Genomic DNA, 144,179 nt, shown 5'->3' with positions numbered 1-144,179 from the left:
TCAGTCTACTGGTGGTACTATCATGCCCATTGCCCAGTATGTCCTCCCAGCCTTTGTGGTATTATTATGCCCATTGCCCAGTATGTACTGCCAGCCTCTGTGGTACTATCATTCAAGCTCACATGGCATGTCCTGCCAGCCAGCCACTGGTGGTAGTAGTACTAGCATGATAGTACCACAAAGGGCCGGCTCCAGGTTTTTCTGGGCCCTGGGAGAAAGAGTCTCAGTGGGCCCCTTTAACACATACCATGATTCATGATGCACAGATACCGCAGAGAAATATAAGTATAGTACAATGCAAAGATTTCACTTCTTATATTACATGAGTGATATCTATTGTAAATTCTATAATAGCTCAGAAACCGGCGAATCGCTCCACACAGTATACTGGCCTCCAAAAAGTGCTCCATACAGAATACTGGTCCCCATATAACGCTCCATACAGAATACTGGTCCCCATATAACGCTCCATACAGGATATTGGTCCCCATATAATGCTCCATACAGAATACTGGCCCCCATAAAATGCTCCGTACAGAATACTGGCCCCCATATAACGCTCCATACAGGATACTGGTCCCCATATAATGCTCCACACAGTATACTGGCCCCCAAAAAATGCTCCATACAGAATACTGGTCCCCATATAATGCTCCTTACAGAATACTGACCCCATATAACGCTCCATACAGAATACTGGCCCCCATAAAATGCTCTGTACAGGATACTGGCCCCATATAAATCTCCATGCAGGCTGTTCCCCCCACATAATGCCCTATGCAGGCGGTTCCCCCCCTTATAATGCCCCATGCAGGATGTCACCCCCCTCCATATAATGCCCCATGCAGGATGTCACCTCCCCCATATAATGCCCCATGCAGGATGTCACCTCCCCCATATAATGCCCCATGCAGGATGTCACCCCCATATAATGCCCCATGCAGGATATCACCCCCCCTCTCTTTAAAATGCCCCATGCAGGATGTCACACCCCCCTTTTATAATGCCCAATGCAGGATGTCACCCTTCTCTTTAAAATGCCCCATGCAGGATGTCACCGCCCCCATATAATGCCCCATGCAGGATGTCACCCCCCCATATAATGCCCCATGCTGGATGTCACCCCCCATATAATGCCCCATGCAGGATGTCACTCCCCCATATAATGCCCCATGCAGGATATCACCACCCCACCCATATAATGCCCCATGCCTCCATACATTAAATAAATAATCGAATACTCACCTCACTCCTCACCTGTTGCCGCTGCTCAGGTCTGGACTCCAGCGCCGCAGGATGTCACCCCCCTCCATATAATGCCCCATGCAGGATGTCACCTCCCCAATATAATGCCCCATGCAGGATGTCACCCCCCATATAATGCCCCATGCAGGATGTCACCCCCCCTCTTTATAATGCCCCATGCAGGATATCACCCCCCTCTCTTTAAAATGCCCAATGCTGGATGTCACCCCCCTCTTTAAAATGCCCCATGCAGGATGTCACCCCCCATATAATGCCCCATGCAGGATGTCACCCCCCCATATAATGCCCCATGCTGGATGTCACCCCTCCCCCATATAATGACCCATGCAGGATGTCACTCCCCCATATAATGCCCCATGCAGGATATCACCCCCCCCATATAATGCCCCATGCCTCCATACATTAAAAAAAATAATAATCAAATACTCACCTCACTCCTCCTTACCTGCTGCCGCTGCTCAGGTCCGTACTCCAGCGTCGCCGGCGTCTTCCCGCTCTGCGCTGCCTGTGATGGCTCAGGGGAGGGCGCGGTGGAAAGACGTCACCGCACCCTCTGACCTGATATGTCACAGGGAGCGCAGAGCAGAAATACAGCGGATCTGCGGAGGCAGGAGGAGAGGTAAGTATCCGGCTGCTGGGCCCTGAGCAAGCGGGGGAGAAGAGCGGGCGCTGGCACCGCTCTCCTCCGCCCATAGCCCGATTCATGCTTAGTATGTCCTGCCAGCCTCCTTGGTACTTTCATGCCCACCCAGCATGTCCTGCCAGCCACTGGTGGTAGTACATGCTGCTAGGCATAGTAACAGTAACGAGAGGTTGGCAGCAGGACAGGCTGGGCAATGGGCATGATGATAATCATGCCCATTGCCCAGTAGCATTTACTGACAGCCTCGGCCAGGGGTCCTCTCAGTCACCCCTCCCCCCTATCCCTTCCTCCCCTCCCGGCCCCTGCTTTTCATACTCACGCATCGAGATGAGCTGCAGGCCTGCAGCCGCTGCCTAGGGCGACGGCGGATCCGTCCTCCACAGCGAGCACAGGAAGCAGTCCCAGGGCGATGATGTCATCGCCCTGAGACTGACCTCCTGCGCACGCGCCGGCAGAGGCGGCAGAGGGGCACTGCGGCAGCAGGCAGAGCAGGGAGACCGGTCTCCTTGCTGTGCTGCTGCAGAGGGCCCATCACTAATCATATCGGCAGTGCTGCCTATCTGATTAGCGAACCGGGGGGTCCTCTGTTCTCTGTACAGGGCCCAGTGGGTGTGGGGGCGGGGCTTAGGGGCATGGCCATCGGAACCCGGAGCCCACCGGGGGTTTTCCCGATCATACGGTGGGCCAGTACGCCCCTGCCCATAAGGGCACACACTGTGCAATTATCTGAGATTCTAGCGTGACCTCCGCAGGGAGGATGAGAGTGATACGTGGTGCAGAATACGTTGGTCTATAAGCAGGCATGCAATACATGGGGTGCAGAGAAAAAGGTTGCACTTGGGTCACGACCTGACTAAGGAGGCACGGTACCGTGTGAGGCTTATTCTCTTAGCTCCCCCGCCAACAATTTATATACAAATAAGATATTATACAGTGCTACATTATACAAGATATAAAAGGATGGTGCCCACATAAGAGTGCCATTCTTTAGCAACAAAATAACAGTGCCACTCAGAGCCAAAATAAATACGGCTATATAGTGTTCTCAAGATAGCACAATAGATTGCTCAAATAAATACTGTCATACAGTGCTCACATATTAACACTATGAAATGCCCAAATAAACACCACTTTACACTTCTCACATGTTATGACCATACAGTGCTCAAATAAATACTACAATACAGTGCTCACATATTAACACTATGAAATGCCCAAATAACTACCACTTTACAGTTCTCACATGTTATGACCATACAGTGCCCAAATAAATACTACAATACAGTGCTCACATATTATCAAAATACAAGGCACAAATAAATAGTACCGGACATTGTTCACATATTATCACTATACAGTTCCCAATACATAATCTAACAGTGCTATACAATGGCTAACTAAAAATACAATATTTAGACTGAGTCATGGTCATAACCTTGTCAATCATTCCTGGCATCAATATAGAAGCGGGAGTCTGATGGGACCCATGTGTAAATGCCCTGGGAAATGTCTGTGCTTCATATGAGGGCATCAGCACTATTATTTTGGGAGGCCTTGTTTCAGGGTTTAGATTGGGCCCAGTTACTTGCTGGCCACCTTCTTCGGAACGGCTCTCCATCACCCCTCACCACAATTCAGTAGACCCATACCAGCTATTACTGAAATTATTGATTGCCAAGTGTAACAGCGGAAAATAAATTATTGAAAATAAATAAATAAATAAGCGCGATGCTCCCCGATCCTCTGGGCGGCATGTAGACTTCTTTTTATAATTTTATAAACTTGTGACCGGAGGGACGAGCGCAAGAGAGCGCTGTGGCAGCGTGCAGTGCCGGCCAGCGGAGGGTGCCAGGTGGTGGTGACCAGGAGGTGATCAGGAGGACCGGTAAGAGGCGACCGGAGGGACAAGCGCGCTGTGATAGCGTGCAGCGTCCCTAGAGGAGGTGAGTGAGGGGCAGGAGGCCGCGATAAGCGGCCCTACTGAACCCAAGTGTGTACTGTACTGTATTGTATTTGTATCTGTATTGTAATTGTATTGTATTCCCTAGTCCATATTTAATTGATTACCCCCCGTCCATATTTAATTGATCACCCCCGTCCATATTTAAATTGATTCCCCTGAACACCCCCGTCCATATTTAACTGATCCCTCTGACCACATTAAATTGACCCCCGTCCTCATTTAATTGATCCCCGACCACCCCCCGTCCATATTAAAGTGATCCCCCTGACCACATTTAAATGATTGACCCCCCCAGCCCATAATTGATTGATCCCCCTTGTCCTATTTAATAGATTCCCCTTGTCCACTTTTACTCATCCCCAGTCCCTATCTATTTGCCTTATCCCCCACCATATTTAATTAACCCCTGTCCATAATTAATTGATTGATTCCCCAGACCACAATTAATTATTTCCCCAGTCCATATTTATTGATATTATTGATACTTATTGATCCCCAGTCCTTAGTTAATTGACCCACCGTCCATACCTATTTATTTGCTTTACCCCCCATCCTATTTAATTAAACCCCCTGTCCATAATTAATTGATTGATTCCCTAGTCCACAATTAATTATTTCCCCAGTCCATACTTATTGATCCCAGTCCATAGTTAATTGACACACCGTCCATACTTAATTAATCCACCTGACCCACTCAGCTGATCCCCCGTCCATACTTAATTGATACTTAATTGATCCCCCGTCCATACTTAACTGATCCCGCGCCGATATCTAATCGATACACTTGCACATCCCTAATTGATCCCCGTCCATACACCTATATATAAATAATTGTGTTTTGTACTTGTACATATATACTGACTGTATCCCCATATTTAGAATGACGTCCATGTTGGCCGGAGCCGTGCAGTGTACATCTTGCGCAATGTATGCATTCCCTGAGCTACCGCTCAGGGATCCATACTGCTGCGAGAGATGTGAGCATATCGTGCACTTGGAAGCCCAAATCCTGGATCTAAGTGCTCAGATAGCGGTACTGAGGAGCATCGACAACATGGAACGGAGTTTGCTGCTCACCGAGCAGACACTCAATGGGTCAACACTGGGGGTGGAGCTTAGTGGGGAAGCGCAGGCTGAACAGGCAGGGAGCTGGGTAACAGTTAGTAGGGATAGAGGGAAGAAGTATAGGAAGGCTGGTTCAGAACCGGCATTATTGGAGCACGACAGATCCTCTGACCGCCGGGGGAGTGTATGCTCCAGTAATGAGGGGGAGGGGGGAAGTGTAGGGCAGGCTAGACAGGTCCTGGTAGTGGGTGACTCTATTATTAGGGGGACAGACAGGGCAATCTGTCACAAAGACCGGGATCGCCGAACGGTGTGCTGCCTCCCTGGCGCTCGAGTCCGGCACATCGCGGATCGGGTTGACAGGTTACTGGGTGGGGCTGGCGAAGACCCAGCGGTCATGGTCCACATTGGCACCAATGACAAAGTGAGTGGTAGATGGAGGGTCCTTAAAAATGATTTCAGGGATCTAGGTAGGAAGCTTAGGGCAAGGACCTCCAAGGTAGTTTTCTCAGAAATACTACCAATCCCGCGAGCCACACAGGAGCGCCAACGGGAGGTTAGGGAGGTGAATAAGTGGCTAAAGAGTTGGTGCAAGGCAGAAGGGTTTGGGTTCATGGAGAACTGGGCCGACTTCGCTGTCGGCTACAGGCTCTACCGTAGGGACGGGCTGCACCTCAATGGGGAGGGTGCAGCGGTGCTGGGGAAGAAGATGGCTAATAGGTTGGAGGAGTTTTTAAACTAGAGACGGGGGGGGGAACCAAGGAAATAGGTGGGATGTGAGGCAAGCAAGGGGGAAGGGGAGAAGTGAATATAATGAGGGTGGAGAGGGGGGTGGGGATAGTACAGTTAGATCGTTAGAGAAGAATAGGATGCTAAATAACCCCAAAGTTTTATCTTGCGTGCTGACCAACGCAAGAAGCCTGACCAATAAGGCGGATGAGCTGCGGGCGCTTATATCGGAGGAGAGGTATGACATCGTAGGTATAACAGAGACTTGGCTAGACGATAGCTACGACTGGGCGGTAAATTTAACAGATTATAGTTTATTTAGAAGGGACCGGAAACAGGGGAAGGGCGGAGGAGTCTGCTTATATGTAAAGTCACGTCTAAAGCCCAGACTAAGGGAAGATATAGGAGAGGGAGAAGAGGGGGTCGAGTCCATGTGGGTAGAGATAGAGGGGGCAAAAAATAATAATAAAATATTACTGGGGGTCTGCTATAAGCCACCCAATATAACAGAGGAGAATGAGAAACTGCTATTAGGACAAATAGACAAAGTAGCAAAACATAATGAGGTGATTGTAATGGGGGACTTCAACTACCCGGATATTGACTGGGAAACAGAAACCTGTAGATTGCAGAAAGGAAAAAGGTTCTTGACAAATATCAAGGATAATTATCTCTCCCAACTAGTGCAGGAACCAACGAGAGGGAAGGCAGTGTTGGACTTAATATTGACTAATAGGCCTGATAGAATAACTGAGGTACAGATAGGGGGGCACCTAGGTAATAGCGATCATAATATTATCAATTTCAAAATGCCCTTCAGTAGGGTTATCAATAAGGGAACAACTAAAACATTAAACTTTAGGAGGGCGAAGTTTGATCAGCTGAAAGAAAACCTTCATCTTATAGACTGGGACAAAGTTCTTAATCAAGGAAATACGAATAGTAAATGGGAAACCTTCAAAAGAATTCTGAATACTCAGTGCGAGAGGTATATACCGTATGGGAATAAAAGGGCCAGAAATAAGAGGAAACCAATATGGTTGAATAAGAACGTAAAAGGGGCGTTAAATAGCAAAAAAGAGGCATTCAAGAGATTAAAACAGGAAAACAGCAAGGAGGCACTAATGTGTTACAAGGAAAAAACGAGAACCTGCAAAAAACAAATAAAAATAGCAAAGGAGGAAACAGAGAGACGTATTGCTAGGGAAAGTAGATCAAATCCCAAACTGTTCTTTACGTATATAAATAGTAAAAGGATTAAATCGAATAATATTGGACCGATAAAAAGTGATGAAGGCAAAATCATAGAGAAAGATGAGGATAAAGCTAATCTATTAAATAAATTTTTTTCGTCAACTTTCACAAAGGAAAAAGAACAGGCGAAATGAGAAGTGACAAGCTTAATCCTCCACTAAGTATGACAAATCTAACCCAAGCTGGGGTACAGAAACGACAAATCACCAGGACCTGATGGCATACACCCACGGGTACTAAGGGAACTAAGTAATGTGATAGACAGACCGTTATATCTTATATTTAAGGACTCTGTTGAGACTGGGTCTGTACCACTTGATTGGCGACAGGCGAATGTAGTGCCAATATTCAAAAAGGGAGCAAAAAGTAACACCGGAAACTATCGGCCGGTGAGTCTGACGTCCGTTGTGGGCAAAATTTTTGAAGGCTTTATTAATGAGGCAATCATGGAGCATCTTGACGCTAATAATCTATTAACCCCGAACCAACATGGATTCATGAGGAATCGCTCCTGCCAAACAAACCTGATTGACTTCTACGAGGAGGTTAGCTCTCGAGTAGATCAGGGGGAACCAGTGGATGTCGTGTATCTCGACTTCTCAAAAGCGTTCGATAGCGTGCCACATAATAGGTTGGTATACAAAATGAGAATGATGGGGCTGGGGGAAAATGTCTGCAAGTGGGTAGCTAACTGGCTAAAGGATAGAAGGCAGAGGGTGGTTATAAATGGAATATACTCAGATTGGGTAAGCGTCACTAGTGGGGTACCACAGGGGTCTGTACAAGGCCCAATGTTATTTAATATCTTTATTAACGACATAGTCAACGGGATAAATAGTAAAATATCAATATTTGCAGATGACATAAAGTTATGTAAAACAATTAATACAAAAGAGGACAGTGCAGACCTACAGAGGGATTTGGATAAGCTGGGTAGGTGGAGCATTAAATGGCAAATGAGGTTTAACGAGGAGAAATGTAAGGTCATACATATGGGAAGGAAAAATGGAAGTCACCAGTACTCACTGAATGGGAAATCATTGGGGAATTCAGAGATGGAGAAGGACTTGGGCATCTTGATTGATAGCAAACTAAATTGGAGTGCCCAAAGTCAGGCCGCTGCTGTAAGGGCAAACAGGGTAATGGGATGTATCAGAAGAGGTATAGCTGCAAAGGATGAGAACATTGTTCTTCCACTGTACAAAGCACTGGTCAGACCACAATTGGAATACTGTGCTCAGTTATGGGCCCCAATATATAGAAAGGATATAAATGAGCTTGAAAAGGTACAAAGGAGGGCAACAAAATTAATAAGGGGAATGGAGGGACTGCAATACCCAGAGAGGTTGGCAAAACTAGGACTATTCAGCCTGGAAAAGAGAAGGTTGAGGGGGGACATAATAAATGTGTACAAATATGTTAGGGGACAGTATAGAGACCTTGCCCGGGATTTGTTCAAAAGGAGGGATATTACGGTAACAAGAGGGCATTCACTAAGACTGGAAGAGAAAAGGTTTCAGCACCAGCATAGGAAGGGGTTCTTTACGGTAAGAGCAGTGAGAATATGGAATTCACTGAGTGAGGAGACAGTAATGTCGGATTCACTAAACCAGTTCAAGCGGGGACTGGATGCTTTTCTAGATACCAGACAGATTTCTGCATATACTTAAAAATAGAATAAAATAGTAGGTTGATACAGGGATTTATTCTGACTGCTGGTTTCAGAGTCGGGAGGGAATTTTTCCTCAGGTGAAGATTGGCTAAATCATTTGGGGTTTTTGCCCTCCTCTGGATCAACTTTAGCAATTACAGAACTAACAGGTCGAACTTAATGGACGCAAGTCTTTATTCGGCTTTACTAACTATGTGTATTTATAGATTTGATGTCATTAATCATTAATGGTCCACTACTTATTATTCCTCTATGTAGTCCTTTCTCCAGCTCCGGTGTTATATACTTATTTTATATAAAAAAAGTTCCAGTTATTAGCTAAGGCTGAAAATAAATAAAGTTTTAGAGTCAGTAAAATATAAAAGCGGTATTTTATATTGGGATTTCTTATAGCAAACTCATCTTCTGCTTGTGAGTGCACGTTGCTATATAAGGACGCAGCCACCCAACCAACCTGAACCAAAGACACCCCAGTGACAGCCACATAGTCACTATATAGCTCTCACTGGTGGTAAACTGACCGTTTTAGGCAGCGGATGCAACCAAAACTCACTCATGTACTTGAAATCCCACCTACCCAGTTTTTTCATTGACTAACGTGGGCTAGGTTTCAACCACATCAGAAAGACGGATTTTGGTAAGAACTTACCTGTAAAATCCTTTTCAGCGAAGGAAGGAAGGGAGACACAGATTCTCTACTTCGTGGGTAGGCGGAGCCCCATAGGATAGTCACCTCAGATTGGAAAATGACGACCGGCCCCTCCAGTATATAGGCTCCTCCTACTCCCATGTTCATCAGTCCGTACACAAGCTAAGGAAGAGCAGACCAACCAGTAGAACAACATATCCCCTTCTGAAATTTCAGAAATGAGAGAAAACAGGTTATGTAATAGAAACACACAGTCTTAGGCATACCCCATTGGACCTGACAACTGTGTAGAGCTGGCGAAACTGGAAGGAGAGCCGTAGAGCGCTAGACCCAGTCCAGAAGATCGACATCAGGAAGGAGACGCGCTGCATCTAGAAACACAACAACACACTTCTGCCCTGGGAGGGTGCTGTGTCTCCCTTCCTTCCTTCGCTGAAAAGGATTTTACAGGTAAGTTCTTACCAAAATCCGTCTTTCAGCAGCAGAAGGGAAGGAAGGGAGACACAGATTCTCTACTTCGTGGGACGTCCTAAAGCAGTACCTACTTAAGGGTGGGAAATAGAGGCAGAAGCTTCCATACCCCAAAACTTAGGCAAGAGCGCAAACCGCGCTAAATAATGGAAAACTAAATAAAGGGATAACTTAAATTACCGCCGCCTGCAGGACCCTGCGTCCCAGGGCCGCATCGGCTGAAGCACTTACGTCCACCTTATAAAACTTAGTAAAGGTGTGAACGGAGCGCCAGGTGGCCGCCCGGCAGAGCTGCGCTGCCGAGGCCCCCTGACGAAAAGCCCACGATGAGCCAATGGCTCTCGTGGAATGAGCTTTAACTTTAACCGGACAAGGCTCGCCCTTGAGCCGGTACGCTTCCAGGATAGCTGAACGGATCCACCGAGCTATCGTGTCTTTGGAAGCACGTTGACCACGCCGACGACCTGCCGGAATTACAAAAAGAGAGTCCGACCTCCGAAAACCTTGAGTGATCGTAAGATAGAACTTCAATGCCCGCACTAAGTCCAACGAGTGCAAGGCCCGCTCCCTTGGATTCTTAGGTCCTGGACAAAGCGAAGGCAACACAATGTCCTGATTAATGTGGAATTGTGACACTACCTTAGGCAAAAAATCTTCACGAGTACGAAGCACCACGCGATCCGGAAAAAATTCCAGAAAAGGAGGTAAGCAAGAAAGTGCTGCCAATTCCGATACCCTTCTCAAAGAGGTGACTGCCACAAAGAAGGCCACCTTTCAAGAAAGTAGTAAAAGTTTAGCAGAATCCATAGGCTCAAAAGGCCTATGCTGAAGGGCTTCCAGGACTAGATTAAGCCGCCATGGAGCCACAACTGCCCTCCGTGGTGGAAACTGACGTGCGACTCCGCGAAAAAAAGAACGAACATCCCTGCGAGAGGCAATAGCCTTCCTAAAAAGTGCGGAAAGAGCAGAAGCCTGTCCCCGCACCGTACTTACTGCCAAACCCCTGGCCAGACTAGATTGCAGAAAGGCCAAGAAGTTGGGGATGGAAAAAACCCTCAGGTTTCTTGAGGATCCAGAACACCATGAATAGAAAGACTCCCAAGTTCTGTGATAAATCCTGGACGTAGCTGGACTCCGGGCCGCCCGCAAGGTAGCAATGACCTCGGGCGAAAAACCGCGACGGGTCAAGATCTCGGTCTCAAGAGCCACGCCGTCAAACGAAGGGACCTCAGGTCCGGATGACGAATGGGCCCCTGAGTGAGCAAGTCCGGGCGAAGGGGCAGTGGAAACGGAGATGCCGCCTGAAGAGACACCAGCGTCGAATACCATGTCCTCCGCGGCCAGTCTGGTGCTATCAGAATTATTGATACCCTTTCGAGTTTGATCCGTCGGATCACCAGAGGCAGTAAGGATATCGGCGGAAACGCATAGATCAGCTTGAACTGACCCCACGGGGCCACTAAAGCATCCACCGCCACCGCCTCCGGGTCCCTGTACCTGGACATGAACGTCGGAACCCTGGCGTTCAGCCTGGATGCCATCAAGTCCACCTGAGGAGTCCCCCAACGGGAACACAGCAGAGAAAACACTTCTGGATGGAGACTCCATTCCCCAGGGTCCACTTGCTCGCGACTGAGGAAGTCCGCCGAGATATTCAACACCCCTGGAATGTGAATTGCAGAAATTGCTGGAACTTTGGACTCGGCCCAGACCAGGATCCGAGAGACCTCCGACATGAGACTGGAACTCCTCGTCCCGCCTTGGTGGTTGATGTACGCGACAGCCGTAGCGTTGTCCGACTGGATCCGGACCGGTAGACCGCTTAATAAGATCGTCCAATGTTGGAGGCAGAGAAATATTGCTCCCAACTCCAAAATGTTGATCGGGAGAGACGACTCCTTTGGCGACCAGACCCCCTGAATCCAGAGGTCGTTCCAAACTCCCCCCCAGCCTGTCCGGCTGGCATCGGTTGTCACCACCGACCATCTCGGGGGAAGGAAGGATTTCCCCACGGATAGAGACTCCGGACGTAACCACCATCCAAGAGACTCTCGCACCCTGCGGGAGATAATGACCGAGCGATCCAGAGAAGTTAGCGATCGATCCCAATGGGTCAGAATAAGGTTTTGGAGATCCCGGGAATGAAATTGTGCAAACGGTACTGCTTCCATAGTTGCCACCATTTGACCCAGCAGGCGCATGCATTCCCGAAGGGACATTGACAGCGCCGACCTCATAGCCTGGACCAGAAGACGAAGGTTCGTCTGTTTGACAGGAGGCAGGGACACAACTGCCCGAACTGTATCGAACTGCATCCCCAGGAAAAGAATGGACTGTGCTGGCTCCAATGACGATTTCTTCCAATTGATCAGCCACCCGAAGTCCATCAGGTACTGAAGGGAGAGATCGCGAGCCGTTATTGCCTCCTCTGCTGTGGGTGACACTATGAACAGGTCATCCAGGTAGGGGAGGATCGTAACCCCCTGTCTTCGAAGAAGCGCCATGAGAGGAGCCAGAATTTTTGTAAAAACCCTGGGAGCTGAGGCCAACCCGAAGGGTAGGGCCACAAACTGGTAATGGGCTTGACCTATAGCGAAACGCAAGAAACGCTGGTGAGCCCTGCCGATAGGGATATGCAAATAGGCGTCGCGGATGTCTATCGACACCAAGAAATCGTACTGCGACAGGGTCGCTATCACCGATCGGAGAGACTCCATGCGGAACTTCCGTGTCTGGACGTAAATATTCAAATCCCTGAGATCCAGCACCGGACGAAACTTGTCCTCCTTTTTGGGGACCACAAAAAGGTTGGAATAAAAACCCTTTCCCTGGTCTTCCGGAGGAACCTGAACCACCACACCCTGCTGTAGGAGAGAGTCGACCTCCTGAAACAGTGCGGCAGCCAGTCTTGGCACGGACGGAATGCCCGTCAGACGAAACCTGTCTGGAGGTAGAGAATGAAACTCTATGAAATAGCCTGCCGACATAACCCGTGTCACCCAGGCATCTGCTATGTGGGATGCCCAGATTGACCCGAATTGTAGCAGATGACCTCCCACCCGAGAGCCCTCGGGGGGATCCCTGGCGTCAGTCAGCCTTAGCGGACTTTTTATCAACCTCCCGTCTGTCCTGACGGGACCGTTGCTTCCAGGGAGTACGAGATTTCTGGGCGGATCTGCCGGAGGATGAGGGACGACCCAATCTCCAAGAAGGCTGACTGAATCATCCCCTGGCCCGAAAGGACCGAAGACCTCTGCCGGGCCCTGTCCTGCTGGCTGTGGATGCCACTGCCTTTTTCCCAGGCAGAGTAACATCCTTAGCTTTAGCTTTGACAATTAGTTCCGAAAGATCTGAACCAAAGAGCTGACCGCCCTTATATGCCAGACTAAGCAATCCCTGTTTAGATACCGCATCTCTGGTCCACTGTTTAAGCCACAGAGCTCTTCTAATCGTGACTGCCGAAGCCTGAGCCCTGGATAGAATTGAAGCAGTGTCCAGTACTGCATCTCTGCCATAACACATAGCTTCTTCCATTCGCTGAAAAAGCTTTTCCACTTCTGAACGCGAAGTCCCATCCTGCCACGCCGCACGCAGCTGATCCAACCACCGCAGAGAAGCCTCACCGGCCCACATGGCCCCCAAGGCCGCTTGGAAACCATGACCTGCGGCTTCATAGATGGATTTCGCCGCTGACTCCGATCTTCTGTCCAAAGGATCCTGAAGATTGGCTCTCCCTTTAACAGGAAGCAGGGAAGACTTGGTCAGCTGAGACAGAGATATATCCACCTCTGGAGAGGGAACCCAATTAATAACCATCTCCTTGGCACAGGGATATAGGGCATCAAAAAAAAAAAACGCGTTCCTCGGAAGCGTTTATCCGGACACTGACGCTCCTTCTCCACCGCTTCGTTAAGTTCCTCATGCGCAGGTAATGTAGAACGAACACGGCGCGTCTTCTGATACAGACGGGCCGACCTAGACGGTCTTGTCGGCTCTTCAGACAGCTCTAATACTTCCCGCATGTCCTTAATAAGCCCATCTACACGACCTGAAAGAGAAACAGAGCGATCCTGTTGATCCTCCTCTTCGGACTCAGAAATTTCATCAACCGAATCTGTTGGTGAATCCGAAGCCTCTGATGCGCTCTGCGAGGGAGACAACGCCACCATAGTCTTGTGGCGCTTTTTACCTCGTGGCATTGGGTGTGATCTAGCTGACACCCACTGTCCCAGGAGACTAGAGAGACTATCAATGGAGCGAGTGAGCGCCTCCACTTTAACATCACTGAGCGTTGAACTTGATGTAGTAGAAGGCCTGAGTGTATCAGAGGCGTGCGACTGAACCTGAAACGGATCAGGAGACCGATCCGCACTCCCAGGCCCCTGATCCAACATGCCACCCACACCAGATGCCAGGATGTACAACAAGGATGGCAAAAAAAGTTTAAAAGCTGCACAGCCTGTTTTCAAAACTCACTCTTTTTTTTTTTTTATATATGCGTCAGGCTCTGAGGGGTTAAAGCTCACCCTTAGAAAAGAGCTACCCCAGAAAGCCGAGCAAAAATCAATAGGGGGAAACTCCCTTAAACACCATGTGTTTCCCCTAAAGTTCCACTTTTTCAGAAGGGGTTAACATCACAGCAACTATAATACTACGCTGCCTAAAAGGTCAGTGAAGTAAATAGCTTTAGGAGAGAAAGCGGCAGTGCTCACGAGGACTCCTAATAGGTAGCCGAAGTGACAGCACTGACAAAGAACCCCTGCCAGAGGCAGAGGGGGTACTGCGGCGACCGCTCCTCCTGAGTGTGTTGCTTCACTTTTTTTTTTTTTTTTATATATATGCGTCAGGCTCTGAAGAGTTAAAGCTCACTTTTAGAAAAGAGCTACCCCAGAAATGCCAAGCAAAAAATCAAAGGGAGAAATTCCCTTAAACACCATGTGTTTCCCCTAAAGCTCCACTTGTTCAGAAGGGGTAAACATCACAGCAACTATAATACTACGCTGCCTAAAAAAGTCAGTGGAGTAAATAGCTTTAGGAGGGAAAGCGGCAGTGCTCACAAGGACTCCTAATTGGTAGCCGAAGTGACAGCACTGACAACGAATCTCTGCCAGAGGCAGAGGGGACTCACTGGTACTGCGGCGACCGCTCCTCCTGAGTGTGTGGACGGACGGACGGGGAGCAGAGAGCAGGAGATGCCGCTGGACGCCGGAGGGAGAAGCAGGGACTGCCAGCGCGTGCTCAACCAAGCACTTCCTGTCTAAGTAATGACGGCAGGAAGCCAGGAGACGCTAAGCCACGCCCCCACTAGGCCACACCCGCTAGGCCACGCTCCCCGCCAAAGCCCGCGCTTATTCAAAAAACGAGGGCAGAAAACTTCCTACCTCTATGAAGGCAGGAAGCAAGTCAATAAAAGCAAGGAAACGCGCGCAAATACAGGGAGCTTCCTGCCTCAATGAAGGCAGGAAGCAAAAACGAAAAAGCATGCGCAAATAAAAAATAAAAATTACTGGCCTCCGTCTCTGCTCCCCAGTCAAGGCAGCGTCTGAAATAGACAAGAAACACACAGGCAGTACACTTGCCGTAGCCGTCAAAGATACTCTTTAGACCAAAGAGCACTTACCCGGCTGAACGCCACAGGGATCCTCAGGGATGTGTGGCGCCATGGCCCTTGGCTCCCCCCTATGGCGGAGCACGCAGGGACCCTCTCAGATGTGTGGTGTGCGCCTTCGCCAGGGAGCGCCCTGTATCCCCCGGGGCCGGCAGGCATAAGTGGGAACCTCCTCAAGGGGTACACAGAGTTGCCAGGGGAGGGTCAGGGGTCTCAGCAGCGCCGAGACCCCCAGAGACCTCTAGACCACGGGGGGTCCAGGACTCGCTGGATATAAAATAACAAACTCTTCTGAGGAGCTGCCGAAGCAGCGACTATCCTCTGAGACCTCAGATAAAAAGACTGATGAACATGGGAGTAGGAGGTGCCTATATACTGGAGGGGCCGGTCGTCATTTTCCAATCTGAGGTGACTATCCTATGGGGCTCCGCCTACCCACGAAGTAGAGAATCTGTGTCTCCCTTCCTTCCCTTCTGCTGCTGAAAAAGGTGATGAGTGAGCACATATATAATAGGTATCCGTTTGATCCCATGATCTAATATTGGCGATGCCAGGGGTTCTAGGGGAAGGAGAGGCTGCTCACACTGCTGTCCACCCTGTCTATCTGATCTAATAATGAAGATACCAGGGGTGCAGCGGTAAGAAGAGGCTGCTCACACTGCTGTCCACACTGTCTGATATAATAATGAAGATACCAGGGGTGCAGCGGTAAGAAGAGGCTGCTCACACTGCTGTCCACCTGTCTAATTGATCTAATACTGGAGATACCAGAGATCCTGAGGTAAGAAGAGGCTGCTCACACTGCTGTCCACCATGTGTATTTGATCTAATACTAGAGATACTAGGGATGCTGAGGTAAGAAGAGGCTGCTCACACTGCTGTCCGCCATGTGTATCTGATCTAATACTGGAGATACTAGGATTGCTGAGGTAAGAAGAGACTGCTCACAGTGCTGTCTACTCTATCTATCTGATCTAATACTGGAGATACCAGGAGTGCTGAAGTAAGAAGAGGCTCTTCACACTGCTGTCCACCATGTCTATCTGATATTATGCTGGAGATACAAGCAGTGCTTAAATAAGAAGAGGCGGCTCACACTGATGTCTACCCTGTCTATATGATCTCATACTGGAGATACCAGGGCTATTAAGGTACGAAAAGTCTGCTCACACTGTTATAGGTTATCTCTAAGTCATATCAGGAATATTCCTATGGCACATGCTCACAAGTTTCTGTGCTAATATTCTAGGACAGGTTTATTTCTGTGTAACAAGACAGTGACCATATTAATTGTGTAGTGTTTACCTCCCTAAACAAAAAAGCTAAAATTGCTAATTAAAGGTATTTATAAATGTATTCATTAAGATTCCATTTAGTTATTTATTTTTTTCTATTCCCAGAGAGCCCCGTTAAGGAAAAATTGCAAAACAATGAGATACATTTCTCAGAGTCCTATTTTATATATCCATATACTGTATGTGATACTGAGTTTGTATGTTTTCCCCGTATTCTTGTGGGTTTCCGCTGGGTTCTCCGGTTTCTTCCTACACTCCAAAGACATACTGATAGGGAATTTAGATTGTGAGCCCCGATGGGGAAAGTGTCGATAATGTCTGCAAAGCGCTGCGGAATTAATGGTGCTATATAAGTGAATAAAATAAATCAAAATAAATACTAGAGTAAAATAGGAGAAGCCAAAGAAGGCGGAGATAATAAAAGTGATGGTGCACTTGTGTAGAGCTTGAGTAAAGTACCTATATGCAGGCCTGGCGTCAGAACCCAGCGCACCCGGGCAAGTGCTGGGGCCCTAAGGAGATGGATGGGCCCACTTACCGTCGGGCACCCCTGCGCGCTATGGGACCCGTGAGCGGTGCGGTGCCAGCGCCCGCCACCCACCCCCGCTTGTTCAGGGCCCCTCTCCCCGTGCCTCCGCACCATCTCTGGTCTCTTCCGCGGCTGCTGCACTGTGACGTCTCAGGCCAGAGGATGCTGTGATGTCTTTACACCATGCTCGCTCCAGATCCATCACAGCGCAGAGCGGGAAGACGCCGGCGACGCTGAAGAGTCTGGACCAATGGCAGCAAGTGAGGAGAGGTGAGTACTTGATTATTTTTTTTATATGTATGGAGTCATGGGGAATTATATGGGGGGGGGGGACAAGTGACATTCTGCATGGGGCATTATATGGGGGGAACAAGTGACATCCTGCATGGGGCATTATATGGGGGGGATAGGTGACCTCCTGCATAGGACATTATATGGGGGGACAGGTGACATCCTGCATGGGGCATTATATGGGGGGGAGGTGACCTCCTGCATAGGACATTATATGGGGGGGAGAGGTGACATCCTGCATGGGGCATTATATGGGGGGAGAGGTGACATCCTACATGTGGCATTATATGGGGGGAGAGGTGACATCTTGTATGGGGCATTATATGGGGGTGAGACGTTAAATCCTGCATGGGGCATTATATGGGGGGGAGAGGAAGAGATGGAGGAGAAAGAGCAAGTGAGAGAGAGGAGAGAGTGAGAGAGATGGAGGAAAGGGTAAGGGAGAGAGATGGATGAGAGAGAGAGATATGGAGGAGAGACAGATGGAGGAGACAGAGCAAAGGAGGAGAGAGAGAGAGGGAGGAGAGAGAGAGAGCGAGGAGAGAGAGAGAGGGAGGAGAGAGATAGAGGGAGGAGAGAGAAAGAGATGGAGGACAAAGAGCAAGGGAGAGAGAGATTGAGAAGAGAGAGGAGAGAGTGACAGAAATGGAGAAGAGTGCGAGGGAGAGAGATGGAGGAGAGAGAGAGATAGAGGAGAGAGAGATGGAGGAGAGAGAGATGAAGGAGAGAGAGATGGAGGAGAGAGAGATGGAGGAGAGAGAGATGAAGGAGAGAGAGATGAAGGAGAGAGAGAGGGAGGAGAGAGAGAGGGAGGAAAGAGAGAGAGGGAGGAGACAAGCGGGAGGAGAGAGATAGAGAAAAGAGAAGGAGGGAGGAGGGAGAGTGAGATTTTTCCATCTCAAAAGTTGGAGTTCACAATGATTTCAATGGGGTCCATGTACTGGATCAAGTTCGGGTACAGTTTTGGTACCCGAACCAAACTTTGGACTAAAGTTCAGTTGGGTACCAAAACCTGAACTTCCACGGGTCTGCTCATCCCTTGTCATGCTAGGTATGGGAAGAACCCAGCGTACGACAACGGGAAAAGGGGGAGTGGAGACCCCTAAGCATATCTAACAACACCATGACTCCCTTATCGTTCCTAAATAGGTTCCACACCTATCGCCAAGCAGGATACCTTAGCCCTGGCTGACCCTAGAGCTAGGCCCTAGGTAGGGAGGGGGAGGAGTTAGCGCTAGTCGGCCCCACTGCAACTAAAGACAAACAAGGGAAACAGACAAGGAGATACACTTAGCTTTGAGGAGACACCAGAGAGAACACAACTACAATCCATAAAGGAACTCCAAGAAGAATCTCGCTGACTGCTAGAACTCCAGACCTGAACAGAGGAATTTACTCTATCACCAGCAACTCTCTTGAGAAACTGAGTATATTTAAAGATCCAGAAAGGGTGTGTTAATTAGCAGGCGATCGTGGAGATCACCGCTGGGTGCTAGAGTGGGAGGGATGATGAAAGGATCAAGAAGGTGTCTGCAAAGCCAAGCGCAGCGACCTTCTACAGCCGGATCCAGAATGACTGTATGTCAAGCCTGACACACCCGTGACATCCCTAGTTCCTAATCCTTTAACTGGTTGGGATGCAATACTACATTTCACCTCTAGTAGCCACTAGTGAAAAATTTGATTACCTGTCACAATCACAATAATAGTCGATCATTAGTGATCCAGTTCTCAATCTACGTCCCATTGATTTACACAGTCTGTAAAATTGCCCTCCAGGAGGAGACTGGTATCTTTGTCCTGCCTACCACTGTTCTCCTACACATGTGCAGACTTCCATTTCTTAAGGGGACTTATTTTCAGTCAATGTCTATGGCACCTAGGTTTTGTAAATGCCTCCCCCACCCCCCATATCAATCTGTGGTTTTGCAACCACTGAGCTCCAATACTGTGCTATGGTCCACAGTTACAAATGTCTTTATAATAATTCCGATTGTTGGATGTCAGTTGATGTTGAACCCCACCGGTGAAGAGGTCAATATAGTAAACCTGGAAAACCCCTACAATGCATTAAGTTTATGGCTGCTAATTGTCATCATGTAGTTGATGGGGAAATATAACAGGTACAGTCTAGGGGTACGGGAGACATTTGAGCTGATAAAAGCTGAGTGTGCATGGTGATAGATAGCGCCTCTGTAAGACTAAACTTACCTTGTGGCCGGAGTCTGTAGAGCAGAGTTACTGTACATGTCCAGACTCTCTGACCAGGTCTATGCAAAAGTATGAAAAGTGATATAGCAATGTGAAATTCAGGCCAACACTCCCTTTTTCCATAAAAGTCAGCACTTTATTTAATCCATATAAACACAACCAAATTTAAGTGGCTTCTTACAAAAATAGCACATGAAAAATGTACAAATGCCATCAGCAAAACGTACTTCAACCAGACGGCAACGCGTTTCTGAGCTCTACGTTTCTTAGTTTGAGCCTGAAAAATTCCACAATACTTAACACAGGATATCTGAGTTCGCAGATTCGTAACACTCAGGTTAAAATGAGCATAGACAAAATATATAGATAAAACCTGTAAAAACCACAATGTGGATAATGCGGATAAACGAACCATACAATAAAGTAAAAACAGGAGACGAGGCTGTAAGTGCGGGGATTTCTGTGCTTGGGGATCATACTCGATACTGGATAAATTGAGATGTTTTGAAAATGTTGTATCCATTATTTTATCATTTGCAGATCACTAACACGTCTCTCCGACCTGTGATTTCCATAGTTCCACGACTTTTCCGTCTTATGCTCAGAGGTCTAGTATTAACCCCTTTACCCCCAGGGTGGTTTGCACGTTAATGACCAGGCCAATTTTTACAATTCTGACCACTGTCACTTTATGAGGCAATTACTCTGGAACGCTTCAAATGGATCCCGCTGATTCTGAGACTGTTTTTTCGTGACATATTGTACTTCATGATTGTGGTAAAATTTCTTTGACATCACTTGCGTTTATTTGTGAAAAAATCAGAAATTTGGTAAAAATGTAGAAAGTTTTGCAATTTTCAAAATTTTAAATTTTATGCCCTTAAATAGAGATATGTTACACTAAATAGTTAATAAATAACATTTCCCACATGTCTACTTTACATCAGCACAATTTTGGAACCACATTTTTTTTCTTTAGGGAGCTATAAGGGTTAAAAGTTGACCAGCGATTTCTCATTTTTACAACAAAATTTACAAAAACACTTTTTTAGAGACCCCATCACATCTGGCGTGACTTTGAGGGGCCTTTATGATAGAAAATACCCAAAAGTGACACCATTGTAAAAACTGCACCCCCCAAGGTGCTCAAAACCACATTCAAGAAGTTTATTAACCCTTCAGGTGCTTCACAGTAATTTTTGGAATGTGGAAGAAAAAAATGAACATTTAACTTTTTTCACAAAAATGTTACTTTAGACCGCAATTTTTTTTATTTTCGACTTTTTGAATGTAAAATTTGCTTGAAAAATTAGCGGACACCATGTTGCGTTTGGGGAGCCCCCGATGTGCCTAAACAGTGGAAACCCCCCACAAGTGACACCATTTTGGAAACTAGACCCCTCAGGGAACTTATCTAGGTGTGTGGTGAGCACCTTGAACCCCCAGGTGCTTCACAGAAGTTTATATCATGGAGCTGTAAAAATAACATTTTCACATTTTTCCAACAAAAATGTTTTGCAGACCCCAATTTTGCATTTTCATAAGGGTAACAGGAGAAATTTCACCACGCGATTTGTTGTGCAATTTTTCCTGAGTAAGCCGATACCCCATATGTGGGGAAAAAAACACTGTTTGGGCACACGGCAGGGTTCGGAAGAGAAGGAACGCCATTTGACTTTTTGAATGTAAAATTTGCTTGAATTAGTGGACGCCATGTTGCGTTTGGGGAGCCCCTGATGTGCCTAAATAGTGGAAACCCCCCCCCCAAGTGACTCCATTTTGGAAACTACACCCCTGAAGGATTTTATCAAGGGGTATAGTGAACATTTTGAACCCAGAGGTACGACACAGAATTTGATAACATTAGGTCATCATATTGAATAAGTTGTCATTAGTCTTGAGTGCAAGTGCTCGCTACTTGAGTTTGCATCGGGTACTCAGGTATGGACCATGTATGGCGGGTGCTCAAGTGACATGCTCGAGTCCCCGCCCGCATGTTTCATGGTTGTTAGTCACCCAAATAAAAACATGTGGGGATCGCTTGTGCATGACAGGCAGTCCCAGCAAGGTTTTTTTGGCTGTATAACAGCTGCAAAACATTTGAGGCAGAGACTTGAGCATGTCACTCGAGCACCCGCTATACTTGGTGCATACCCGAGCACCCGATGCAAACTCAAGTAGCGAGCTCTTGTGCTCAACATTAGTTGCCATATAGACGGTATTTTTTTCTTTACTTCTGAAAAAATCCCAACCCCAACCCTAATACAACCACAACCCTAGCCCAAACGCAACCTTAGCTCAACCCTAACCCTAGCCCAACCCTAACCCTAGCTCAACCCTAACGCAACCCTAAACCTTGCCCAACCCTAACCCAATCCTAGCCTAACCATAGCACAACCCTAACCCTAGCCCTAGTACAACCCTAACCCTAGCACAACCCTACCCATAGCTCAATGCTACCCCTAGCCCAACCCTAACCCTAGCTCCACCCTACCCCAACCCTACCCCTAGCCCCACCCTAGCTCAACCCTCACCCTAGGCCAACCCTAACCCTAGCCCAACCCAAACCCTAGCACAACCCTAACCCTAGCCCAACCCTAACCCTAGCACAACACTAACCCTAGCCCTAGCACAACCCTATCCCTAACCCTAAAGTTTATTTTTTACGCCATTCCTCGTGCGGTATAAGTGATTAGACAACTTTATTTTTCGGGTCGGTGCAATTACAGGGATACTAGATTCATATCAGGTTTTTATGATTGAGAGCTGTCACACACTAAAAAACCCTTTTTTTTGCAAAGACTAGTTTTTGCATCGCAATTTTTTGAGAGCTATAATTTTTCCATATTTCGGCCGACAGAGTCATGTGATTTTTTTTTTTTTTTTTTTTGTGGGACAAGTTGATGTTTTTATTGGTACCATTTTTGGGCACATTACATTTTTTGATTGCTTTCTATTCCGATTTTTGGAAGGCAGAATAAACAAAAACCAACAATTCACGAATTGTTTTTTGGTGTTTTTTTTATGCCGTTCTATGTGTCATCAAATTGATAAGGAAGCTTTATTCTTCGGGTCAGTACGTTTACAGCGGTACCACAGTTATATTTTTTTTCACGTTATGGCACTTTTACTCAATGAAAACTATTTTATAGAAAAAAGAATTGTTTATGCATCGCTAGAGAGCTATAAATGTTTTATTTTTCTGCCGTTGGAGCTGTATGGTGGCTTGTTTTTTGCGGGATAAGATGACGTTTTCAGCGGTAACATTTTTATTTACATTTGTCTTTTTGATCTCATTTTATTCCAATTTTTGTTTGGTGGTATGATGATAAAGCATCGTTTTATGTTTTGTTTTTTATTTTATTTTTTTACCCTGTTCACTAAAGGGGTTAACTTCATCACCATCCCTGTGCTATGCAGCCTGTCAGCGCTGCACAGGGAAAAGTTACTTTGGTCACGCGTGGCGCATGACCGAAGCAACTTCCTGCCTTCTGATGACCCGGATGTTGTCATGATGACATCGGGTCACCATGACAACATCTGGGACCGGACTCAGACGCTGCGGGATGCCGGCAGAGAAGGTAAGTATCGCGCTAACCTCCTCTTGCCACCAGAATGCTGCGATCGATTTCAATCACAGCATTTCGGGGGTTAATGTGCAGGGAGCGGTGCGGGACCGTTCCTTGCACATAGCACCGGGTGTCAGCTGTGACAATCAGGTGGATGACTTGATATCACGACCTCCCCAGGAAAAAGACAATAGGCTCTAGCTACAGAGACCTTCAAACTCTCTGTGTCACTCCCCCTACTGCACCCCTGGTGGAGCCCAAGTCTCCATCCCTGTTATTTCCCAGCTAAGAGCTCCCAAAACTAAAATGGGCCATATATTCTTACTGGACAGTCCTAGGGAGCCCGTTCTGGTGTCATTGGACCCAGCCAGGCCCCTGCTACGCATGGATGCTAAACATCAGAGTCCTAGGGGCCCCTGCAAGGCTGTGCTGGGTATCTCCTTTCCTTATGCTGGACTATGTTTAAAACTAGGGTTACAATCCGCATCCCCTCAGGTCTATTTTGTGTATCACTGAGATGAATCTTTTCCCCATAACTCGCTGTTGAATTATGTTTCTTGAATAGGCACATGGCGACAGGGGAATGGACATCCTGTGTAGCTTGAAGCTGCTGTGAGAATTCTCACTCTTCGCTTCTTCAGCTCCTTCCTTTGCAAGCTGCAGTGTCAAATTTTCATATGTAGAGCTTCGTAAAACCCGCCTGCCAGTGCACAGTGATCGACAGGGGATTACCTTGAATATCTTCACACAATTGTTCCCTGTAAAAAACAGAAAATAAATAAGCTAATTTATACTCACCTAACACCTAATCCCAGAAGCCACTGTCAACTGTAAAACAGCAAAAATAAAAAACAACCATATCCCTCAGCTATCCAAAGTGATGAAATAATCCATAGTGTCCTACGATGATCTAGATCAGAGGTCCCCAACCGCCGGTCCGCGGACCAGGACCGGGCCGTTGGGGTTTTTCAGCCGGTCCGCGGGGAGAGGGGGCCCCTCCAGCCTCCAGCAGGGCCGCCATCAGGGCATGACTGCCCTGACTCCAGTATGGGGCCCGGCCGGTAGGAGCCCCCTCGGAGCCCCCCTCTTGTGCGTCTCTCTCCTCATAGGGCCCCCGGCCGCATGCTAAGCGCCGGGTCCGGGACATCTTAGCGCTGCGCTGCTGCGGCAGCACCTTCATGATTCCCCTGACTTCCGGTCATGTGACGGCGCCGTCACATGGCCGGAAGTCAGGAGAACCTGGTGTCAGCGATTTGGACGAGCGCCAGGATTCTGCAGGGATCGCATGGGGGTAAGTATAACAAGTTTTATTTTTTTTTAAATACAATTAACTAGGAGTGGGGGGAATGGGAGATGCACATGGGGGGAGGGGAGAGATGAGCGATGCACATGGGGGAGGGGAGAGATGAGAGATCCACATGGGGGGGAGGGGAGAGATGGGAGATGCACATGGGGGAGGGGAGAGATGAGAGATCCACATGGGGGGGAGGGGAGAGATGAGAGATGCACATGGGGGAGGGGAGAGATGAGAGATCCACATGGGGGGAGGGGAGAGATGAGCGATGCACATGGGAGGGAGGGGAGAGATGAGAGATGCACATGGGGGGAGGGGAGAGATGAGAGATGCACATGGGAGGGAGGGGAGAGATGAGAGATGCACGGGGGGGTGAGAGATGCACGGGGGGGTGAGAGATACACGGGGGAGATGAGAGATGCACGGGGGGTGGATGAGAGATGCACGGGGGGGTGAGAGATGCACGGGGGGGATGAGAGATGCACGGGGGGTGGATGAGAGATGCACGGGGGGGTGAGAGATGCACGGGGGGGATGAGAGATGCACGGAGGGGATGAGAGATGCACGGGGGGTGGATGAGAGATGCACGGAGGGGGATGAGAGATGCACGGAGGGGGATGAGAGATGCACGGAGGGGGATGAGAGATGCACGGAGGGGGATGAGAGATGCACGGAGGGGGATGAGAGATGCACATGGGGGGGTGAGAGATGCACATGGGGGGGTTATGTTTACATAACTTTGTTGCCTTATGAAGGGCGGGGGGGGGCCCCCAAAAATTTCTTGCACAGGGGCCCACTACAGTCTGTGTCCGCCCCTGGGATGAAGTAAATGCAGCTGAACAGCAGCTGTCAGGACAGCTGCCCTGTCCTGCTGCAGGGCGTGATGGGGCCTCAGTGATGCGGCTCCTGGCACAGCACATTATGTGGGGCTCCTGGCATAGCTCCTGGCGGGGACCTGGTCTACACTATATGATAAGTATGCACTAAACTCCAAATCCCTCCATTACCCCGCCCACCCCACCCCCTCCTTGCTGGGCCATGGTAAAATGATCTTGCTTCAAGCCGGTCCCTGGTGCAAAAAAGGTTGGGGACCACTGATCTAGATGACTTATACTAGTATAATTTTCAAACGGTGCCACTCCATAATGTACACATACAACAATGTGAAGAGTGGCAACTATTGACCGTATAATGGCAAAATCGCAAGATAAACATAAACAACCAAAGCAACCACGAACAAAGGCCGATCTACATCATAAAAAATTGTTTTATTAAATATTCAATTTTGTTAAAAATTATCACATGCAGATAATTGGTGCAAAAAATGGTGCAAAACAACATACAGTGTGTAAAAAAATTCTACCGCTATATGGGACACGCAGGACCCAAATTGTACAGCCTAGTAGATATTAAGTGATCATCCAAGTAGCATAGTATTTATACACAGGCCAATGTGACCCGATTAGTAAAAAGGCTCAAATAGTCAAAGGTTGTTAGGCCAGAGAAACAGACAATGTTAATACATTCCTCAAAATAATATTACGGGTATAATGAGCCACCATATATATATTTACATGTGTATAACAACAGTATATATATGTGTCAACAGTATATAGACATACAATATATTGTACATGACAACAGGCTCACACTGACACAAGTAATGTGTAGCGATCAGCTGCCGTGAGAGAGTTCACAGGAGTTCATCAGCTGATGAAACCCGGTAACCTCACTTACGGCACCGCCGCTGCGTGAGAACTGTCTCACGCCGTAGCGGTGCCGTAAGTGAGATCACTGGAGCTCATCAGCTGATGAACTCCTGTGAACTCTTTCACGGCAGCTCAGCGCTATACACTGCGGGAGTGATTACACAGCGGCGTCTGCTCTGTAACAGCAGGCATAGGCTGATGGGAGTAGTACTCTCATCAGCTGATGCCTGTGACCCGTGTTAAGCTTTTTACGACTGGTCACAGTCACAGCTGCGGGCTGACACTGTCATCTGACAGAGTGAGCCCGTAGTTCTAACCGATCAGAGCCCCTTTTTCCCACGCTGTCATCTGCGTGGGAAACCATGGATGTTCGGGGGCCCCATTCATATGAATGGAGTCCGTGTTCCGGGTCAGGTACTGTTCTGGTAACCGAACCAAACTTTTAATAGATATTCGGATATCCACGGGTCCGCCCATCACTAGTAAATAATCCTACCAAGTTATGACCACATAATGCCACCACATAATGCTAAAATAATGCCACCATACTGATCATTACCATCATGACTGTACTAAGACCAATATTACAATCAATACCACAATATGAGACAATAATCAATAAATACAGCCAGATCATAACAACATATCACCAACATGTACTGTAGTGATAATATACCATACTGATTAATAACAATATAAACACTGATATTATCACTGTGCAGCAACCATGTAGTGGTATAATTGTAAATATCAATTCCAGTGCTCTGCATACTATATACAGTACAGACCAAAAGTTTGGACACACCTTCTCATTTAAAGATTTTTCTGTATTTTCATGACTATGAAAATTGTACATTCACACTGAAGGCATCAAAACTATGAATTAACACATGTGAAATTATATACTTAACAAAAAGGTGTGAAACAACTGAAAATATGTCTTATATTTTACGTTCTTCAAAGTAGCCACCTTTTGCTTTGATGACTGCTTTGCACACTTGTCATTCTCTTGATGAGCTTCAAGAGGTAGTCACCGGAAATGGTTTTCACTTCACAGGTGTGCCCTGTCAGGTTTAATAAGTGGGATTTCTTGCCTTATAAATGGGGTTGGGACTATCAGTTGTGTTGTGCAGAAGTCTGCTGGATACACAGATGATAGTCCTACTGAATAGACTGTTAGAATTTGTATTATGGCAAGAAAAAAGTAGCTAAGTAAAGAAAAACGAGTGGCCATCATTACTTTAAGAAATGAAGGTCTGTCAATCCGAAAAATTGGGCAAACTTTGAAAGTGTCCCCAAGTACAGTTGTAAAAACCATCAAGCGCTACAAAGTAACTGGCTCACCAAAAGTACCACCCCAGGAAAGGAAGACCAAGAGTCACCTCTGCTTCTGAGGATAAGTTTATCCGAGTCACCAGCCTCAGAAATCGCAGGTTAACAGCAGCTCAGATTAGAGACCAGGTCAATGCCACACAGAGTTCTAGAAGCAAACACATCTCTACAACAACTGTGTTAATTCATAGCTTTGATGTCTTCAGTGTGAATGCACAATTTTCAAAGTCATGAAAATACAGAAAAATCTTTAAATGAGAAGGTGTGTCCAAACTTTTGGTCTGTACTGTATGTGCATAGTGTGCTGGTAATTGTACAAATATATGTATATTAAGTCATCTACCATCTCTCTGATCATAGTTGTTCACTTTCCCTTTTCTTTTTCATTCAGCCCACACCACCATAACCACTTCTTCCATCCATGACTTGTCTCTGCAAAATGTAATTCACGTCACCTCATCGCTCATCGCGTCTGCTGTATGGAGAGTCAGGGTGTTGGAGACCGGAGCAGCACACCCGGGGAACAGGAGCGAGATGAGTATGTTTTTTCTGCATGTATATATGAGTCTATGTGGGGGCTCACACTGTATATACAAAGGCTACGTGGTGGCTCAAACTGTATTTAGGAGGCTATGTGGAGCTCACACTGTATACAGGAGGCTATGTGCGGCCTCATACTGTATATAGGAGGCTATGAGGGTGCTCACAGTATATATAGGAGGCTATGATGGGGCTCACAATGTATATAGGAGACTATGTGGGGGGCTTATGCTGTATATGGGAAAATATGTGGGGGCTTATACTGCATATAGGAGGCTATATGGGGGCTTATACTGTATTTAGGAGGCTATGTGGGGGCTCATACTGTATAAAGGGACTATGTGGGGCTCATACTGTTTATATAGGGCTGCGTGGGGGTTCATACTGTATATAGGTTACCTAGGGCTCATACTGTATATAGGGAGGCTATGTGTGGGCACATACTGTATACAGTATATGGGGTTATGTGGGGTTCATACTGTATATAGAGTGGCTAAGTGAGGGCTCATACTGTTATAGGAGGATATGTGAGGCTCAACCTCTATATAGAGAGGCTATGTGGGGGCTCACACTGTTTATAGGGGGCCATATGGGGGCTCATACTGGATATAGGAAGCTATGTGAGGGTCATACTGTTTATAGGGTCCATGTGGGGGCTCATACTGTTTATAGGAGGAATTGTTCAGGCTCATACTGTTTATAGGAGGATATGTGAGAGTTCACACTCTATATAGAGAGGCTACATGGGGGCTCATACTGTTTATAGGGGGCTATGTGGGGGCTCATCATGTAAATAGGAGGCTATATGAGGGCTCATATTGTATGTAGAAAGTCTATGTGGAGGCTCATACTGTATATAGGGGACTATATGGGGACTCACACTGTATATAGAGGGGCTATGTTGGTCTTATATGATATGTAGGGGGCTGTGTGGGGCTCATACTGTATATAGGGGCAGTTTTCAGGCTTATACGGTAAATAGGGGAATGTCAGCATACTTAAATATTAAGTGATAATTAGAGTTGAGCCACCCCCGTAAGGTTCGAGTTCGGTTCGTCGAACGCCCGTATGTTCGCCGAACTGTTCGTCGACCTGTTCATGGAACACCGTCGAACACCGTTAAAACCAATGGCAGGCAAACAAAAACACATAGAAACCACATAGAAAACACTTCAAAGGTGTCCAAAAGCTGACAAACTGCTCAGAAGACACAACTAACACATGGAAAAGTGACAAGTACATATAGTCATGCAAAAAGAAAAGAGGTTGAGGAGTAAAAGGAGGGGGAGACACAGATATAGGCATGTAATGCCCTTCTAAAACCAAAAAAGTGCGAAGCTGACACGGCCAGTCCGTTCTTGCCCATGCGACCTCCGTGTCGCCGGGTTTGTGCCAGAGCTGCGGTGGACCCTGATGGCCAGCCCCCTTCTCCCAATACTGGTGCCTGTCCGCTGGTGGGTCGAGCGAGTCCCCCTGCCCCCCTGCGGTGGAGGCAGGTCTAAGCTTTTTAATTTAAATTGTCTCTCTAATTTGAATGAGTACACTTTAAATCCTTTTACAAGGATCTATTGGAGGGCAAGTCTAATGCCAGCAGCCGCGGGAATTACAGCTCCAGTAGCGTCCACTAAAGCTGCTGCAGTTAAAAAGCCTTTATAAGGATCGAGCTTGGCGGTCCACTTCAAGGCGTCCTACCGCCAGTCCCAGCCCCTGTGGCTTGGGGTGCCTCCCGATGCTCTTCACTGAGTGTCCCGGGGGCCCGAAGCATTTCCTTTGAAAAAATTAAGTGTCCAAACTACAGGTGGTGTAGCTTGCTTAACAGCCGGGATAATCCGCTGACTAGCAGACACTGCTACTAGGCACAAAGTATTTCCTGGGCTAGATGCAGTTAAAATTTTGTAATTAGATACTCTTGTTAGATGCTGAGAAAGCATTCCATAGAGTCTCCTGGCATGCCTGGCCCTCACAGGGTATCAAATACTTAGGAATTCCTATTCATAGAGACCTCTCCCGTCTATGTTATCTTAATTTTGGGCCCTTTATTGAACAACTCCATACAGACCACGGTTGGCAAGTTAGAACTGTAAGATTCACTACGTGAACCACTGGAGCTTTGTGGAAAAGCACATGTACACTGTGTTTCAAATTATTATGCAAAAAGTGTTTAGGAGTGATAAGGTAAGAATTTTTTTGTTTGTCAGTTAAACTCATTGATGGTGATGTGTGTCAGGGCTCTTTATATCACAGTAAGCAATTGCAGACACCTGTGCTAATTAGTTTGGCAGGTGTGTCCAAAGAAAGGCAAGAATACTTAAGAAGGCTGTCCCACACTATTAAGCAGCCTACATTTTCTTCCAAAATGGGAAAGAAAAAGGATGTGTCGGCTGCTGAGAAGCAACAAATTGTGGAGTGTTTAGGTCAAGGCATGACTACATTCAACATTGCCAAGACACTTCATCGTGATCATTGCACAATCAAGAAGTATGTAGCTGATTCACAGTACACACGTGTGCGTGCTTATAAGGGAAAATTGAGGACTCTTTCCTACAGGCAATTACGTCAGGTTAAAAGAGCAGCGGCAAAAAAGCCTTGTCATAGCAGCAGACAAGTTTTTGAAGCTGCTGGTGCCTCCAACGTCCCCCGAACAACAAGATGCAGGGCCCTTCAGAGGTTTGCAGCTGTGCATAAGCCATCCTGTTGACCTCCTCTATCCACTGTACACAAGCAGAAACAGCTCCAGTGGGCCAAACAATACATGAAGACTGACTTCAAAACTGTTTTATTCACCGATGAGTGCTGTGCAACGCTCGATAGTCCAGATGGATGGAGTGGAGGATGGCTGGTTGATGGACACCCCATGCAAAAATGGCTACGGCGCCAACAAGGAGGAGGTGCAGTAATGTTTTGGGCTGGAATCATGGGGAGAGAGATTGTCGGCCCCTTTAGGATCCCTGAAGGGGTAAAGATGAATTCCATGATGTATGTGGAGTTTCTCAAACAGCACTTCCTGCCATGGTTCAAGAAGAAGAACCATGTATTCCACAGCAAGATCATTTTCATGCATGATAATGCACCGTCTCATGATGTAAATAACACATCTGCATCTCTGACTGATATGGGCATAAAAGGGGACAAACTTATGGTGTGACCTCCATGCTCCCCTGACCTCAAACCCATTGAGAACCTCTGGAGCATCATCAAAAGGAGTGTCTATGATGGCGGGAGGCAGTTCACATCTAAGCAACAGCTCTGGGAGGGTATTCTGTTCTCATGCAAAACAATTGAAGCAGAAACCATCCAAAACCTGACAAATTCAATGGACGAGAGAGTTCAGAAGCTCCTTTCGAACAAGGGGCCTATGTGCAAATGTAACATCACCTAGAATAAAGCTTTGAGTTGAAAACTGTTTGATTTAAGTTTCTAATAACCTGCTAATGCTTATAATTTCAAAAAAAAACCATTTTTTTGTTCTTTATTAAAATGAAAAGGTTGATCGAAGAGTGTGGGGGATCTAAGAGTATGGCAACCCAGTAGTCAGGATTATTTCGAATTCTGACAATCTGAGGGTCATGTTGCAGGTAGTGCAGCAAGAAGGCACCCATGTGTCTTGCGCATCTAGTAGCCCCAAAATTATTTTCCGGGCTAGATGCAGCTAAAAATTATTATTAATTTGAAAGCTGGTGGAGCTTAGTATAGATGGCCTAATAGAATCAGTACTGCAAACTGCTATAAGGCCAAAATTATTTTACAGGGAAGATAGAGATAAACATGATTAGTAATAATTTGAAATCTGGTGGAGCTTAGTATAGATGGCCTAGTAGAATCAGTACTCCACACTGCTACTATGCCCAAAATTATTTTCCAGGCAAGATACAGATAAAAATGATAATTAATTTGAAAGCTTAAAACGGTTGGTGAGGTGATTTTACCAAATCCTCAAGCTTTTACTCTCCCCAGGATGACACAGGGCTAGAAAAGTCCTTGCTGATGCATGATGTGTTCATCTTTATGAACCTGAGTCTGTCTACATTGTCAGCGGACAGCCGCGTGCGCTTATCTGTCAGCACAACACCAGCAGCGCTGAACACACGTTCAGAGAGAACAAAAATTATTATTAATTTGAAATCTGGTGGAGCTTAGTATAGATGGCCTAATAGAATCAGTACTGCAAACTGCTACAAGGCCAAAATTATTTTACAGGTAAGATACAGATAAACATGATTAGTAATAATTTGAAATCTGGTGGAGCTTAGTATAGATGGCCTAATAGAATCAGTACTGCAAACTGCTACAAGGCCAAAATTATTTTACAGGCAAGATGCAGATAAACATGATTATTAATAACACTGGTGTACAAAAAAAAAAAAATTCTGGCATGGACTTTAAGAACATTTTTAGACTAATTTGAGGGTGCTGAATTCAAATCTGATCTTATAATTTCTCTATCACATCACGTTTTTGCGCTATAGGTATATAGCCCATTTTCAATAATTCCAAGAAAAATATAAGTAGTGTATGAAAAGTGCCGTTTTATACGGTTCACTAAGGTAAATTTAGTTTTCATTTAGTCTCCCAATAAATGTGAGAATATCTTTGTTTTCTTTGAACATGCATAATTCCCATTTGTTATGATAATAAAGTAAAAAAACAGTTTTCAAACACCCTTGTTTTCTGTGCTACTGGGACAGTAGAGCTACAGCAGAGCATTGGGTGAAAACTGAATGGCCTCAGCGACAGAGTTTGGCACCTGGCGATAAGAATGTCATCCATGATTCACTAGTGGATAGGAAGAACATTGTCTTTCCTCCCTTGCACATAAAACTTGGATTGATGAAGCAGTTCGTCAAAGCTCTCAATCACAGTGGAGAATGCTTTAACTATATATGTTCAACTTTTCCAGGTCTTAGTGAAGAGAAGAAAAAGGCTGGAATATTGGATGTACCTCAAATAAGAACACTTATGAGAAACCCAAACTTTATCACATCAATGAATGAGACAGAAGAAAGAGCTCGGAATGCATTTTGTAATGTGGTGCAGAATTTTCTAGGGAATAAGAAAGCAGACAACTATGAAGAGATTGTGGAAGAGCTACTAATGAGTCTGCAAAATCTTGGATGTAGAATGAGTACCAAGATTCACTATTTAAACAGCCATTTGGACTTTTTTCCAGAGAACCTTGGGGATGTGAGCGAGGAACAAGGGGAGCGTTTTCATCAGGACATTAAAACAATGGAAGAACGGTATCAAGGCCGGTGGGACTCACATATGATGGCTGACTATTGCTGGAGCTTGATGAGAGACAACCCAGAAGCTGTACATCACAGATCAGCCAAGAAAAGAAAGTTCAAATAACTGCCATTTGCCATTCATCTGTGTGCCATATATATGTGTTTTTATATTTTGTAGTTTAATTTTGTAAGTATATTTGATTTGCTGTACACAGACTTTGTAATTTGTTATTCCTTAATTAAAAATATACAAAATGTAGTAACGAAAATCATGAGGTTTTTATCAAAAAACATTCGATAGGATTAATTTCCATCAAAAATATCTCGAAATCCTGATGTGATAGCCAAAAACGGAGTTCGTATTAGTAATCAGCAGCCAAAATTGACTTAAAATATGTTTTAAAACCTTTTGACAGAAAAACTGCATTGACCAGTGTAATTTTAAATCAGGTGGAGCTTAGTATAGATGGCCTAATAGAATCAGTACTGCACAGTGCTACAAGGCCAAAATTATTATACAGGCAAGATACAGATAAACATGATTAGTAATTTGAAAGCTTAAAACGGTTGGTGAGGTAATATTAACAAATCATCAAGCTTTTACTCTCCTCAGGATGACACAGGGGTAGAAAAGTCCTTTCGGATCCATGATTTGTACATCTTTATGAACGTGAATCTGTCTACATTATCAGTGGAGAGCCGCGTGCGCTTATCTGTCAGCACACCACCAGCAGCGCTGAACACACGTTCAGACAGAACGCTGGCTGCGGGGCATGACAAGATCTCCAAGGCATAAGTGGCGAGCTCCGGCCATTTATCCAGATTGGAAGCCCAAAAAGAGCAAGGGTCCAGTGACACAGTCATGGCTTCAATGTTTACTTGGAGATACTCCTGTACCATCGTCTCTAGGAGTTGACTATGTGTCAGACTTCTTGTCTCCTGTGGCCTTGCAAAGGATGGGCTAAAAAAGTGGTGAAATGATTCCGCAAAATTGATGTTACCAGCAGATACTGTGTTTCTGTTACATTTTGAGTGCTGAACACTCGACGGTCCCACAGTTGGCAAGTTGGAACTGTGAGATTCACTACGTGCACCACTGATGTTTTGTGGAAAAGCACATGTAAGATTCTGCAACAGTCTCTGCTGATACTCCTGCATGCGTGCATCCCTTTCTATGGCAGGAATAATTTCTGCAAATTTACTTTTGTACCGGGGATCTAACAGTGTGGCAACCCAGTAGTCAGGATTATTTCTAATTCTCACAATTCGAGGGTCATGTTGCAGGTAGTGCAGCAAGAAGGCACTCATGTGTCTTGCGCATCCAGGAGCACCAAGTCCCTGTTGTGTTGGTGGCGAGGTAACAATCATGCTTCCTTCCTCTGCCCTCTCTCCCCAACCTCGCACAACAGAAAAGTGATCAAGGTCTCCCTCATCTGATGAGTCTTCCATCAGTTCGTCCTCCACTTCTTCCTGGGCTCCTGCACATTTCTCACTAGTTTGGCTGCTACCATGCGCCCTGCTAAAACCATCTCCCCCACCCTCACATGCCTGCCGCCTTGGTGCTGCCGACCGTCTGAACTTTGCAGATGTTAGCCCTTCCGCATACAACTCCTCCTCCTCTACTTCCTCCACCTCCTCTTGTGCCACCACCTGACTCCGAATTCTGTTTAACATGTGCTCCAGCATGTAAATCACCGGAATAGTCATGCTGATAATGGCATCGTCAGCACTAAACATCTTCGTCGCCATTTCAAAACTGTGCAGAAGGATGCATAGGTCCCTGATCTGAGACCACTCCTCCAGCGTGATTTGCCCCACCTCTGGATCTCGTTGGCCCAGGCTATACGTCAGAACATATTGCACCAGGGCTTGTCGGTGCTGCCACAGTCGCTGCAACATGTGCAGAGTTGAATTCCACCGGGTAGGCACATCGCGTTTTAGCCTGTGAAGTGGCAGGCTCAACGACTTCTGTAGAGATGTAAGTCGCTGAGCTGCGGGATGCGAACGGCGGAAGTGAGCACACAGCGACCGTGCCCTCTGCAGAAGGCTATCTAGTCCGGGATAGTGGCCTAAAAATTGCTGGACACCAGGTTCAACACGTGAGCCATACAAGGCACGTGTGTGACATTACCCCGGCGAAGGGCCGCACTGAGGTTTGCAGCATTGTCGCACACGGCCTTCCCTGGTTTCAGGTCCAGTGGAGACAACCATTCATGAAACTGGTTCTCCAGAGCTGACCACAACTGTGTGACTCACATTTCCCAGACATTTCAAAGTAAAAACCGCCTGATGACGTTGAGCCCTGCTGCCAGCATAGTAAGGAGCTGTGCAGGATCCCTTCTGCGCAGTTAGAAAGCTTGTGGCATGACCAGACAGGCTTTGGGTGCAGGTGGAGGACCGAGAGGAAGTTGAGGAGGCAGAAGCAGTGGAGGAACTTCGAGATAAAGAGGATTGACACACAACTCGTGGGGACGGCAAGACTTGGACAGCAGCCCCTTGTCCTGCTGTCACCATAGTTACCCAGTACCCAGTCAGCGACATGTAACGCCCCTGTCCATGCCTACTCGTCCAAGTGTCTGTGGTGAAATGCACCCTGTCACACACAGAGTTTCTCAAAGAAGCGGTGATGTTGTGTGCGACATGCTGGTGGAGTGCAGGCACACCTTTCTTTGAGACTGGGCATCTGGTACTGGGGCACTGTGACGGGACATAAGGTCTCGAATATCCTCTGTGTCCACCAGGCGGAAAGGCAGCACTTATGTAGCCAAGAGCTTGCAGATGGTGAAATTCAACCTCTTAGCTTTCTCATGGCTAGGAGGAAATGGTCTTTTACTTGTCCATGTGAAGCCCAGCTGTGCTTGGCATCACAGACCCAGAAGGGTGTATTGAAGGACTCCTCCACAAGAGGCCCCCATAACCATTCACACATCTGCACCTTCCACCTCAGACCACCAGAGGGAGCTCCTTAGGGAGATATATAAGGGAAGGTGGGGCCAGGCAGCCGTTAGTCTGTCAGAGTCTGGTTTAGCAGTGAGTCCAGTGCAGTCTGAGACGTGTTACCTCTGAGGACAAAAGCTTGTTCCAGCTCCTGCATTCTACCCTGCAGTGGAGCTTATCCAGATCAAGACTCGGTGTAGCTCAGTGAGGTGAGCTGTAGGTGTGCCGGCGCCATAAGATCGGTGAACCGCGGCACGCTGCCGTTTGTGTGAGTAGCCTATCCAGGGCTCGAGTAGGCCGAAGGCAAAGGAGTAGAGAGTTAGTTCATAGGGGAGCAGAGGAGCTTAGCTGGCTCACCCCGAGAAGAAGAATTTACCGGACACCGGGTCCGAAGCTTGCCGGGAACTCCACGACCCAGCAAGATAAACCGGAATCCCTGGAGAACTACAGGTCCCAGGATCGCTAAAGTGCTGATACGTACCAGAGTCAGGAGACACATAGGCCCCGTAGGTCGGGAGCGTGCACTCCAAGAGAAGGCCCTACCACAAGGTCAGCCAGCGCAGGACAGAGACAAAGTTAGGCCTAGCTCCAGGCAGGTCAGAAACTTATTATGCAGAAGCCAGAACCAGGAGGCCCAAAACCTGCTCATTGGGGAGGATCTGGACATACACCCTTCACCCTACAGTGCTCCGGGGAGTGCCTGAAATTCCACCAGTAAAAGGTACTGAAGTGACTATCGTGTCCGTCCCTGTTCTTGCTCTGGCCCAGAGTAGTCTCTATATCCTGCATCCCCGTTCCTATACTGCCCTGAGGCCCAGCTCTAACTGTGGAGAGCTATACCATGAAGCTGCCTTATCATCAGCCTCAGTAGACTGCGCAGCGCTGGTGATCCTCACCAGAAACCACAGATGGCGTCACAAACTCTTTCTTTTATAAACTTTACAAATATCAACCCCTTTTTAGGAGAGACCCCAGGGTACGGGCCCGGGAGCCGACCACCGCGACATACCCAAGGCCCGGGTACCGAGTTATCCCCATTCCCCTGGGTGCCACATCCACATCTGAGGGACCGAGGGCTGGCTGTTGTGCTTAGACGGGGTTGAGAAGGGTGTCCCCGGCAAACTGCCGGTCTGTGAGGAAGATGCAGGCGGACATGTTAGGTTGCCTTGATCCAAAGGTGGTGCTATCGATGTCGGAGAGCGCTCAACACCAGCTGGTGTTTCCACCTCCAAATAAAATGATGACCTGACAATCACACTGGCTGTTGCGGGTAAAGAGGTGGCCGGTCTGCGTCCCAAAACAGGTGTGACTGCTGTCCCCCCAGTCACAGAGGATGAAGAGGCTGCGGATGCACAAGATGTGGCTGATGGTGGTTGGCCCAGCCGGCTAGGCCGCATTGTAGCACAGTGAGCTTCCCACTGCAACTTATGCTTCATATCCATGTGCCGGTTCATGTATGAAGTACTCAAACTATGTATTTTTTGGCCTCTACTTAGCTTTTTCTGACAAATGTTACAGATAACACGAGATGGGTCATTCTTATCGATCTGAAAAAATGCCCAAGCTATGCAAGGCTTAGCACCCATGCGACCTGAAGAGCCACTACGACTTGTGGTCAGAGGCAGAGTTGTGTTTGAGGATGCAGTTGTTGACGTGCTTCCAGTACTACGTCTCTGTCCAGGAAGGCGCAACCTGACCTCGTCGTCACTAGCATCCTCCTCCACCTCCTCTGCTGACCTCATCTCTTGGCTGACTGTGGGTTGACAGTAAGTGGGATCTCCAACCTCGTCATCATCACCCTGTGTGTTATCACACCAGTCGTCCTCGGAGTCAACCTCTTCCTGCCCTGACAAAAATCTCAAGTTGTCGTTCCAATCAGGTATTTGAGTCTCATCATCGCCTTCCTCATTCTCTCCACCAACAGGAGATACAGTTTGGGAACGAGGGTCTACATTATGGTTGAGGTGGAGGAGAGCCCACTTGAAGGAGCACTTGATATCCGTTGAAGCACCTGCTGTTTTTGTGCCTCATCTGGAATTTGTAGCGATTGGCGTGGCCGTAAGAAAGGGATCTTATCACATTGTCCACTAAAAGAAGTAGACATCTTAGTTTGGCTGGAAGATGGTCTTTCTTCTGCAGATGTTACTGTTGCTTTAACATCTACCCCACGGACACAACTTTTTTTTCCCTTCCCAACACACCTATTCCCCTTTCCACCATCAGCAGGCCTTTTTCCACTCATTTTGGTGGTTAACTAATTGACAACTCTGGAGTTGTTTGCACAAAAAACAATGGATGGGAACCGAGCAGAGCTGAGTGGCCAAACTGTTGTATTAGCCCAAAAGTATTGGCTGGGTTAGATGCAGTAAAACAATTTTATTACATACACAGGTGGTGGAGCTTAGTATAGATGGACTAATAGAACAAGTCCCACACACTGCTACAAGCCCAAATTTTTTTTCAGAGCTAGATGCAAATAAAAATTATTTTTAATTTGCAACCTGGTGGAGCTTAGTATAGATGGACTAATAGAACAAGTCACACACACTGCTACAAGCCCAAATTTTTTTTCAGAGCTAGATGCAGATAAAAATTATTTTTAATTTGCAACCTGGTGGAAGTTAGTATAGATGGACTAATAGAACAAGTCCCACACACTGCTACAAGCCCAAATTTTTTTTCAGAGCTAGATGCAGATAAAAATTATTTTTAATTTGCAACCTGGTGGAGCTTAGTATAGATGGACTAATAGAACAAGTCCCACGCACTGCTACAAGCCCAAATTTTTTTTCAGAGCTAGATGCAGATAAAAATTATTTTTAATTTGCAACCTGGTGGTGGTTAGTATACATGGACTAATAGAACAAGTCCCACACACTGCTACAAGCCCAATTTTTTTTTCAGAGCTAGATGCAGATAAAAATTATTTTTAATTTGCAACCTGGTGCAGGTTAGTATAGATGGACTAATAGAACAAGTCCCACACATTGCTACAAGACCACATTTTTTTTCAGAGCTAGATGCAGATAAAAATTATTTTTAATTTGCAACCTGGTGGAGGTTAGTATAGATGGACTAATAGAATGATGCTATGCCCAAAAGGTTTTACTTGGCTAGGTGCAGTAAAAAAATTTGTATTCTATACACAGGTGGTATAGCTTGCAACACAGATAGGCTACTCCACTGACCAACACTCACTGCAAGAGGCCAAAAAGGATTTGCTTAGCTAGATTTAGCCAAATGCTGTGAAAAAAACTTGCACAGCACTGGCACAGACCTGCCTAGCAAAAAGTCCTAGGAAATGCTGTAACCTAGTTCAGAAAAGGACTGCAATTACAAGTAGACCCTACTCCCAACCTATCTATTTAAGAGCACAGACCTGCCTGATAAAAGTCGTAGGAAATGATGTAACCTAGTCCTCAAAAGGACTGCAATCACAACTATCCCCTACTCCCAAGCTATCTGTAGATTTGTGCGAAAATTGGCTTGAAATGAACACTCAAAGTATAGCGCACACAGCAACAGCGGTGCCGTCTAACACGCAGCTGCAGCAGTGAGAAAATGGTGGCTACGTGGAAAATGGCTGGGTCTTATAGGGCAAGGACATGTGACATACACTGCCAATGACACATGCCTTTGCTTGTGTGAAAAAAGCAGTTCGCTCCGTGTGTGCGCTGATAGATTGCACCTCCCCACTGTAAATGGGGGAAAGAGAAAAAAAAATGGAGATCTTCATTATTTCTGCAGAGATCCATCCCCTGCCCCTCCCCCCGCCCCGCTGTACACTCAAACTGCGTATTAACATTAATTTTCAGCATTACTGAGAAAAAATCCAGTTATGATTTTGGTGCACGAACAGTTATGGAACATAACCTCGAACAGCCGGATATTTTTCAAATTGTTCGTGTTCGCCGAACGGCTCGAACATCGCCCAAAACAGCTCGAATTTGAGATTGGCGAACAGTTCGAGTCGAACACCGCTCATCTCTAGTGATAATATTAATATATTATAATAAATGTAATTAATATGTTGATATGAATATTGAGCAGAATTCATATCTGTCTATTGGTTCGTTCCCCGCAACAGTCATGGTCTCTCATGTGATCTCTTTGGAAAATTAATTGCCCACCCTTTCCTTAGATAGTAATAATGCCCCCTGTGTGCCGATACTGAATAATAATGCCCCCATCTATGCCTGATAATAATAGTGCACATGGGGTTTCTTACAATAATAATATTGCAGCTCATGGTATGCAAGGGGCTTATATTAATATGGGGTCTACCAGTAGATACATAGGGGGAGAGGGTTAATAAGAGGCTTTAATACAGAGCCCAGACAGGATGTACTATAACAGCAGGTGAAAGGGGGAGGTAAGAGGAGGAGCAGGCATTCTGCCGCTTAGGCTTGAAGGGGAATAGAGCCTGTAATAACACAGCGGGGCAGGCGGAGGGTTGTGTTTATTAGGAGCTTAGACCCGGCTGCTGCATTCAATGACACTTTACATAAAAATATGTTCCAGCGATGAGACCGGAGGGGGCGTCAGTGCGCATTGGGAGGCATGCTGCGCTCCAGCGAGAGGTTTCCTCCCCATACAGATACCGGAAGGTCCATGCTTGAAATGCACAGTGGGCTCCAATAGGGGGCGCTGTTTTATGGATCTCATCAAGTATTTATCACATCATAGGTCCAGATTGGTTCCCATAATGGCTAGGCAACAAGACAACAGGGAATATAGGTGTATAGATATATTATAAATATAGAGGATGTATTAATATAGTGTAAATGTACCAGATATAATCGATGCACACACAAAGGAGAATCATTTAACCCTGAATCAATATTCAGTGCAGCCAAGATTAAAAGTATAGATAAAGAAAAGAAGTCCGTCCAAATGGCCGACTATGCCGTATAGAAGAGCGCAGCCACAATTGGCCTACACACTGTATGGTGATAGTCTATGTAATAGGGCCATACTGAATAGTGATCACACTATAACAATAGGCCATTAGATAATAAAATCCATCTAGTCTCTCGTTGAATGATTTTCTTATCCCAGTCGACCAACCTCGCTGGTAAAGGGACCACGTGTATAACGTATGCCCATATAGACGGCTTGGGAGGGAGAGCTGATCCTTCTGACACATTCCCTTTAAAGTTATAAGGAGACGCAGAGGGGCACTATTATTATTATAAGGAGACCCAGAGGGGCACTATTATTATTATAAGGAGACCCAGAGGGGCACTATTATTATTATAAGGAGTCCCAGAGGGGCACTATTATTATTATAAGGAGACCCAGAGGGGCACTATTATTATTATAAGGAGACCCAGAGGGGCACTATTATTATTATAGGGAGACCCAGAGGGGCACTATTATTATTATAAGGAGACCCAGAGAGGCACTATTATTATTATAAGGAGACCCAGAGAGGCACTATTATTATTATAAGGAGACCCAGAGGGGCACTATTATTATTATAAGGAGACCCAGAGAGGCACTATTATTATTATAAGGAGACCCAGAGAGGCACTATTATTATTATAAGGAGTCCCAGAGGGGCACTATTATTATTATAAGGAGACGCAGAGGGGCACTATTATTATTATAAGGAGACCCAGAGGGGCACTATTATTATTATAAGGAGACCCAGAGAGGCACTATTACTATTATAAGGAGACCCAGAGGGGCACTATTATTATTATAAGGAGACCCAGAGGGGCACTATTATTATTATAAGGAGATGCAGAGGGGCAATATTATTATTATAAGGAGTCCCAGAGGGGCACTATTATTATTATAAGGAGACGCAGAGGGGCACTATTATTATTATAAGGAGACCCAGAGGGGCACTATTATTATTATAAGGAGACCCAGAGAGGCACTATTACTATTATAAGGAGACCCAGAGGGGCACTATTATTATTATAAGGAGTCCCAGAGGGGCACTATTATTATTATAAGGAGACCCAGAGTGGCACTATTATTATTATAAGGAGACCCAGAGGGGCACTATTATTATTATAAGGAGACGCAGAGGGGCACTATTATTATTATAAGGAGACCCAGAGGGGCACTATTATTATTATAAGGAGACCCAGAGAGGCACTATTATTATTATAAGGAGACCCAGAGAGGCACTATTATTATTATAAGGAGACCCAGAGGGGCACTATTATTATTATAAGGAGACCCAGAGGAGCACTATTATTATTATAAGGAGACCCAGAGGGGCACTAATATTATTATAAGGAGACCCAGAGGGGCACTCTTATTATTATAAGGATGCCCAAGGGGAACTATTAATGTGATAAAGAGACCTAAATGATCATCCTAATAAATTGGTATCACGGGGAGTAGTAAATTTAGATTTTCTCCAATGGTAGGCAGGGTCATATTTGTAATAGAGACCCTCATCTTTGAAAGTGGGTGTGGGAGAGTAACATGGGCCTGTGTGCGTCCTATGCCAGAGCTGGGCGCAGCCCCTAATCCGGCCCTGTTCCCTCAGTAAAGATACTTCTTTTAGCCCCTAACACGGTACAAAGATATACATTGTCTTTTAGCCCCGGAATCTGACTTTCTTATTGATACAAAACACTGTAATTTTTATTGTGTGGAACAGATATAAATAATTTATGTAACAACATAATAATACTCTAACTGCTCAGAAGAGTAAAGCGTCCATAGCTCTATCATCCATGTCTGCATATGGTACCGATGCTCAGCCTATATTGTTGCCTCCTTAAGGGATGCTAGGCAACTTCCTTATAAGGTAAGCTGCCCCTTTAAGAGTAGAACACAAGATTCCATTATGACATCACAATTAACCATCACTACTTCTACAAGTGATTACACTCTAGTTGTCACTTTGACTTTCCGGTGTCATTGTTGTCGGTGTGATAAGCCATATAGCTAGTCATATACAGACTGCGCTTGGATTTACTGGAAATGTCTGGAATTCCTCCAGACAGACTTCAGGTGTTAGCACTACTCCAGGGGATTCTTACCACCTATGACCCTGACTTTGTGCTACCACTACCCGATGGCGTCCTCAGCTTCACTTACCGGCTGGTAATGGAGCTTGTGAGAGATTGCCTGACCAAATACAAACGAGGTCATATAAGCTCAGAATATCTTGAGCATTTACAGAAGAACATATGGACATTAGTACAACAGGTAAATAGCGGACAATCTGCACAAATCATATAGTAATAATGGAAAATAATAATGGAATATAAGTTTAACCTGTACCAAATACCCAGATAAGAATAGCCGGGGAGCAGTAATAGGGCATACAGGCTACATGACAAGGGAGAGGGTGATATCTACAGGGTTATTGGGAGGGTTGTGGAGGTAGGGGGGAATTGGATTGGTTAACCAATTATGGACCACAGAGTTTTCAGTTGTTATGCCTTCATTTTTTCCTCACTTTCTTTCAAGAGCCATAAATTTGTAATTTTTCCATTGACATAGACATGTGAGGGCTTGATTCTTTTGCAGGACAAGTTGTAGCTTTCAGTGGCTCCATTCTATTTACCATACATTGTACTGAAACAAGGGAAAAAAATTCCAAGTGAGATGCAATGGTTCTTTGTGTCGCTATATTCACGGACCCATAACATTTTAGTTTTCTGTCGATTGGGATGAGTGAAGATTTGAGTTTTGCAGTGAACTTTGTGTACATAGAGTGTCATAGAATCATAGATTCTATGGGTGTTTTGGTTGTTTATTATTAATGTTTTTAAGTGAAATGAGAAGACAAAAAAAACCACAAATCCAATTTTTTTTCCTCTTTTCGGTGTTTATTGATCGTATTAATTAATTCCCTATCTTAAAAGATCAGACTTTAACAACCGCATCAATATCAAATATGATCATTAATTTTTTCCTTTCTTTATTTTAAATGGTGAAAAGAGGAGTGATTTGAACTTTTATACTTTTAACATTTTTTTAAATCTTTTATTTTTAACTTTTTTTTTTCGTTCCCTTAGGGGACTTAATCCTGCAAATCGCTCATACTATATATTGCAATACTACAGTATTGCGCTATATAGTGAAAATCTTGATCTCCTCTGGAGCTCAGCCTATAGCTAAGCTTCACAAGGAGGACCGTGGTTTCAGCAACGGAGGTCTTCAGCAGACCCCTGGTTGTCCTAGAAATGCATTAGACCCCTGTGATCGCCTTGTGGAGGGCCGATGAAAGCAAGAGTGCTCAGGCATCGGTGCATGCACAATTGAAATGATACTGTCACAGACTGACAGCTTTATTTAAATGGTTAACAGAAGAATTCTGCGTTGTCCACGGTTTTTAGGGACAGATGCTGGCTATTTCATATACGCATGTTTGGGGAGCTCAGCTCCTGAGCCCCCTCCACATGTGAGGACCCTTCCAGGATGTTAATAACCCGTACATTTGCGGGAAGGAGTTGAGGAGCTGGGTTACAGGGGGACAATAAAAGGAAGAAGGTAGGAGTTTCACGTTCCAGCATCCAACCAGCCCTTATAAAGAGATGGGAGGAAAGTTTGAAGGCTGGCACTTGATAAGTAGAGGTTTTGGGACGGTCACAGCAGTGGGGGATAGGTTTGGGTCAGAGTCTTGATAAATGTGATGTCCTTTGGACGGAGGTTACTGTTGGGGGAATAGTGACTTTGGTTACATCTCAATATAATTAGTGGACTTCGGTCCTGTGAGGATAGTGGTATTAATGTGGGATATTAATGCCTTAACCCTTGTGTCGGTGTGGTGCGGCTAGGGTCTAACTCTTAATTAGGTGTTGTTTTTCTTCTGGTTTAAAGCCTATTAGATATCTACTGTATATAGTTGTGGGGCTATCATTGTTGCAGCCACCCCGCGTTTTGAGTTGGAGTCTGCTGTGGCCATTTTACACAGGTCACAAGCAGCCATGTGTCTTATATACATACATTGGGTATGGAGGGAGGACGTGGGGATTTAAAGGTTTACAAGCGACCGGATCCCTCGTCAGCTGTGATGTAGTACTTGTAGTGTAGATAGCATAAGTAACATGGTGATATAAATGGCCTCCTCCGTTTTGCTTTTTCTCTCATGATTTTCCTTTCTTCTTTGTTTTCATCTCTATAGGCTGAAGAAAAATCCCAAAGTGGAGAATTGGCCTTTATTAAACAACTGGCCCAAAATGTCCTGCTTGTACTGGAGTATCCGGCCTACTCAGTGGAGCGCCTGGTAAGGATCTATCATCTTCTACATCTCATGTCCTTGTTGTCTGATCTTCTCCAGATCACCAGCCATATAGCAGAAGCTCAGGTTCATGATGGTGGAGGCCTCCCTGTCCTCTCCAGGCAGACACAGGTTTCCATCTCATGTCATTGTTCTCTGATCTTCTCCAGATCACCAGCCATATAGCAGAAGCTCAGATTTATGATGGTGGAGGCCTCCATGTCCGCTCCAGGCAGACACAGGTCTACATCTCATGTCCTTGTCTCATCTTCTCCAGATTACCAATCATATAGCAGAAGGTCAGTTTCATGATGGTGGAGGCCTCCCTGTCCTCTCCAGGCAGACACAGGTCTACATCTCATGTCTTGTTGTCTGATCTTCTCCAGATTACCAGCCATTTAGCAGAAGGTCGGATTTATGATAGTGGAGGCCTCCATGTCCACTCCAGGCAGACACAGGGTATTTTATGGCCACCTGTCCCTGTGGCTTCATCATCTGTGAGGACAGTCTGTACTCAGTGGTGCGGAGTTTGTATTTCCGCCTGTGTCTTTGTATAAGGGGGATATCTCCTATAATATAATAGTGTCTGTGCAGGGTCCGGCTTGTATCACGTCCCCTACATCTGCTGCAGTGTAATCATCATGGACATAATATAGAAGAGAGACGTTCCTGCATCTTCAGCTTTTATTCCCCTGCAGTTTCTATGTCTTAATGTCATTTCTTATTCCTTTTTAGGCCGCGATCGGATCATTGAACCTGGGGAGAAATCCTTGTAAGAGCGACTATAAACCGATCAAACTGATCAGCAGTGGAGCCTTTGGGTGAGCTTTACTTTGGTATTATATATATTTCCCAGGGCTCCTTATGACGATGTCTCTGCATCCTTCTCATGTTATGTTCCCATGGACAAATTATGAGTTCACATCACGGTCCACATCTATCTGTCACTATTCAGGTCAGTTAGGATGTGACGTGGATGAGGACCCCCCATTGGTGATCATTTGTGGAGTGTTATTTTATGTATTTATAGACATGGTTTTCTAGTGATGGCCCCACATTAATCATTAATACAGGAGATCATTTGATGAGATCTATAGATAGATTGTTAATAAGAATTTATAGTAAATCATGTTTTTTTCTCCTCTCCAGGGCCGTCCACTTAGTTCGCCATAAAGACACAAACCAAGTCTGCGCTATGAAGAAAATGGACAAGGAGAACCTGAAAAAGCCAAAGAGGCTTGAATGGGCCTTTCTGGAGAGGGACATCTCAGCATTCGCAGATTGTCCCTTTGTGGTCTCCACGTTCTGCTCCTTTCCTACTAAACTTCATCTATGTATGGTCATGGAGTATGTACCAGGTAGGACACATCCATTGTATCTATATCCAGCCCACGTCTGCTTAATCCTAGCACCTATATATGACCACAATGTGCCCACATGGACGGTTACATGTCCTCTTTGCAATTATTATAAGTCATCTGTTACCAAGATGCCTGAAAAACCATTGATCTCTATGAAAGTCCCCCAGTATGTCCTCGCTGAGCACGGCAGCAATTTCCACTATGGGTAAAAGGAAGATTTGTCTTTTTGAAGAGTTTTTATCGATAAGAACGTTCACATAGAAAAAAATTAGAGGCTCGTAGATGAGGCTTTGTCTCTATGTATAGGGTCTATCTGCAGTATACAGTATACGCACTACATTATACAGTATATACAGACCATCCTGTCCCAATGTCTCCGCCTTTTTCACATTCCCACTCATCATGTGTAATTTACATTGTAACAAACCCTCAGTTCTCATATTTGCTTTCTATTGTAGGAGGTGACTGTGGTACCCTTCTAAAGCACAGGGGTCCTTTACCAGTCCTCTTGGCCCGTATGTACATTGCGGAAACGGTCCTTGCTGTGGAATACCTGCACAGCTATGGTGTGGTGCACAGAGATCTGAAGCCTGAGAAGTAAGTGACCCCTCTAGCATATTAGAGGGGAAGAAAGTTAGAGTTTCTTATACAGTCTGTGGGTTATTACTTGGTGCTGACACCATCTTTTCTTTCACAGCCTCCTGATAACATCAACAGGACATATTAAGGTCACTGATTTTGGGGTTTCAAAACTCGGCCTCATGAGACCAAACTCAGACTTCTACAAGACTCCAACTAAGGACATCACCAAAGAGTTCCTTGATAAAGAGGTAGGCTTTACTTACAGGGTCTTGTACTTTACAGATCTCATCTCTTTCTCCTTCTCTGATTTATAATTTCTCTAGAAAAACATTTCCACTGATGTTATGTGTCGCAATTATATTTATTGATCATCATCTCCTTTTTCTGTTGGTTTCCAGACTGCTGGCACCCCTACTTACATGGCCCCAGAAGTTATCCTAAAGATAGGCTATGGAAGGCCTGTTGACTGGTGGTCAATAGGGATCATCCTATATAAATTTCTATTTGGATATCCACCATTTACAGGGGCTTGCAGAAGGAATATTTTACACAGTATCATCCAGGGTAAGTAAAATAATCTGAATGCTTGTGATGTCACTGTTATTTGACATGAATAGTTCTGTAGTTTTTTCTAGCTTTGTTAAGGAATTTTTTTTTTATGAAAATAAATGAAGAGGTTTTATTTCTTATAATATTTGCTTTTTATATAACAGATGATATACCTTGGAGATGTAATTACTTTCCTCCAACTAATGCTCGAGGCATCATCACTCAACTGCTCAGAAAAATTCCAGCACTGAGACTTGGAACAGGTAATATTAATAGTATTATCAATGAATTATTACAGCGTGACCAGACAAAAGATGGGTTCCATGAGGATCAGCACTGAGGTTCTGTACTCTACCTACTTTTCTATTACCCATTCTTCATGCTATAATGTTCAATATATTTCCTTTATGTCGGCTCTGTTACATCTTCAGTTCAGATTAACATAAATTCTACAGATATGGAGCAGTTTCTCTGACAATGACTGTATCACTTTCTTTCTTGCCTTCCTTTTCCAGGAGGCGCAAATGAGATCAAAATTCATCCATTTATGCGTGACTTAGACTTTGACAACCTTTTAAGTCAGAAGCCCCTGTTCGTTCCTGACCTAAAGTCAGATGAGGACACCCGCTACTTTATCAGTAAGTAAAATGAGACGTCATCTGCAGAAAACTGACGTGTGTCTTGTCTTTCATTTTATGTCAAAATCAGTTCCCATCATTATTAGTGATAACATGGTGACTGTCTGGGTATTATACTAATAATCTCTAATAACACTTGTATTTTTTAGCTCGAAGTAGCAGCTTCAAACATATGAATTCAGATGAGGGGGACACAAGTGAGGACAATGACTGGCCAGAAATCAAAAACTTTGCATCAACTTATCAAAGGTCTTCTAAAGTAAGTATGTGGCTAATAAAATGTATGAAACCTATAATTACAAAAAAAAATTAAATCTATTTTATATTTCTTTATCTGTTTTAGCTATACATCACGAATTCTGGGATGATGACCAATATAGAGCCTATGTCACCTCCACAGTGTTCCCAAGAGAACAGTGATGGAGGCAATGAAGAGCCTATGTCACCTCCACAGTGTTCCCAAGAGAATAGTGATGAAGGCAATGAAGTGTCTATGTCACCTCCAGGGTGTTCCCCAGAGATCAATGAAAAACGCTCAGAAATGTGAGTAGATTATTATTATTATGAGTAACACAAATCTAAATCTAGCATCCACCACCCCATGACTACACAATCTCTGTGGGTCTTACTTGTGATAACTTCAATAACAGCTGATTGTTGCGACCAACCATTCATTTCCAACTCACTACAGGCCAATATTACTAATTAGACTCCATTCTTGCTGGTAAAATGTGGTCTTGAGCAGGATATCTCCTCTATGTTGTCCTAATTGACCTTACAGACAGGTGTTCTTCCGTTATTCTATTGTTTTTTCCTTGTAATTTACGTGTCTTTTTTCTACCAACAGGCAGAAAGAATCTTCCCCTTCCAAAACTGTTGGAGACAATCAGTGTTTTACTGCTAAAAACAGTGAGTCATCCTTGCCCTCATTGTCAGGTATGTACAGGTTTATAGGCCATCCAATTATAGCCTATGATCCAAAATTTAAATATTAAGGCTCTAAAATTACTTCCTTTATTCTTTCTGCTCCCCTGAGTATTCTATTTTTTGTTTTGTTAAAATCCCCCATACGGTTCCAGAGTTATGGGCCTTTGTAATTAGTGGTAATTTTTATTCTTTACAAAGGAGCGGTGCTCACAGGATCCTCTGGGGCGTGCCCTTAGGTTACCACGCCCACATGATAAAGACCATAATAATTAACACTAAATAAAAAGTCCCATATCTCTACAACCGTACTGTGGATTTTAGGAAAACAAATATCAGAATACTCAGGGGAGAAGCCGACATAAAATAAGAGCGAATCTTGGACACTTTTGACCTGGTGATGGGTCTTCTTTAAAGTTACAATGAAGTTTTATCCAACTGATTATATAACACCGTGGCTTGCTGAAAGTAATGTCATATTAATATGGGGACATGGTTCTTTGGGGAGACACCACCGGAACCCAGAAAAGCTACAGGTTCATATTAATCAGTTGCATAACTCTATAAAGATACAAAGCTCATCTTTTAGGAGTTTATAATCAACATTTTTTTCTGGCTTTTTGATTAGAATCTCCAGTTCAGAAGAGAAGAAAATATTTTCGAACACTGAGAAAACAACTAAAAACAGAGAAAGTTGAAGAGGGGGAAACTAGGCGAGGTAAGTGTGACGATAATCTCCATGTTGTATGACGTCAGTGAGAAGAAGTCATGTGGAGCAGATGTTATCCGTCAGTGGTGGGATTGTCACATGTATGATGGCTGACAATGATTCTGCTCCTCTGTATGATGAGATTCCTCTAACGTCATGTTACAGTGACACCACAGTAGTGTCCTCTAATATGGAGTCCCATTACTTACATCAGTTTTACATCTTTTCTCCTAGGTTCTCTCTTCCGCCGGATGATAACATCCTGCCGGCGTGGATTATCCAGGGCTGCTCGTGCTGTCAGAGAAAGCTGCATTTTTGGCTGCTGCCACCAACGCACCATTGACATCTCGAGGACAGAAAACCCCCAAATCTAGCGCTCTGAAGAAACTACAGCACATCCACCATTAATGCTGTACCTGTATGGAAGGAGTTGTACCACCTACCTGTGGCCTCCTGACCAGCAAGAGACACGTGCAAAAGTTGAAGGCTCCTCCAAGAACTTGTCTTCATCCTTCCATGCAATTTTAATTCAAAGAAATAAAAAATTAAAATTGTTTAATGTCTTTTCGCATTTAATTGATTATTACTGACTTTTATGGTATATTAATACTATACCTCATATATAGTATGTCTGAAGGGTTAGATCCCAAACTGGAGAATAGCGGTTCTATGTCTCCCATTAATCCTCTAAACTCTGGCCAAAAATGGAGGAGATGACCAGAGATTCTGTTATTCCTAAGGGTACGTACACACAGCACCTTATAGACGCCAGCATACCCACTGATTTTTTATTTTATAAGAAGACACTTAAGGAAAACATCAGTGTTTTTGTTAACTACATATAAAATAGTGAGCGGCTTCCAAACAGAAGCCACCAGCAGAATGAACCGATCACTTTCTTTAACCACTTCATAATTTTCAAAGCTGGAAGCGGATAAAAGAAGCTGAAAAAGACTGAAAAATACACAATGCACAGCAAGTTGTTTTTATATTGCAGTGCATATGTTCAATCATTTACATTTTTATCTAGTGCTTTTCATGAGGGATCCAGGTGGAATCCACCTGAAGAAGACATTGTTTGCACATTACGAAGAGTGGCAATTAGTGTTGAGTGAGCACTAAAATGCTCGGGTGCTCGAAGCTCGGGCCGAGCTCACCGTGATACTCGGGTGCTCGACCCGAGCAACGAGCCCAATGTTAGTCTATGGGAGACCCGAGCATTTTTGCGGCGGCACCCCCGACAGTCTGTAGAAAGCCTAAAAAGTGCCCAAAACGATAGTGACAGTGCTCAAATGACATGGGGACAGCATGGGGATCGCCCCAGGAAGCATTTCAGACCCCCAGGTCACTGCTGTCAACAGCGCCGGACTGGGGTGTCTGGGGCCCACCAGGGACATTGACTCCAGGGGCACACCCACCCTTCAGCTATTTGCAAATACCTGTTAGCCGTTATACCCATTATATTGGCCGCTTCTGCCCATCACTGTGCGCTCACCAGAAATGCGATGTACAATTACTGTAGTTTGCATTAAAGGGTTTTTATTGGTGAAAACAAGTTCTCAGCGATGCACAGGTTGGGAAGGTGATCACTTATTTATTGGTGGAATCAGTACTGTCAGAAGATTGTGGCACTTTGAGTATTTGGTGAGATTTTTACATCTGTATTTATAAGACAAAACCAGGAGTGGAGCAATCCGAGGTAATGTTTTATGAATTTCTCACCCACTCCTGGTTTTGTCTTATAAATACAGAGGTGAAAATCTCACCAAATGCCAACTTGCTTTCTCTGGTGAACCTCTGCAACTGCATCTCTGCGGCTGTGTAATAGTCACAGGGCAGGGAGGGGTTAAACATCCAAGTATTTAATATCTATTGGAAATAAAGAGGTTTCCCCTTATTGATATCAGATAAAACAAATGACCAACCACAATCCACTCTACCAAGACCAATATTACCAGATAGAAGGCAGAAATACCACCACACCGTGACCAGATCACATATTACCACCACATAGTGCCCAAATAATGCCACATACAAGGCACAAATACCGCCACACCATGACCAAAGCACATAATACCACCACATAGTGATCAAATGCTACCAGATACAAGGTATAAATACTGACACACCATGAGACCACATATTACCACCACATAGTGACTGAATAATACCACATACAAGGGACAAATATCGTCATGTCATGACCAAAGCACATAATGCCACAACATAGTGACAAATAATGCTAAAATAATAAAAATGTAAAAAAGCTCTGTATATTGGGTCAGTGTACAGGTTATACAGTGCTCACCAGTGATATTATACACAGGAGCTCTGTATATAGTGTACAGGTTATCAGTCATCACCAGTGACATTATACACAGAAGCTCTGTATATAGTGTCAGTGTACAGGTAATGCAATGATTACCATTAATATTATACACAGGAGCTCTGTATATAGTGTCAGTGTGTGTGTATAGGTAATACATATACTCAACAAAGGTAATACACATACTCACCAGTGATGTCTCTAGGTGAAGTTCTTTATCTGCAGACCGATATATCCCATCTTCTATGCAGGACTTATCTCTGCAGAAAATAACATAATTAGCTATAACTGATCACTTCCAGAGCACAATCCACACTTTTCCCAAGATTTCTACACTGCATTAAATGACAAAAAAAAGAAACATAGTGCCGCACTACACAGTAACAGTGCTCCAGTGTCATTCTGTGCCTGCTCATCTGTCAGCAGACATATTTCTCTGATGGCAAAGATGTAGCAGAGCTGAAGACAGAAGACCCATGGATTACGTCGGAACGAGGATTTTTTTTTATTAAAGATAGAGTCCCTTAGGCTACGTTCCTGCTTTTATGCGGCGCTTTAGACCGCTCGCGTAAAAGAAGTGCCAAAGAAAGCTGGAAACGCCTTCCAGCAAAAGCTATGGATTTTCCTGAAAAGCGTTCAGATGCCGCGTTTTGCCACGTATTTTTGCGCGGGCGCTTTTACTGCAAAAGCGGCCGCGCAAAAGAATTGACATGCCAATTCTTGGCGTTTTTTTCGGCGCGCTTTCCCCATAGGCTACATGTTAACATGCCTCGGGAAAAGCGCGCTGAGAAAAGCGCAACGTCGGCATGCAGTAGAGATTTTTTGCGCCGCGTATGAACGGAGCCTAAATGGGTTTTGTGTTTTATTTTTAATTAAAAAAAAAATTTCTGTGTTTTTTATCTATTTACTAGAAATTCATGGTGGCCATGTCTAATTTGGCGTGACAACATGAATTTCGGGCTTAGTACCGGCGGATAATACAAAGCTGGCCTGGTACTAACACTATTATTACCCAGGGTGCCACTCACCACCAGGGCCGCTGGAAGAGCCAGGTAAAGCGCCTGGAAATTTTCAGGGGTGGCTGCGGGCTGCGATTTTCAGTGTGGGGGGCCAAGAACGCTTGGGCCTTACCATGCTGAGAATCCCAGCCCCCAGCTCCTTTGTTTTATCTGGCTGGCGATCAACATATGGCAGGAGCACACACCTTTTCCTAAAAAAAAAAATATTTTAAATAAGTTTAAAACAAATATTCGGCTTCTCTGTCTTCTGATCGACAGCCAAGGTAAAGCCAGGCAGCTGGGGGTGGCAGTACGTAGCTGTCCGCTTTATCTGCGGTGAGAATCAAAAATTCTGCAGAGCGCTACACCGTTTTTAAAAATGATTTCTTTTCACACTTCTATATGTCACAGACCCAACAGCCAATCACAGATGCTGTCAAAGAGGATGGGCGTCTGTGATTGGCTGTTTGAGTAATCTACAATCAGCCCATACATTCTAGTATGGTATTATGTATGGGCTGCTTTCAGGTTACTCAAGCAGCCAATCACAGACGCCCGTTCACTGTGTCAGCGTCTGTGATTGGCTGTTGGGACTGTCACACATATAGAAGTGTGAAAATAAATAAATAATAAAACAAAAATGAATTTTTGATTCTCAGCGCAGATAAAGCAGACAGCTACGGGCTGCCACCTCCAGCTGCCTGGCGATCAAAAGTCAGGAAAGCCCAATGTTTTTTTAAATTATTTAAAAAAATAATTAAAAAAAAAATGCGTGGGTTCCCGCCATATTTTGATCGCCAGCCTGGTAACAACCAGGCAGCTGGGGGCTGGGATTCTCAGCATGGTAAGGCCCAAGCATTCTGGGCCCCCCATGCTGAAGACGGCAGCCCGCAGCCACCCCTGGAATTGGCGCATTCATCATAGCACCATTTCCAGGCGCTTTATCCGGCTCTTCCAGCGGCCCTGGTGGGGGTGGCACGCTGGGTAATAATGGGGTTAGTACCAGCTTTGTATTATCAGCTGGCACTAAGCCTGAAATTCATGGCGTCACGCCAAACTAGACATGGCCACCATGAATTTCTAGTAAACAGAAAAAAACACATGTAGGGACTCCATCTTTAATAAAAAACAAAATCCTCGCTCTGAGGTAATCCACGGATCTTCTGTCTCCAGCTCTGCTACATCTTTGCCATCAGACAAATACCCCTGCTGACAGAGATGAGCAGGCACAGAATGACACTAGAACACAGTTGTCAGAGAAGTGCTCAGCTGGCCTCCAGCCGCCGACCATGTTTTCCTGTGCGTTGCAAATAATGCATACTTTCAAACACATGCCTATTTTTGCAATGCAAGTCTACAGTACATTGCGTCTGCGCTGATTTACAACGGATCCGTTGTAACGCACAGTATAAACGCAATGTTAACCCAGTCTAACAGCAGCGAGAAGGGGAGACGGAGCCCTGGAGACCGCCAAGTCAGTCTACTGGTGGTACTATCATGCCCATTGCCCAGTATGTCCTCCCAGCCTTTGTGGTATTATTATGCCCATTGCCCAGTATGTACTGCCAGCCTCTGTGGTACTATCATTCAAGCTCACATGGCATGTCCTGCCAGCCAGCCACTGGTGGTAGTAGTACTAGCATGATAGTACCACAAAGGGCCGGCTCCAGGTTTTTCTGGGCCCTGGGAGAAAGAGTCTCAGTGGGCCCCTTTAACACATACCACGATTCATGATGCACAGATAGAAATATAAGTATAGTACAATGCAAAGATTTCACTTCTTATATTACATGAGTGATATCTATTGTAAATTCTATAATAGCTCAGAAACCGGCGAATCGCTCCACACAGTATACTGGCCTCCAAAAAGTGCTCCATACAGAATACTGGTCCCCATATAACGCTCCATACAGGATATTGGTCCCCATATAATGCTCCATACAGAATACTGGCCCCCATAAAATGCTCCGTACAGAATACTGGCCCCCATATAACGCTCCATACAGGATACTGGTCCCCATATAACGCTCCACACAGTATACTGGCCCCCAAAAAATGCTCCATACAGAATACTGGCCCCCATATAATGCTCCATACAGAATACTGACCCCATATAACGCTCCATACAGAATACTGGCCCCCATAAAATGCTCTGTACAGGATACTGGCCCCATATAGAGCTCCATGCAGGCTGTTCCCCCCACATAATGCCCTATGCAGGCTGTTCCCCCCCTTATAATGCCCCATGCAGGATGTCACCCCCCTCCATATAATGCCCCATGCAGGATGTCACCTCCCCCATATAATGCCCCATGCAGGATGTCACCTCCCCCATATAATGCCCCATGCAGGATATCACCCACCCCATATAATGCCCCATGCAGGATGTCACCCCCCTCCATATAATGCCCCATGCAGGATATCACCCCCCCTCTCTTTAAAATGCCCAATGCAGGATGTCACCCACCTCTTTAAAATGCCCCATGCAGGATGTCACCCCCCATATAATGCTCCATGCAGGATGTCACGCCCCCATATAATGCCCCATGCTGGATGTCACCCCCCCCATATAATGCCCCATGCAGGATGTCACTCCCCCATATAATGCCCCATGCAGGATATCACCCCCCCCATATAATGCCCCATGCCTCCATACATTAAAAAAAATAATAATCAAATACTCACCTCACTCCTCCTTACCTGCTGCCGCTGCTCAGGTCCGTACTCCAGCGTTGCCGGCGTCTTCCCGCTCTGCGCTGCCTGTGATGGCTCAGGGGAGGGCGCGGTGGAAAGACGTCACCGCACCCTCTGACCTGATATGTCACAGGGAGCGCAGAGCAGAAATACAGCGGATCTGCGGAGGCAGGAGGAGAGGTAAGTATCCGGCTGCTGGGCCCTGAGCAAGCGGGGGAGAAGGGTGGGCGCTGGCACCGCTCTCCTCCGCCCATAGCCCGATTCATGCTTAGTATGTCCTGCCAGCCTCCTTGGTACTTTCATGCCCACCCAGCATGTCCTGCCAGCCACTGGTGGTAGTACATGCTGCTAGGCATAGTAACAGTAACGAGAGGTTGGCAGCAGGACAGGCTGGGCAATGGGCATGATGATAATCATGCCCATTGCCCTGTAGCATTTACTGACAGCCTCGGCCAGGGGTCCTCTCAGCCACCCCTCCCCCCTATCCCTTCCTCCCCTCCCGGTCCCTGCTTTTAATACTCACGCGTAGAGATGAGCTGCAGGCCTGCAGCCGCTGCCTAGGGCGACGGCGGATCCGTCCTCCACAGCACGCACAGGAAGCAGTCCCAGGGCGATGATGTCATCGCCCTGAGACTGACCTCCTGCGCACGCGCCGGCAGAGGAGGCAGAGGGGCACTGCGGCAGCAGGCAGAGCAGGGAGACCAGTCTCCTTGCTGTGCTGCTGCAGAGGGCCCATCACTAATCATATCGGCAGTGCTGCCTATCTGATTAGCGAACTGGGGGGTCCTCTGTTCTCTGTACAGGGCCCAGTGGGTGTGAGGGCGGGGCTTAGGGGCATGGCCATCGGAACCCGGAGCCCACCGGGGGTTTTCCCGATCATACGGTGGGCCAGTACGCCCCTGCCCATAAGGGCACACACTGTGCAATTATCTGAGATTCTAGCGTGACCTCCGCAGGGAGGATGAGAGTGATACGTGGTGCAGAATACGTTGGTCTATAAGCAGGCATGCAATACATGGGGTGCAGAGAAAAAGGTTGTACTTGGGTCACGACCTGACTAAGGAGGCACGGTACCGTGTGAGGCTTATTCTCTTAGCTCCCCCGCCAACAATTTATATACAAATAAGATATTATACAGTGCTACATTATACAAGGCATAAAGGATGGTGCCCACATAAGAGTGCCATTCTTTAGCAACAAAATAACAGTGCCACTCAGAGCCAAAATAAATACGGCTATATAGTGTTCTCAAAATAGAACAATAGATTGCTCAAATAAATACTGTCATACAGTGCTCACATATTAACACTATGAAATGCCCAAATAAATAAAACTTTACAGTTCTCACATGTTATGACCATACAGTGCTCAAATAAATACTACAATACAGTGCTCACATATTAACACTATGAAATGCCCAAATAAATACCACTTTACAGTTCTCACATGTTATGACCATACAGTGCTCAAATAAATACTGTCATACAGTGCTCACATATTAACACTATGAAATGCCCAAATAAATAACACTTTACAGTTCTCACATGTTATGACCATACAGTGCTCAAATAAATACTACAATACAGTGCTCACATATTAACACTATGAAATGCCCAAATAAACACCACTTTACAGTTCTCACATGTTATGACCATACAGTGCCCAAATAAATACTACAATACAGTGTTCACATATTATCAAAATACAAGGCACAAATAAATAGTACCGGACATTGTTCACATATTATCACTATACAGTTCCCAATACATAATCTAACAGTGCTATACAATGGCTAACTAAAAATACAATATTTAGACTGAGTCATGGTCATAACCTTGTCAATCATTCCTGGCACCAATATAGAAGCGGGAGGCTGATGGGACCCATGTGTAAATGCCCAGGGAAATGTCTGTGCTTCATATGAGGGCATGAGCACTATTATTTTGGGAGGCCTTGTTTCAGGGTTTAGATTGGGCCCAGTTACTTGCTGGCCACCTTCTTCGGAACGGCTCTCCATCACCCCTCACCACAATTCAGTAGACCCATACCAGCTATTACTGAAATTATTGATTGCCAAGTGTAACAGCGGAAAATAAATTATTGAAAAAAAAAAAATAAATAAGCATGATGCTCCCCGATCCTCTGGGCGGCATGTAGACTTCTTTTTATAATTTTATAAACTTGTGTATTTATAGATTTGATGTCATTAATCATTAATGGTCCATTACTTATTATTCCTCTATGTAGTCCTTTCTCCAGCTCCGGTGTTATATACTTATTTTATATAAAAAAAATTCCAGTTATTAGCTAAGGCTGAAAATAAATAAAGTTTTAGAGTAAGTAAAATATAAAAGCGGTATTTTATATTGGGATTTTTTATAGCAAACTCATCTTCTGTTTGTGAGTGCACGTTGCTATATAAGGACGCAGCCACCCAACCAACCCGAACCAAAGACACCCCAGTGACAGCCACATAGTCACTATATAGCTCTCACTGGTGGTAAACTGACCGTTTTAGGCAGCGGATGCAACCAAAACTCACTCATGTACTTGAAATCCCACCTACCCAGTTTTTTCATTGACTAACCTGGGCTAGGTTTCAACCACATCAGAAAAAGGTGATGAGTGAGCACATATATAATAGGTATCCGTTTGATCCCATGATCTAATATTGGCGATGCCAGGGGTTCTAGGGGAAGGAGAGGTTGCTCACACTGCTGTCCACCCTGTCTATCTGATCTAATAATGAAGATACCAGGGGTGCAGCGTTAAGAAGAGGCTGCTCACACTGCTGTCCACCTGTCTAATTGATCTAATACTGGAGATACCAGAGATCATGAGGTAAGAAGAGGCTGCTCACACTGCTGTCCACCATGTGTATTTAATCTAATACTAGAGTTACTAGGGGTGCTGAGGTAAGAAGAGGCTGCTCACACTGCTGTCCGCCATGTGTTTCTGAGCTAATACTGGTGATACCATGGTTGCTGAGGTATGAAGAGGCTGCTCACACTGCTGTACACCTGTCTAATTGATCTAATACTAGAGATACCAGGGGTGCAGAGGTAAGAAGAAGCTGCTCACACTGCTGTTCACCATGTCTTTCTGAGCTAATACTGGAGATACCAGGGGTGTTGAGGTAAGAAGAGGCTGCTCACACTGCAGTCCACTATGTGTATCTGATCTAATACTAGAGATACCAGGGGTGCAGAGGTAAGAAGAGGTTGCTCACACTGCTGTACACCTGTCTAACTGATCTAATACTAGAGATACCAGGGGTGCAGAGGTAAGAAGAGGCTGCTCACACTGCTGTCCACCATGTCTTTCTGAGCTTATACTAGAAATACCAGGGGTGCAGAGGTAAGAAGAGGCTGCTCACACTGTTGTCCACCATGTGTATCTGATCTAATACTGGAGATACTAGGAATGCTGAGGTAAGAAGAGACTGCTCACAGTGCTGTCTACTCTATCTATCTGATCTAATACTGGAGATACCAGGAGTGCTGAAGTAAGAAGAGGCTCTTCACACTGCTGTCCACCATGTCTATCTGATATTATGCTGGAGATACAAGCAGTGCTTAAATAAGAAGAGGCGGCTCACACTGATGTCTACCCTGTCTATATGATCTAATACTGGAGATACCAGGGCTATTAAGGTACGAAAAGTCTGCTCACACTGTTATAGGTTATCTCTAAGTCATATCAGGAATATTCCTATGGCACATGCTCACAAGTTTCTGTGCTAATATTCTAGGACAGGTTTCTTTCTGTGTAACAAGACACTGACCATATTAATTGTGTAGTGTTTACCTCCCTAAACAAAAAGGCTAAAATTGCTAATTAAAGGTATTTATAAATGTATTCATTAAGATTCCATTTAGTTATTTATTTTTTTCTATTCCCAGAGAGCCCCGTTAAGGAAAAATTGCAAAACAATGAGATACATTTCTCAGAGTCCTATTTTATATATCCATATACTGTATGTGATACTGAGTTTGTATGTTTTCCCCGTATTCTTGGGGGTTTCCGCTGGGTTCTCCGGTTTCTTCCTACACTCCAAAGACATACTGATAGGGAATTTAGATTGTGAGCCCCGATGGGGAAAGTGTCGATAATGTCTGTAAAGCGCTGCGGAATTAATGGTGCTATATAAGTGAATAAAATAAATCAAAATAAATACTAGAGTAAAATAAGAGAAGCCAAAGAAGGCGGGGATAATAAAAGTGACGGTGCACTTGTGTAGAGCTTGAGTAAAGTACCTATATGCAGGCCTGGCGTCAGAACCCAGCGCACCCGGGCAAGTGCTGGGGCCCTAAGGAGATGGATGGGCCCACTTACAGTCGGGCACCCCTGCGCGCTATGGGACCCGTGAGCGGTGCGGTGCCGGTGCCAGCGCCCGCCACCCACCCCCGCTTGTTCAGGGCCTCTCTCCCCGTGCCTCCGCACCATCTCTGGTCTCTTCCGCGGCTGCTGCACTGTGACGTCTCAGGCCAGAGGATGCTGTGATGTCTTTACACCATGCTCGCTCCAGATCCATCACAGCGCAGAGCGGGAAGACGCAGGCGACGCTGAAGAGTCTGGAGCAACGGCAGCAAGTGAGGAGAGGTGAGTACTTGATTAGTTTTTTTATATGTATGGAGTCATGGGGAATTATATGGGGGGGGGACAAGTGACATTCTGCATGGGGCATTATATGGGGGGGGGGGATAGGTGACCTCCTGCATAGGACATTATATGGGGGGACAGGTGACATCCTGCATGGGGCATTATATGGGGGGGAGGTGACCTCCTGCATAGGACATTATATGGGGGGGAGAGGTGACATCCTGCATGGGGCATTATATGGGGGGAGAGGTGACATCCTACATGTGGCATTATATGGGGGGAGAGGTGACATCTTGTATGGGGCATTATATGGGGGTGAGACGTTAAATCCTGCATGGGGCATTATATGGGGGGGGGATGAAGAGATGGAGGAGAAAGAGCAAGTGAGAGAGAGGAGAGAGTGAGAGAGATGGAGGAAAGGGTAAGGGAAAGAGATGGATAAGAGAGAGATATGGAAGAGAGACAGATGGAGGAGACAGAGCAAAGGAGGAGAGAGAGAGAGGGAGGAGAGAGAGAGAGGGAGGAGAGAGAGAGAGGGAGGAGAGAGAGAGAGGGAGGAGAGAGAAAGAGATGGAGGACAAAGAGCAAGGGAGAGAGAGATTGAGAAGAGAGAAATGGAGAAGAGTGCGAGGGAGAGAGATGGAGGAGAGAGAGAGATAGAGGAGAGAGAGATGGAGGAGAGAGAGATGAAGGAGAGAGAGATGGAGGAGAGATGAAGGAGAGAGAGAGAGGGAGGAAAGAGAGAGGGAGGAAAGAGAGAGAGGTAGGAGAGAAGCGGGAGGAGAGAGATAGAGAAAAGAGAAGGAGGGAGGAGGGAGAGTGAGATTTTTCCATCTCAAAAGATGAAGTTCACAATGATTTCAATGGGGTCCATGTACTGGATCAAGTTCGGGTACAGTTTTGGTACCCGAACCAAACTTTGGACTAAAGTTCAGTTGGGTACCAAAACCTGAACTTCCACGGGTCTGCTCATCTCTTGTCATGCTAGGTATGGGAAGAACCCGGCGTACGACAACGGGAAAAGCCCAGAAACTAGGGAAAGGGGGAGTGGAGACCCCTAAGCAGATCTAACAACACCATGACTCCCTTATCATTCCTAAATAGGTTCCACACCTATCGCCAAGCAGGATACCTTAGCCCTGGCTGACCCTAGAGCTAGGCCCTAGGTAGGGAGGGGGAGGAGTTAGCACTAGTCGGCCCCACTGCAACTAAAGACAAACAAGGGAAACAGACAAGGAGATACACTTAGCTTTGAGGAGACACCAGAGAGAACACAACTACAATCCATAAAGGAACTCCAAGAAGAATATCGCTGACTGCTAGAACTCCAGACCTGAACAGAGGAATTTACTCTATCACCAGCAACTCTCTTGAGAAACTGAGTATATTTAAAGATCCAGAAAGGGTGTGTTAATTAGCAAGCGATCATGGAGTTCACCGCTGGGTGCTAGAGTGGGAGGGATGATGAAAGGATCAAGAAGGTGTCTGCAAGGCCAAGCGCAGCGACCTTCTACAGCCGGATCCAGAATGACTGTATGTCAAGCCTGACACACCCGTGACATCCCTAGTTCCTAATCCTTTAACTGGTTGGGATGCAATACTACATTTCACCTCTAGTAGCCACTAGTGAAAAATTTGATTACCTGTTACAATCACAATAATAGTCGATCATTAGTGATCCAGTTCTCAATCTACGTCCCATTGGTTTACACAGTCTGTAAAATTGCCCTCCAGGAGGAGACTGGTATCTTTGTCCTGCCTACCACTGTTCTCCTACACATGTGCAGACTTCCATTTCTTAAGGGGACTTATTTTCAGTCAATGTCTATGGCACCTAGGTTTTGTAAATGCCTCCCCCACCCCCATATCAATCTGTGGTTTTGCAACTACTGAGTTCCAATACTGTGCTATCGTCCACAGTTACAAATGTCTTTATAATAATTCCGATTGTTGGATGTCAGTTGATGTTGAACCCCACCGGTGAAGAGGTCAATATAGTAAACCTGGAAAACCCCTACAATGCATTAAGTTTATGGCTGCTAATTGTCATCATGTAGTTGATGGCGAAATATAACAGGTACAGTCTAGGGGTACGGGAGACATTTGAGCTGATAAAAGCCGAGTGTGCATGGTGATAGATAGCGGCTCTGTAAGACTAAACTTACCTTGTGGCCGGAGTCTGTAGAGCAGAGTTACTGTACATGTCCAGACTCTCTGACCAGGTCTATGCAAAAGTATGAAAAGTGATATAGCAATGTGAAATTCAGGCCAACACTCCCTTTTTCCATAAAAGTCAGCACTTTATTTAATCCATATAAACACAACCAAATTTAAGTGGCTTCTTACAAAAATAGCACATGAAAAATGTACAAATGCCATCAGCAAAACGTACTTCAACCAGACGGCAACGCGTTTCTGAGCTCTACGTTTCTTAGTTTGAGCCTGAAAAATTCCACAATACTTAACACAGGATATCTGAGTTCGCAGATTCGTAACACTCAGGCTAAAATGTGCATAGACAAAATATATAGATAAAACCTGTAAAAACCACAATGTGGATAATGCGGATAAACGAACCATACAATAAAGTAAAAACAGGAGCCGAGGCTGTAAGTGCGGGGATTTCTGTGCTTGGGGATCATACTCGATACTGGATAAATTGAGATGTGAAAATGTTGTATCCATTATTTTATCATTTGCAGATCACTAACACGTCTCTCCGACCTGTGATTTCCATAGTTCCACGACTTTTCCGTCTTATGCTCAGAGGTCTAGTATTAACCCCTTTACCCCCAGGGTGGTTTGCACGTTAATGACCAGGCCAATTTTTACAATTCTGACCACTGTCACTTTATGAGGTAATTACTCTGGAACGCTTCAAATGGATCCCGCTGATTCTGAGACTGTTTTTTCGTGACATATTGTACTTCATGATTGTGGTAAAATTTCTTTGACATCACTTGCGTTTATTTGTGAAAAAATCAGAAATTTGGTAAAAATTTAGAAAGTTTTGCAATTTTCAAAATGTTAAATTTTATGCCCTTAAATAGAGATATGTTACACTAAATAGTTAATAAATAACATTTCCCACATGTCTACTTTACATCAGCACAATTTTAGAACCACATTTTTTTTTTTTAGGGAGCTATAAGGGTTAAAAATTGACCAGCGATTTCTCATTTTTACAACAAAATTTACAAAAATACTTTTTTAGAGACCCCATCACATCTGGCGTGACTTTGAGGGGCCTTTATGATACAAAATACCCAAAAGTGACACCATTGTAAAAACTGCACCCCCCAAGGTGCTCAAAACCACATTCAAGAAGTTTATTAACCCTTCAGGTGCTTCACAGTAATTTTTGGAATGTGGAAGAAAAAAATGAACATTTAACTTTTTTCACAAAAATGTTACTTTAGACCGCAATTTTTTTTCATTTTCGACTTTTTGAATGTAAAATTTGCTTGAAAAATTAGCGGACACCATGTTGCGTTTGGGGAGCCCCCGATGTGCCTAAACAGTGGAAACCCCCCACAAGTGACACCATTTTGGAAACTAGACCCCTCAGAGAACTTATCTAGGTGTGTGGTGAGCACCTTGAACCCCCAGGTGCTTCACAGAAGTTTATATCATGGAGCTGTAAAAATAACATTTTCACATTTTTCCAACAAAAATGTTTTGCAGACCCCAATTTTGCATTTTCATAAGGGTAACAGGAGAAATTGCACCACGCGATTTGTTGTGCAATTTTTCCTGAGTAAGCCGATACCCCATATGTGGGGAAAAAACACTGTTTGGGCACACGGCAGGGTTCGGAAGAGAAGGAACGCCATTTGACTTTTTGAATGTAAAATTTGCTTGAATTAGTGGACGCCATGTTGCGTTTGGGGAGCCCCTGATGTGCCTAAATAGTGGAAACCCCCCCCCCCAAGTGACTCCATTTTGGAAACTACACCCCTGAAGGATTTTATCAAGGGGTATAGTGAACATTTTGAACCCAGAGGTACGACACAGAATTTGATAACATTAGGTCATCATATTGAATAAGTTGTCATTAGTCTTGAGTGCAAGTGCTCGCTACTTGAGTTTGCATCGGGTACTCAGGTATGGACCATGTATGGCGGGTGCTCAAGTGACATGCTCGAGTCCCCGCCCGCATGTTTCATGGTTGTTAGTCACCCAAATAAAAACATGTGGGGATCGCTTGTGCATGACAGGCAGTCCCAGCAAGGTTTTTTTGGCTATATAACAGCTGCAAAAAATTTGAGGCGGAGACTTGAGCATGTCACTCGAGCACCCGCTATACTCGGTGCATACCCGAGCACCCGATGCAAACTCAAGTAGCGAGTTCTTGTGCTCAACATTAGTTGCCATATAGACGGTATTTTTTTCTTTACTTCTGAAAAGATCCCAACCCCAACCCTAATACAACCACAACCCTAGCCCAAACGCAACCTTAGCTCAACCCTAACCCTAGCCCAACCCTAACCCTAGCTCAACCCTAACGCAACCCTAACCCTTGCCCAACCCTAACCCAATCCTAGCCTAACCATAGCACAACCCTAACCCTAGTACAACCCTAACCCTAGCACAACCCTACCCATAGCTCAATGCTACCCCTAGCCCAACCCTAACCCTAGCTCCACCCTACCCCAACACTACCCCTAGCCCCACCCTAGCTCAACCCTCACCCTAGCCCAACCCTAACCCTAGCCCAACCCAAACCCTAGCCCAACCCTAACCCTAGCCCAACCCTAACCCTAGCACAACACTAACCCTAACCCTAGCACAACCCTATCCCTAACCCTAAAGTTTATTTTTTACGCCATTCCTCGTGCGGTATAAGTGATTAGACAACTTTATTTTTCGGGTCGGTGCAATTACAGGGATACTAGATTCATATCAGGTTTTTATGATTGAGAGCTGTCACACACTAAAAAACTCTTTTTTTTGCAAAGACTAGTTTTTGCATCGCAATTTTTTGAGAGCTATAATTTTTCCATATTTCGGCCGACAGAGTCATGTGATTTTTTTTTTTTTTTTTTGTGGGACAAGTTGATGTTTTTATTGGTACCATTTTTGGGCACATTAGATTTTTTGATTGCTTTATATTTCGATTTTTGGAAGGCAGAATAAACAAAAACCAACAATTCACAAATTGTTTTTTGGTGTTTTTTTATGCCGTTCTATGTGTCGTCAAATTGATAAGGAAGCTTTATTCTTCGGGTCAGTACATTTACAGCGGTACCACAGTTATATTTTTTTTCACGTTATGGCACTTTTACTCAATGAAAACTATTTTATAGAAAAAAGAATTGTTTATGCATCGCTAGAGAGCTATAAATGTTTTATTTTTCTGCCGTTGGAGCTGTATGGTGGCTTGTTTTTTGCGGGATAAGATGACGTTTTCAGCGGTACCATTTTTATTTACATTTGTCTTTTTGATCTCGTTTTATTCCATTTTTTGTTTGGTGGTATGATGATAAAGCATCGTTTTATGTTTTGTTTTTTATTTTATTTTTTTACCCTGTTCACTAAAGGGGTTAACTTCATCACCATCCCTGTGCTATGCAGCCTGTCAGCGCTGCACAGGGAAAAGTTACTTTGGTCACGCGTGGCGCATGACCAAAGCAACTTCCTGCCTTCTGATGACCCGAATGTTGTCATGATGACATCGGGTCACCATGACAACATCTGGGACCGGACTCAGACGCTGCGGGATGCCGGCAGAGAAGGTAAGTATCGCGCTAACCTCCTCTTGCCACCAGAATGCTGCGATCGATTTCAATCACAGCATTTCGGGGGTTAATGTGCAGGGAGCGGTGCGGGACCGTTCCTTGCACATAGCACCGGGTGTCAGCTGTGACAATCAGGTGGATGACTTGATATTACGACCTCCCCAGGAAAAAGACAATAGGCTCTAGCTACAGAGACCTTCAAACTCTCTGTGTCACTCCCCCTACTGCACCCCTGGTGGAGCCCAAGTCTCCATCCCTGTTATTTCCCAGCTAAGAGCTCCCAAAACTAAAATGGGCCATATGTTCTTACTGGACAGTCCTAGGGAGCCCTTTCTGGTGTCATTGGACCCAGCCGGGCCCCTGCTACGCATGGATGCTAAACATCAGAGTCCTAGGGGCCCCTGCAAGGCTGTGCTGGGTATCTCCTTTCCTTACGCCGGACTATGTTTAAAACTAGGGTTACAATCCGCATCCCCTCATGTCTATTTTGTGTATCACCGAGATTAATCTTTTCCCCATAACTATAAGAGATAAAAGTTGACCAGCGATTTCTCATTTTTACAACAAAATTTACAAAAACACTTTTTTAGAGACCCCATCACATCTGTCGTGACTTTGAGGGGCCTTTATGATAGAAAATACCCAAAAGTGACACCATTGTAAAAACTGCACCCCCCAAGGTGCTCAAAACCACATTCAAGATGTTTATTAACCCTTCAGGTGCTTCACAGTAATTTTTGGAATGTGGAAGAAAAAAATGAACATTTAACTTTTTTCACAAAAATGTTACTTTAGACCGCAATTTTTTTTATTTTCGACTTTTTGAATGTAAAATTTGCTTGAAAAGTTAGCGGACACCATGTTGCGTTTGGGGAGCCCTCGATGTGCCTAAACAGTGGAAACCCCCCACAAGTGACACCATTTTGGAAACTAGACCCCTCAGGGAACTTATCTAGGTGTGTGGTGAGCACCTTGAACCCCCAGGTGCTTCACAGAAGTTTATATCATGGAGCTATAAAAATAACATTTTCACATTTTTCCAACAAAAATGTTTTGCAGACCCCAATTTTGCATTTTCATAAGGGTAACAGGAGAAATTGCACCACGCGATTTGTTGTGCAATTTTTCCTGAGTAAGCCGATACCCCATATGTGGGGAAAAAACACTGTATGGGCACACGGCAGGGTTCGGAAGAGAAGGAACGCCATTTGACTTTTTGAATGTAAAATTTGCTTGAATTAGTGGACGCCATGTTGCGTTTGGTGAGCCCCTGATGTGCCTAAATAGTGGAAACCCCCCCCCCAAGTGACTCCATTTTGGAAACTACACCCCTGAAGGATTTTATCAAGGGGTATAGTGAACATTTTGAACCCAGAGGTACGACACAGAATTTGATAACATTAGGTCATCATATTGAATAAGTTGTCATTAGTCTTGAGTGCAAGTGCTCGCTACTTGAGTTTGCATCGGGTACTCAGGTATGGACCATGTATGGCGGGTGCTCAAGTGACATGCTCGAGTCCCCGCCCGCATGTTTCATGATTGTTAGTCACCCAAATAAAAACATGTGGGGATCGCTTGTGCATGACAGGAAGTCCCAGCAAGGTTTTTTTGGCTGTATAACAGCTGCAAAACATTTGAGTCGGAGACTTGAGCATGTCACTCGAGCACCCGCTATACTCGGTGCATACCTGAGCACCCGATGCAAACTCAAGTAGCGAGCTCTTGTGCTCAACATTAGTTGCCATATAGACGGTATTTTTTTCTTTACTTCTGAAAAAATCCCAACCCCAACCCTAATACAACCACAACCCTAGCCCAAACGCAACCTTAGCTCAACCCTAACCCTAGCCCAACCCTAACCCTAGCTCAACCCTAAGGCAACCCTAACCCTTGCCCAACCCTAACCCAATCCTAGCCTAACCATAGCACAACCCTAACCCTAGCCCTAGTACAACCCTAACTCTAGCACAACCCTACCCATAGCTCAATGCTACCCCTAGCCCAACCCTAGGCCTAGCTCCACCCTACCCCAACCCTACCCCTAGCCCCCCCTAGCTCAACCCTCACCCTAGCCCAATCCTAACCCTAGCCCAACCCAAAGCCAAGCACAACCCTAACCCTAGCCCAACCCTAACCCTAGCACAACACTAACCCTAACCCTAGCACAACCCTATCCCTAACCCTAAAGTTTATTTTTTACGCCATTCCTCGTGCGGTATAAGTGATTAGACAACTTTATTTTTCGGGTCGGTGCAATTACAGGGATACTAGATTCATATCAGGTTTTTATGATTGAGAGCTGTCACACACTAAAAAAACCTTTTTATTGCAAAGACTAGTTTTTGCATCGCAATTTTTTGAGAGCTATAATTTTTCCATATTTCGGCCGACAGAGTCATGTGATTTTTTTTTTTGTTTTTGTGGGACAAGTTGATGTTTTTATTGGTACCATTTTTGGGCACATTACATTTTTTGATTGCTTTCTATTCCGATTTTTGGAAGGCAGAATAAACAAAAACCAACAATTCACAAATTGTTTTTTGGTGTTTTTTTATGCCGTTCTATGTGTCGTCAAATTGATAAGGAAGCTTTATTCTTCGGGTCAGTACGTTTACAGCGGTACCACAGTTATATTTTTTTTCACGTTATGGCACTTTTACTCAATGAAAACTATTTTATAGAAAAAAGAATTGTTTATGCATCGCTAGAGAGCTATAAATGTTTTATTTTTCTGCCGTTGGAGCTGTATGGTGGCTTGTTTTTTGCGGGATAAGATGACGTTTTCAGCGGTACCATTTTTATTTACATTTGTCTTTTTGATCTCGTTTTATTCCATTTTTTGTTTGGTGGTATGATGATAAAGCATCGTTTTATGTTTTGTTTTTTATTTTATTTTTTTACCCTGTTCACTAAAGGGGTTAACTTCATCACCATCCCTGTGCTATGCAGCCTGTCAGCGCTGCACAGGGAAAAGTTACTTTGGTCACGCGTGGCGCATGACCAAAGCAACTTCCTGCCTTCTGATGACCCGGATGTTGTCATGATGACATCGGGTCACCATGACAACATCTGGGACCGGACTCAGACGCTGCGGGATGCCGGCAGAGAAGGTAAGTATCGCGCTAACCTCCTCTTGCCACCAGAATGCTGCGATCGATTTCAATCACAGCATTTCGGGGGTTAATGTGCAGGGAGCGGTGCGGGACCATTCCTTGCACATAGCACCGGGTGTCAGCTGTGACAATCAGGTGGATGACTTGATATCACGACCTCCCCAGGAAAAAGACAATAGGCTCTAGCTACAGAGACCTTCAAACTCTCTGTGTCACTCCCCCTACTGCACCCCTGGTGGAGCCCAAGTCTCCATCCCTGTTATTTCCCAGCTAAGAGCTCCCAAAACTAAAATGGGCCATATGTTCTTACTGGACAGTCCTAGGGAGCCCTTTCTGGTGTCATTGGACCCAGCCGGGCCCCTGCTACGCATGGATGCTAAACATCAGAGTCCTAGGGGCCCCTGCAAGGCTGTGCTGGGTATCTCCTTTCCTTACGCCGGACTATGTTTAAAACTAGGGTTACAATCCGCATCCCCTCATGTCTATTTTGTGTATCACCGAGATTAATCTTTTCCCCATAACTATAAGAGATAAAAGTTGACCAGCGATTTCTCATTTTTACAGCAAAATTTACAAAAACACTTTTTTAGAGACCCCATCACATCTGGCGTGACTTTGAGGGGCCTTTATGATAGAAAATACCCAAAAGTGACACCATTGTAAAAACTGCACCCCCCAAGGTGCTCAAAACCACATTCAAGATGTTTATTAACCCTTCAGGTGCTTCACAGTAATTTTTGGAATGTGGAAGAAAAAAATGAACATTTAACTTTTTTCACAAAAATGTTACTTTAGACCGCAATTTTTTTTATTTTCGACTTTTTGAATGTAAAATTTGCTTGAAAAGTTAGCGGACACCATGTTGCGTTTGGGGAGCCCTCGATGTGCCTAAACAGTGGAAACCCCCCACAAGTGACACCATTTTGGAAACTAGACCCCTCAGGGAACTTATCTAGGTGTGTGGTGAGCACCTTGAACCCCCAGGTGCTTCACAGAAGTTTATATCATGGAGCTATAAAAATAACATTTTCACATTTTTCCAACAAAAATGTTTTGCAGACCCCAATTTTGCATTTTCATAAGGGTAACAGGAGAAATTGCACCACGCGATTTGTTGTGCAATTTTTCCTGAGTAAGCCGATACCCCATATGTGGGGAAAAAACACTGTATGGGCACACGGCAGGGTTCGGAAGAGAAGGAACGCCATTTGACTTTTTGAATGTAAAATTTGCTTGAATTAGTGGACGCCATGTTGCGTTTGGTGAGCCCCTGATGTGCCTAAATAGTGGAAACCCCCCCCCAAGTGACTCCATTTTGGAAACTACACCCCTGAAGGATTTTATCAAGGGGTATAGTGAACATTTTGAACCCAGAGGTACGACACAGAATTTGATAACATTAGGTCATCATATTGAATAAGTTGTCATTAGTCTTGAGTGCAAGTGCTCGCTACTTGAGTTTGCATCGGGTACTCAGGTATGGACCATGTATGGCGGGTGCTCAAGTGACATGCTCGAGTCCCCGCCCGCATGTTTCATGATTGTTAGTCACCCAAATAAAAACATGTGGGGATCGCTTGTGCATGACAGGAAGTCCCAGCAAGGTTTTTTTGGCTGTATAACAGCTGCAAAACATTTGAGGCGGAGACTTGAGCATGTCACTCGAGCACCCGCTATACTCGGTGCATACCTGAGCACCCGATGCAAACTCAAGTAACGAGCTCTTGTGCTCAACATTAGTTGCCATATAGACGGTATTTTTTTCTTTACTTCTGAAAAAATCCCAACCCCAACCCTAATACAACCACAACCCTAGCCCAAACGCAACCTTAGCTCAACCCTAACCCTAGCCCAACCCTAACCCTAGCTCAACCCTAAGGCAACCCTAACCCTTGCCCAACCCTAACCCAATCCTAGCCTAACCATAGCACAACCCTAACCCTAGCCCTAGTACAACCCTAACCCTAGCACAACCCTACCCATAGCTCAATGCTACCCCTAGCCCAACCCTAGGCCTAGCTCCACCCTACCCCAACCCTACCCCTAGCCCCCCCTAGCTCAACCCTCACCCTAGCCCAATCCTAACCCTAGCCCAACCCAAAGCCAAGCACAACCCTAACCCTAGCCCAACCCTAACCCTAGCACAACACTAACCCTAACCCTAGCACAACCCTATCCCTAACCCTAAAGTTTATTTTTTACGCCATTCCTCGTGCGGTATAAGTGATTAGACAACTTTATTTTTCGGGTCGGTGCAATTACAGGGATACTAGATTCATATCAGGTTTTTATGATTGAGAGCTGTCACACACTAAAAAAACCTTTTTATTGCAAAGACTAGTTTTTGCATCGCAATTTTTTGAGAGCTATAATTTTTCCATATTTCGGCCGACAGAGTCATGTGATTTTTTTTTTTGTTTTTGTGGGACAAGTTGATGTTTTTATTGGTACCATTTTTGGGCACATTACATTTTTTGATTGCTTTCTATTCCGATTTTTGGAAGGCAGAATAAACAAAAACCAACAATTCACAAATTGTTTTTTGGTGTTTTTTTTATGCCGTTCTATGTGTCGTCAAATTGATAAGGTAGCTTTATTCTTCGGGTCAGTACGTTTACAGCGGTACCACAGTTATATTTTTTTTCACGTTATGGCACTTTTACTCAATGAAAACTATTTTATAGAAAAAAGAATTGTTTATGCATCGCTAGAGAGCTATAAATGTTTTATTTTTCTGCCGTTGGAGCTGTATGGTGGCTTGTTTTTTGCGGGATAAGATGACGTTTTCAGCGGTACCATTTTTATTTACATTTGTCTTTTTGATCTCGTTTTATTCCATTTTTTGTTTGGTGGTATGATGATAAAGCATCGTTTTATGTTTTGTTTTTTATTTTATTTTTTTACCCTGTTCACTAAAGGGGTTAACTTCATCACCATCCCTGTGCTATGCAGCCTGTCAGCGCTGCACAGGGAAAAGTTACTTTGGTCAGCGTGGCGCATGACCAAAGCAACTTCCTGCCTTCTGATGATCCGGATGTTGTCATGATGACATCGGGTCACCATGACAACATCTGGGACCGGACTCAGACGCTGCGGGATGCCGGCAGAGAAGGTAAGTATCGCGCTAACCTCCTCTTGCCACCAGAATGCTGCGATCGATTTCAATCACAGCATTTCAGGGGTTAATGTGCAGGGAGCGGTGCAGGACCGTTCCTTGCACATAGCACCGGGTGTCAGCTGTGACAATCAGGTGGATGACTTGATATCACGACCTCCCCAGGAAAAAGACAATAGGCTCTAGCTACAGAGACCTTCAAACTCTCTGTGTCACTCCCCCTACTGCACCCCTGGTGGAGCCCAAGTCTCCATCCCTGTTATTTCCCAGCTAAGAGCTCCCAAAACTAAAATGGGCCATATGTTCTTACTGGACAGTCCTAGGGAGCCCGTTCTGGTGTCATTGGACCCAGCCGGGCCCCTGCTACGCATGGATGCTAAACATCAGAGTCCTAGGGGCCCCTGCAAGGCTGTGCTGGGTATCTCCTTTCCTTACGCTGGACTATGTTTAAAACTAGGGTTACAATCCGCATCCCCTCAGGTCTATTTTGTGTATCACTGAGATGAATCTTTTCCCCATAACTCGCTGTTGAATTATGTTTCTTGAATAGGCACATGGCGTCAGGGGAAGGGACATCCTGTGTAGCTTGCAGCTGCTGTGAGAATTCTCACTCTTCGCTTCTTCAGCTCCTTCCTTTGCAAGCTGCAGTGTCAAATTTTCATATGTAGAGCTTCGTAAAACCCGCCTGCCAGTGCACAGTGATCAACAGGGGATTACCTTGAATATCTTCACACCATTGTTCCCTGTAAAAAACAGAAAATAAATAAGCTAATTTATACTCACCTAACACCTAATCCCAGAAGCCACTGTCAACTGTAAAACAGCAAAAATAAAAAACAACCATATCCCTCACAAGTGATGAAATAATCCATAGTGTCCTACGATGATCTAGATGACTTATACTAGTATAATTTTCAAACGGTGCCACTCCATAATGTACACATACTACAATGTGAAGAGTGGCAACTATTGACCGTATAATGGCAAAATCGCAAGATAAACATAAACAACGGAAGCAACCACGATCAAAGGCCGATCTACATCATAAAAAATTGTTTTATTAAATATTCAATTTTGTTAAAAATTATCACATGCAGATAATTGGTGCAAAAAATGGTGTAAAACAACATACAGTGTGTAAAAAAATTCTACCGCTATATGGGACACGCAGGACCCAAATTGTACAGCCTAGTAGATATTAAGTGATCATCCAAGTAGCATAGTATTTATACACAGGCCAATGTGACCCGATTAGTAAAAAGGCTCATATAGTCAAAGGTTGTTAGGTCAGAGAAACAGACAATGTTAATACATTCCTCAAAATAATATTATGGGTATAATGAGCCACCATATATATATTTACATGTGTATAACAACAGTATATATATGTGTCAACAGTATATAGACATACAATATATTGTACATGACAACAGGCTCACACTGACACAAGTAATGTGTAGAAATCAGCTCCCGTGAGAGAGTTCACAGGGGTTCATCAGCTGATGAAACCCGGTAACCTCACTTACGGCACCGCCGCTGCGTGAGAACTGTCTCACGCCGTAGCGGTGCCGAAAGTGAGATCACTGGAGCTCATCAGCTGATGAACTCCTGTGAACTCTTTCACGGCAGCTCAGCGCTATACACTGCAGGAGTGATTACACAGCGGCGTCTGCTCTGTAACAGCAGGCATAGGCTGATGGGAGTAGTACTCTCATCAGCTGATGCCTGTGACCCGTGGTAAGCTTTTTACGACTGGTCACAGTCACAGCTGCGGGCTGACACTGTCATCTGACAGAGTGAGCCCGTAGTTCTAACCGATCAGAGCCCCTTTTTCCCACGCTGTCATCTGCGTGGGAAACCATGGATGTTCGGGGGCCCCATTCATATGAATGGGGTCCGTGTTCCGGGTCAGGTGCTGTTCTGGTAACCGAACCAAACTTTTAATAGATATTCGGATATCCACGGGTCCGCCCATCACTAGTAAATAATCCTACCAAGTTATGACCACATAACGCCACCACATAATGCTAAAATAATGCCACCATACTGATCATTACCATCATGACTGTACTAAGACCAATATTACAATCAATACCACAATATGAGACAATAATCAATAAATACAGCCAGATCATAACAACATATCACCAACATGTACTGTAGTGATAATATACCATACTGATTATTAACAGTATAAACACTGATATTATCACTGTGCAGCAACCATGTAGTGGTATAATTGTATATATCAATTCCAGTGCTCTGCATACTATATACAGTACAGACCAAAAGTTTGGACACACCTTCTCATTTAAAGATTTTTCTGTATTTTCATGACTATGAAAATTGTACATTCACACTGAAGGCATCAAAACTATGAATTAACACATGTGAAATTATATACTTAACAAAAAGGTGTGAAACAACTGAAAATATGTCTTATATTTTACGTTCTTCAAAGTAGCCACCTTTTGCTTTGATGACTGCTTTGCACACTTGTCATTCTCTTGATGAGCTTCAAGAGGTAGTCACCGGAAATGGTTTTCACTTCACAGGTGTGCCCTGTCAGGTTTAATAAGTGGGATTTCTTGCCTTATAAATGGGGTTGGAACTATCAGTTGTGTTGTGCAGAAGTCTACTGGATACACAGATGATAGTCTTACTGAATAGACTGTTAGAATTTGTATTATGGCAAGAAAAAAGTAGCTAAGTAAAGAAAAACGAGTGGCCATCATTACTTTAGGAAATGAAGGTCTGTCAGTCCGAAAAATTGGGCAAACTTTGAAAGTGTCACCAAGTACAGTTGTAAAAACCATCAAGCGCTACAAAGTAACTGGCTCACCAAAAGTACCACCCCAGGAAAGGAAGACCAAGAGTCACCTCTTCTTCTGAGGATAAGTTTATCCGAGTCACCAGCCTCAGAAATCGCAGGTTAACAGCAGCTCAGATTAGAGACCAGGTCAATGCCACACAGAGTTCTAGAAGCAAACACATCTCTACAACAACTGTGTTAATTCATAGCTTTGATGTCTTCAGTGTGAATGCACAATTTTCAAAGTCATGAAAATAAAGAAAAATCTTTAAATGAGAAGGTGTGTCCAAACTTTTCGTCTGTACGGTATGTGCATAGTGTGCTGGTAATTGTACAAATATATGTATATTAAGTCATCTACCATCTCTCTGATCATAGTTGTTCACTTTCCCTTTTCTTTTTCATTCAGCCCACACCACCATAACCACTTCTTCCATCCATGACTTGTCTCTGCAAAATGTAATTCACGTCACCTCATCGCGTCTGCTGTATGGAGAGTCAGGGTGTTGGAGACCGGAGCAGCACACCCGGGGAACAGGAGCGAGATGAGTATGTTTTTTCTGCATGTATATATGAGTCTATGTGGGGGCTCACACTGTATATACAAAGGCTACGTGGCGGCTCAAACTGTATTTAGGAGGCTATGTGGAGCTCACACTGTATACAGGAGGCTATGTGCGGCCTCATACTGTATATAGGAGGCTATGAGGGTGCTCACAGTATATATAGGAGGCTATGATGGGGCTCACAATGTATATAGGAGACTATGTGGGGGGCTTATGCTGTATATGGGAAAATATGTGGGGGCTTATACTGCATATAGGAGGCTATATGGGGGCTTATACTGTATTTAGGAGGCTATGTGGGGGCTCATACTGTATAAAGGGACTATGTGGGGCTCATACTGTTTATATAGGGCTGCGTGGGGGTTCATACTGTATATAGGAGGTTACCTAGGGCTCATACTGTATATAGGGAGGCTATGTGTGGGCACATACTGTATACAGTATATGGGGTTATGTGGGGTTCATACTGTATATAGAGTGGCTAAGTGAGGGCTCATACTGTTATAGGAGGATATGTGAGGCTCAACCTCTATATAGAGAGGCTATGTGGGGGCTCACACTGTTTATAGGGGGCCATATGGGGGCTCATACTGGATATAGGAAGCTATGTGAGGGTCATACTGTTTATAGGGTCCATGTGGGGGCTCATACTGTTTATAGGAGGAATTGTTCAGGCTCATACTGTTTATAGGAGGATATGTGAGAGCTCACACTCTATATAGAGAGGCTATATGGGGGCTCATACTGTTTATAGGGGGCTATGTGGGGGCTCATCATGTAAATAGGAGGCTATATGAGGGCTCATATTGTATGTAGAAAGTCTATGTGGAGGCTCATACTGTATATAGGGGACTATATGGGGACTCACACTGTATATAGAGGGGCTATGTTGGTCTTATATTATATGTAGGGGGCTGTGTGGGGCTCATACTGTATATAGGGGCAGTTTTCAGGCTTATACGGTAAATAGGGGAATGTCAGCATACTTAAATATTAAGTGATAATTAGAGTTGAGCCACCCCCGTAAGGTTCGAGTTCGGTTCGTCGAACGCCCGTATGTTCGCCGAACTGTTCGTCGACCTGTTCATGGAACACCGTCGAACACCGTTAAAACCAATGGCAGGCAAACAAAAACACATAGAAACCACATAGAAAACACTTCAAAGGTGTCCAAAAGCTGACAAACTGCTCAGAAGACACAACTAACACATGGAAAAGTGACAAGTACATATAGTCATGCAAAAAGAAAAGAGGTTGAGGAGTAAAAGGAGGGGGAGACACAGATATAGGCATGTAATGCCCTTCTAAAACCAAAAAAGTGCGAAGCTGACACGGCCAGTCCGTTCTTATCCCATGCGACCTCCGTGTCGCCGGGTTTGTGCCAGAGCTGCGGTGGACCCTGATGGCCAGCCCCCTTCTCCCAATACTGGTGCCTGTCCGCTGGTGGGTCGAGCGAGCCCCCCTGCGGTGGAGGCAGGTCTAAGCTTTTTAATTTAAATTGTCTCTCTAATTTGAATGAGTACACTTTAAATCCTTTTACAAGGATCTATTGGAGGGCAAGTCTGATGCCAGCAGCTGCGGGAATTACAGCTCCAGTAGCGTCCACTAAAGCTGCTGCAGTTAAAAAGCCTTTATAAGGATCGAGCTTGGCGGTCCACTTCAAGGCGTCCTACCGCCAGTCCCAGCCCCTGTGGCTTGGGGTGCCTCCCGATGCTCTTCACTGAGTGTCCCGGGGGCCCGAAGCATTTCCTTTGAAAAAATTAAGTGTCCAAACTACAGGTGGTGTAGCTTGCTTAACAGCCGGGATAATCCGCTGACTAGCAGACACTGCTACTAGGCACAAAGTATTTCCTGGGCTAGATGCAGTTAAAATTTTGTAATTAGATACTCTCGTTAGATGCTGAGAAAGCATTCCATAGAGTCTCCTGGCATGCCTGGCCCTCACAGGGTATCAAATACTTAGGAATTCCTATTCATAGAGACCTCTCCCGTCTATGTTATCTTAATTTTGGGCCCTTTATTGAACAACTCCATACAGACCATGGTTGGCAAGTTAGAACTGTAAGATTCACTACGTGAACCACTGGAGCTTTGTGGAAAAGCACATGTACACTGTGTTCCAAATTATTATGCAAAAAGTGTTTAGGAGTGATAAGGTAAGAATTTTTTTGTTGGTCAGTTAAACTCATTGATGGTGATGTGTGTCAGGGCTCTTTATATCACTGTAAGCAATTGCAGACACCTGTGCTAATTAGTTTGGCAGGTGTGTCCAATGAAAGGCAAGACTACTTAAGAAGGCTGTCCCACATTATTAAGCAGCCTACATTTTCTGACAAAATGGGAAAGAAAAAGGATGTGTCGGCTGCTGAGAAGCAACAAATTGTGGAGTGTTTAGGTCAAGGCATGACTACATTCAACATTGCCAAGACACTTCATCGTGATCATTGCACAATCAAGAAGTATGTAGCTGATTCACAGTACACATGTGTGCGTGCTGATAAGGGAAAATTGAGGACTCCTTCCTACAGGCAATTACGTCAGGTTAAAAGAGCAGCGGCAAAAAAGCCTTGTCATAGCAGCAGACAAGTTTTTGAAGCTGCTGGTGCCTCCAACGTCCCCCGAACAACAAGATGCAGGGCCCTTCAGAGGTTTGCAGCTGTGCATAAGCCATCCTGTTGACCTCCTGTATCCACTGTACACAAGCAGAAACAGCTCCAGTGGGCCAAACAATACATGAAGACTGACTTCAAAACTGTTTTATTCACCGATGAGTGCTGTGCAACGCTCGATAGTCCAGATGGATGGAGTGGAGGATGGCTGGTTGATGGACACCCCATGCAAACATGGCTACGGCGCCAACAAGGAGGAGGTGGAGTAATGTTTTGGGCTGGAATCATGGGGAGAGAGATTGTCGGCCCCTTTAGGATCCCTGAAGGGGTAAAGATGAACTCCATGATGTATGTGGAGTTTCTCAAACAGCACTTCCTGCCATGGTTCAAGAAGAAGAACCATGTATTCCACAGCAAGATCATTTTCATGCATGATAATGCAACGTCTCATGATGCACATAACACATCTGCATCTCTGGCTGATATGGGCATAAAAGGGGACAAACTTATGGTGTGACCTCCATGCTCCCCTGACCTCAAACCCATTGAGAACCTCTGGAGCATCATCAAAAGGAATGTCTATGATGGCGGGAGGCAGTTCACATCTAAGCAACAGCTCTGGGAGGGTATTCTGTTCTCATGCAAAACAATTGAAGCAGAAACCATCTAAAACCTGACAAATTCAATGGACGAGAGAGTTCAGAAGCTCCTTTCGAACAAGGGGTCCTATGTGCAAATGTAACATCACCTAGAATAAAGCTTTGAGTTGAAAACTGTTTGATTTAAGTTTCTAATAACCTGCTAATGCTTATAATTTCAAAAATGACCATTTTTTTGTTCTTTATTAAAATGAAAAGGTTGATCGAAGAGTGTGGCAACCCAGTAGTCAGGATTATTTCGAATTCTGACAATCTGAGGGTCATGTTGCAGGTAGTGCAGCAAGAAGGCACCAATGTGTCTTGCGCATCTAGGAGCCCCAAAATTATTTTCCGGGCTAGATGCAGCTAAAAATTATTATTAATTTGAAAGCTGGTGGAGCTTAGTATAGATGGCCTAATAGAATCAGTACTGCAAACTGCTATAAGGCCAAAATTATTTTACAGGGAAGATAGAGATAAACATGATTAGTAATAATTTGAAATCTGGTGGAGCTTAGTATAGATGGCCTAATAGAATCAGTACTCCACACTGCTACTATGCCCAAAATTATTTTCCAGGCAAGATACAGATAAAAATGATAATTAATTTGAAAGCTTAAAACGGTTGGTGAGGTGATTTTACCAAATCCTCAAGCTTTTACTCTCCCCAGGATGACACAGGGCTAGAAAAGTCCTTGCTGATGCATGATGTGTTCATCTTTATGAACCTGAGTCTGTCTATATTGTCAGTGGACAGCAGCGTGCGCTTATCTGTCAGCACAACACCAGCAGCGCTGAACACACGTTCAGAGAGAACAAAAATTATTATTAATTTGAAATCTGGTGGAGCTTAGTATAGATGGCCTAATAGAATCAGTACTGCAAACTGCTACAAGGCCAAAATTATTTTACAGGCAAGATACAGATAAACATGATTAGTAATAATTTGAAATCTGGTGGAGCTTAGTATAGATGGCCTAATAGAATCAGTACTTCAAACTGCTACAAGGCCAAAATTATTTTACAGGCAAGATGCAGATAAACATGATTATTAATAACACTGGTGTACAAAAAAAAAAAAATTCTGGCATGGACTTTAAGAACAGTTTTAGACTAATTTGAGGGTGCTGAATTCAAATCTGATCTTATAATTTCTCTATCACATCACGTTTTTGCGCTATAGGTATATAGCCCATTTTCAATAATTCCAAGAAAAATATAAGTAGTGTATGAAAAGTGCTGTTTTATACGGTTCACTAAGGTAAATTTAGTTTTCATTTAGTCTCCCAATAAATGTGAGAATATCTTTGTTTTCTTTGAACATGCATAATTCCCATTTGTTATGATAATAAAGTAAAAAAACAGTTTTCAAACACCCTTGTTTTCTGTGCTACTGGGACAGTAGAGCTACAGCAGAGCATTGGGTGAAAACTGAATGGCCTCAGCGACAGAGTTTGGCACCTGGCGATAAGAATGTCATCAATGATTCACTAGTGGATAGGAAGAACATTGTCTTTCCTCCCTTGCACATAAAACTTGGATTGATGAAGCAGTTCGTCAAAGCTCTCAATCACAGTGGAGAATGCTTTAACTATATATGTTCAACTTTTCCAGGTCTTAGTGAAGAGAAGAAAAAGGCTGGAATATTGGATGTACCTCAAATAAGAACACTTATGAGAGACCCAAACTTTATCACATCAATGAATGAGACAGAAGAAAGAGCTCGGAATGCATTTTGTAATGTGGTGCAGAATTTTCTAGGGAATAAGAAAGCAGACAACTATGAAGAGATTGTGGAAGAGCTACTAATGAGTCTGCAAAATCTTGGATGTAGAATGAGTACCAAGATTCACTATTTAAACAGCCATTTGGACTTTTTTCCAGAGAACCTTGGGGATGTGAGCGAGGAACAAGGGGAGCGTTTTCATCAGGACATTAAAACAATGGAAGAACGGTATCAAGGCCGGTGGGACTCACATATGATGGCTGACTATTGCTGGAACTTGATGAGAGACAACCCAGAAGCTGTACATCACAGATCAGCCAAGAAAAGAAAGTTCAAATAACTGCCATTTGCCATTCGTCTGTGTGCCATATATATGTGTTTTTATATTTTGTAGTTTAATTTTGTAAGTATATTTGATTTGCTGTACACAGACTTTGTAATTTGTTATTCCTTGATTAAAAATATACAAAATGTAGTAACGAAAATCATGAGGTTTTTATCAAAAAACATTCGATAGGATTAATTTCCATCAAAAATATCTCGAAATCCTGATGTGATAGCCAAAAACGGAGTTCGTATTAGTAATCAGCAGCCAAAATTGACTTAAAATATGTTTTAAAACCTTTTGACAGAAAAACTGCATTGACCAGTGTAATTTTAAATCTGGTGGAGCTTAGTATAGATGGCCTAATAGAATCAGTACTGCACAGTGCTACAAGGCCAAAATTATTATACAGGCAAGATACAGATAAACATGATTAGTAATTTGAAATCTGGTGGAGTTTAGTATAGATGGCCTAATAGAATCAGTACTGCACAGTGCTACAAGGCCAAAATTATTATACAGGCAAGATACAGATAAACATGATTAGTAATTTGAAAGCTTAAAACGGTTGGTGAGGTGATATTAACAAATCATCAAGCTTTTACTCTCCCCAAGATGACACAGGGGTAGAAAAGTCCTTTCGGATCCATGATTTGTACATCTTTATGAACGTGAATCTGTCTACATTATCAGTGGAGAGCCGCGTGCGCTTATCTGTCAGCACACCACCAGCAGCGCTGAACACACGTTCAGACAGAACGCTGGCTGCGGGGCATGACAAGATCTCCAAAGCATAAGTGGCGAGCTCCGGCCATTTATCCAGATTGGAAGCCCAAAAAGAGCAAGGGTCCAGTGACACAGTCATGGCTTCAATGTTTACTTGGAGATACTCCTGTACCATCGTCTCTAGGAGTTGACTATGTGTCAGACTTCTTGTCTCCTGTGGCCTTGCAAAGGATGGGCTAAAAAAGTGGTGAAATGATTCCGCAAAATTGATGTTACCAGCAGATACTGTGTTTCTGTTACATTTTGAGTGCTGAACACTCGACGGTCCCACAGTTGGCAAGTTGGAACTGTGAGATTCACTACGTGCACCACTGGTGTTTTGTGGAAAAGCACATGTAAGATTCTGCAACAGTCTCTGCTGATACTCCTGCATGCGTGCATCCCTTTCTATGGCAGGAATAATTTCTGCAAATTTACTTTTGTACTGGGGATCTAACAGTGTGGCAACCCAGTAGTCAGGATTATTTCTAATTCTCATAATTCGAGGGTCATGTTGCAGGTAGTGCAGCAAGAAGGCACTCATGTGTCTTGCGGATCCAGGAGCACCAAGTCCCTGTTGTGTTGGTGGCGAGGTAACAATCATGCTTCCTTCCTCTGCCCTCTCTCCCCAACCTCGCACAACAGAAATGTGATCAAGGTCTCCCTCATCTGATGAGCCTTCCATCAGTTCGTCCTCCACTTCTTCCTGGGCTCCTGCACATTTCTCACTAGTTTGGCTGCTACCATGCGCCCTGCTAAAACCATCTCCCCCACCCTCACACGCCTGCCGCCTTGGTGCTGCCAACCGTCTGGACTTTGCAGATGTTAGCCCTTCCGCATACAACTCCTCCTCCTCTACTTCCTCCACCTCCTCTTGTGCCACCACCTGACTCCGAATTCTGTTTAACATGTGCTCCAGCATGTAAATCACCGGAATAGTCATGCTGATAATGGCATCGTCAGCACTAAACATCTTCGTCGCCATTTCAAAACTGTGCAGAAGGATGCATAGGTCCCTGATCTGAGACCACTCCTCCAGTGTGATTTGCCCCACCTCTGGATCTCGTTGGCCCAGGCTATACGTCAGAACATATTGCACCAGGGCTTGTCGGTGCTGCCACAGTCGCTGCAACATGTGCAGAGTTGAATTCCACCGGGTAGGCACATCGCGTTTTAGCCTGTGAAGTGGCAGGCTCAACGACTTCTGTAGAGATGTAAGTCGCTGAGCTGCGGGATGCGAACGGCGGAAGTGAGCACACAGCGACCGTGCCCTCTGCAGAAGGCTATCTAGTCCGGGATAGTGGCCTAAAAATTGCTGGACACCAGGTTCAACACGTGAGCCATACAAGGCACGTGTGTGACATTGCCCCGGCGAAGGGCCGCACTGAGGTTTGCAGCATTGTCGCACACGGCCTTCCCTGGTTTCAGGTCCAGTGGAGACAACCATTCATGAAACTGGTTCTCCAGAGCTGACCACAACTGTGTGACTCACATTTCCCAGACATTTCAAAGTAAAAACCGCCTGATGACGTTGAGCCCTGCTGCCAGCATAGTAAGGAGCTGTGCAGGATCCCTTATGCGCAGTTAGAAAGCTTGTGGCATGACCAGACAGGCTTTGGGTGCAGGTGGAGGACCGAGAGGAAGTTGAGGCAGAAGCAGTGGAGGAACTTCGAGATAAAGAGGATTGACGCACAACTCGTGGGGACGGCAAGACTTGGACAGCAGCCCCTTGTCCTGCTGTCACCATAGTTACCCAGTACCCAGTCAGCGACATGTAACGCCCCTGTCCATGCCTACTCGTCCAAGTGTCTGTGGTGAAATGCACCCTGTCACACACAGAGTTTCTCAAAGAAGAGGTGATGTTGTGTGCGACATGCTGGTGGAGTGCAGGCACACCTTTCTTTGAGACTGGGCATCTGGTACTGGGGCACTGTGATGGGACATAAGGTCTCGAAAATCCTCTGTGTCCACCAGGCGGAAAGGCAGCATTTATGTAGCCAAGAGCTTGCAGATGGTGAAATTCAACCTCTTAGCTTTCTCATGGCTAGGAGGAAATGATCTTTTAATTGTCCATGTGAAGCCCAGCTGTGCTTGGCATCACAGACCCAGAAGGGTGTATTGAAGGACTCCTCCACAAGAGGCCCCCATAACCATTCACACATCTGCACCTTCCACCTCAGACCACCAGAGGGAGCTCCTTAGGGAGATATATAAGGGAAGGTGGGGCCAGGCAGCCGTTAGTCTGTCAGAGTTTGGTTTAGCAGTTGTAACGGGTCTGGGAGGCGGAACCTCTGGGCTACTATACAAGGGAGCGGTCCTTGTAAGGGAGCGGGTGGCGACCAGGCAGGCAGTCACAGCAGGTGACCGGGACAGTCTCTGGGTGTACGGGCAGTAGGTCACGGCAAGTGATCAGGGCAGTCTCTGGAAGAACGGGCTGGAGGTCACGGCAAGTGACCGGGGCAGTCTCTGGAAGAACGGGCTGGAGGTCACGGCAAGTGACCGGGGCAGTCTCTAGGTAAAGGGTAGGTACGACCTGTGATGGCTGAACCTCCAGGTAGGCTAGCAAGGCAGATGGAGGATGTGTGCTCCCAGGTGAGCAAGCGAGAGTCTCTGGAATAGCAGGTGGTCACAGCACGTGACGGAGGAGCCTCCAGGTAGGCAAGCAGGCAGGTAGCGGAGAAGCGCTCCCAGGTGAGCGGGCAAGAGTCTGGAATAGCTGGTGGTCACAGCACGTGACAGCGGAGCCTCCGGGCAGGCAAGCAGGCAGGTAGCGGAGAAGCACTCCCAGGTGAGCGGGCAAGCTGGTCCATAGACAGACTGACCGGAGTTGTAAGGCAGACCGTCGGACCTCAGGCAAGCAGGCAGGTAGCTGATGTGTGCTCCCAGGTGAGCGGGCAAGTTGGTCCTTAGACAGACTGACCGGAGTTGTAAGGCAGACCGTCGGACCTCAGGCAGGCAGGCAGGTAACAGGAAATCAGGCAGGATTAGGACAGCAAGCTGGCAGGAATCTGGCAGGTAACTGGCAACGGGACCTGAGGGCTGAAGCAGAGTAGAACGGTGCAACAACATTGCTCGGCCACCTCCATTTTGGAGGAGGTGCCTTATATATGGTAAAGTCCTCCGGCCATTGGCCGGGGACTCCTTAGGACGGCGCGCGCGGCCCCTTTAAGAGGGAGGGAGGGCGCGCGCCCTAAGCACAATGGCCGGGAAGGAGCGCGCGCTGCCAGCAGAGCAGGAGAGGGACGCCAGGCACGGAGCAGAGCGGTGAGGGGAACAGCGTCCCTGCCTAGCAGAGGGCAGGGACGCCGGCACTACAGCAGTGAGTCCAGTGCAGTCTGAGACGTGTTACCTCAGAGGACAAAAGCCTGTTCCAGCTCCTGCATTCTACCCTGCAGTGGAGCTTATCCAGATCAAGACTCGGTGTAGCTCAGTGAGGTGAGCTGTAGGTGTGCCGGCGCCATAAGATCGATTAACCGCGGCACGCTGCCGTTTGTGTGAGTAGCCTATCGAGGGCTCGAGTAGGCCGAAGGCAAAGGAGTAGAGAGTTAGTTCATAGGGGAGCAGAGGAGCTTAGCTGGCTCACCCCGAGAAGAAGAATTTACCGGACACCGGGTCCGAAGCTTGCCGGGAACTCCACGACCCAGCAAGATAAACCGGAATCCCTGGAGAACTACAGGTCCCAGGATCGCTAAAGTGCTGATACGTACCAGAGCCAGGAGACACATAGGCCCCATAGGTCGGGAGCGTGCACTCCAAGAGACGGCCCTACCACAAGGTCAGCCAGCGCAGGACAGAGACAAAGTTAGGCCTAGCTCCAGGCAGGTCAGAAACTTATTATGCAGAAGCCAGAACCAGGAGGCCCAAAACCTGCTCATTGGGGAGGATCTGGACATACACCCTTCACCCTACAGTGCTCCGGGGAGTGCCTGAAATTCCACCAGTAAAAGGTACTGAAGTGACTATCGTTGTCCGTCCCTGTTCTTGCTCTGGCCCAGAGTAGTCTCTATATCCTGCATCCCCGTTCCTATACTGCCCTGAGGCCCAGCTCTAACTGTGGAGAGCTATACCATCAAGCTGCCTTATCATCAGCCTCAGTAGACTGCGCAGCGCTGGTGATCCTCACCAGAAACCACAGGTGGCGTCACAAACTTTTTCTTTTATAAACTTTACAAATATCAACCCCTTTTTAGGAGAGACCCCAGGGCACGGGCCCGGGAGCCGACCAACGCGACATCCCTAAAGGCCAGGCCAAAGGCCCGGGTACCGAGTTATCCCCATTCCCCTGGGTGCCACATCCACATCTGAGGGACCGAGGGCTGGCTGTTGTGCTTAGACGGGGTTGAGAAGGGTGTCCCCGGCAAACTGCCGGTCTGTGAGGAAGATGCAGGCGGACATGTTAGGTTGCCTTGATCCAAAGGTGGTGCTATCAATGTCGGAGAGCGCTCAACACCAGCTGGTGTTTCCACCTCCAAATAAAATGATGACCTGACAATCACACTGGCTGTTGCGGGTAAAGAGGTGGCCGGTCTGCGTCCCAAAACAGGTGTGACTGCTGTCCCCCCAGTCACAGAGGATGAAGAGGCTGCGGATGGTCAGAGGCAGAGTTGTGTTTGAGGATGCAGTTGTTGACGTGCTTCCAGTACTACGTCTCTGTCCAGGAAGGCGCAACCTGACCTCGTCGTCACTAGCATCCTCCTCCACCTCCTCTGCTGACCTCATCGACTGGCTGACTGTGGGTTGACAGTAAGTGGGATCTCCAACCTCGTCATCATCACCCTGTGTGTTATCACACCAGTCGTCCTCAGAGTCAACCTCTTCCTGCCCTGACAAAAATCTCAAGTTGTCGTTCCAATCAGGTATTTGAGTCTCATCATCGCCTTCCTCATTCTCTCCACCAACAGGAGATACAGTTTGGGAACGAGGGTCTACATTATGGTTGAGGTGGAGGAGAGCCCACTTGAAGGAGCACTTGATATCCGTTGAAGCACCTGCTGTTTTTGTGCCTCATCTGGAATTTGTAGCGATTGGCGTGGCCGTAAGAAAGGGATCTTATCACATTGTCCACTAAAAGAAGTAGACATCTTAGTTTGGCTGGAAGATGGTCTTTCTTCTGCAGATGTTACTGTTGCTTTAACATCTACCCCACGGACACAACCTTTTTTTCCCTTCCCAACACACCTATTCCCCTTTCCACCATCAGCAGGCCTTTTTCCACTCATTTTGGTGGTTAACTAATTGACAACTCTGAAGTTGTTTGCACAAAAAACAATGGATGGGAACCGAGCAGAGCTGAGTGGCCAAACTGTTGTATTAGCCCAAAAGTATTGGCTGGGTTAGATGCAGTAAAACAATTTTATTACATACACAGGTGGTGGAGCTTAGTATAGATGGACTAATAGAACAAGTCCCACACACTGCTACAAGCCCAAATTTTTTTTCAGAGCTAGATGCAGATAAAAATTATTTTTAATTTGCAACCTGGTGGAGGTTAGTATAGATGGACTAATAGAACATGTCCCACACACTGCTACAAGCCCAAATTTTTTTTCAGAGCTAGATGCAGCTAAAAATTATTTTTAATTTGCAACCTGGTGGAGCTTAGTATAGATGGACTAATAGAACAAGTCCCACACACTGCTACAAGCCCAAATTTTTTTTCAGAGCTAGATGCAGATAAAAATTATTTTTAATTTGCAACCTGGTGGTGGTTAGTATACATGGACTAATAGAACAAGTCCCACACACTGCTACAGGCCCATTTTTTTCAGAGCTAGATGCAGATAAAAATTATTTTTAATTTGCAACCTGGTGGAGGTTAGTATAGATGGACTAATAGAACAAGTCCCACACACTGCTACAAGACCACATTTTTTTTCAGAGCTAGATGCAGATAAAAATTATTTTTAATTTGCAACCTGGTGGAGGTTAGTATAGATGGACTAATAGAATGATGCTATGCCCAAAAGGTTTTACTTGTCTAGGTGCAGTAAAACAATTTGTATTCTATACACAGGTGGTATAGCTTTCAACACAGATAGGCTACTCCACTGACTAACACACACTGCAAGAGGCCAAAAAGGATTTGCTTAGCTAGATTTAGCCAAATGCTGTGAAAAAAACTTGCACAGCACTGGCACAGACCTGCCTAGCAAAAAGGAAATTCTGTAACCTAGTCCAGAAAAGGACTGCAATTACAAGTAGACCCTACTCCCAACCTATCTATTTAAGAGCACAGACCTGCCTGATAAAAGTCGTAGGAAATGATGTAACCTAGTCCTCAAAAGGACTGCAATCACAACTATCCCCTACTCCCAAGCTATCTGTAGATTTGTGCGAAAATTGGCTTGAAATGAACACTCAAAGTATAGCGCTCACAGCAACAGCGGTGCCGTCTAACACGCAGCTGCAGCAGTGAGAAAATGGTGGCTACGTGGAAAATGACTGGGTCTTATAGGGCAAGGACATGTGACATACACTGCCAATGACACATGCCTTTGCTTGTGTGAAAAAAGCAGTTCGCTCCGTGTGTGCGCTGCTGATAGGCTGACAGATTGCACCTCCCCACTGTAAATGGGGGAAAGAGAAAAAAAAATGGAGATCTTCATTATTTCTGCAGAGATCCATCCCCTGCCCCTCCCCCCGCCCCGCTGTACACTCAAACTGCGTATTAACATTAATTTTCAGCATTACTGAGAAAAAATCCAGTTATGATTTTGGTGCACGAACAGTTATGGAACATAACCTCGAACAGCCGGATTTTTTTCAAATTGTTCGTGTTCGCCGAACGGCTCGAACACCGCCCAAAACAGCTCGAATTTGAGATTGGCGAACAGTTCGAGTCGAACACCGCTCATCTCTAGTGATAATATTAATATATTATAATAAATGTAATTAATATGTTGATATGAATATTGAGCAGAATTCATATCTGTCTATTGGTTCGTTCTCCGCAACAGTCATGGTCTCTCATGTGATCTCTTTGGAAAATTAATTGCCCACCCTTGCCTTAGATAGTAATAATGCCCCCTGTGTGCCGATACTGAATAATAATGCCCCCATCTATGCCTGATAATAATAGTGCACATGGGGTTTCTTACAATAATAATATTGCAGCTCATGGTATGCAAGGGGCTTATATTAATATGGGGTCTACCAGTAGATACATAGGGGGAGAGGGTTAATAAGAGGCTTTAATACAGAGCCCAGACAGGCTGTACTATAACAGCAGGTGAAAGGGGGAGGTAAGAGGAGGAGCAGGCATTCTGACGCTTAGGCTTGAAGGGGAATAGAGCCTGTAATAACACAGCGGGGCAGGCGGAGGGTTGTGTTTATTAGGAGCTTAGACCCGGCTGCTGCATTCAATGACACTTTACATAAAAATGTGTTCCAGCGATGAGACCGGAGGGGGCGTCAGTGCGCATTGGGAGGCACGCGGCGCTCCAGCGAGAGGTTTCCTCCCCATACAGATACCAGAAGGTCCATGCTTGAAACGCACAGTGGGCTCCAATAGGGGGCGCTGTTTTATGAATCTCATCAAGTATTTATCACATCATAGGTCCAGATTGGTTCCCATAATGGCTAGGCAGCAAGACAACAGGGAATATAGGTGTATAGATATATTATAAATATAGAGGATGTATTAATATAGTGTAAATGTACCAGATATAATCAATGCACACACAAAGGAGAATCATTTAACCCTGAATCAATATTCAGTGCAGCCAAGATTAAAAGTATAGATAAAGAAAAGAAGTCCGTCCAAATGGCCGACTATGCCGTATAGAAGAGCGCAGCCACAATTGGCCTACACACTGTATGGTGATAGTCTATGTAATAGGGCCATACTGAATAGTGATCACACTATAACAATAGGCCATTAGATAATAAAATCCATCTAGTCTCTCGTTGAATGATTTTCTTATCCCAGTCGACCAACCTCGCTGGTAAAGGGACCACGTGTATAACGTATGCCCATGTAGACGGCTTGGGAGGGAGGGCTGATCCTTCTGACAGATTCCCTTTAATCTTATAAGGAGACGCAGAGGGGCACTATTATTATTATAAGGAGACCCAGAGGGGCACTATTATTATTATAAGGAGACCCAGAGGGGCACTATTATTATTATAGGGAGAACCAGAGGGGCACTATTATTATTATAAGGAGACCCAGAGGGGCACTATTATTATTATAAGGAGACCCAGATGGGCACTATTATTATTATAAGGAGACCCAGAGGGGCACTATTATTATTATAAGGAGACCCAGAGGGGCACTATTATTATTATAAGGAGACCCAGAGGGGCACTATTATTATTATAAGGAGACCCAGAGGGGCACTATTATTATTATAAGGAGACCCAGAGGGGCACTATTATTATTATAAGGAGACCCAGATGGGCACTATTATTATTATAAGGAGACCCAGAGGGGCACTATTATTATTATAAGGAGACCCAGAGGGGCACTATTATTATTATAAGGAGACCCAGAGGGGCACTATTATTATTATAAGGAGACCCAGAGGGGCACTAATATTATTATAAGGAGACCCAGAGGGGCACTCTTATTATTATAAGGATGCCCAGAGGGGCACTATTATTATTATGAGACCCAGAGGGGCACTAATATTATTATAAGGAGACCCAGAGGGGCACTAATATTATTATAAGGAGACCCAGAGGGGCACTATTATTATTATAAGGAGACCCAGAGGGGCACTATTATTATTATAGGGAGACCCAGAGGGGCACTATTATTATTATAAGGAGACCCAGAGGGGCACTAATATTATTATAAGGAGACCCAGAGGGGCACTAATATTATTATAAGGAGACCCAGAGGGGCACTCTTATTATTATAAGGATGCCCAAGGGGAACTATTAATGTGATAAAGAGACCTAAATGATCATCCTAATTAATTGGTATCACGGGGAGTAGTAAATTTAGATTTTCTCCAATGGTAGGCAGGGTCATATTTGTAATAGAGACCCTCATCTTTGAAAGTGGGTGTGGGAGAGTAACATGGGCCTGTGTGCGTCCTATGCCAGAGCTGGGCGCAGCCCCTAGTCCGGCCCTGTTCCCTCAGTGAAGATACTTCTTTTAGCCCCTAACACGGTACAAAGATATACATTGTCTTTTAGCCCCAGAATCTGACTTTCTTATTGATACAAAACACTGTAATTTTTATTGTGTGGAACAGATATAAATAATTTATGTAACAACATAATAATACTCTAACTGCTCAGAAGAGTAAAGCGTCCATAGCTCTATCATCCATGTCTGCATATGGTACCGATGCTCAGCCTATATTGTTGCCTCCTTAAGGGATGCTAGGCAACTTCCTTATAAGGTAAGCTGCCCCTTTAAGAGTAGAACACAAGATTCCATTATGACATCACAATTAACCATCACTACTTCTACAAGTGATTACACTCTAGTTGTCACTTTGACTTTCCGGTGTCATTGTTGTCGGTGTGATAAGCCATATAGCTAGTCATATACAGACTGCGCTTGGATTTACTGGAAATGTCTGGAATTCCTCCAGACAGACTTCAGGTGTTAGCACTACTCCAGGGGATTCTTACCACCTATGACCCTGACTTTGTGCTACCACTACCCGATGGCGTCCTCAGCTTCATTTACCGGCTGGTAATGGAGCTTGTGAGAGATTGCCTGACCAAATACAAACGAGGTCATATAAGCTCAGAATATCTTGAGCATTTACAGAAGAACATATGGACATTAGTACAACAGGTAAATAGCAGACAATCTGCACAAATCATATAGTAATAATGGAAAATAATAATGGAATATAAGTTTAACCTGTACCAAATACCCAGATAAGAATAGCCGGGGAGCAGTAATAGGGCATACAGGCTACATGACAAGGGAGAGGGTGATATCTACAGGGTTATTGGGAGGGTTGTGGAGGTAGGGGGGAATTGGATTGGTTAACCAATTATGGACCACAGAGTTTTCAGTTGTTATGCCTTCATTTTTTCCTCACTTTCTTTCAAGAGCCATAAATTTGTTATTTTTCCATTGACATAGACATGTGAGGGCTTGATTCTTTTGCAGGACAAGTTGTAGCTTTCAGTGGCTCCATTCTATTTACCATACATTGTACTGAAACAAGGGAAAAAAATTCCAAGTGAGATGCAATGGTTCTTTGTGTCGCTATATTCAGGGACCCATAACATTTTAGTTTTCTGTCGATTGGGATGAGTGAAGATTTGAGTTTTGCAGTGAACTTTGTGTACATAGAGTGTCATAGAATCATAGATTCTATGGGTGTTTTGATTGTTTATTATTAATGTTTTTAAGTGAAATGAGAAGACAAAAAAAACCCACAAATCCAATTTTTTTTTCCTCTTTTCGGTGTTTATTGATCGTATTAATTAATTCCCTATCTTAAAAGATCAGACTTTAACAACCGCATCAATATCAAATATGATCATTAATTTTTTCCTTTCTTTATTTTAAATGGTGAAAAGAGGAGTGATTTGAACTTTTATATTTTTAACATTTTTTAAAATCTTTTCTTCTTTATTTTTAATTTTTTTTTTCGTTCCCTTAGGGGACTTAATCCTGCAAATCGCTCATACTATATATTGCAATACTACAGTATTGCGCTATATAGTGAAAATCTTGATCTCCTCTGGAGCTCAGCCTATAGCTAAGCTTCACAAGGAGGACCGTGGTTTCAGCAACGGAGGTCTTCAGCAGACCCCTGGTTGTCCTAGAAATGCATTAGACCCCTGTGATCGCCTTGTGGAGGGCCGATGAAAGCAAGAGTGCTCAGGCATCGGTGCATGCACAATTGAAATGATACTGTCACAGACTGACAGCTTTATTTAAATGGTTACCAGAAGAATTCTGCGTTGTCCACGGTTTTTAGGGACAGATGCTGGCTATTTCATATACGCATGTTTGGGGAGCTCAGCTCCTGAGCCCCTTCCACATGTGAGGACCCTTCCAGGATGTTAATAACCCGTACATTTGCGGGAAGGAGTTGAGGAGCTGGGTTACAGGGGGACAATAAAAGGAAGAAGGTAGGAGTTTCACGTTCCAGCATCCAACCAGCCCTTATAAAGAGATGGGAGGAAAGTTTGAAGGCTGGCACTTGATAAGTAGAGGTTTTGGGACGGTCACAGCGGTGGGGGATAGGTTTGGGTCAGAGTCTTGATAAATGTGATGTCCTTTGGACGGAGGTTACTGTTGGGGGAATAGTGACTTTGGTTACATCTCAATATAACTAGTGGACTTCAGTCCTGTGAGGATAGTGGTATTAATGTGGGATATTAATGCCTTAACCCTTGTGTCGGTGTGGTGTCGGTGTGGTGCGGCTAGGGTCTAACTCTTAATTAGGTGTTGTTTTTCTTCTGGTTTAAAGCCTATTAGATATCTACTGTATATAATTGTGGGGCTATCATTGTTGCAGTCACCCCGCGTTTTGAGTTGGAGTCTGCTGTGGCCATTTTACACAGGTCACAAGCAGCCATGTGTCTTATATACATACATTGGGTATGGAGGGAGGACGTGGGGATTTAAAGGTTTACAAGAGACCGGATCCCTCGTCAGCTGTGATGTAGTACTTGTAGTGTAGATAGCATAAGTAACATGGTGATATAAATGGCCTCCTCCGTTTTGCTTTTTCTCTCATGATTTTCCTTTCTTCTTTGTTTTCATCTCTATAGGCTGAAGAAAAATCCCAAAGTGGAGAATTGGCCTTTATTAAACAACTGGCCCAAAATGTCCTGCTTGTACTGGAGTATCCGGCCTACTCAGTGGAGCGCCTGGTAAGGATCTATCATCTTCTACATCTCATGTCCTTGTTGTCTGATCTTCTCCAGATCACCAGCCATATAGCAGAAGCTCAGGTTCATGATGGTGGAGGCCTCCCTGTCCTCTCCAGGCAGACACAGGTTTCCATCTCATGTCATTGTTCTCTGATCTTCTCCAGATCACCAGCCATATAGCAGAAGCTCAGATTTATGATGGTGGAGGCCTCCATGTCCGCTCCAGGCAGACACAGGTCTACATCTCATGTCCTTGTCTCATCTTCTCCAGATTACCAATCATATAGCAGAAGGTCAGTTTCATGATGGTGGAGGCCTCCCTGTCCTCTCCAGGCAGACACAGGTCTACATCTCATGTCCTTGTTGTCTGATCTTCTCCAGATTACCAGCCATTTAGCAGAAGGTCGGATTTATGATGGTGGAGGCCTCCATGTCCACTCCAGGCAGACACAGGGTATTTTATGGCCACCTGTCCCTGTGGCTTCATCATCTGTGAGGACAGTCTGTACTCAGTGGTGCGGAGTTTGTATTTCCGCCTGTGTCTTTGTATAAGGGGGATATCTCCTATAATATAATAGTGTCTGTGCAGGGTCCGGCTTGTATCACGTCCCCTACATCTGCTGCAGTGTAATCATCATGGACATAATATAGAAGAGAGACGTTCCTGCATCTTCAGCTTTTATTCCCCTGCAGTTTCTATGTCTTAATGTCATTTCTTATTCCTTTTTAGGCCGCGATCGGATCATTGAACCTGGGGAGAAATCCTTGTAAGAGCGACTATAAACCGATCAAACTGATCAGCAGTGGAGCCTTTGGGTGAGCTTTACTTTGGTATTATATATATTTCCCAGGGCTCCTTATGACGATGTCTCTTGTTATGTTCCCATGGACAAATTATGAGTTCACATCACGGTCCACATCTATCTGTCACTATTCAGGTCAGTTAGGATGTGACGTGGATGAGGACCCCCCATTGGTGATCATTTGTGGAGTGTTATTTTATGTATTTATAGACATGGTTTTCTAGTGATGGTCCCACATTAATCATTAATACAGGAGATCATTTGATGAGATCTATAGATAGATTGTTAATAAGAATTTATAGTAAATCATGTTTTTTTCTCCTCTCCAGGGCCGTCCACTTAGTTCGCCATAAAGACACAAACCAAGTCTGCGCTATGAAGAAAATGGACAAGGAGAACCTGAAAAAGCCAAAGAGGCTTGAATGGGCCTTTCTGGAGAGGGACATCTCAGCATTCGCAGATTGTCCCTTTGTGGTCTCCACGTTCTGCTCCTTTCCTACTAAACTTCATCTATGTATGGTCATGGAGTATGTACCAGGTAGGACACATCCATTGTATCTATATCCAGCCCACGTCTGCTTAATCCTAGCACCTATATATGACCACAATGTGCCCACATGGACGGTTACATGTCCTCTTTGCAATTATTATAAGTCATCTGTTACCAAGATGCCTGAAAAACCATTGATCTCTATGAAAGTCCCCCAGTATGTCCTCGCTGAGCACGGCAGCAATTTCCACTATGGGTAAAAGGAAGATTTGTCTTTTTGAAGAGTTTTTATAGATAAGAACGTTCACAGAGAAAAAAATTAGAGGCTCGTAGATGAGGCTCTGTCTCTATGTATAGGGTCTATCTGCAGTATACAGTATACGCACTACATTATACAGTATATATAGACCATCCTGTCCCAATGTCTCCGCCTTTTTCACATTCCCACTCATCATGTGTAATTTACATTGTAACAAACCCTCAGTTCTCATATTTGCTTTCTCCTGTAGGAGGTGACTGTGGTACCCTTCTAAAGCACAGGGGTCCTTTACCAGTCCTCTTGGCCCGTATGTACATTGCGGAAACGGTCCTTGCTGTGGAATACCTGCACAGCTATGGTGTGGTGCACAGAGATCTGAAGCCTGAGAAGTAAGTGACCCCTCTAGCATATTAGAGGGGAAGAAAGTTAGAGTTTCTTATACAGTCTGTGGGTTATTACTTGGTGCTGACACCATCTTTTCTTTCACAGCCTCCTGATAACATCAACAGGACATATTAAGGTCACTGATTTTGGGGTTTCAAAACTCGGCCTCATGAGACCAAACTCAGACTTCTACAAGACTCCAACTAAGGACATCACCAAAGAGTTCCTTGATAAAGAGGTAGGCTTTACTTACAGGGTCTTGTACTTTACAGATCTCATCTCTTTCTCCTTCTCTGATTTATAATTTCTCTAGAAAAACATTTCCACTGATGTTATGTGTCGCAATTATATTTATTGATCATCATCTCCTTTTTCTGTTGGTTTCCAGACTGCTGGCACCCCTACTTACATGGCCCCAGAAGTTATCCTAAAGATAGGCTATGGAAGGCCTGTTGACTGGTGGTCAATAGGGATCATCCTATATAAATTTCTATTTGGATATCCACCATTTACAGGGGCTTGCAGAAGGATTATTTTACACAGTATCATCCAGGGTAAGTAAAATAATCTGAATGCTTGTGATGTCACTGTTATTTGACTTGAATAGTTCTGTAGTTTTTTCTAGCTTTGTTAAGGAATTTTTTTTTTATGAAAATAAATGTAGAGGTTTTATTTCTTATAATATTTGCTTTTTATATAACAGATGATATACCTTGGAGATGTAATTACTTTCCTCCAACTAATGCTCGAGGCATCATCACTCAACTGCTCAGAAAAATTCCAGCACTGAGACTTGGAACAGGTAATATTAATAGTATTATCAATGAATTATTACAGTGTGAATAGACAAATGATGGGTTCCACGAGGATCAGCACTGAGGTTCTGTACTCTACCTACTTGTCTATTACCCATTCTTCATGCTATAATGTTCAATATATTTCCTTTATGTCGGCTCTGTTACATCTTCAGTTCAGATTAACATAAATTCTACAGATATGGAGCAGTTTCTCTGACAATGACTGTATCACTTTCTTTCTTGTCTTCCTTTTCCAGGAGGCGCAAATGAGATCAAAATTCATCCATTTATGCGTGACTTAGACTTTGACAACCTTTTAAGTCAGAAGCCCCTGTTCGTTCCTGACCTAAAGTCAGATGAGGACACCCGCTACTTTATCAGTAAGTAAAATGAGACGTCATCTGCAGAAAACTGACGTGTGTCTTGTCTTTCATTTTATGTCAAAATCAGTTCCCATCATTATTAGTGATAACATGGTGACTGTCTGGGTAATATACTAATAATCTCTAATAACACTTGTATTTTTTAGCTCGAAGTAGCAGCTTCAAACATATGAATTCAGATGAGGGGGACACAAGTGAGGACAATGACTGGCCAGAAATCAAAAACTTTGCATCAACTTATCAAAGGTCTTCTAAAGTAAGTATGTGGCTAATAAAATGTATGAAACCTATAATTACAAAAAATAATTAAATATATCTATTTTATATTTCTTTATCTGTTTTAGCTATATATCACCAATACTGGGATGATGACCAATATAGAGCCTATGTCACCTCCACAGTGTTCCCAAGAGAACAGTGATGGAGGCAATGAAGAGCCTATGTCACCTCCAGGGTGTTCCCCAGAGATCAATGAAAAATGCTCAGAAATGTGAGTAGATTATTATTATTATGAGATTTAGTCCTGATATATGTCGGATCCAAATACAAGATACGAGTAACACAAATCTAAATCTAGCATCCACCACACCATGACTACACAATCTCTGTGGGTCTTACTTGTGATAACTTCAATAACAGCTGATTGTTGCGACCAACCATTCATTTCCAACTCACTACAGGCCAATATTACTAATTAGACTCCATTCTTGCTGGTAAAATGTGGTCTTGAGCAGGATATCTCCTCTATGTTGTCCTAATTGACCTTACAGACAGGTGTTCTTCCGTTATTCTATTGTTTTTTCCTTGTAATTTACGTGTCTTTTTTCTACCAACAGGCAGAAAGAATCTTCCCCTTCCAAAACTGTTGGAGACAATCAGTGTTTTACTGCTAAAAACAGTGAGTCATCCTCGCCCTCATTGTCAGGTATGTACAGGTTTATAGGCCATCCAATTATAGCCTATGATCCAAAATTTAAATATTAAGGCTCTAAAATTACTTCCTTTATTCTTTCTGCTCCCCTGAGTATTCTATTTTTTGTTTTGTTAAAATCCCCCATACGGTTCCAGAGTTATGGGCCTTTGTAATTAGTGGTAATTTTTATTCTTTACAAAGGGGCGGTGCTCACAGGATCCTCTGGGGCGTGCCCTTAGGTTACCACGCCCACATGATAAAGACCATAATAATTAACACTAAATAAAAAGTCCCATATCTCTACAACCGTACTGTGGATTTTAGGAAAACAAATATCAGAATACTCAGGGGAGAAGCCGACATAAAATAAGAGCGAATCTTGGACACTTTTGACCTGGTGATGGGTCTTCTTTAAAGTTACAATGAAGTTTTATCCAACTGATTATATAACACCGTGGCTTGCTGAAAGTAATGTCATATTAATATGGGGACATGGTTCTTTGGGGAGACACCACCGGAACCCAGAAAAGCTACAGGTTCATATTAATCAGTTGCATAACTCTATAAAGATACAAAGCTCATCTTTTAGGAGTATATAATCAACATTTTTTTCTGGCTTTTTGATTAGAATCTCCAGTTCAGAAGAGAAGAAAATATTTTCGAACACTGAGAAAACAACTAAAAACAGAGAAAGTTGAAGAGGGGGAAACTAGGCGAGGTAAGTGTGACGATAATCTCCATGTTGTATGACGTCAGTGAGAAGAAGTCATATGGAGCAGATGTTATCCGTCAGTGGTGGGATTGTCACATGTATGATGGCTGACAATGATTCTGCTCCTCTGTATGATGAGATTCCTCTAACGTCATGTTACAGTGACACCACAGTAGTGTCCTCTAATATGGAGTCCCATTACTTACATCAGTTTTACATCTTTTCTCCTAGGTTCTCTCTTCCGCCGGATGATAACATCCTGCCGGCGTGGATTATCCAGGGCTGCTCGTGCTGTCAGAGAAAGCTGCATTTTTGGCTGCTGCCACCAACGCACCATTGACATCTCGAGGACAGAAAACCCCCAAATCTAGCGCTCTGAAGAAACTACAGCACATCCACCATTAATGCTGTACCTGTATGGAAGGAGTTGTACCACCTACCTGTGGCCTCCTGACCAGCAAGAGACACGTGCAAAAGTTGAAGGCTCCTCCAAGAACTTGTCTTCATCCTTCCATGCAATTTTAATTCAAAGAAATAAAAAATTAAAATTGTTTAATGTCTTTTCGCATTTAATTGATTATTACTGACTTTTATGGTATATTAATACTATACCTCATATATAGTATGTCTGAAGGGTTAGATCCCAAACTGGAGAATAGCGGTTCTATGTCTCCCATTAATCCTCTAAACTCTGGCCAAAAATGGAGGAGATGACCAGAGATTCTGTTATTCCTAAGGATACGTACACACAGCACCTTATAGACACCAGCATACCCACTGATTTTTTATTTTATAAGAAGACACTTAAGGAAAACATCAGTGTTTTTGTTAACTACATATAAAATAGTGAGCGGCTTCCAAACAGAAGCCACCAGCAGAATGAACCGATCACTTTCTTTAACCACTTCATAATTTTCAAAGCTGGAAGCGGATAAAAGAAGCTGAAAAAGACTGAAAAATACACAATGCACAGCAAGTTGTTTTTATATTGCAGTGCATATGTTCAATCATTTACATTTTTATCTAGTGCTTTTCATGAGGGATCCAGGTGGAATCCACCTGAAGAAGACATTGTTTGCACATTACGAAGAGTGGCAATTAGTGTTGAGTGAGCACTAAAATGCTCGGGTGCTCGAAGCTCGGGCCGAGCTCACCGTGATACTCGGGTGCTCGGCCCGAGCAACGAGCCCAATGTTAGTCTATGGGAGACCCGAGCATTTTTGCGGCGGCACCCCCGACAGTCTGTAGAAAGCCTAAAAAGTGCCCAAAACGATAGTGACAGTGCTCAAATGACATGGGGACAGCATGGGGATCGCCCCAGGAAGCATTTCAGACCCCCAGGACACTGCTGTCAACAGCGCCGGACTGGGGTGTCTGGGGCCCACCAGGGACATTGACTCCAGGGGCCCACCCACCCTTCAGCTATTTGCAAATACCTGTTAGCCGTTATACCCATTATATTGGCCGCTTCTGCCCATCACTGTGCGCTCACCAGAAATGCGATGTACAATTACTGTAGTTTGCATTAAAGGGTTTTTATTGGTGAAAACAAGTTATCAGCGATGCACAGGTTGGGAAGGTGATCACTTATTTATTGGTGGAATCAGCACTGTCAGAAGATTGTGGCACTTTGAGTATTTGGTGAGATTTTTACCTCTGTATTTATAAGACAAAACCAGGAGTGGAGCAATCCGAGGTAATGTTTTATGAATTTCTCACCCACTCCTGGTTTTGTCTTATAAATACAGAGGTGAAAATCTCACCAAATGCCAACTTGCTTTCTCTGGTGAACCTCTGCAACTGCATCTCTGCGGCTGTGTAATAGTCACAGGGCAGGGAGGGGTTAAACATCCAAGTATTTAATATCTATTGGAAATAAAGAGGTTTCCCCTTATTGATATCAGATAAAACAAATGACCAACCACAATCCACTCTACCAAGACCAATATTACCAGATAGAAGGCAGAAATACCACCACACCGTGACCAGATCACATATTACCACCACATAGTGCCCAAATAATGCCACATACAAGGCACAAATACCGCCACACCATGACCAAAGCACATAATACCACCACATAGTGATCAAATGCTACCAGATACAAGGTATAAATACTGACACACCATGAGACCACATATTACCACCACATAGTGACTGAATAATACCACATACAAGGGACAAATATCGTCATGTTATGATCAAAGCATATAATGCCACAGCATAGTGACAAATAATGCTAAAATAATAAAATTGTAAAAAAGCTCTGTATATTGGGTCAGTGTACAGGTTATACAGTGATCACCAGTGACATTATACACAGGAGCTCTGTATATAGTGTACAGGTTATACAGTCATCACCAGTGACATTATACACAGAAGCTCTGTATATAGTGTCAGTGTACAGGTAATGCAATGATCACCATTAATATTATACACAGGAGCTCTGTATATAGTGTCAGTGTGTGTGTATAGGTAATACATATACTCAACATAGGTAATACACATACTCACCAGTGATGTCTCTAGGTGAAGTGCTTTATCTGCAGACCGATATATCCCATCTTCTATGCAGGACTTATCTCTGCAGAAAATAACATAGTTAGCTATAACTGATCACTTCCAGAGCACAATCCACACTTTTACCAAGATTTCTACACTGCATGAAATGACAAAAAAGCAACATAGTGCCGCACTACACAGTAACAGTGCTCCAGTGTCATTCTGTGCCTGCTCATCTGTCAGCAGACATATTTCTCTGATGGCAATGATCTAGCATTGCTTCATACTAAGGCCTGTGATGCCCTGTGGGAGCTCCTGAGGGCACCATATTGGGGAGGTGAGATCCTCACTTGGCAGTAGTAGGAGCAGCATCTCCATAGTGTGGCATTCACATCACACTACATGCTGCACTGTACAGGACTCCCAGCCAGCAGCAGGACAGATGAGGAGGTAACTGTCTGGCACCAGCGCCGGACTGGAGTACCTGGGGCCCACCAGGAAAAAATCAACCTTGGGGCCCACCAGCACCATGCGTATATAGGAATAACATAAGTCCACAAACTCTTTCAAAATGAATCAACTTTATTAACCAATAAATCTCTGCTGCTGTGTAGTAGTCACAACACAGGGAGAGGTTAAACATCCAAGTATTTAATATGTATTGCAAATAAAGAATGTTCCCATTCTTAATATCCGAAAAAACAAATGACTGACAACGATCCACTATACCTAGACTAATAATACCACAGAGAAGAGAGAAATACCGCCACACCATGACCAGAACACATACCACCAGATAGTGATCAAATACAACCAAGTACAAGGTATATATACTGCCACACCATGAGAAGACCACATATTACCACCACATAGTGACTGTCTGAATAATACCACATACAAGGGAGAAATACCGCCACACCATGACCATGGCACATAATGGCACCAGATAGTGACTGATCATGAAAATGTAAAAAAGCTCTGTATATAGAGTCAGTGTACAGATAATGTAGAGACTATCAGTGACATTATACACAGGAGCTCTGTATTTAGTGTCAGTGTACAGGTAATACAGTGATCACCAGTGACATTGTGCACAGGAGCTCTGTATATAGTGTCAGTGTAGAGGTAATACAGTGATCACCAGTGACATTATACACAGGAGCTCTGTATATAGTGTCAGTGTACAGGTAATACAGTGATCACCAGTGACATTATACACAGGAGCTCTGTATATAGTGTCAGTGTGCAGGTAATACAGTGATCACCAGTGACATTATACACAGGAGTTCTGTATATAGTGTCAATGTAGAGGTAATACAGTGATCATAAGTGGCATTATACACAGTAGCTCTGTATATAGTGTCAGTGCAGAGGTAATACAGTGATCACCAGTGACATTATGCACAGGAGCTCTGTGTATAGTGTCAGTGTAGAGGTAATACAGTGATCACCAGTGACATTATACACAGGAGCTCTGTATATAATGTCAGTGTAGAGGTAATACAGTGATCACCAGTGACATTATGCATAGGAGCTCTGTATATAGTGTCAGTGTAGACGTAATACAGTGATCACCAGTGACATTATGCACAGGAGCTCTGTGTATAGTGTCAGTGTGTGTGTATAGGTAATACACATACTCACCAGTGATGTCTCTAGGTGAAGTTCTTTATCTGCAGACCGATATATCCCATCTTCTAGGCAGGACTTATCTCTGCAGAAAATAACATAGTTAGCTATAACTGATCACTTCCAGAGCACAATCCACACTTTTCCCAAGATTTCTACACTGCATTAAATGACAAAAAAAAGAAACATAGCGCCGCACTACACAGTAACAGTGCTCCAGTGTCATTCTGTGCCTGCTCATCTGTCAGCAGACATATTTCTCTGATGGCAAAGATCTAGCAGAGCTGAAGACAGAAGACCTATGGATTACGTTGGAGTGAGAATTTTTCTTTATTAAAGATGGAGTCCCTAAATGTCATTTATTTTTAATAAAAAAAAAATCTTTTTTTTTCTGTTTACTAGAAATTGATGGTGACTATGTCTAATTTGGCGTGAAACCATGAATTTCGGGCTTAGTACCAGCTGATAATACAAAGCTGGCCTGGTACTAATCCTATTATTACCCAGGGTGCCACTCACCACCAGGGCCGCTGGAAGAGCCGGGTAAAGCACCTGGAAATGGTGCTATGATGAATGTGCCATTTTCAGGGGTGGCTGCGGGCTGCGATTTTCAGTGTGGAGGGCCAAGAACGCTTGGGCCTTACCATGTTGCGAATCCCAGCCCCCAGCTGCCTTGTTTTATCTGGCTGGCGATCAACATATGGCGGAAAAAAAAAAGTTAAGTAAGTTTAAAACAAATATTCGGCTTCTCTGTCTTTTGATCGGCAGCCAAGGTAAAGCCAGGCAGCTGGGGGTGGCAGTACGTAGCTGTCCGCTTTATCTGCGGTGAGAATCAAAAATTCTGCAGAGCGCTACATCGTTTTTAAAAATTTCTTTTCACACTTCTATATGTCACAGACCCAACAGCCAATCACAGATGCTGTCAAAGAGGATGGGCGTCTGTGATTGGCTGTTTGAGTAATCTACAATCAGCCCATACATTCTAGTATGGTACTATGTATGGGCTGCTTTCAGGTTACTCAAGCAGCCAATCACAGACGCCCGTTCTCTGTGTCAGCGTCTGTGATTGGCTGTTGGGACTGTCACACATATAGAAGTGTGAAAATAAATAAATAATAAAACAAAAATGACATAGTGCTCCGCAGAATTTTTGATTCTCAGCGCAGATAAAGCAGACAGCTACGGGCTGCCACCTCCAGCTGCCTGGCGATCAAAAGTCAGGAAAGCCCAATGTTGTTTTAAATTATTTAAAAAAATAATTAAAAAAAAAATACGTGGGTTCCCGCCATATTTTGATCGCCAGCCTGGTAAAAACCAGGCAGCTGGGGGCTGGGATTCTCAGCATGGTAAGGTCCAAGCATTCTGGGCCCCCCACGCTGAAGATGGCAGCCCGGAGCCACCCCTGGAATTGGCGCATTCATCGTAGCGCCATTTCCAGGCACTTTATCCGGCTCTTCCAGCGGCCCTGGTGGGGGTGGCACGCTGGGTAATAATGGGGTTAGTACCAGCTTTGTATTATCAGCTGGCACTAAGCCTGAAATTCATGGCGTCACGCCAAACTAGACATGGCCACCATGAATTTCTAGTAAACAGAAAAAAACACATGTAGGGACTCCATCTTTAATAAAAAACAAAATCCTCGCTCTGAGGTAATCCACGGATCTTCTGTCTCCAGCTCTGCTACATCTTTGCCATCAGACAAATACCCCTGCTGACAGAGATGAGCAGGCACAGAATGACACTAGAACACAGTTGTCAGAGAAGTGCTCAGCTGGCCTCCAGCCGCCGACCATGTTTTCCTGTGCGTTGCAAATAATGCATACTTTCAAACACATGCCTATTTTTGCAATGCAAGTCTACAGTACATTGCGTCTGCGCTGATTTACAACGGATCCGTTGTAACGCACAGTATAAACGCAATGTTAACCCAGCCTAACAGCAGCGAGAAGGGGAGACGGAGCCCTGGAGACCGCCAAGTCAGTCTACTGGTGGTACTATCATGCCCATTGCCCAGTATGTCCTCCCAGCCTTTGTGGTATTATTATGCCCATTGCCCAGTATGTACTGACAGCCTCTGTGGTACTATCATTCAAGCTCACATGGCATGTCCTGCCAGCCAGCCACTGGTGGTAGTAGTACTAGCATGACAGTACCACAAAGGGCCGGCTCCAGGTTTTTCTGGGCCCTGGGAGAAAGAGTCTCAGTGGGCCCCTTTAACACATACCACGATTCATGATGCACAGATACCGCAGAGAAATATAAGTATAGTACAATGCAAAGATTTCACTTCTTATATTACATGAGTGATATCTATTGTAAATTCTATAATAGCTCAGAAACCGGCGAATCGCTCCACACAGTATACTGGCCTCCAAAAAGTGCTCCATACAGAATACTGGTCCCCATATAACGCTCCATACAGAATACTGGCCCCCATATAACGCTCCATACAGGATATTGGTCCCCATATAACGCTCCATACAGGATATTGGTCCCCATATAATGCTCCATACAGAATACTGGCCCCCATAAAATGCTCCGTACAGAATACTGGCCCCCATATAACGCTCCATACAGGATACTGGTCCCCATATAACGCTCTACACAGTATACTGGCCCCCCAAAAATGCTCCATATAGAATACTGGCCCCCATATAATGCTCCATACAGAATACTGGCCCCCATAAAATGCTCTGTACAGGATACTGGCCCCATATAAAGCTCCATGCAGACTGTTCCCCCCCCATAATGCCCTATGGAGGCTGTCGCCCCCCCTTATAAAGCCCCATGCAGGATGTCACCCCCCTCCATATAATGCCCCATGCAGGATGTCACCTCCCCCATATAACGCCCCATGCAGGATGTCACCCCCCATATAACGCCCCATGCAGGATGTCACCCCCCATATAATGCCCCATGCAGGATGTCACCCCCCCTCTTTATAATGCCCCATGCAGGATATCACCCCCCCTCTCTTTAAAATGCCCCATGCAGGATGTCACACCCCCTTTTATAATGCCCAATGCAGGATGTCACCCTTCTCTTTAAAATGCCCCATGCAGGATGTCACCGCCCCCATATAATGCCCCATGCAGGATGTCACCCCCCCATATAATGCCCCATGCTGGATGTCACCCCCCATATAATGCCCCATGCAGGATGTCACTCCCCCATATAATGCCCCATGCAGGATATCACCACCCCACCCATATAATGCCCCATGCCTCCATACATTAAATAAATAATCGAATACTCACCTCACTCCTCACCTGCTGCCGCTGCTCAGGTCTGGACTCCAGCGCCGCAGGATGTCACCCCCCTCCATATAATGCCCCATGCAGGATGTCACCTCCCCCATATAATGCCCCATGCAGGATGTCACCCCCCATATAATGCCCCATGCAGGATGTCACCCCCCCTCTTTATAATGCCCCATGCTGGATGTCACCCCCCCTCTTTATAATGCCCCATGCAGGATGTCACCCCCCTCTTTAAAATGCCCCATGCAGGATGTCACCCCCCCATATAAGCCCCATGCAGGATGTCACCCCCCCATATAATGCCCCATGCTGGATGTCACCCCCCCATATAATGCCCCATGCTGGATGTCACCCCCCCATATAATGCCCCATGCAGGATGTCACTCCCCCATATAATGCCCCATGTAGGATATCACCCCCCCAATATAATGCCCCATGCCTCCATACATTAAAAAAAATAATAATCAAATACTCACCTCACTCCTCCTTACCTGCTGCCGCTGCTCAGGTCCGTACTCCAGCGTCGCCGGCATCTTCCCGCCCTGCGCTGCCTGTGATGGCTCAGGGGAGGGCGGGGTGGAAAGACGTCACCGCACCCTCTGACCTGATATGTCACAGGGAGCGCAGAGCAGAAATACAGCGGATCTGCGGAGGCAGGAGGAGAGGTAAGTATCCGGCTGCTGGGCCCTGAGCAAGCGGGGGAGAAGGGCGGGCGCTGGCACCGCTCTCCTCTGCCCATAGCCCGATTCATGCTTAGTATGTCCTGCCAGCCTCCTTGGTACTTTCATGCCCACCCAGCATGTCCTGCCAGCCACTGGTGGTAGTACATGCTGCTAGGCATAGTAACAGTAACGAGAGGTTGGCAGCAGGACAGGCTGGGCATGATGATAATCATGCCCATTGACCAGCAGCATTTACTGCCAGTCTCGGCCAGGGGTCCTCTTAGTCACCCCTCCACCCTATCCCTTCCTCCCCTCCAGGCCCCTGCTTTTCACACTCACGCGTCGAGATGAGCTGCAGGCCTGCAGCCGCTGCCTAGGGCGACGGCGGATCCGTCCGCCACAGCGCGCACAGGAAGCAGTCCCAGGGCGATGACGTGTTCGCCCGATGACGTCATCGCCCTGAGACTGACCTCCTGCGCATGCGCCGGCAGAGGCGGCAGAGGGGCACTGCGGCAGCAGGCAGAGCAGGGAGACCGGTCTCCTTGCTGTGCTGCTGCAGAGGGCCCATCACTAATCATATCGGCAGTGCTGCCTATCTGATTAGCGAACCGGGGGGGTCCTCTGTTCTCTGTACAGGGCCCAGTGGGTGTGGGGGCGGGGCTTAGCGGCATGGCCATCGGAACCCGGAGCCCACCGGGGGTTTTCCCGATCATACGGTGGGCCAGTACGCCCCTGCCCATAAGGGCACACACTGTGCAATTATCTGAGATTCTAGCGTGACCTCCGCAGGGAGGATGAGAGTGATACGTGGTGCAGAATACGTTGGTCTATAAGCAGGCATGCAATACATGGGGTGCAGAGAAAAAGGTTGCACTTGGGTCACGACCTGACTAAGGAGGCACGGTACCGTGTGAGGCTTATTCTCTTAGCTCCCCCGCCAACAATTTATATACAAATAAGATATTATACAAGGTATAAAGGATGGTGCCCACATAAGAGTGCCATTCTTTAGCAACAAAATAACAGTGCCACTCAGAGCCAAAATAAATACGGCTATATAGTGTTCTCAAGATAGCACAATAGATTGCTCAAATAAATACTGTCATACAGTGCTCACATATTAACACTATGAAATGCCCAAATAAACACCACTTTACAGTTCTCACATGTTATGACCATACTGTGCTCAAATAAATACTACAATACAGTGCTCACATATTATCAAAATACAGCGCCCAAATAAATAGTACTGGACTTTGTTCACATATTATCACTATGCAGTTCTCAATGCATAATCTAACAGTGCTATTGACGCGCCCCCTGGGCCGTGGGGTACCCTGTGCCGGGCCAATAAATGCTGGGGGATGATGTCACAGTGCCGATGACCCGGTCCGTGACCCAGGGCGGTCAATAAAAGGGGTTATTTATAGGGGATTTATAGTGTTTTTATAAAGTTCGTGACGCCACCTGTGGATTCTGGTAATAGGTACCAGCGCTGCTTCAGACCTCTGGGGCGCTTGATAGGGCAGCTGGGTTGGAATGGCTCCCCACAGGTGGAGCGGGCCCCAGGGCAGTGTAGAATGGTAGGTGGTGATGATGGGGCTTGTAGTGCAGGAGAGATGGCGCAGAGGAAATAACTGACGGAGGCAGTGGAGTCCTGTCATCTGAGTTTACTCACAGTTCTGTTCAAGTTCCTCAGGTACACTGTACGGGTGTCAGCCTCTCGCGTCACACTGCGTATGCCAGACAGGGGTTCAGCACTTCCTCAGGTATATCAGGAGCGCTTGACGGGACCCCGCTTTTGTGTGTTCCTCTCTAGACCGACTTCCCGCGCTGGGTCTTCTCCCTCCTGCCCTGCTCCTTCCAGTAAAGTCTCGAACGGGTACTCCGTGATCCCTCTGGACAACTTGGAGTTCCCGGACCTACTTGGTGCCCTTTTCGGTGACTTAGGTGTGAGAGTACGGCGACTGCACCCTGGAAGTGCAGAAGCCTCCGGTTTTCTGGCTGAGACGTGAAGTACTCTGCCAGTCCGGGGACTGGTTCCCCTCTTGCGGCCCGATCCCTCTGACGCTTGGCAGATTCAGGCGTACGGGTGGCTTCCTGCTCCTTCCATACCCCTGGGATCCCTTTCCTTAATGAAGCCTTCTCCTCTGCTCCCCTCCTGGGCCTTCCTGGCTTGGCCCCACTCTGGAGCAGAGCTCCTGACGAGACTCTGCTCCCCTCCTACTCCTCTTCCACTTACAAAAGACTACTCACTGATCTAAGATGGCTTCTCTTTTTATGTGTTTTTCTAAAGTTCTCCCCTGAACTACGTCCTCCACCCACACGCACTACATGGTACCCAATCTCTTTGGTTCTCCCTTCTCCAGCCAGGGACGGCGCAGCAAATCAGAGTACATCTTGCCCTTCCAGCCGGCCTGGAGTAGTGTAGTGATGGGTGCTGGTGTTGGGGTCCCGGGCAGTGCTCCATCCTTACCTGAGAGAAGGAGATACCACACCTCTGGGTGAGGTGCAGTAACCCTGTGGCGACTGAACCCTCAGGGGCGCCACACTATACAATGGCTAACTAAAAATACAATAATTAGACTGAGTCATGGTCATAACCATGTCAATCATTCGTGGCACCAATATAGAAGCAGGAGGCTGATGGGACCCATGTGTAAATGCCCAGGGAAATGTCTGTGCTTCATATGAGGGCATCAGCACTATTATTTTGGGAGGCCTTGTTTCAGGGTTTGCATTGGGTCTTAGTTACTTGCTGGCCACATTCTTCGAAACGGCTCTCCGTCACCCCTCACCACAATTCAGTAGACCCATACCAGCTATTACTGAAATTATTGATTGCCAAGTGTAACAGCGGAAAATAAATTATTGAAAAAAAATAAATAAATAAGCACGATGCTCCCCGATCCTCTGGGCGGCATGTAGACTTCTTTTTATAATTTTATAAACTTGTGTATTTATAGATTTGATGTTATTAATCATTAATGGTCCATTACTTATTATTCCTCTATGTAGTCCTTTCTCCAGCTCCGGTGTTATATACTTATTTTATAAAAAAAAAAAGTTCCAGTTACTAGCTAAGGCTGAAAATAAATAAAGTTTTAGAGTCCGTAAAATATAAAAGCGGTATTTTATATTGGGATTTCTTATAGCAAACTCATCTTCTGCTTGTGAGTGCACGTTGCTATATAATGACGCAGCCACCCAACCAACCCGAACCAAAGACACCCCAGTGACAGCCACATAGTCACTATATAGCTCTCACTGGCGGTAAACTGACCGTTTTAGGCAGCGGATGCAACCAAAACTCACTCATGTACTTGAAATCCCACCTACCCAGTTTTTTCATTGACTAACCTGGGCTAGGTTTCAACCACATCGGAAAAAGGTGATGAGTGAGCACATATTTCATAGGTATCCGTTTGATCCGGTGATCTAATATTGGCGATGCCAGGGGTTCTGGGGTAAGAAGAAGCTGCTCACACTGCTGTCCACCCTGTCTATCTGATCTATTAATGGAGATACCAGGGGTGCAGTGGTAAGATGAGGCTGCTCACACTGCTGTCCACCTGTCTAATTGATCTAATACTGGAGATAACAGAGGTCCTGAGGTAAGAAGAGGCTGCTCACACTGCTGTACACCATGTGTTTCTGAGCTAATACTGGATATACCATGGGTGCTGAGGTAAGAAGAGGCTGCTCACACTGCTGTACATCTAATTGATCTAATACTAGAGAAACCAGGGGTGCAGAGGTAAGAAGAGGCTGCTCACACTGCTGTTCACCATGTCTTTCTGAGTTAATACTGGAGATACCAGGGGTGCTGAGGTAAGAAGAGGCTGCTCACACTTCAGTCCACTATGTGTATCTGATCTAATACTAGAGATACCAGGGGTGCAGAGGTAAGAAGAGGCTGCTCACACTGCTGTACACCTGTCTAACTAATCTAATACTAGAGATACCAGGGGTGCTGAGGTAAGAAGAGGCTGCTCACACAGCTGTCCACCTTGTATATCTGATCTAATACTGGAGATACTAGGAGTGCTGAGGTAAGAAGAGACTGCTCACACTGCTGTCTACTCTATCTATCTGATCTAATACTGGAGATGCCAGGAGTGCTGAAGAAGAGGCTCTTCACACTGCTGTCCACCATGTCTATCTGATATTATGCTGGAGGTACAAGGAGTGCTTAAATAAGAAGAGGCGGCTCACACTGATGTCTACCCTGTCTATATGATCTAATGCTGGAGATACCAGGGCTATTAAGGTACGAAAAGGCTGCTCACACTGTTATAGGTTATCTCTAAGTCATATCAGGAATATTCCTACGGCACATGCTCACAAGTTTGTGTGCTAATATTCTAGGACAGGTTTATTTCTGTGTAACAAGACAGTGACCATATTAATTCTTTAATATTTACATCCCTAAACAAAAATTAGCTAAAATTGCTAATTAATGGTATTTATAAATGTATTTATTAAGATTCCCTTTAGTTATTTATTTTTTTCTATTCCCGGAGAGCCCCGTTAAGGAAAAATTGCAAAACAAAGAGATACATTTCTCAGAGTCCTATTTTATATATCCATATACTGTATGTGATACTGAGTTTGTATGTTTTCCCCTTATTCTCGTGGGTTTCCGCCGGGATCTCCGGTTTCTTCCTATACTCCAAAGACATACTGATAGGGAATTTAGATTGTGAGCTCCGATGGGGAAAGTGTCGATAATGTCTGTAAAGCTCTGCGGAATTAATGGTGCTATATAAGTGAATAAAATAAATAAATAAATAAAAATAAATACTAGAGTACAATAAGAGAAGCCAAAGAAGGCGGGAATAATAAAAGTCACGGTGCACTTGTGTGGAGCTTGAGTAAAGTAACTATATGCAGGCCCGGCGTCAGAACCCAGCGCACCCGGGCAAGTGCTGGGGCCCTAAGGAGATGGATGGGCCCACTTACCGTCGGGCACCCCTGCGCGCTATGGGACCCGTGAGCAGTGCGGTGCCGGTGCCCGCCACCCACCCCCGCTTGTTCAGGGCCCCTCTCCCCGTGCCTCCGCACCATCTCTGGTCTCTTCCGCGGCTGCTGCACTGTGACGTCTCAGGCCAGAGGATGCTGTGATGTCTTTACACCATGCTCGCACCAGATCCATCACAGCGCAGAGCGGGAAGACGCCGGCGACACTGAAGAGTCTGGAGCAACGGCAGCAAGTGAGGAGAGGTGAGTACTTGATTATTTTTTTTTATATGTATGTAGTCATGGGGAATTATATGGGGGGGGGGACAAGTGACATTCTGCATGGGGCATTATATGGGGGGAACAAGTGACATCCTGCATGGGGCATTATATGGGGGGGGGGGTAGGTGACCTCCTGCATAGGACATTATATGGGAGGACAGGTGACATCCTGCATGGGGCATTATATGGGGGGGAGGTGACCTCCTGCATAGGACATTATATGGAGGGGAGAGGTGACATCCTGCATGGGGCATTATATGGGGGGAGAGGTGACATCCTACATGTGGCATTATATGGGGGGAGAGGTGACATCTTGTATAGGGCATTATATGGGGGTGAGACGTTAAATCCTGCATGGGGCATTATATGGGGGGGAGAGGAAGAGATGGAGGAGAAAGAGCAAGTGAGAGAGAGGAGAGAGTGAGAGAGATGGAGGAAAGGGTAAGGGAGAGAGATGGATGAGAGAGAGAGATATGGAGGAGAGACAGATGGAGGAGACAGCGCAAAGGAGGAGAGAGAGAGAGAGAGGGAGGAGAGAGAGAGAGGGAGGAGAGAGATAGAGGGAGGAGAGAGAAAGAGATGGAGGACAAAGAGCAAGGGAGAGAGAGATTGAGAAGAGAGAGTGACAGAAATGGAGAAGAGTGCGAGGGAGAGAGATGGAGGAGAGAGAGAGATGGAGGAGAGAGAGATGAAGGAGAGAGAGATGGAGGAGAGAGAGATGAAGGAGAGAGAGAGAGGGAGGAGAGAGAGAGGGAGGAAAGAGAGAGAGGGAGGAGAGAAGCGGGAGGAGAGAGATAGAGAAAAGAGAAGGAGGGAGGAGGGAGAGTGAGATTTTTCCATCTCAAAAGTTGGAGTTCACAATGATTTCAATGGGGTCCATGTACTGGATCAAGTTCGGGTACAGTTTTGGTACCCGAACCAAACTTTGGACTAAAGTTCAGTTGGGTACCAAAACCTGAACTTCCACGGGTCTGCTCATCCCTTGTCATGCTAGGTATGGGAAGAACCCAGCGTACGACAACGGGAAAAGGGGGAAAGCCCAGAAACTAGGGAAAGGGGGAGTGGAGACCCCTAAGCAGATCTAACAACACCATGACTCCCTTATCGTTCCTAAATAGGTTCCACACCTATCGCCAAGCAGGATACCTTAGCCCTGGCTGACCCTAGAGCTAGGCCCTAGGTAGGGAGGGGGAGGAGTTAGCACTAGTCGGCCCCACTGCAACTAAAGACAAACAAGGGAAACAGACAAGGAGATACACTTAGCTTTGAGGAGACACCAGAGAGAACACAACTACAATCCATAAAGGAACTCCAAGAAGAATCTCGCTGACTGCTAGAACTCCAGACCTGAACAGAGGAATTTACTCTATCACCAGCAACTCTCTTGAGAAACTGAGTATATTTAAAGATCCAGAAAGGGTGTGTTAATTAGCAGGCGATCGTGGAGATCACCGCTGGGTGCTAGAGTGGGAGGGATGATGAAAGGATCAAGAAGGTGTCTGCAAGGCCAAGCGCAGCGACCTTCTACAGCCGGATCCAGAATGACTGTATGTCAAGCCTGACACACCCGTGACATCCCTAGTTCCTAATCCTTTAACTGGTTGGGATGCAATACTACATTTCACCTCTAGTAGCCACTAGTGAAAAATTTGATTACCTGTCACAATCACAATAATAGTCGATCATTAGTGATCCAGTTCTCAATCTACGTCCCATTGGTTTACACAGTCTGTAAAATTGCCCTCCAGGAGGAGACTGGTATCTTTGTCCTGCCTACCACTGTTCTCCTACACATGTGCAGACTTCCATTTCTTAAGGGGACTTATTTTCAGTCAATGTCTATGGCACCTAGGTTTTGTAAATGCCTCCCCCACCCCCCATATCAATCTGTGGTTTTGAACCACTGAGTTCCAATACTGTGCTATGGTCCACAGTTACAAATGTCTTTATAATAATTCCGATTGTTGGATGTCAGTTGATGTTGAACCTCACCGGTGAAGAGGTCAATATAGTAAACCTGGAAAACCCCTACAATGCATTAAGTTTATGGCTGCTAATTGTCATCATGTAGTTGATGGGGAAATATAACAGGTACAGTCTAGGGGTACCGGAGACATTTGAGCTGATAAAAGCTGAGTGTGCATGGTGATAGATAGCGGCTCTGTAAGACTAAACTTACCTTGTGGCCGGAGTCTGTAGAGCAGAGTTACTGTACATGTCCAGACTCTCTGAAGAGGTCTATGCAAAAGTATGAAAAGTGATATAGCAATGTGAAATTCAGGCCAACACTCCCTTTTTCCATAAAAGTCAGCACTTTATTTAATCCATATAAACACAACCAAATTTAAGTGGCTTCGTACAAAAATAGCACATGAAAAATGTACAAATGCCATCAGCAAAACGTACTTCAACCAGACGGCAACGCGTTTCTGAGCTCTACGTTTCTTAGTTTGAGCCTGAAAAATTCCACAATACTTAACACAGGATATCTGAGTTCGCAGATTCTTACAGTACAGACCAAAAGTTTGGACACACCTTCTCATTCAAAGGTTTTTCTGTATTTTCTTGACTATGAAACTTGTACATTCACACTGAAGGCATCAAAACTATGAATTAACACGTGTGGAATTATATACTTAACAAAAAAGTGTGAAACAACTGAAAATATGTCTTATATTCTAGGTTTTTCAAAGCAGCCACCTTTTGCTTTGATAACTGCTTTGCACATTCTTGGCATTCTCTTGATGAGCTTCAAGTGGTAGTCACTGGAAATGGTTTTCACTTCACAGGTGTGCCCTGCTAGTTTTAATAAGTGGGATTTCTTGCCTTATAAATTGGGTTAGGACCATCAGTTGTGTTGTGCACAAGTCTGGTGGATACACAGCTGATAGTCCTACTGAATAGACTATTAGAATTTGTATTATGGCAAGAAAAAAGCAGCTAAGTAAAGAAAAATGAGTGGCCATCATTACTTTAAGAAATGAAGGTCAGTCAGTGCAAAAAATTGGGCAAACTTTGAAAGTGTCCCCAAGTGCAGTTGCAAAAACCATCAAGCGCTACAAAGAAACTGGCTCACATAAGGACCGCCCCAGGAAAGGAAGACCAAGAGTCACCTCTGCTTCTGAGGATAAGTTTATCCGAGTCACCAGCCTCAGAAATCGCAGGTTAACAGCAGCTCAGATTAGAGCCAGGTCAATGACACACAGAGTTCTAGCAGCAGACACATCTCTGCAACAACTGTTAAGAGGAGACTTTGTGCAGCAGGCCTTCATGGTTAAATAGTTGCTAGGAAACCACTGCTAAGGACAGACAACAAGCAGAAGAGACTTGTTTGGGCTAAAGAACACAAGGAATGGACATTAGACCAGTGGAAATCTGTGCTTGATCTGAAGAGTCCAAATTTGACATCTTTGGTTCCAACCACCGTGTCTTTGTGCGACACAGAAAAGGTGAACGGATGGACTCTACATGCCTAGTTCCCACCGTGAAGCATGGAGGAGGAGGTGTGATGGTGTGGGGGTACTTTGCTGGTGAAACTGTTGGGGATTTATTCAAAATTGAAGGCATACTAAACCAGCATGGCTACCACAGCATCTTGCAGCAGCATGCTATTCCATCCGGTTTGCCTTTAGTTGGACCATCATTTATTTTTCAACAGTACAGTGACCCCAAACACACCTCCAGGCTGTGTAGGGGCTATTTGAACAAGAAGGAGAGTGATGGGGTGCTACGCCAGATGACCTGGCCTCCACAGTCACCAGACCTGAACCCAATCGAGATGGTTTGGGGTGAGCTGGACCGCAGAGTGAAGGCAAAAGGGCCAACAAGTGCTAAGAATCTCTGGGAATTCCTTCAAAATTGTTGGAAGACCATTTCCGGTGACTACCTCTTGAAGCTCATCAAGAGAATGCCAAGAGTATGCAAAGCAGTCATCAAAGCAAAAGGTGGCTACTTTGAAGAACCTAGAATATAAGACATATTTTCAGTTGTTTCACACTTTTTTGTTAAGTATATAATTCCACGTGTTAATTCATAGTTTTGATGCCTTCAGTGTGAATGTACAATTTTCATAGTTATGAAAATACAGAGAAATCTTTAAATGGGAAGGTGTGTCCAAACTTTTGGTCTGTACTGTACACTCAGGTTAAAATGTGCATAGACAAAATATATAGATAAAACCTGTAAAAACCACAATGTGGATAATGCGGATAAACGAACCATACAATAAAGTAAAAACAGGAGCCGAGGCTGTAAGTGCGGGGATTTCTGTGCTTGGGGATCATACTCGATACTGGATAAATTGAGATGTTTTGAAAATGTTGTATCCATTATTTTATCATTTGCAGATCACTAACACGTCTCTCCGACCTGTGATTTCCATAGTTCCACGACTTTTCCGTCTTATGCTCAGAGGTCTAGTATTAACCCCTTTACCCCCAGGGTGGTTTGCACGTTAATGACCAGGTCAATTTTTACAATTCTGACCACTGTCACTTTATGAGGTAATTACTCTGGAACGCTTCAAATGGATCCCGCTGATTCTGAGACTGTTTTTTCGTGACATATTGTACTTCATGATTGTGGTAAAATTTCTTTGACATCACTTGCGTTTATTTGTGAAAAAATCAGAAATTTGGTAAAAATGTAGAAAGTTTTGCAATTTTCAAAATTTTAAATTTTATGCCCTTAAATAGAGATATGTTACACTAAATAGTTAATAAATAACATTTCCCACATGTCTACTTTACATCAGCACAATTTTGGAACCACATTTTTTTTTTTTAGGGAGCTATAAGGGTTAAAAGTTGACCAGCGATTTCTCATTTTTACAACAAAATTTACAAAAACACTTTTTTAGAGACCCCATCACATCTGGCGTGACTTTGAGGGGCCTTTATGATAGAAAATACCCAAAAGTGACACCATTGTAAAAACTGCACCCCCCAAGGTGCTCAAAACCACATTCAAGAAGTTTATTAACCCTTCAGGTGCTTCACAGTAATTTTTGGAATGTGGAAGAAAAAAATGAACATTTAACTTTTTCACAAAAATGTTACTTTAGACCGCAATTTTTTTTATTTTCGACTTTTTGAATGTAAAATTTGCTTGAAAAATTAGCGGACACCATGTTGCGTTTGGGGAGCCCCCGATGTGCCTAAACAGTGGAAACCCCCCACAAGTGACACCATTTTGGAAACTAGACCCCTCAGGGAACTTATCTAGGTGTGTGGTGAGCACCTTGAACCCCCAGGTGCTTCACAGAAGTTTATGTCATGGAGCTGTAAAAATAACATTTTCACATTTTTCCAACAAAAATGTTTTGCAGACCCCAATTTTGCATTTTCATAAGGGTAACAGGAGAAATTGCACCACGCGATTTGTTGTGCAATTTTTCCTGAGTAAGCCGATACCCCATATGTGGGGAAAAAACACTGTTTGGGCACACGGCAGGGTTCGGAAGAGAAGGAACGCCATTTGACTTTTTGAATGTAAAATTTGCTTGAACTAGTGGACGCCATGTTGCGTTTGGGGAGCCCCTGATGTGCCTAAATAGTGGAACCCCCCCCCCCCAAGTGACTCCATTTTGGAAACTACACCCCTGAAGGATTTTATCAAGGGGTATAGTGAACATTTTGAACCCAGAGGTACGACACAGAATTTGATAACATTAGGTCATCATATTGAATAAGTTGTCATTAGTCTTGAGTGCAAGTGCTCGCTACTTGAGTTTGCATCGGGTACTCAGGTATGGACCATGTATGGCGGGTGCTCAAGTGACATGCTCGAGTCCCCGCCCGCATGTTTCATGGTTGTTAGTCACCCAAATAAAAATATGTGGGGATCGCTTGTGCATGACAGACAGTCCCAGCAAGGTTTTTTTGGCTATATAACAGCTGCAAAACATTTGAGGCGGAGACTTGAGCATGTCACTCGAGCACCCGCTATACTCGGTGCATACCCGAGCATCCGATGCAAACTCAAGTAGCGAGCTCTTGTGCTCAACATTAGTTGCCATATAGACGATATTTTTTTCTTTACTTCTGAAAAAATCCCAACCCCAACCCTAATACAACCACAACCCTAGCCCAAACGCAACCTTAGCTCAACCCTAACCCTAGCCCAACCCTAACCCTAGCTCAACCCTAACGCAACCCTAACCCTTGCCCAACCCTAACCCAATCCTAGCCTAACCATAGCACAACCCTAACCCTAGCCCTAGTACAACCCTAACCCTAGCACAACCCTACCCATAGCTCAATGCTACCCCTAGCCCAACCCTAACCCTAGCTCCACCCTACCCCAACCCTACCCCTAGCCCCACCCTAGCTCAACCCTCACCCTAGCCCAACCCTAACCCTAGCCCAACCCAAACCCTAGCACAACCCTAACCCTAGCCCAACGCTAACCCTAGCACAACACTAACCCTAACCCTAAAGTTTATTTTTTACGCCATTCCTCGTGCGGTATAAGTGATTAGACAACTTTATTTTTCGGGTCGGTGCAATTACAGGGATACTAGATTCATATCAGGTTTTTATGATTGAGAGCTGTCACACACTAAAAAACCCTTTTTTTTGCAAAGACTAGTTTTTGCATCGCAATTTTTTGAGAGCTATAATTTTTCCATATTTCGGCCGACAGAGTCATGTGATTTTTTTTTTTTTTTTTTGTGGGACAAATTGATGTTTTTATTGGTATCATTTTTGGGCACATTACATTTTTTGATTGCTTTCTATTCCGATTTTTGGAAGGCAGAATAAACAAAAACCTACAATTCACGAATTGTTTTTTGGTGTTTTTTTATGCCGTTCTATGTGTCGTCAAATTGATAAGGAAGCTTTATTCTTCGGGTCAGTACGTTTACAGCGGTACCACAGTTATATTTTTTTTCACGTTATGGCACTTTTACTCAATGAAAACTATTTTATAGAAAAAAGAATTGTTTATGCATCGCTAGAGAGCTATAAATGTTTTATTTTTCTGCCGTTGGAGCTGTATGGTGGCTTGTTTTTTGCGGGATAAGATGACGTTTTCAGCGGTACCATTTTTATTTACATTTGTCTTTTTGATCTCGTTTTATTCCATTTTTTGTTTGGTGGTATGATGATAAAGCATCGTTTTATGTTTTGTTTTTTATTTTATTTTTTTACCCTGTTCACTAAAGGGGTTAACTTCATCACCATCCCTGTGCTATGCAGCCTGTCAGCGCTGCACAGGGAAAAGTTACTTTGGTCACGCGTGGCGCATGACCAAAGCAACTTCCTGCCTTCTGATGACCCGGATGTTGTCATGATGACATCGGGTCACCATGACAATATCTGGGACCGGACTCAGACGCTGCGGGATGCCGGCAGAGAAGGTAAGTATCGCGCTAACCTCCTCTTGCCACCAGAATGCTGCGATCGATTTCAATCACAGCATTTCGGGGGTTAATGTGCAGGGAGCGGTGCGGGACCGTTCCTTGCACATAGCATCGGGTGTCAGCTGTGACAATCAGGTGGATGACTTGATATCACGACCTCCCCAGGAAAAAGACAATAGGCTCTAGCTACACAGACCTTCAAACTCTCTGTGTCACTCCCCCTACTGCACCCCTGGTGGAGCCCAAGTCTCCATCCCTGTTATTTCCCAGCTAAGAGCTCCCAAAACTAAAATGGGCCATATGTTCTTACTGGACAGTCCTAGGGAGCCCGTTCTGGTGTTGTCACGGGTGTGTTGCCACGAAGATCGTCACGAGTACACAGCCTGACTTCTCGCAGCTGACTTGTTGGTGCTTTGTGTTTTTTCGGCAGTGAAGGAGTTAATTCTCTCTCTCTCTGGGCTAGCTGAGGTCCAGCCTCGCCCAGCTGCAATCAATGCTTCTTTAGTGAGACTCCTTCATATCCCTGCAGGTCTGTTTGGGAGGTGTCGGTGAAAGCATTTCATTCAGACTGACAGAGCGGATCGTGGTGTTTGGAGTTGCTGAGATAAGTGTATTTGGAAGTGTTTTTTCCCTTTCCTCGCTTTATCATTTATCTCCTTTCCCGTTGGTGTTCCCTCTGTTGTAGTTGTGTAGAAGTTGTATGCAAGGTGGTTTTGGTTTTTCCCTTGTACTGTCTCGTTCGTCTAAATACTGTGTGTGGGCATATTATTTCTGGTTCCCAATTGTTGTGATCGGGGTCCTTCTCAGGACTAGATTACTGAGGTGCAGGGATCCTCAGGAGGTAGGGGTTACGCTGGCGGCCTGGACCTCTGTACCTTTAACAGTACCTCCAGGTTGAGGGATTAGTCAGGGCCCCAGCTTAGGGTCAGCTTAGGCCCCCTACCTCCAGTATTCTGTGACAGTGTGACATTTTCACCGACCAACTTAGTTTTTCTCCAGCTACCATGGATCCAGTAGCCGGTCTAGCTCGGCAGTTGCAGAGTTTGTCCATGGGGCTGGCGGACGTTAGGTCCAAGGTTTTGCATCCTCTGGAGCAAGCCGGACCAGAACCTAAAGTAGCTCTCCCTGACAGGTTCACTGGGGGGCGGGACAAGTTTTTTGTTTTCCGGGAGGCATGCAAATTGTACTTTCGGCTGCGGCCTCGGTTATCGGGCAGCGAAGAACAAAGGGTGGGAATTGTCATCTCGCTCCTACAAGGGGACCCACAATCTTGGGCGTTCTCTCTTCCCCCAAGCTCCCCGGTTCTCCAGTCAGTGGATAGGTTTTTCGCTGCTCTGGGACTCGTATATGATGACCCAGATCGGATCTCCCTTGCTGAGTCTAAGTTACGTAGGATTCAGCAGGGAGATCGTCCGGCGGAGGAATTCTGTTCGGAGTTCCGTAGGTGGGCCACGGACACCCAGTGGAATGACCCGGCTCTTAGGAGCCAGTTTTGTCATGGTTTATCCGACAAATTACAGGATGTGTTGGCACAGTATGACTCTCCCGCGTCACTGGAAGCCGCTATGGCCCTTGCCATTCGCGTTGACAGACGGCTTCGGGAGAGGTGCGGGATAACTCTACCCCCTGTAATGTCTCCACCTCCTACAAGGTCCCCTCATATGGTGGTTCCCCTGGTCAGTCCGGAGGAGCCTATGCAATTAGGAGGGACATCATTTCGGGGAAGGGGACCGGTGGAGCGCCATAAGACAGGAAGGTGTTTCCTCTGCGGGAAAAAGGGACATTTTATTGGGGGGTGTCCATCCCGTCCCTTGCAGAGTAAAGAGTCGTCGAAAAAACTGTTGATCCCAGGTTGTGTGGTGGACGGCAATCTGGGAGTAGGTATTTCGTCCCTAGGTTCGTCTCAGTTTCTCGTACCGGCGGAGGTGGTGGTGGGTGCGAGAACTGAGAGGATATCTGTTCTTCTGGATAGTGGGGCCGGGGCTAATCTGGTTGATGCTCGGTTTGCCCGGGTTCAAGGTATGCGATTGAGTGAGTTGGCTAAACCCATCCCCATATTCTCGATCGATGCCAGGCCTCTCGGTCAGGGAAGTTTTTTGCAAGCTGTGCATGGCGTAAAACTTCAAGTGGGAGCAATACATAAAGAACTGTTGTCTTGCTACGTGTTGGAGGGTCTTCCCACTCCTATAGTGTTGGGCCTTCCTTGGTTAGCTAAGCATAACCCGGTTATTAATTGGCAAACCAGAGAGATAAGCCAATGGAGTAAATTCTGTAATAAAAACTGCATGAACACGGTCATCGGTGCGGTTACTCCTTGGGTCTTACCTCCATTTCTGGCGGACTTTGAGGATGTATTCTCGGAGAATGGGTGTCAGGAACTACCTCCTCATCGCGAGTATGACTGTTCTGTAAAACTGCTCCCTGAGGCCAAGTTACCTAAAGCTAGGTTGTATAACCTTTCTGGTCCTGAGAGGCAGGCCATGAAGGATTATATTTCTGAAAGTCTGGCTAAGGGGCATATTAGACCTTCATCTTCACCGGTGGCCGCGGGGTTCTTCTTTGTTAAGAAGAAAGATGGAGGCCTACGCCCTTGCCTGGATTTCCGTGAACTTAATCGGATTACGGTCCGAGATCCGTATCCGCTCCCACTTATTCCCGATCTCTTTAATCAGATCGTGAGCGCCAAATGGTTCTCTAAGTTGGATCTCAGGGGGGAGTACAATCTGATTAGGATGAAGGAGGGGGATGAGTGGAAGACGGCTTTTAACACTCCGGAGGGGCATTATGAGAACCTTGTCATGCCATTCGGTCTGACTAATGCCCCGGCGGTGTTTCAACACTTTGTTAATGATATTTTTCGCCACCTGGTGGGACAGTTTGTTGTCATATATCTGGATGATATCTTAATTTACTCGCCGGATCTGGTGTCTCATCAGGAGCACGTTAGACAGGTGTTACAGATCTTGCGGGATAATAAACTGTATGCCAAGTGGGAAAAGTGTGTGTTCGCCGTACAGGAACTCCAGTTTTTAGGCTTCCTGGTTTCAGCGTCCGGTTTTCGTATGGACCCTGGGAAAGTGCGGGCAGTTCTTGAGTGGGATCGGCCGGAGAATCTTAAGGCACTACAACGTTTCCTGGGGTTTGCTAACTATTACCGGAAGTTCATTCGTAATTTCTCGTCCATGGTTAAGCCTCTCACAGACATGACTAAAAAGGGGACGGATTTTTCTAGGTGGTCTGACAAGGCTTGTCAAGCATTCTCCTCCTTGAAAAAATGTTTTGCCTCGGCACCCATACTCATTCAACCTGATGCGTCTCAGCCATTCTTTGTAGAGGTAGACGCTTCCGAGGTAGGGGTGGGAGCAGTATTGTCACAGGGTTCGTCCCCTGGTAAGTGGCATCCGTGCGCCTTTTTCTCTAAAAAATTGTCGTCCGCTGAGAGGAATTACGATGTCGGCAATAGGGAACTCTTGGCCATTAAGTTAGCTTTTGAGGAGTGGCGCCATTTTTTGGAGGGGGCAGTTCATCCGGTCACCGTCATCACCGATCACAAGAACCTGCTATATCTGGAGTCCGCTAAACGTCTGAATCCCAGACAAGCTAGGTGGTCATTGTTTTTTACCAGGTTTAATTTCGTCGTTACATATCGTCCTGGGTCTAAAAATGTAAAGGCGGATGCCTTATCTCGTAGTTTCCCTGGGGCCGGGAATACGGACGACCCGATTCCTATTCTTCAGGAGGGGGTGGTGGTTTCGGCAGTATGCTCTGAGCTGGAGGAGGAGATATTGGAGGCTCAGGGGGATGCCCCTGTTGGACCTCCGGGGAGACTGTTCGTTCCAGATCAGTTGCGACAAAAGGTGATCGAGGCACACCATAACTCAGTTTTTGCAGGACACCCGGGGAGTAAAGCAACTGTGGATCTCCTCTCGCGTCGGTTTTGGTGGCCTAACTTACATAAAGAGGTGGTAACTTTTGTCGCGTCCTGTGGGGTTTGTGCGCGCTCTAAGACCTCACATACCCGTCCGTCTGGGGCCCTTTTACCTTTGAAGATCCCGGAGCGTCCTTGGACTCATCTGTCTATGGACTTTATTACGGACCTCCCTCCGTCTTCGGGTAAAACGGTCATACTCGTTGTAGTGGACAGGTTCAGCAAGATGGCACATTTTATCGCTCTTCCGGCTCTCCCTAATGCTAAAACTCTTGCGCAGGTGTTCATTGGGGAGATTGTGAGGCTTCACGGGGTACCCTCCGAGGTGGTGTCTGATCGGGGGTCTCAGTTTGTGTCCAAGTTCTGGAAGGCGTTTTGTGCACGGCGGGGGATGCATTTGTCATTCTCGTCGGCTTTTCATCCTCAGACCAATGGTCAGACGGAACGTATGAACCAGAGCTTGGAGACATATCTTCGGTGTTTTGTGTCAGAGAACCAGGAGGACTGGGCTTCTTTCCTACCTCTGGCAGAGTTTGCTCTCAATAATAGGCGGAGCGAGTCCACTGGTAAGTCCCCGTTTTTTGGGGCATATGGTTTTCACCCCCAGTTTTGTACTTTCAGTAGGGGGGGCTCTTCGGGGGTTCCGGAGGAGGAACGATTTTCCTCATCTCTCGCTTCAGTATGGAGAGGGGTGCTGAAGAATCTGAATACTATGGGGAACCGATACAAACGTATGGCTGATAGGAGGAGAGTGTCTGGTCCGGACCTAAGTGTGAACGATCAGGTATGGTTGTCTACCAGGAATATTAAACTTAAGGTTCCCTCCTGGAAACTGGGTCCCAGGTTCATCGGGCCGTACAGAATCAGTTCTGTTATTAATCCGGTGGCATTCCGTCTTGACCTCCCCCCTACGTTTAAAATTCACAACGTGTTTCACAGATCATTGCTTAAGAGGTATGTGGCGCCGGTGGTACCGTCACCTTTACCTCCCCCTCCTGTGGTTGTCAATGGTAACTTGGAGTTCCAGGTATCGAGGGTCATTGATTCACGCTTTAATCGCCGGTCCCTTCAGTACTTGGTTCATTGGAAGGGGTATGGTCCTGAGGAGAGGATGTGGGTTCCTGCGTCGGATATTAACGCAGACCGATTAGTTCGGGCCTTCCACACGACTCACCCGAATAAACCTGGCCCTGAGGGTCCGGAGGCCCCTCGTAGAAGGGGGGGTACTGTCACGGGTGTGTTGCCACGAAGATCGTCACGAGTACACAGCCTGACTTCTCGCAGCTGACTTGTTGGTGCTTTGTGTTTTTTCGGCAGTGAAGGAGTTAATTCTCTCTCTCTCTGGGCTAGCTGAGGTCCAGCCTCGCCCAGCTGCAATCAATGCTTCTTTAGTGAGACTCCTTCATATCCCTGCAGGTCTGTTTTGGAGGTGTCGGTGAAAGCATTTCATTCAGACTGACAGAGCGGATCGTGGTGTTTGGAGTTGCTGAGATAAGTGTATTTGGAAGTGTTTTTTCCCTTTCCTCGCTTTATCATTTATCTCCTTTCCCGTTGGTGTTCCCTCTGTTGTAGTTGTGTAGAAGTTGTATGCAAGGTGGTTTTGGTTTTTCCCTTGTACTGTCTCGTTCGTCTAAATACTGTGTGTGGGCATATTATTTCTGGTTCCCAATTGTTGTGATCGGGGTCCTTCTCAGGACTAGATTACTGAGGTGCAGGGATCCTCAGGAGGTAGGGGTTACGCTGGCGGCCTGGACCTCTGTACCTTTAACAGTACCTCCAGGTTGAGGGATTAGTCAGGGCCCCAGCTTAGGGTCAGCTTAGGCCCCCTACCTCCAGTATTCTGTGACAGTGTGACAGGTGTCATTGGACCCAGCCGGGCCCCTGCTACGCATGGATGCTAAACATCAGAGTCCTAGGGGCCCCTGCAAGGCTGTGCTGGGTATCTCCTTTCCTTACGCTGGACTATGTTTAAAACTAGGGTTACAATCCGCATCCCCTCAGGTCTATTTTGAGTATCACTGAGATGAATCTTTTCCCCATAACTCGCTGTTGAATTATGTTTCTTGAATAGGCACATGGCGTCAGGGGAAGGGACATCCTGTGTAGCTTGCAGCTGCTGTGAGAATTCTCACTCTTCGCTTCTTCAGCTCCTTCCTTTGCAAGCTGCAGTGTCAAATTTTCATATGTAGAGCTTCGTAAAACCCGCCTGCCAGTGCACAGTGATCGACAGGGGATTACCTTGAATATCTTCACACCATTGTTCCCTGTAAAAAACAGAAAATAAATAAACTAATTTATACTCACCTAACACCTAATCCCAGAAGCCACTGTCAACTGTAAAACAGCAAAAATAAAAAACAACCATATCCCTCACCTATCCAAAGTGATGAAATAATCCATAGTGTCCTACGATGATCTAAATCAGTGGTCCCCAACCTTTTTTGCACCAGGGACCGGCTTGAAGCAAGATCATTTTTCCATGGCCCAGCAAGGAGGGGGTGGGGTGGGCGGGGCTTTGGTCATATGGGGGCGGGGTAATGGAGGGATTTGGAGTTTAGTGCATACTTATCATATAGTGTAGACCAGGTCCCCGCCAGGAGCTATGCCAGGAGCCCCACATAATGTGCTGTGCCAGGAGCCGCATCACTGAGGCCCCATCACGCCCTGCAGCAGGACAGGGCAGCTGTCCTGACAGCTGCTGTTCAGCTGCATTTACTTCATCCCAGGGGCGGACACAGACTGTAGTGGGCCCCTGTGCAAGAAATTTTTGGGGGCCCCCCCGCCCTTCATAAGGCAACAAAGTTATGTAAACATAACCCCCCCATGTGCATCTCTCACCCCCCCATGTGCAGCTCACCCCCGTGCATCTCTCATCCCCCTCCGTGCATCTCTCATCCCCCCCGTGCATCTCTCATCCACCCCCCGTGCATCTCTCATCCCCTCCGTGCATCTCTCATCCCCTCCGTGCATCTCTCATCCCCCCCGTGCATCTCTCACCCCCCCGTGCATCTCTCACCCCCCCGTGCATCTCTCACCCCCCCGTGCATCTCTCATCCACCCCCCGTGCATCTCTCATCCCCCCCGTGCATCTCTCACCCCCCCGTGCATCTCTCATCCACCCCCCGTGCATCTCTCATCCACCCCCCGTGCATCTCTCACCCCCCGTGCATCTCTCACCCCCCCGTGCATCTCTCACCCCCCCGTGCATCTCTCACCCCCCCGTGCATCTCTCATCTCTCCCCTCCCTCCCATGTGCATCTCTCATCTCTCCCCTCCCCCCATGTGCATCTCTCATCTCTCCCCTCCCTCCCATGTGCATCTCTCATCTCTCCCCTCCCCCCCATGTGGATTTCTCATCTCTCCCCTCCCCCATGTGCATCTCTCATCTCTCCCCTCCCCCCCATGTGGATCTCTCATCTCTCCCCTCCCCCATGTGCATCTCTCATCTCTCCCCTCCCCCCCATGTGGATCTCTCATCTCTCCCCTCCCCCATGTGCATCTCTCATCTCTCCCCTCCCCCCATGTGCATCTCCCATTCCCCCCACTCCTAGTTAATTGTATTTAAAAAAAAATAAAACTTGTTATACTTACCCCCATGCGATCCCTGCAGAATCCTGGCGCTCGTCCAAATCGCTGACACCAGGTTCTCCTGACTTCCGGCCATGTGACGGCGCCGTCACATGACCGGAAGTCAGGGGAATCATGAAGGTGCTGCCGCAGCAGCGCAACGCTAAGATGTCCCGGACCCGGCGCTTAGCATGCGGCCGGGGGCCCCATGAGGAGAGAGACGCACAAGAGGGGGGCTCCGAGGGGGCTCCTACCGGCCGGGCCCCATACTGGAGTCAGGGCAGTCATGCCCTGATGGCGGCCCTGCTGGAGGCTGGAGGGGCCCCCTCTCCCCGCGGACCGGCTGAAAAACCCCAACGGCCCGGTCCTGGTCCGCGGACCGACGGTTGGGGACCTCTGATCTAGATGACTTTTACTAGTATAATTTTCAAACGGTGCCACTCCATAATGTACACATACTACAATGTGAAGAGTGGCAACTATTGACCGTATAATGGCAAAATCGCAAGATAAACATAAACAACCGAAGCAACCACGATCAAAGGCCGATCTACATCATAAAAAATTGTTTTATTAAATATTCAATTTTGTTAAAAATTATCACATGCAGATAATTGGTGCAAAAAATGGTGCAAAACAACATACAGTGTGTAAAAAACTTCTACCGCTATATGGGACACGCAGGACGCAAATTGTACAGCCTAGTAGATATTAAGTGATCATCCAAGTAGCATAGTATTTATAACTAGCCAATGTGACCCGATTAGTAAAAAGGCTCATATAGTCAAAGGTTGTTAGGTCAGAGAAACAGACAATGTTAATACATTCCTCAAAATAATACTACGGGTATAATGAGCCACCATATATATATTTACATGTGTATAACAACAGTATATATATGTGTCAACAGTATATAGACATACAATATATTGTACATGACAACAGGCTCACACTGACACAAGTAATGTGTAGCGATCAGCTGCCGTGAGAGAGTTCACAGGAGTTCATCAGCTGATGAAACCCGGTAACCTCACTTACGGCAACGCCGCTGCGTGAGAACTGTCTCACGCCGTAGCGGTGCCGTAAGTGAGATCACTGGAGCTCATCATCTGATGAACTCCTGTGAACTCTTTCACGGCAGCTCAGCGCTATACACTGCAGGAGTGATTACACAGCGGCGTCTGCTCTGTAACAGCAGGCATAGGCTGATGGGAGTAGTACTCTCATCAGCTGATGCCTGTGACCCGTGGTAAGCTTTTTACGACTGGTCACAGTCACAGCTGCGGGCTCACACTGTCATCTGACAGAGTGAGCCCGTAGTTCTAACCGATCAGAGCCCCTTTTTCCCACGCTGTCATCTGCGTGGGAAACCATGGATGTTCGGGGGCCCCATTCATATGAATGGGGTCCGTGTTCCGGGTCAGGTACTGTTCTGGTAACCGAACCAAACTTTTAATAGATATTCGGATATCCACGGGTCCGCCCATCACTAGTAAATAATCCTACCAAGTTATGACCACATAATGCCACCACATAATGCTAAAATAATGCCACCATACTGATCATTACCATCATGACTGTACTAAGACCAATATTACAATCAATACCACAATATGAGACAATAATAACTTTGAAAGTGTCCCCAAGTACAGTTGTAAAAACCATCAAGCGCTACAAAGTAACTGGCTCACCAAAAGTACCACCCCAGGAAAGGAAGACCAAGAGTCACCTCTGCTTCTGAGGATAAGTTTATCCGAGTCACCAGCCTCAGAAATCGCAGGTTAACAGCAGCTCAGATTAGAGACCAGGTCAATGCCACACAGAGTTCTAGAAGCAAACACATCTCTACAACAACTGTGTTAATTCATAGCTTTGATGTCTTCAGTGTGAATGCACAATTTTCAAAGTCATGAAAATACAGAAAAATCTTTAAATGAGAAGGTGTGTCCAAACTTTTGGTCTGTACTGTATGTGCATAGTGTGCTGGTAATTGTACAAATATATGTATATTAAGTCATCTACCATCTCTCTGATCATAATTGTTCACTTTCCCTTTTCTTTTTCATTCAGCCCACACCACCATAACCACTTCTTCCATCCATGACTTGTCTCTGCAAAATGTAATTCACGTCACCTCATCGCGTCTGCTGTATGGAGAGTCAGGGTGTTGGAGACCGAAGCAGCACACCCGGGGAACAGGAGCGAGATGAGTATGTTTTTTCTGCATGTATATATGAGTCTATGTGGGGGCTCACACTGTATATACAAAGGCTACGTGGTGGCTCAAACTGTATTTAGGAGGCTATGTGGAGCTCACACTGTATACAGGAGGCTATGTGCGGCCTCATACTGTATATAGGAGGCTATGAGGGTGCTCACAGTATATATAGGAGGCTATGATGGGGCTCACAATGTATATAGGAGACTATGTGGGGGGCTTATGCTGTATATGGGAAAATATGTGGGGGCTTATACTGCATATAGGAGGCTATATGGGGGCTTATACTGTATTTAGGAGGCTATGTGGGGGCTCATACTGTATAAAGGGACTATGTGGGGCTCATACTGTTTATATAGGGCTGCGTGGGGGTTCATACTGTATATAGGAGGTTACCTAGGGCTCATACTGTATATAGGGAGGCTATGTGTGGGCACATACTGTATACAGTATATGGGGTTGTGTGGGGTTCATACTGTATATAGAGTGGCTAAGTGAGGGCTCATACTGTTATAGGAGGATATGTGAGGCTCAACCTCTATATAGAGAGGCTATGTGGGGGCTCACACTGTTTATAGGGGGCCATATGGGGGCTCATACTGGATATAGGAAGCTATGTGAGGGTCATACTGTTTATAGGGTCCATGTGGGGGCTCATACTGTTTATAGGAGGAATTGTTCAGGCTCATACTGTTTATAGGAGGATATGTGAGAGCTCACACTCTATATAGAGAGGCTATATGGGGGCTCATACTGTTTATAGGGGGCTATGTGTGGGCTCATCATGTAAATAGGAGGCTATATGAGGGCTCATATTGTATGTAGAAAGTCTATGTGGAGGCTCATACTGTATATAGGGGACTATATGGGGACTCACACTGTATATAGAGGGGCTATGTTGGTCTTATATTATATGTAGGGGGCTGTGTGGGGCTCATACTGTATATAGGGGCAGTTTTCAGGCTTATACGGTAAATAGGGGAATGTCAGCATACTTAAATATTAAGTGATAATTAGAGTTGAGCCACCCCCGTCAGGTTCGAGTTCGGTTCGTCGAACGCCCGTATGTTCGCCGAACTGTTCGTCGAACTGTTCATGGAACACCGTCGAACACCGTTAAAACCAATGGCAGGCAAACAAAAACACATAGAAACACATAGAAAACACATAGAAAACACTTCAAAGGTGTCCAAAAGCTGACAAACTGCTCAGAAGACACAACTAACACATGGAAAAGTGACAAGTACATATAGTCATGCAAAAAGAAAAGTGGTTGAGGAGTAAAAGGAGGGGGAGACACAGATATAGGCATGTAATGCCCTTCTAAAACCAAAAAAGTGCGAAGCTGACACGGCCAGTCCGTTCTTGCCCATGCGACCTCCGTGTCGCCGGGTTTGTGCCAGAGCTGCAGTGGACCCTGATGGCCAGCCCCCTTCTCCCAATACTGGTGCCTGTCCGCTGGTGGGTCGAGCGAGCCCCCCTGCGGTGGAGGCAGGTCTAAGCTTTTTAATTTAAATTGTCTCTCTAATTTGAATGAGTACACTTTAAATCCTTTTACAAGGATCTATTGGAGGGCAAGTCTGATGCCAGCAGCCGCGGGAATTACAGCTCCAGTAGCGTCCACTAAAGCTGCAGCAGTTAAAAAGCTTTTAGAAGGATCGAGCTTGGTGGTCCACTTCAAGGCGTCCTACCGCCAGTCCCAGCCCCTGTGGCTTGGGGTGCCTCCCGATGCTCTTCACTGAGTGTCCCGGGGGCCCGAAGCATTTCCTTTGAAAAAATTAAGTGTCCAAACTACAGGTGGTGTAGCTTGCTTAACAGCCGGGATAATCCGCTGACTAGCAGACACTGCTACTAGGCACAAAGTATTTCCTGGGCTAGATGCAGTTAAAATTTTGTAATTAGATACTCTCGTTAGATGCTGAGAAAGCATTCCATAGTGTCTCCTGGCATGCCTGGCCCTCACAGGGTATCAAATACTTAGGAATTCCTATTCATAGAGACCTCTCCCGTCTATGTTATCTTAATTTTGGGCCCTTTATTGAACAACTCCATACAGACCACGGTTGGCAAGTTAGAACTGTAAGATTCACTACGTGAACCACTGGAGCTTTGTGGAAAAGCACATGTACACTGTGTTCCAAATTATTATGCAAAAAGTGTTTAGGAGTGATAAGGTAAGAATTTTTTTGTTTGTCAGTTAAACCAGTGGTCCCCAACCTTTTTTGCACCAGGGATCGGCTTGAAGCAAGATCATTTTTCCATGGCCCAGCAAGGAGGGGGTGGGGTGGGCGGGGCTTTGGTCATATGGGGGCGGGGTAATGGAGGGATTTGGAGTTTAGTGCATACTTATCATATAGTGTAGACCAGGTCCCCACCAGGAGCTATGCCAGGAGCCCCACATAATGTGCTGTGCCAGGAGCCGCATCACTGAGGCCCCATCACGCCCTGCAGCAGGACAGGGCAGCTGTCCTGACAGCTGCTGTTCAGCTGCATTTACTTCATCCCAGGGGCGGACACAGACTGTAGTGGGCCCCTGTGCAAGAAATTTTTGGGGGCCCCCCCCGCCCTTCATAAGGCAACAAAGTTATGTAAACATAACCCCCCCATGTGCATCTCTCACCCCCCCATGTGCAGCTCACCCCCGTGCATCTCTCATCCCCCTTCGTGCATCTCTCATCCCCCTCCGTGCATCTCTCATCCACCCCCCGTGCATCTCTCATCCCCTCCGTGCATCTCTCATCCCCCCCGTGCATCTCTCACCCCCCCGTGCATCTCTCATCCCCCTCCATGCATCTCTCATCCACCCCCCGTGCATCTCTCATCCCCTCCGTGCATCTCTCACCCCCCCGTGCATCTCTCATCCACACCCCGTGCATCTCTCATCCCCCCCGTGCATCTCTCACCCCCCCGTGCATCTCTCATCCACCCCCCGTGCATCTCTCATCTCTCCCCTCCCCACATGTGCATCTCTCATCTCTCCCCTCCCCCCATGTGCATCTCTCATCTCTCCCCTCCCCCCCATGTGGATCTCTCATCTCTCCCCTCCCCCATGTGCATCTCTCATCTCTCCCCTCCCCCCCATGTGGATCTCTCATCTCTCCCCTCCCCCATGTGCATCTCTCATCTCTCCCCTCCCCCCCATGTGGATCTCTCATCTCTCCCCTCCCCCATGTGCATCTCTCATCTCTCCCCTCCCCCCATGTGCATCTCCCATTCCCCCACTCCTAGTTAATTGTATTTAAAAAAAAATAAAACTTGTTATACTTACCCCCATGCGATCCCTGCAGAATCCTGGCGCTCGTCCAAATCGCTGACACCAGGTTCTCCTGACTTCCGGCCATGTGACGGCGCCGTCACATGACCGGAAGTCAGGGGAATCATGAAGGTGCTGCCGCAGCAGCGCAGCGCTAAGATGTCCCGGACCCGGCGCTTAGCATGCGGCCGGGGGCCCCATGAGGAGAGAGACGCACAAGAGGGGGGCTCCGAGGGGGCTCCTACCGGCCGGGCCCCATACTGGAGTCAGGGCAGTCATGCCCTGATGGCGGCCCTGCTGGAGGCTGGAAGGGCACCCTCTCCCCGCGAACCGGCTGAAAAACCCCAACGGCCCGGTCCTGGTCCGCGGACCGGCGGTTGGGGACCTCTGAGTTAAACTCATTGATGGTGATGTGTGTCAGGGCTCTTTATATCACTGTAAGCAATTGCAGACACCTGTGCTAATTAGTTTGGCAGGTGTGTCCAATGAAAGGCAAGACTACTTAAGAAGGCTGTCCCACATTATTAAGCAGCCTACATTTTCTGCCAAAATGGGAAAGAAAAAGGATGTGTCGGCTGCTGAGAAGCAACAAATTGTGGAGTATTTAGGTCAAGGCATGACTACATTCAACATTGCCAAGACACTTCATCGTGATCATTGCACAATCAAGAAGTATGTAGCTGATTCACAGTACACACGTGTGCGTGCTGATAAGGGAAAATTGAGGACTCTTTCTTACAAGCAATTACGTCAGGTTAAAAGAGCAGCGGCAAAAAAGCCTTGTCATAGCAGCAGACAAGTTTTTGAAGCTGCTGGTGCCTCCAACGTCCCCCGAACAACAAGATGCAGGGCCTTTCAGAGGTTTGCAGCTGTGCATAAGCCATCCTGTTGACCTCCTCTATCCACTGTACACAAGCAGAAACAGCTCCAGTGGGCCAAACAATACATGAAGACTGACTTCAAAACTGTTTTATTCACCGATGAGTGCTGTGCAACGCTCGATAGTCCAGATGGATGGAGTGGAGGATGGCTGGTTGATGGACACCCCATGCAAACATGGCTACGGCGCCAACAAGGAGGAGGTGGAGTAATGTTTTGGGCTGGAATCATGGGGAGAGAGATTGTCGGCCCCTTTAGGATCCCTGAAGGGGTAAAGATGAACTCCATGATGTATGTGGAGTTTCTCAAATAGCACTTCCTGCCATGGTTCAAGAAGAAGAACCATGTATTCCACAGCAAGATCATTTTCATGCATGATAATGCACCGTCTCATGATGCACATAACACATCTGCATCTCTGGCTGATATGGGCATAAAAGGGGACAAACTTATGGTGTGACCTCCATGCTCCCCTGACCTCAAACCCATTGAGAACCTCTGGAGCATCATCAAAAGGAGTGTCTATGATGGCGGGAGGCAGTTCACATCTAAGCAACAGCTCTGGGAGGGTATTCTGTTCTCATGCAAAACAATTGAAGCAGAAACCATCCAAAACCTGACAAATTCAATGGACGAGAGAGTTCAGAAGCTCCTTTCGAACAAGGGGTCCTATGTGCAAATGTAACATCACCTAGAATAAAGCTTTGAGTTGAAAACTGTTTGATTTAAGTTTCTAATAACCTGCTAATGCTTATAATTTCAAAAATGACCATTTTTTTGTTCTTTATTAAAATGAAAAGGTTGATCGAAGAGTGTGGGGGATCTAAGAGTGTGGCAACCCAGTAGTCAGGATTATTTCGAATTCTGACAATCTGAGGGTCATGTTGCAGGTAGTGCAGCAAGAAGGCACCCATGTGTCTTGCGCATCTAGGAGCCTCAAAATTATTTTCCGGGCTAGATGCAGCTAAAAATTATTATTAATTTGAAAGCTGGTGGAGCTTAGTATAGATGGCCTAATAGAATCAGCACTGCAAACTGCTATAAGGCCAAAATTATTTTACAGGGAAGATAGAGATAAACATGATTAGTAATAATTTGAAATCTGGTGGAGCTTAGTATAGATGGCCTAATAGAATCAGTACTCCACACTGCTACTATGCCCAAAATTATTTTCCAGGCAAGATACAGATAAAAATGATAATTAATTTGAAAGCTTAAAACGGTTGGTGAGGTGATTTTACCAAATCCTCAAGCTTTTACTCTCCCCAGGATGACACAGGGCTAGAAACGTCCTTGCTGATGCATGATGTGTTCATCTATATGAACCTGAGTCTGTCTACATTGTCAGCGGACAGCCGCGTGCGCTTATCTGTCAGCACAACACCAGCAGCGCTGAACACACGTTCAGAGAGAACAAAAATTATTATTAATTTGAAATCTGGTGGAGCTTAGTATAGATGGCCTAATAGAATCAGTACTGCAAACTGCTACAAGGCCAAAATTATTTTACAGGCAAGATGCAGATAAACATGATTATTAATAACACTGGTGTACAAAAAAAAAAAAATTCTGGCATAGCCTTTAAGAACAGTTTTAGACTAATTTGAGGGTGCTGAATTCAAATCTGATCTTATAATTTCTCTATCACATCACGTTTTTGCGCTATAGGTATATAGCCCATTTTCAATAATTCCAAGAAAAATATAAGTAGTGTATGAAAAGTGCCGTTTTATACGGTTCACTAAGGTAAATTTAGTTTTCATTTAGTCTCCCAATAAATGTGAGAATATCTTTGTTTTCTTTGAACATGCATAATTCCCATTTGTTATGATAATAAAGTAAAAAAACAGTTTTCAAACACCCTTGTTTTCTGTGCTACTGGGACAGTAGAGCTACAGCAGAGCATTGGGTGAAAACTGAATGGCCTCAGCGACAGAGTTTGGCACCTGGCGATAAGAATGTCATCCATGATTCACTAGTGGATAGGAAGAACATTGTCTTTCCTCCCTTGCACATAAAACTTGGATTGATGAAGCAGTTCGTCAAAGCTCTCAATCACAGTGGAGAATGCTTTAACTATATATGTTCAACTTTTCCAGGTCTTAGTGAAGAGAAGAAAAAGGCTGGAATATTGGATAATAAGAACACTTATGAGAGACCCAAACTTTATCACATCAATGAATGAGACAGAAGAAAGAGCTCGGAATGCATTTTGTAATGTGGTGCAGAATTTTCTAGGGAATATGAAAGCAGACAACTATGAAGAGATTGTGGAAGAGCTACTAATGAGTCTGCAAAATCTTGGATGTAGAATGAGTACCAAGATTCACTATTTAAACAGCCATTTGGACTTTTTTCCAGAGAACCTTGGGGATGTGAGCGAGGAACAAGGGGAGCGTTTTCATCAGGACATTAAAACAATGGAAGAACGGTATCAAGGCCGGTGGGACTCACATATGATGGCTGACTATTGCTGGAGCTTGATGAGAGACAACCCAGAAGCTGTACATCACAGATCAGCCAAGAAAAGAAAGTTCAAATAACTGCCATTTGCCATTCATCTGTGTGCCATATATATGTGTTTTTATATTTTGTAGTTTAATTTTGTAAGTATATTTGATTTGCTGTACACAGACTTTGTAATTTGTTAATCCTTGATTAAAAATATACAAAATGTAGTAACGAAAATCATGAGGTTTTTATCAAAAAACATTCGATAGGATTAATTTCCATGAAAAATATCTCGAAATCCTGATGTGATAGCCAAAAACGGAGTTCGTATTAGTAATCAGCAGCCAAAATTGACTTAAAATATGTTTTAAAACCTTTTGACAGAAAAACTGCATTGACCAGTGTAATTTTAAATCTGGTGGAGCTTAGTATAGATGGCCTAATAGAATCAGTACTGCACAGTGCTACAAGGCCAAAATTATTATACAGGCAAGATACAGATAAACATGATTAGTAATTTGAAATCTGGTGGAGTTTAGTATAGATGGCCTAATAGAATCAGTACTGCACAGTGCTACAAGGCCAAAATTATTATACAGGCAAGATACAGATAAACATGATTAGTAATTTGAAAGCTTAAAACGGTTGGTGAGGTGATATTAACAAATCATCAAGCTTTTACTCTCCCCAGGATGACACAGGGGTAGAAAAGTCCTTTCGGATCCATGATTTGTACATCTTTATGAACGTGAATCTGTCTACATTATCAGTGGAGAGCCGCGTGCGCTTATCTGTCAGCACACCACCAGCAGCGCTGAACACACGTTCAGACAGAACGCTGGCTGCGGGGCATGACAAGATCTCCAAGGCGAGCTCAGGCCATTTATCCAGATTGGAAACCCAAAAAGAGCAAGGGTCCAGTGACACAGTCATGGCTTCAATGTTTACTTGGATATACTCCTGTACCATCGTCTCTAGGAGTTGACTATGTGTCAGACTTCTTGTCTCCTGTGGCCTTGCAAAGGATGGGCTAAAAAAGTGGTGAAATGATTCCGCAAAATTGATGTTACCAGCAGATACTGTGTTTCTGTTACATTTTGAGTGCTGAACACTCCACGGTCCCACAGTTGGCAAGTTGGAACTGTGAGATTCACTACGTGCACCACTGGTGTTTTGTGGAAAAGCACATGTAAGATTCTGCAACAGTCTCTGCTGATACTCCTGCATGCGTGCATCCCTTTCTATGGCAGGAATAATTTCTGCAAATTTACTTTTGTACCGGGGATCTAACAGTGTGGCAACCCAGTAGTCAGGATTATTTCTAATTCTCACAATTCGAGGGTCATGTTGCAGGTAGTGCAGCAAGAAGGCACTCATGTGTCTTGCGCATCCAGGAGCACCAAGTCCCTGTTGTGTTGGTGGCGAGGTAACAATCATGCTTCCTTCCTCTGCCCTAACCTCGCACAACAGAAATGTGATCAAGGTCTTCCTCATCTGATGAGTCTTCCATCAGTTCGTCCTCCACTTCTTCCTGGGCTCCTGCACATTTCTCACTAGTTTGGCTGCTACCATGCGCCCTGCTAAAACCATCTCCCCCACCCTCTCATGCCTGCCGCCTTGGTGCTGCCGACCGTCTGGACTTTGCAGATGTTAGCCCTTCCGCATACAACTCCTCCTCCTCTACTTCCTCCACCTCCTCTTGTGCTACCACCTGACTCCGAATTCTGTTTAACATGTGCTCCAGCATGTAAATCACCGGAATAGTCATGCTGATAATGGCATCGTCAGCACTAAACATCTTCGTCGCCATTTCAAAACTGTGCAGAAGGATGCATAGGTCCCTGATCTGAGACCACTCCTCCAGCGTGATTTGCCCCACCTCTGGATCTCGTTGGCCCAGGCTATACGTCAGAACATATTGCACCAGGGCTTGTCGGTGCTGCCACAGTCGCTGCAACATGTGCAGAGTTGAATTCCACCGGGTAGGCACATCGCGTTTTAGCCTGTGAAGTGGCAGGCTCAACGACTTCTGTAGAGATGTAAGTCGCTGAGCTGCGGGATGCGAACGGCGGAAGTGAGCACACAGCGACCGTGCCCTCTGCAGAAGGCTATCTAGTCCAGGATAGTGGCCTAAAAATTGCTGGACACCAGGTTCAACACGTGAGCCATACAAGGCACGTGTGTGACATTGCCCCGGCGAAGGGCCGCACTGAGGTTTGCAGCATTGTCGCACACGGCCTTCCCTGGTTTCAGGTCCAGTGGAGACAACCATTCATGAAACTAGTTCTCCAGAGCTGACCACAACTCCTCAGCTGTGTGACTCACATTTCCCAGACATTTCAAAGTAAAAACCGCCTGATGACGTTGAGCCCTGCTGCCAGCATAGTAAGGAGCTGTTCAGGATCCCTTCTGCGCAGTTAGAAAGCTTGTGGCATGACCAGACAGGCTTTGGGTGCAGGTGGAGGACCGAGAGGAGGTTGAGGAGGCAGAAGCAGTGGAGGAACTTCGAGATAAAGAGGATTGACGCACAACTCGTGGGGACGGCAAGACTTGGACAGCAGCCCCTTGTCCTGCTGTCACCATAGTTACCCAGTACCCAGTCAGCGACATGTAACGCCCCTCTCCATGCCTACTCATCCAAGTGTCTGTGGTGAAATGCACCCTGTCACACACAGAGTTTCTCAAAGAAGCGGTGATGTTGTGTGCGACATGCTGGTGGAGTGCAGGCACACCTTTCTTTGAGAAGTAGTGCCGACTGGGCATCTGGTACTAAGGCACTGTGACGGGACATAAGGTCTCGAAAATCCTCTGTGTCCACCAGGCGGAAAGGCAGCATTTATGTAGCCAAGAGCTTTCAGATGGTGAAATTCAACCTCTTAGCTTTCTCATGGCTAGGAGGAAATGGTCTTTTACTTGTCCATGTGAAGCCCAGCTGTGCTTGGCATCACAGACCCAGAAGGGTGTATTGAAGGACTCCTCCACAAGAGGCCCCCATAACCATTTACACATCTGCACCTTCCACCTCAGACCACCAGAGCGAGCTCCTTAGGGAGATATATAAGGGAAGGTGGGGCCAGGCAGCCGTTAGTCTGTCAGAGTCTGGTTTAGCAGTGAGTCCAGTGCAGTCTGAGACGTGTTACCTCAGAGGACAAAAGCCTGTTCCAGCTCCTGCATTCTACCCTGCAGTGGAGCTTATCCAGATCAAGACTCGGTGTAGCTCAGTGAGGTGAGCTGTAGGTGTGCCGGCGCCATAAGATCGGTGAACCGCGGCACGCTGCCGTTTGTGTGAGTAGCCTATCGAGGGCTCGAGTAGGCCGAAGGCAAAGGAGTAGAGAGTTAGTTCATAGGGGAGCAGAGGAGATTAGCTGGCTCACCCCGAGAAGAAGAATTTACCGGACACCGGGTCCGAAGCTTGCCGGGAACTCCACGACCCAGCAAGATAAACCGGAATCCCTGGAGAACTACAGGTCCCAGGATCGCTAAAGTGCTGATACGTACCAGAGCCAGGAGACACATAGGCCCAGTAGGTCGGGAGCGTGCACTCCAAGAGAAGGCCCTACCACAAGGTCAGCCAGCGCAGGACAGAGACAAAGTTAGGCCTAGCTCCAGGCAGGTCAGAAACTTATTATGCAGAAGACAGAACCAGGAGGCCCAAAACCTGCTCATTGGGGAGGATCTGGACATACACCCTTCACCCTACAGTGCTCCGGGGAGTGCCTGAAATTCCACCAGTAAAAGGTACTGAAGTGACTATCGTGTCCGTCCCTGTTCTTGCTCTGGCCCAGAGTAGTCTCTATATCCTGCATCCCTGTTCCTATACTGCCCTGAGGCCCAGCTCTAACTGTGGAGAGCTATACCATCAAGCTGCCTTATCATCAGCCTCAGTAGACTGCGCAGCGCTGGTGATCCTCACCAGAAACCACAGGTGGCGTCACGAACTCTTTCTTTTATAAACTTTACAAATATCAACCCCTTTTTAGGAGAGACCCCAGGGTACGGGCCCGGGAGCCGACCACCGCGACATCCCTAAAGGCCAGGCCAAAGGCCCGGGTACCGAGTTATCCCCATTCCCCTGGGTGCCACATCCACATCTGAGGGACTGAGGGCTGGCTGTTGTGCTTAGACGGGGTTGAGAAGGGTGTCCCTGGCAAACTGCCGGTCTGTGAGGAAGATGCAGGCGGACATGTTAGGTTGCCTTGATCCAAAGGTGGTGCTATCGATGTCGGAGAGCGCTCAACACCAGCTGGTGTTTCCACCTCCAAATAAAATGATGACCTGACAATCACACTGGCTGTTGCGGGTAAAGAGGTGGCCGGTCTGCGTCCCAAAACAGGTGTGACTGCTGTCCCCCCAGTCACAGAGGATGAAGAGGTTGCGGATGCACAAGATTTGGCTGATGGTGGTTGGCCCAGCCGGCTAGGCCGCATTGTAGCACAGTGAGCTTCCCACTGCAACTTATGCTTCATATCCATGTGCCGGTTCATGTATGAAGTACTCAAACTATGTATTTTTTGGCCTCTACTTAGCTTTTTCTGACAAATGTTACAGATAACACGAGTTGGGTCATTCTTATCGATCTGAAAAAATGCCCAAGCTATGCAAGGCTTAGCACCCATGCGACCTGAAGAGCCACTACGACTTATGGTCAGAGGCAGAGTTGTGTTTGAGGATGCAGTTGTTGACGTGCTTCCAGTACTACGTCTCTGTCCAGGAAGGCGCAACCTGACCTCGTTGTCACTAGCATCCTCCTCCACCTCCTCTGCTGACCTCATCGACTGGCTGACTGTGGGTTGACAGTAAGTGGGATCTCCAACCTCGTCATCATCACCCTGTGTGTTATCACACCAGTCGTCCTCAGAGTCAACCTCTTCCTGCCCTGACAAAAATCTCAAGTTGTCGTTACAATCAGGTATTTCAGTCTCATCATCGCCTTCCTCATTCTCTCCACCAACAGGAGATACATTTTGGGAACGAGGGTCTACATTATGGTTGAGGTGGAGGAGAGCCCACTTGAAGGAGCACTTGATATCCGTTGAAGCACCTGCTGTTTTTGTGCCTCATCTGGAATTTGTAGCGATTGGCGTGGCCGTAAGAAAGGGATCTTATCACATTGTCCACTAAAAGAAGTAGACATCTTAGTTTGGCTGGAAGATGGTCTTTCTTCTGCAGATGTTACTGTTGCTTTAACACCTACCCCACGGACACAACCTTTTTTTCCCTTCCCAACACACCTATTCCCCTTTCCACCATCAGCAGGCCTTTTTCCACTCATTTTGGTGGTTAACTAATTGACAACTCTGGAGTTGTTTGCACAAAAAACAATGGATGGGAACCGAGCAGAGCTAAGTGGCCAAACTGTTGTATTAGCCCAAAAGTATTGGCTGGGTTAGATGCAGTAAAACAATTTTATTACATACACAGGTGGTGGAGCTTAGTATAGATGGACTAATAGAACAAGTCCCACACACTGCTACAAGCCCAAATTTTTTTTCAGAGCTAGATGCAGATAAAAATTATTTTTAATTTGCAACCTGGTGGAGGTTAGTATAGATGGACTAATAGAACAAGTCCCACACACTGCTACAAGCCCAAATTTTTTTTCAGAGCTAGATGCAGCTAAAAATTATTTTTAATTTGCAACCTGGTGGAGGTTAGTATAGATGGACTAATAGAACAAGTCCCACACACTGCTACAAGCCCAAATTTTTTTTCAGAGCTAGATGCAGCTAAAAATTATTTTTAATTTGCAACCTGGTGGAGGTTAGTATAGATGGACTAATAGAACAAGTCCCATACACTGCTACAAGCCCAAATTTTTTTTCAGAGCTAGATGCAGATAAAAATTATTTTTAATTTGCAACCTGGTGGAGCTTAGTATAGATGGACTAATAGAACAAGTCCCACACACAGCTACAAGCCCAATTTTTTTTTCAGAGCTAGATGCAGATAAAAATTATTTTTAATTTGCAACCTGGTGGTGGTTAGTATACATGGACTAATAGAACAAGTCCCACACACTGCTACAAGCCCAATTTTTTTTTCAGAGCTAGATGCAGATAAAAATTATTTTTAATTTGCAACCTGGTGGAGGTTAGTATAGATGGACTAATAGAACAAGTCCCACACACTGCTACAAGACCACATTTTTTTTCAGAGCTAGATGCAGATAAAAATTATTTTTAATTTGCAACCTGGTGGAGGTTAGTATAGATGGACTAATAGAATGATGCTATGCCCAAAAGGTTTTACTTGGCTAGGTGCAGTAAAAAAATTTGTATTCTATACACAGGTGGTATAGCTTGCAACACAGATAGGCTACTCCACTGACTAACACACACTGCAAGAGGCCAAAAAGGATTTGCTTAGCTAGATTTAGCCAAATGCTGTGAAAAAAACTTGCACAGCACTGGCACAGACCTGCCTAGCAAAAAGTCCTAGGAAATGCTGTAACCTAGTCCAGAAAAGGACTGCAATTACAAGTAGATCCTACTCCCAACCTATCTATTTAAGAGCACAGACCTGCCTGATAAAAGTCGTAGGAAATGATGTAACCTAGTCCTCAAAAGGACTGCAATCACAACTATCCCCTACTCCCAAGCTATCTGTAGATTTGTGCGAAAATTGGCTTGAAATGAACACTCAAAGTATAGCGCACACAGCAACAGCGGTGCCGTCTAACACGCAGCTGCAGCAGTGAGAAAATGGTGGCTACATGGAAAATGGCTGGGTCTTATAGGGCAAGGACATGTGACATACACTGCCAATGACACATGCCTTTGCTTGTGTGAAAAAAGCAGTTCGCTCCGTGTGTGCGCTGCTGATAGGCTGACAGATTGCATCTCCCCACTGTAAATGGGGGAAAGAGAAAAAAAAATGGAGATCTTCATTATTTCTGCAGAGATCCATCCCCTGCCCCTCCCCCCGCCCCGCTGTACACTCAAACTGCGTATTAACATTAATTTTCAGCATTACTGAGAAAAAATCCAGTTATGATTTTGGTGCACGAACAGTTATGGAACATAACCTCGAACAGCCGGATTTTTTTCAAATTGTTCGTGTTCGCCGAACGGCTCGAACACCGCCCAAAACAGCTCGAATTTGAGATTGGCGAACAGTTCGAGTCGAACACCGCTCATCTCTAGTGATAATATTAATATATTATAATAAATGTAATTAATATGTTGATATGAATATTGAGCAGAATTCATATCTGTCTATTGGTTCGTTCTCCGCAACAGTCATGGTCTCTCATGTGATCTCTTTGGAAAATTAATTGCCCACCCTTGCCTTAGATAGTAATAATGCCCCCTGTGTGCCGATACTGAATAATAATGCCCCCATCTATGCCTGATCATAATAGTGCACATGGGGTTTCTTACAATAATAATATTGCAGCTCATGGTATGCAAGGGGCTTATATTAATATGGGGTCTACCAGTAGATACATAGGGGGAGAGGGTTAATAAGAGGCTTTAATACAGAGCCCAGACAGGCTGTACTATAACAGCAGGTGAAAGGGGGAGGTAAGAGGAGGAGCAGGCATTCTGACGCTTAGGCTTGAAGGGGAATAGAGCCTGTAATAACACAGCGGGGCAGGCGGAGGGTTGTGTTTATTAGGAGCTTAGACCCGGCTGCTGCATTCAATGACACTTTACATAAAAATGTGTTCCAGCGATGAGACCGGAGGGGGCGTCAGTGCGCATTGGGAGGCACGCTGCGCTCCAGCGAGAGGTTTCCTCCCCATACAGATACCAGAAGGTCCATGCTTGAAACGCACAGTGGGCTCCAATAGGGGGCGCTGTTTTATGGATCTCATCAAGTATTTATCACATCATAGGTCCAGATTGGTTCCCATAATGGCTAGGCAGCAAGACAACAGGGAATATAGGTGTATAGATATATTATAAATATAGAGGATGTATTAATATAGTGTAAATGTACCAGATATAATCGATGCACACACAAAGGAGAATCATTTAACCCTGAATCAATATTCAGTGCAGCCAAGATTAAAAGTATAGATAAAGAAAAGAAGTCCGCCCAAATGGCCGACTATGCCGTATAGAAGAGCGCAGCCACAATTGGCCTACACACTGTATGGTGATAGTCTATGTAATAGGGCCATACTGAATAGTGATCACACTATAACAATAGGCCATTCGATAATAAAATCCATCTAGTCTCTCGTTGAATGATTTTCTTATCCCAGTCGACCAACCTCGCTGGTAAAGGGACCACGTGTATAACGTATGCCCATATAGACGGCTTGGGAGGGAGAGCTGATCCTCCTGACAGATTCCCTTTAATCTTATAAGGAGACGCAGAGGGGCACTATTATTATTATAAGGAGACCCAGAGGGGCACTATTATTATTATAAGGAGACCCAGAGGGGCACTATTATTATTATAAGGAGACCCAGAGGGGCACTATTATTATTATAAGGA

Source organism: Phyllobates terribilis, unplaced genomic scaffold (genome assembly GCF_046119375.1).
Source record: "Phyllobates terribilis strain yellow unplaced genomic scaffold, ASM4611937v1 Scaffold_3__8_contigs__length_932513732, whole genome shotgun sequence".
Taxonomy (NCBI): Eukaryota; Metazoa; Chordata; class Amphibia; order Anura; family Dendrobatidae; genus Phyllobates; species Phyllobates terribilis.
The sequence above is the reverse complement of the archived record's forward strand: the minus strand, read 5'-3'. Positions refer to the sequence as shown.